At 45.3% G+C, this 141,917-nt stretch overlaps 1 protein-coding gene across 1 annotated transcript; it reads right to left on the reverse strand.

Annotated features, from left to right (window-relative positions):
- Positions 1-4,248: 4,248 nt before the first annotated feature.
- Positions 4,249-84,820, reverse strand: KCNK10 (potassium two pore domain channel subfamily K member 10). Its single transcript, XM_039232510.1, has 7 exons — positions 84,769-84,820; positions 74,494-74,828; positions 55,887-56,004; positions 44,159-44,319; positions 13,252-13,438; positions 7,590-7,732; positions 4,249-5,695 (listed from the first exon to the last, which is right to left on the reverse strand). The coding sequence occupies exons 1-7, from the start codon at positions 84,818-84,820 to the stop codon at positions 5,075-5,077; spliced, it is 1,617 nt and encodes a 538-aa protein (XP_039088441.1). The 3' UTR covers positions 4,249-5,074.
- Positions 84,821-141,917: the final 57,097 nt, after the last annotated feature.

Here is a 141,917-nt window from a genome sequence, read left to right on the forward strand (position 1 = left end):
CACTGCATCTTTCCCCTTCAAGCTCGGCACCCCGATGGCAAAGGAGAGGTTTTCCAGTCGCCCTCCGCAGCACAGATCTGCTGTGTTGAGGGAGAGAGCGGAGTCCTCTCAAGGATTATTTTTTTAATGCACAGGGAACTATGAGAGATTTTTCACTTAAGAACCAAGAAGAGAAGGTAGATTTCACATCTCTTAGGCACCTGTGAAAATGGTCATCACTTTCAGTAAAATCAGAGACACTTCTTACTTCTCCTCACTGCCACTGCGCTGATGTCATGTGACCTAGGGACTGCCACAGGAGGACTGAGGTTTACAGGGATTGCGGGCAAGTTGGTGAAGTAAAACGCAGGTAAGGTTTATTGTGCAAAGACAGAGTGCAGGGCTATATTTATAGCCATCTCATCAACATGCTATCCCAAAGTTTCCATATGCAGAAAACAGCATCTATGATGCCAAATTAAAGTCACCTTTGTTTCAGAGAGTCCCCATTTTTATTTTTAAGGCCATTGCTAACTAGCTCTTACACTATACCGACGAAAGTCCCCTCTGCTGACACAGCCACCATCTTTGCACACAGGTGCATCACCAGAGAGAAATAATAACCTCCACTTGAAACATTAGCGGGCTACAGAAAGCAGAGACAAGAAATGCACTACTAGTTTCTTCCTCATTTTTTTAGAGAGTCTCTCCACGTTTGTTTATTTTCTTATGCCTTTCCTACAGTTCAGAAACCACAGTATACATTGGATGGTCTACATTCTTACCCAATCCAATGAGTATAAATCTGCCCCACCCAAATTCTGGCCACATTCTCACTAATCCCCTAAACCAAACACACAAATAGATGAGCAGCATTGACTCAGCCAGGAAACGATATCCTCTCAGAGGGAGGAAGGAGGTGGTTTGCTAATGTCTAGTGCAACTAGGACTTTCAACATGGAATGGTCCCCCACAGAACCCAAAGTAGCCATTTCCAGTGTGTGTGTGTGTGTGTGTGTGTGTGTGAGAGAGAGAGAGAGAGAGAGAGAGAGAGAGAGAGAGAGATCTGTGTATAGTATACAAATTCATGAAATAATCAACTCAAAGGGAACTTTTACTACAATTGACTGCAAAGAGCAACAGCTTAAAATTCTTTAAATAGTCTTAACGCCATGCAAAAAATGTCTGCAGTGCCTGAGCCCTCTGAGTGACAGCATGCGGTAAGGGAGGACAGTGAGCCTACACAGGGCATGATTCTAATTTGGACACCAGGCTCCCACATCCATCTGGTCTCCATCAATTACCCAGAAAACAAATCCCAAAGGGCAGGAGACTAAGCTCTTCCCTTAGCCTAAAATGAAGGGCCCGTTAGTCGGTATTTACAAACCCAGCTAATATGGTTCTTAATAAATGTAACAAACTCGTGGACGAGGGGATGCTTGGTCGGAATACTGCAGAACTAAAAGCGACCTCGACGATTATGTATGTTCAGTGCCCTCCGTGTGCTGATGAGGTAACCCAGTTGGACGTGCGGGGACTGAGTTGCCCATGATCACAGACTGGGACAGGGAAGCAGAGACCAATAGTCCCAGTCACCCCACATGTAGGCCAGGGACACCCCTCCCTACACACACAGTAGGGCCCCACCCCAAAAGTGAGAAGTTTCTAGAGTTCGCTATTGGGTGAGGAGTGGGTTTGGAGGTCCTTCAGTTGTCGCCAGTAAACCTCCAGATCTGTTAGGGAAGAAAAAATCCATAACCGGGAACCAGGCAAAGCAAAAGTCACCGCCCACTGAAGATACTAAGCATGTGCTCTTCCCAAGTGCAAAACCGAGGCATTTTTTTCAGGTTTATGGTAGGTTGGGGGGCAGGGGTCGGAAGGGCAGGGCTGTGCTGATGTGTGTTTAGAATTATCAGCAGCTTTGTCACGTGCTCTCTGGCGCCGTCTTGCAATGGTAACATTAAAACAGCTTCCCAACAACTAGCCTACCCCCAAATCTTAGCTTGTACACACTGAGAGGGGTCCAAGCTCTTATTGCCTCTCAGCAGCTCCTCTGGAGAGTATGTTGTAGTTTGTCCAACTCTGCCCACATGTTTAACGGATCGGTCTCCACAGAGGGAGGGCTCTTGTTTGATTATATTTCTCTATCCCCCTCTGTACTCAGGGAACACGTTATATTGGAGATTTGCCCACTCTCGGCCAAGGGCTATTTTTGACCCCTCTGTATGACTGCAATTTGGCCCACTTGGGGAAGCACACGTCAACACCCGTTCCATTTGGTAGAATGTGCAGTTAGTGCTTTGAATTGTTTTATTCCTGCTGTATACGGAGTTCCTGCAAAGTAAGCAAGTAAAGTGCAAAAGAGTGCTTTCAAAGGGCATTTTTAACAATACAGAGAGAGGGTGCCACATACGGCCTTCCCAAAACCCAAACCAAAATAATGTATACATAGTTGCAAGGGTTACACGCCAGGTCATGTTTCTGCAAAGACCTCGTACCCTCTTGGTAATAGAGATCTTCTCCCCACCTCTGTATGCTATGTCCATGAAACTAGAAACACACAGGCACACAAACACACACATACACAAACAGACACAATACACACACGTACAAGAGTGCATGACATGGACGCTACAGCAAAGTCAAAAGCAGACTTTGGTCAGACAGCCTTTGAATACCAGCTCCACCGCCTTCGTGCTGTGTGCCCTTAAGTAAATTACTTTGCTTCCCTGAGCTTCCGTGTCCTCATCTGTATAACGGGTTCACAACCACTTCTGGTACAGTGTTCCTGTGAGGTTTCAATGAGCATTTAACACCCATAAAGTGCCTAAATCTAGTGCCTGGCCCACAGAAACCACAGGGAAGCCTCTTTGCCAGATTTGTAGGGTCCAGAATTTTTAACACACTACTATAAAGAAGGTCACAAGTAATAAAGGGTGGATCGATAGATAGTTTAATCAGGAAGGTTTTAACTTGGTGAAATAAGAAAGTCCCAGTTATCCACCAATGAAAACACATTTTGCAGGCTAGAAGGACTCTCCCGGTAAGAGCCAATGCCCACAGCTGCACAAGCGTCGTTTCCTGTGTCTCTTAATATGTGGACATAGGATGTCACCAGTGAGCCACAGCTCCAGCCAAGTGGAGGCGTTAAATCAAATCTACCGTTGGACGGGAAGGGCCTCGTGAGTGTTGATTCTTCTTTGGCTCCTTCCCAAAGCCAATGCCAGAACTTTAGCCAGAGCCCAAAAGTTTGGGGCAGGGGAAAGGGGAGCTACATGTGGTCCAGGCATTTTGAGGAGATGGACAGGAAGAGGTCTGCCCTGGTACCAGTGGTCAAGGACATGGTGGGTATAATTTTCCCCAGATGTCAGAAAGCACTAGATGGTTTCGGGAAGCCTCTGCTAGTCCTGGGATCTCTTGATGAATCCACTCTGTTAGTTGTGTGAAGTCCCCAGCAGGTGGCGCTGAGCCCGGGAGGACCATAACCAGCAACCTCCTGGGGCCGCAAGTCCAAAGGCTTCAGAGAGTGGTCCACAGAGCTAAGTGTGAATGGCCAGCCAGTTATGCAAATAAGGCTGAGGTACACACAAGATGGTGAGCCTAGCACATATTTTGCCCTTTCTGATTAAAAAAAAATCCATTTAGAATCTTCTCAAAGCCTCTGACTAGCCACTCCCCCACTTTCCTTCACAGACCATTTTACCCTCACAGAACCATCATAATTATCATGTGCTGCCATTGTTTGCCTTGAAACGGTCGATCACACTGGGGTTCCAACTTCAGTGAGTAGCAGGGGTGGATAAAGAACCAGGCAAGGAAAAGAAGTGATGCTTTCAAAATAAGGAACGCCCAAACATAAAAGTGGAATGTTGTAAATATTTCTTTTAAGCATTATTCTTAAATGGCATTAATGGCACTTAAGCTGCAAGCAATTTTAAAACAATTCAATCTTCGTGTACAAGAGTCGGTTGGGGTAATCTTTCTTTTGTTTGGAGATAGCAAGACTGGACCTCGTCTCTATGTCTACCTTAAGACACCCAAAGGGACAAAAAGCCCTGAGATGGAATGATGCCATGGTCCTCCTTGGTATGTCTCAGACATGCAGGATGTCTATTTTTATAAAAAAAAATTTAGGATCAGCTAGACAGAACAGCAAGCCACTGGCATCATGCAAGGCAATTGTTTTGGTATGTTTTCCCCCTCTTAACAAAAACAACTTAGAACTGAAGTTCCACTAGAAAAGTGAACATGAACATTTCAAAACCAGTTTATTTTTACCACTGCACCCACTGAGGAAAACGCATGATTTTTTGCCCGTAACCATGCAGCAAATGAGGCCGAGTCTTCACAAGTTCACTTTTGTCGTCGTTCGTTGAAGAGACACAATCCCATAGGATTCTGTCATTGGTTAAGGTGGTATTCCACAGTGCGAAGCATTTGTGATTTTTTTTTTCCTTTCGTAATGAGGAAAGCAATTGCACCTTTTAATACGTGTGCTCTGATCTGTTTCCAACAAATTCCACGTGCTCTCGGGTCCCACGGACATTCATTTGGAGCTTAGAAAGAGTAGGTGTGTCCTGAAGGGTTTGTAGCAAAACTCAAGCTTGGAGCAACACACCAAAATGTCAACCCAGACCCTCCCTGCAGCTACTCATTCACACATACCCCATTCTGGTCCCCTCCTGCGTGTGCACGTATCTCTAACAGTAGGTTCAGAAAATGAGACTCCACTTAGGAGACACACCTGTACCTTTCAGAAGGCTGGTCTAAGGAATAGCTGCCCTTTTCTACATGCTGGGGCCAGGTGGCACTGCACAAGGGTGCAAGCACCCTCCCAGACATGCCCTTAACATTTGCGGCCATGATCTCCTGCGTGTGCAAACACTCCCCCAGTGTTCTGCGGTCACTGTCAGAAGTGAAGTCCTTGTTCTTTCATTCCTTTTGGCAGAGCGATCTGTCTCAGTCGTTTATGGCACAGTGAAATATATTCTTCGATGCTATGTAATTTCAGACTAACGAGAAGTCTGTTTAAGGCACGTGTCTCAGGGTGAATATAAAAAACACAACGCCTGGTCAAGCCCAAGGTCCGTAGCATTTAGTTTCTGTCTTCAAGTAATGCGTTGTTCTCGAGTTCCTGGTCTTTGGTGTCCGTGGGGACCATCCCGTTCTCCATGCCTGCCTGCTGCTGGATGCACTCCGTCAGCATGGCCGTGCTGGAGTGGTCCGAGTTACACATCTTCTCCGTCTCCTCCTCCTTCTTCTCTTCATCCAGGGAGTAATTCCGGAAGGTCTTGTAGATTTTGTGAACGTCCTCGGGCAAGGTCTTTTTGAGGTCCTTGTTTTTCCTCTTGGTGAGCTTGGAGGTGGACCCGAACTTGTTGATGATGTTGTCCTCGGAGGCGCCCTGCCCATGTTTGTTGAGCTGCTCCGACCCCTTCAGGCGCAGGTTGTTGGGCCGGTTGTTGATGCTCTCTTGGGATGAGGCCTTGAAGCGGCCCGTGTCCAGGGCGGCGAAGACAGAGCGCTTCTCGGGGGACAGCATGTCCAGCGAGTGGGCCCTCTGGTCCAGGCCCAGGCGCCGGCGCTCCATGCTGCGGATGGTGGCCGCCCGCTGCAACTTGTCATGGATCTCCACGCTGAGCCGTCGCCGCGTCTCCCGGAACTCGGCCGTCACGTTGGCCTTCCACTCAGCTGCGTGGGCTTTGATTTCACCGACCTGGCCAGGAGACAGGAGGGCGACAAGATGAGAACGTCCTCTCCCTGCCTTGGGCCCCCACCCCACCAGTGCCCACAGCCCTGGGAAGTCCCAATGGGCAGGCTGGCTCAAGGGAGACCAGGAGATGGGGGAAGCACACACCCAGGGGAGGGGGTGAGATGCTACTTAAGCCCTAAATACCCATCTCAAATAGGCTCCTGGCTCATGTGACTCGGGGGTAGGGGGCAGGGAGGGCGGTGCATCTGCTGGAGAACCCACCAGGAGCCCAAGATGTGGACGTGGTGACTGAATGGGAGGCTGATCTTTCTGCGGCAGAGATCACTATTTGGAGGTGGACAGGCTTGGGTTCCCATTACACATCCACCTCCTTTTTAGTTGTACGGCCTCATCCCCCAACATAAGTGGGGTAATCATGTCTAGCTCACAGAGCTCTTGGCATTAATGTGACACAGAGAGAGACCTGCCCCCGGGCACAAAGCCGATGTTCAGAGGGTCCTTGGCCTTTCTCTGTTCCCCAGGGCTTCTGTCTGGATACGGTGGCCAACGTGTCCCAGTTAGGCCAGGACTGTCCTGTGTCCTGGTACCCCTGCAGTTCTGGGCTAACCGGGGTCTCTTGCTCACCCTGTATCTGGGCCACACTGGGTTTTGTGCTGTCGGGCTTACTCTGGTTTAAGAAGACCCTCCAGAGCCCCTCGTGACCCAACTTCCCTGGTTATGTTCTGCGAAAGCCCACAGAACCTTCTTCCTCCGGAGTGAAGTTTTTGCATGAGGATCGAAACCAAATCTCTTGGCTTTCATTCGGCAGCTCCAAGACTAATGGCCCCATGTCTTCCTATATAGATGAGCAACTAACTCAGAAGTTTGTATTTTTGCATTGAGGAAAGTCAGTATTGATGTGGTTACTTTCTCTTTCACTATAGCTGATTGTCCGCAGGTCAGTTAGCTCTCTGGGGAATCGGACTGAAGACTGCACTAACAGTGTTTACGTAAGGCAGGAAAATTAACACTTGGGCCCGGGAATTATATGGGAAAGGAAATATTCCCATTCAGCAACTTTCTCCTGGGGCCCTCTGTATAGAATGTCTATCTTCTGGGAAGTGAGCAGACACCCTTAAAGAAGCTGTCCCTCTTTTTATTTCTTTGTTGTTGTTGTTTTTCTACCTTCCATGTTTTGGCTCTTTTCTTGTCTTGCCTTTATCTTTTCTTCTCTTCCGAGAACTACCTGGACATTTTTTTTAACCACAAAATCTCCCCTCCCCTCTTATGTCTTCCTTTTCTTGCCTTTGTTTTCATGGACATTTACATGAGGGAGTAAAGGCTGCGTGCCCTTGGACATAGGGGTATGTCTGTCTCTATAGATCTGATAATCGGGAAGGGATAATGGTGAAACGGACCCTTGTGTTTGCTTCCTCATGGCTGGCCACTATTGAAGGACTTCAGCCTCAGAGAATCAAGAAGGATTCGTAGTATTCTATCGCATTTCCATACAGACCCCAAGACCTGAAAGACAGGCCATCTTTCTCAAGCTTTTTAAAAACTTTCTAAGCCTCTCTCCCACATCTGCACACCAGCCTCTGCTACGCCTATCCCTGCTGACAATCGCTGGGTTGTTTTTTTTTCCCCTTTTCATTTTTTAAAAATAAGCCATTGTTTACTAGTCTTTCCAGGATCTGTGGGCCAGTGAGTCACTAGATGTTCTCACCTGCCGAAAAGGGATCCAGAAATAACTACTATTCTGTTGACCTTGGCTTTCAGGGAATGCTTCAAAAAGAGGAAGCCATAGGGGCCCTCCATTTATTAAGAAGCCCTCATGCCCATAGAAGAGAGACAGGTAATTCTTGACACGAGCTAATCTGATCTCAGGAATGTTCACAGGATTTGGAAGGGGTCCTACCTCTTCTTTTGTCTTTTTAGATAGAACCCGTAGCCAATCTCCGATCATACTGAGGACAGCTGCAAAGTAGGCAAGGCCAACAAGGATCCAAAACCACACGAGGGGCTTATACCACTCCCGGTAATTGATGCCAGCGTTCCCCCCTGAAAACAACCAAACGTTAATTCAACCAGAGTCTAGCATATGGTCTTTGCAGAACAAACATATTCTGGTCCACATGGCAGCATGTCATCTCATCACCATCTGACACTCAGCTGTTAGGCCTGCTATACACAAGAGGTGGCAGGCAAGGGAAAGATGTGTCCCTGCCCTAAAGGAGCCTAACTTACGGCTTACTTTCCTTTCATATACATATATTTTAGAATGAGCACATGCATGAGTAGGGGAGAGGGGCAGAGAGAGAGATTGAGAGGGCTCAATCCCACACCCCAGAGCCAAAATCAAGAATCAGACACTCAACTGACTGAGTCACCCAGGCACCCTGACTTCCTTTGATTCTTGACCACTAACAATAATACCCATAACAAAACCATATCAGGGGCACCTGGATGGCTCCACTGATTAAGCATCAGACTCTTGGTTTCAGCTCAGATCATGATCTCACAGTGCATGAGAGCAAGTCTGCATTGGGCTCCGCACTGACAACATGGAACCTGCTTGGGATTCTCTCTCCCCCACTTTCTCTCTATCCCTCCTCTGCTTGTTCTCTTTCTCTCTCTCTCTCTCTCCCTCCCTCCCTCTGTCTCTCAAAATAAATAAATAAACTTAAAAAAAAAGTCAGTGGCCAACTTGGTCCACTTTTTTTCAACCCAGCCCCGACAATGAAAGACAAGAGTGAGAGGGACAACAGATCAGGCCCAGATGTCAATTTATTTCTTAAACTTCTTTAAAAGGAATAAAAATAGGGGCGCCTGGGTGGCTCAGTCGGTTAAGCATCCAACTTTGGCTCAGGTCATGATCTTACGGTTGATGGGTTCAAGCCCCACATCAGGCTCTGTGTTGACAGCTCAGAGCCTGAAGCCTGCTTCAGATTCTGTGTCTCCCTCCCTCTCCGCCCCTCCCCTGCTCATGCTCTGTCCCTTTCTCTCTCAAAAATAAACATTAAAAAAATTTTAATGTAATAAAAATAAAGGATCAATAATCCCACATGGCTCAGAAACATTTCCTCCTTAACACTTGCATTACGTGCATTTACTAAGAGCAGAGTGGATGTGTGGAAGTGAAATTAGACTCAATGGCATCCTTGAGACTTTGATCCTAGCAGTAGTGATTTCACACTAACTGAGGGATGGTGTTTACATGATGCTAATCCAAAAGGTCAATTAGACTGAGTAATTAGAATCACCTTGCTCGAACTAAAGGCCAGCAATTCCAATCCCTTTATTTTATACGTAGGGATTACAGTAGAAATCTATCAAACCAAATCGGCCAGCTGCCTGATTGCATTGACCAGCTGTTCTGTTGAAAGGACCAGTCATTTATTGCAAATAATTAGCCTATTTCTTCTCACCTTCCTCTGAGCACTGCCAAAGGTAGCCGTGTAAAATAGGCTCCAAGCCCAGCCCCCTCTCCTAAGGAAGTGAAGAAGTTCCATGACGTAGCTGATGTCAGCCTGCCTCTCACTCTGTGACCCACAGTTGGCCAGTGAGGCAGGTGGGCGGCCATTTCTGAGGCAACTGACATGAGCAATGTATGGGTAATTATGGTATTACATGGTGAGTGATTACTAGTCTTGCCCAGAGTGGTGGTTGTAACCTCACCTCACACCACGGAATCCACACTGAGCTCTTGTGGTCTCAGTAATACCTCCTAGAGGCAGCTGGGCAGGCCCTGTGGCCTGTGAGTCCCGTCAGTGGGACCGAACCCCGTCTGCAGTGTAGCCCACAAGGTCTCGAGATCTCAACCGCCGTTGCCGTTTCTTAAAATGAGAATGCCAAACATGGCTGGCGGGCTCTGTGGGAAGCCCCCTTCAGTCTGGTTCAGCTGCCTTTGGTTTTTTTTTTTTTTCCTTTTAGGCAACTCTCCCCCCCTAGTTCTCTCTAAGGCACTATTGGAGTTCTTGCAACAGTGTAAGTGGTTTTTGAGGTTCATTTTTGCACTAGGCCAGAGGACTGTGCAGCTTTCCCCTCAGGGCCGAGAGTGAGGAGTCACCTCAGTGAGTCACCACCACCCGACAAAGACCGTCACTAGGGTGCGCTAGTGAACAACACAAAAGGCACCCTTTGGCGGATTCCTTTTATCAACTGCTTGTCTGGAATTCAGAGCTCTGTGCGTGCTCCCATTCAGAGTTTCCAAACGCTCTGATGTTGCTAGGCTGTCCCGAAGTAAGTCGGCTACTAAAATAAACCAGCACTTAACCCTGCGCGGTGATCAGTGTTCCGATTATATTTCTAGAAGTGATGATGCCATGTTAAAGCTGAGCAACTATCAACTCTTGTTAATGTACCTTTTTTAAATGGTCAGGCATCCTTCCCTATTGCTCCTAGAGTATTCCCCAAAAGGTTGTGACAAACTTCACGCCTTAAAGGCATGCATCTTCAGACCACAATCTATGTAGGGGGGCCTGGTCTGATTGCAGTCAGCACTGTGACTTATAAGAGACACCTGTCCATGGAGACCGAAAGAAAGAAGGCTGTGTAATCAGCAGTAAACAAGGGAATTAAACAAGTGCCAGGCCTGTGGGGGTCATGCCCTTACTAGGTAAGTCAAGTCAAGTGCCAGTACGTGCTAAGTGCTCTCAATCCATGGTGGGTAGTAAGAAGAAATAATGAAATCACTGTCAAGACCCCTTGAAGCACCAGAGTCCCCTCTCATTCTGTCCTTGCCCCTTCCCCACCCCCACCCTCATCCTCCCAGGGAGGAAAAACAAGAGTTGGGCAGCGTTTCCTGATAAGGGAGGTCACTGTGGGCTAAAAGGTAAAGAACATGGATGTCCTTTCTCCTCTCCCATCCACGAGGAAGAGCAGGGACTCACGCCTCCTGTGCATCTACACATCATAATGTTAAACAAATCACACATTTTCTTTCCTGGGTTATCTTGAACGTTTTTACTTAGAACCAACATATGCTAGATCATTTAGATTGGCCAACCGTATTCATCTAGGATCTAAATAAATTAATGCTACCTCTTTCTGACGTTTTTAATGAAGCAGCAAGGCTCTAAAGTTCCATCACATAGGCCAACTGAGAACATTCATGGGCATTAAATCTGGAGCTCATGTATTTCATTTTATTTTTTATTTTTTTTGTTAATCAGTGATGTTTTGTAAAATGGGATTCATATTATTTTACAGATTCATATTCGCCTTTTAATTACCATGAAAGCCTTGATTCAATAATATTAACAAAAGTAGATAGTAGGTGTTTATACATTGGCTCTAATGTGAATAGATTATAATAATTTTGGTTTTATAAGATCATAACGTATAACAGTAAAATGTAAGATATTCAATTATGTTATTGTCAAATGCCATCTTCTTTTTTTAATGGTAAGCTTCCCTGCATTTTCTTACATTGCATAATTATATGTAAACAGATAATTTGGGGGGTGCCTGAGTGGCTCCGAAGGTAAAACGTCTGACTACTGATTTCTGCTCAGGTCATGTTCTCACAGTTCATGAGTTCGAGCCTCACATTGGGCTCCTCACTGACAGTGCAGAGCCTGCTTGGCATCCTTTCTCTCCCTCTCTCTCTGACTCTCTCTCTCTCACTCCCTCTCTCCCTCTCTCATTCCCTCTCTACCTGTCTCAAAAGAAATAAACCAAAAAAATAGATAACCTAAATTCAAATTAAAAATTTGCTGATCACTAAATAAGTAAATAAAAATTTAAATTTTATATTCCAAGGCTCTGCTATCTGTGCCCCAGATTAGCAGAGTAACAGACTGAGTTGAGCAGCTGTTTAGACAGCAGTCTTGTCACAAGTGCCCTGTCACAGACAGTCCAGCAGACAGCCCAGGGCTAACACAGAGCCCCTTGAAGCACAACCCAGTGCAAGCTACGCGCTGGGGGAACTTACAGAAGTTTGTGAAATCGTCCCAACGGGTTCCCTGTGGTTTCTGTCCAGAGCTTCAGGCCTCTGTGCAGATGGCATCAGGTGACTCCTGAACCAAGGCGAGGGGAGGCACAGTGACTGTGCATAAGGAAAGACTGGTGGGGCCCCAGACCCCAGGCTTTTATAACAGTGTTTAATCCTTTTGACTTTGCAATGCATAGTCCTTGGGCAATAAAAAAAGAAGAAAAAATATAAAAACTGCTATTTTTTTTTTTTTTTTTACAAACTGGACTTGTCTTCATCTGCCCTGCTATAACAGCTAGGGGACCCCTACTAGCCTAGAATGAATGTGGAGGCACCCAGGTGCCTTTGAAGAGACTTCAGTTTCCCCTCCAGAATGTCCTGCTTTCCAGATTCCCAGATCACTGTCATTCTGGCGAGCACCACACTCCATGAGGAAATCAAGGCGCTGCCAGGATCATGCACCAAATAAAGGAGGGGGGATCCGTGACCTCAGCCTGCAAACGTCAATGCTGCTGCCTAACCAGGAACTGGTGAATAATGCACACACAGACACACAGACACACACACACCCGCACACACACGCACCACCCAAACAGCGTAGGACAGAGCTGTTTTATCAAAGCGTTCACTTCTCGGAGTACAAAATGATCATTGTCTAACCCCCTAGAACTATTCCTTAGGACAGAGATATCCTAGGACTACCCATTAGGATGGCCTGCTTCTCTCTCTTTGCCTTCCTGCCACACTCTGGGAAGGCCATACTGTAAGAAGCCAGCTCTCATTTCATTTTCAAGCTCTCTGTCCCCGACTGAAATCGATGGTGGTTGTCTTTTGCTTCTATAAATATAGTTCACTGACATTGACTTTTGCAATGAAGCCTATTGCTTCTAAAATATACATTCATGCAGAATCCGTTATAATATTTTACTCCCTTGGGACAGGTCTCAGCTCCTGGTAGTCAACTGAATCTTGTGCCCAGGATAACTTTTGCAGGGACCACAGCCCTCCCCTGGGCAGCATCAGGAAGCCTAACCCAAAGATCGCTGCCGGCTAAGCTCTACACTAATGTCTCCAAAGTTCCATATTTGCCACTTGCTAATACAGCCTTTATCAATTGATTCAAGGAGCTTTAATGCAAATCAGAAGCCCAACATTCAATGAGAAATTCATTTCACTCATGCATAATTCATATGATGATAAGGGCAATGAACATCCTGGGGAGGAAGGGGCTGGCTTTCTTTTCACAGCAGAATCTGCTGCTTTTTACATTACATGGGACCACGGGCTTGAAATAAGTCCATGCACAGCGGCAGTGATATTGAGCTGTTTCCATTTGCTTCTCCCACAATGTCTTTTCTGGTGGTTAAAAACATTTTTTTAATATTTATTTTTGAGAGAGAGAGAGAGATGGAGAGAGAGAGAGAGAAACATAGAACTCAAAGCGGGCACCAGGCTCCTCACTGTCAGCCCAGAGCTAGACAGTTCGGGGCTTGAACTCCCAAACTGTGAGATCCTAACCTGAGCAGAAGGCATATGCTTAACCAACTGAGCCACCCAGGTGACCTCTGGTGGTTTTAAAAAGCACTGTCAACAGAATATTCTCCCCCACTGGGTCCCTGGTGACTGGGATGTCCAGGGTGCTTACCTGCCACAAAATCACCAAAGCCCACGGTGGTGAGAGTGACCACCACAAAGTAAATGGACTCCAGGGCTGTCCACCCCTCGATATATTTGAAAATGACAGCGGGGATCGTCACAAATACAATGCAGCCGGCCAAGATGAACAGGATGGTTGAGATGACCCGGATCTTGGTCTGGCTCACTTGCTTTTTCTGGGAACAGCAAAGGAGAAAGAAAGACAGGCAAGTCAGCTTTATCATCCTGGATTCCGAAGACAGAGAGGCACAGAAAAAATGTATTATGTCAGTGGCTTTTCACCTTTCTTCATCGTGGGCAACTTTGGGGGAACCTGAGAAAGGCTGTGGATTTTTCTCCTAGAAAAATGCATGGACAGAAGTTTTCAGATGCTCTATAGGTGATTCTCAGAGCCCAGGAAGCCTGTTCATGGACCCCCGGGTCAAGAAACAGCTGCCTAGGTCATGCCTTCAATGTCCTTCATGTGGTTCCATGACCACAGCACAAACGCTGATTCTAACTCCCTCACCAGTACAAATAAATCATTCCCCAAGAAGCGCTTGCTGCCATTTCTCATGTGGTATTATTGACCCTCCTCTATGAGGGCACAGGTTTGCAGCTCTTTCCACAGTGGCAGTGATGGACTTGGCACCTAGGCTCCCTTGTATCAAAGGGAATGTGTTGGAGAACAAAACAGCTGGCCTGAGACAGACTAAACTGTTCAGATGACAAGGAAAACCCAGCCACCCCCATACTCATTGGAGACAGACTCCAGCCTCTTCACTGTCCTTCCCTGCTGACATGGTACATTTAGAACATACTTTTCTTTCAAAACCCATGTGTTTGAGAGAGTGCTGTGGTGTGTTTGGACTGTATTATCCACCAGAGACAAAAGTCTTAAGTCAGAATGACAGGGTCATTGTCTAAAATGATAGGAGCTTCATTTCAGGTCAGCTTCTCAAGGAGCCAGTCAAGAGGTAAGAGCATTTAGATTGGGTATTAGACTGACATCACGCAAAGGAATGGTGCCAACAGAGTGTCCAGAGGTGGACTGGAACCATCACCGATATTCCCCTTGAAAGAACTCAAGACAACATTGGCGTTGCCTCGAGATAAATAATCTTTAAAATCTTCTCAAAGCTCCCAGAACTGGCATGTCAATTGTCATCGGGGACCCTAGCACCATAACCCAGCCAAAACCATGTAACACCAGAATGAATGGGTCTTTCTACATCACTTAGATGGATGTTTTACAAAAATATACAACACATAGGGCACTGGATATAGGAAATCCTTACCATGTGTTCTGTTTCCTATTCATTGACTTTGGGTGAATTAGAAGGCAGAGAACCTCAGAGCTCAGAGAGACCTTTGCACTCATACACCTCATTTTACAGATGCAAAACCAGAAGCCAAGAGGGGTTGAGGGACTAGCATAAAATGATTTTGCTAATTAGAGGCATGGCCAAGATTAGAATTCTGATGTGATTAACTTCCAGTCCAGTGCCTACTGATGTAACCAGACCTCAAGTTATTCAACAATTTCCCAGCTCAAAGTCACTGGAGTCCCCCCTTCCAACCTGCTCCCCCATAACAAAATCAACCAGACTAACCCTTGACATGAAGAACAGGTCATCCTGCTTCCCTTCTAGAAAGGAAGACTGAAAAAAAAATTGTTACCATGCGATCTGTCCAGGAATTCCTAAGCTTCAGTTACAAGCAGTGACACCTCTGTCACATCTTCCCGGGAGAGAGACAGTCAAGAGTGTCTTCTAAGATGAGACACTTGGATCAACCATGGAAACGCTAGTCAAGAAAATGACTAGGTTTCCCCTCCTTACATCCCCTCCTCCCCAACTATAGGAGAAACGTTGGTGTTGCTTGTTCACTGGAAATTTCCACTGAAGGGGGGAAATGGCTGCTGTCTGCTCTAATCACACCTCAGAAAACATTCAGCCCCACCTGACTGGGGCCCCAGTATCAGGAACGTTCAGTACGGCAAAATGGAGGACACAGTGCAATCAATAAGAGCAATTAGAGTAGAGAACATATTTTGGCACAAATCTAAGCACGATTTCCGCCCCCGTTCTGGGATCAATATATTCCCTAAAAACACACAAGAACACCTAAAGAAATGGAATCCTTCTTTATGAAAAGCAGTCATGTGTTTTAACTCTCAAAAGGGTACTCAGTATATAAAATGGGAACAGGGAAAAATTATTTGATCCATGCTTTTATATAGTCTCCTCCTCATCTCCCCAGAAAAACCATCCGGGCGGTGGGGGGGGGGGGCGGAGGGAAAGTGATAATTTATTGATATTGTTGAAACTGCAAATGAAAATTCCAAATATTTTTCCATGAAAGTATCATGACCAGATAAATCACTTGAGAACCACGGGAATGTCTTACCCATTTCATGAATTTCCAGATTGGATATTACAGCAGGACTTGGTGAGGGCACAAGGCAGCTGAGTCCCTCTAAGAATACAGGAACTTATTTATTACTGGCCTAGTTTTCTTTATAGACATATATAAAAATCCAAAGCCCAAAAGGAGATTTCGCCATCGATCATTAAATTCATCTAATTGCTGACAACGGGCACATCATTCCCCCGCCACCATAAATTGTCCTCCACAAACACATAACCGAAGTAAAGTGAACTATGTGTCTGAGAGACACTTGTAAAGTCATAAATTAGGATGCGGGCACAGCTGCAATCTACATGAGGCCGGGGTTGGCAAAGGGGGAATGCAAGTATGTGGAAGCTGGGGACATTCTCAGGCTCTCAGAGGTGGGCAGAAGGGACAATGGCACAGGACAGGGTTCGTTCGGTGGCAGAGAGGGAGGTATGTAACAAAGGCTAAATAATGGCATCTTAAATGTATTATCTGTTGCAGAGTTTATCAGCAAGGTAAACATTTCACCACTGCCGAATGCCTGAGCCAGCACGTGTGTTCCTGGGATGCTTCTTCGAGATATCCTACAGTGGTGCTCAGTGAATGCTTGGAGAAGTCATTCAGTGGGGTATTTTAGGGATGTAAGAAGTTAAGTGTGGGGTGTGTGTGTGTGTGTGTGTGTGTGTGTGTGTGTGAAAAGGTGTATGTCCATACTTCACTTTAGGAAGAGGTGTAGGGGCACCTGGGTGGCTCAGTCAGTTAAGCATCCGACTTTGGCTCAGGTCATGATCTCACAGTTCGGGAGTTTTGAGCCCCATAACAGGCTCTTTGCTGTCAGCTCAGAGCCTGGAGCCTGCTTTGAATTCTATGTCTCCTTCTCTCACTGCTGTCCTCTGTGCTCACTTGCACTCTCTCTCTTTCTCAAAAATAAAAAGAAACATTAAAAAAGAAAGGACGAGGTGTGGATGTAAGGTTTTAGCAATATATGTAATTCTGGATACCCATGCTTTTGCTGCCCTCCAGATATCAACATGAAACAAACCATAAACAGTTGCCTTAATTGAACGCTATAGCTTTCGAGATGGAACCACAAATGGTCTTACACACCATCCAGTGATCTTTGGACTTCGTATCCCCATCAGCCCTGCAGCTGTACCCCACCACCTATAAAATGGGGTTTAGAAGCTCAGAGTCTAAGGGCAGACTGTCTGGCACACCTTCCATCCCTACTGCTACATAGCTGGGTGACCTCAGGCAAGTTTCTCAACCTCTCTTCGCATCAGTTTCTTCCTTCATAAAATGGACATAAAAGGATCCACCTCATAGGATTGTTTGGAAGATCAAGTAAGTGCGTAAAAGTCGATCACACCACCTGCTAAGTGCTCAGTGATTGTGAATGATTATCTTGGATGTACAACTTCAAATCTTAGGTGAAAACAGTCCCAGACTTAAAGCTGCCCTTAACTACTGAGGAATGTTCCCTCATATCATTCCTTTGTTTAGCTTCAGGAAGTCACTGTGGGCTTCCTGGACACGTTATCTCCTATAATTACTTCATTTTTAATGAGAAAAAAGGCCTTCATTCTCTCTTGGTTCTTCTGTGTTGGCTCTGGGTTGAGTTCTCAGACAGTCCCGGCTCACAATCTTGAACACTTTTTTATTTGCCTTTCAATTAATTTCCCCCTGGTTCTTCATCAGCCTTGCAAGGCTGCTAAGGATTGAAGATAATGTTCGCGATGTCAGAAGCCAGCTGCAGAGAGACCCTGGGAGATACATACCTTGCTTTCCGAGCCACCGGCCTCCCCACCTCCCCACCGCTTACAGAAGTGAGCTGTGTTTCCACGGAGGGGTTGCTAAGCAAAATCACATTGCTTATTTACCAGCAAGCGCAGCAGCTAGCAAGGAGCTTTGTGAGAGCCCAGCTCTGACTGAGCTAATGTGTTCTTGGGTGAACAAAATTGTTATCTGGGATGAGAGGGTTTGATACAATATTTGGGCAGAAATGATACGATGGGTGTGTGCACATCTGTCCAAATCTTGTTTTCACACTTTGTGGATTAGAATAAATGATGTGTTCTTTCCTTCTTATGCAAATCACATTATGCAAAACGATTTCCTGCCTCCGGCTGGAAGGAACTGAAGGAATTTTCGAAGAACTCAAAACCCACCTCCTGTAGACTTCGCATTTAGTTGTCAGAATTACGTGCGCAATCATTCCAAAGAGCAAAACAAACTTCACAAACAGAGAGCGCGGGAGAGCCAGCTCTAAGAGCGCTCCTTTGAGACGGGGATGTGTGTGCTGACAATCCTGGAAGTGTTTACTTGTTTCAGACCCCAGGGGACTAAGCCACACGTCTAACTCTCATTAAGCAAAATGCCCTTCCTGTGTTGGCTTACACTCGCAATCTTATTTTAGAGAACAAGTATATTTCTATTCATTTGTGGACAGGTCCTTTATTTGATTTTTACCTCTCTAATGCCTGTTCTCCTTTTCACTTTTATGTGATTTCTTAGAATTCTGAGATTAGCAATCCAGGTTGTTGTGTCTGGCTCAGGAAATTGCTTCTTTGTTGTGATGTTTAGCCAGGACATAGGAGATTTTATTTAATAATAAGGATACTGCAATAAAGATCCTAGGACAGGAGCTAGACAGGAAGAGCTCTACTTTACGGTCTGGTTTGGTTTTGTTGAAATGCAAACACATCACCATGGTAATACAATTGAACTGAGAATAATTTCTCAAAATGGAAAGATAATAGGAACTGCCTTTCAAAAGAACTGACTTTATTTTCTGATATTATGTTTTCCACAAAGATTTCTTTTTAAAAGGTCTTGTTCCAACAAATAGTTTCAACATCATAATGAATAACCATGTAGTACCAGCAATTCTATAAACTACAAGGAGAGCTTGTAAACACCATTTGCCTATCATCTGCATGGTAGAGACACTATAAACACACATTAGTGAGAATCATGGAGCCAAGTCTCCATGGAGCCTATGGAAAATGTCCTACTCAAAAGCTGAATACACAAATGTATTTTGTTTCTATTCAGCTCAATATCTGAATTCACACACACACAAAGTTTTATCTAGAATCTGACTGAGCCACACTGCAGCATCTAATGGATTTTTGGCCAGTTCAATGCTCTGCTGGTATCACCATGCAAAGTTTTTAAAAAAGCTTTTGGTGTATATAATTGTTTCTATCACTGAAATGCCAATGTAGGTGCACCTGGGATGGAGGAAAATTAAAACCCACAAATAACAAAAATTCTCAGCTGTTCTACTTCAGGAACACTTTAAGTAAAATCTTTGAAAGTTTTCTGTTCTAAAATTCAGTGGCTTTTAACATTTGGAGATAATATTCAGAACACAAGAGCTTGCACTCAAAATACAACCACTTAATGTATTCAACACATAATTTTTAAGGACCTTTTATATGCCACAGGCTGTTGCAGTTGCAAGGGACACAGCAGTTTAAAGAGAGAGAAAAGTTCCTTCCTCCTGCACACAAAGTCTAGTGGGCAAGGTGGGGTGGGAACCTCAGAGTCTTTGGCTGAGAGCAGTCTTTGTGGCGCTGTCCATGGTGTCCTGGCCTGGCGCAGGTGTTGAAGGCAAAGTATAAGTACCTAATGACATCCCACTGATCAATATCACCTGGGAGGGAAGACAGACCTATTCTGTAGCTCTGGTGATGTGGAATACAAACGTGTGCCAACTGTAATGGGTAACCTTTGGATCTCTGTTAGTTAAGCATTCAGAAACTGTATCCTCGGGATTGGAACAACACACAGGCAATCACACCAATATAGGAAACACCCACATGTGACCTTGGCTGAAGAATGGCCCTTCTCTTCCATTGAGGTTTGGAAAGCAAGCCCATGGAAAGGAGAGGAGGATGGACACCCCTCCTGATAAACCACCTCTACAGAATAACTCCTGGCAACATTGATCAATGCCCCACTAGCTGCTCACCTATCCAAATTCTATTTACTTTATCCAGACTTCAGCAGCACAGTGAACAATGCCTCTACCCCAAAATACTCTCCCACCATTATAAGTACAAACATACGATACTAATACTGCAGTAACAGTGCTACAGACACCTGAAGCCATCTCACTCTTCTCCTCCCCTGGCTAACAAGGGTTCAAGGTCAAGCAGTCCACAATAGCCAAAGCAACAAGATCTCACCCCAATGCTTCTTTCTTGAGCAGCCTTCCCCCCCTCCACCCGCCACCCCTCCACCCATGCCCTCTCTCCAGCCTTACTCTGACCCAGGAATTGAGCACTCTGCCTCTTCTTCTCCCTTCCTTTTGAGAACACACTGCCCTCAAAAAGTGACCTTGTGATCTCCTGTCTAATCCTGGGACTGTTATTAAGAACCCCATCTTTCTATAGATTCAAGCCACATTCTCCAGTGTTGAGAAAATACAGTAATACTCTGCTTTAGTGCATCATCTCCTTTGTCCTACTTCTCAGTCAGTTCATACCTTGGGTGGGAAGGAGGGGACACTATTTATTACGCTCCTTCAAAGACCCCCAACATCTCAATTCTCCTCCCTGCAGTCCTTCAGTACCATGGGTTTTTATGTTAGCGATCACTCAATAATCATCATACAATGAAGGGGAGAAAGAGGTCAGACTGTGTCCAGTGGGCAAGTTCTCCTCAATGGAAAGGAGTTCCCTTGTTTAGACTACAGCCCCTACCAAGGAGGAGCACAGGTAATGAAAGCAGAAAGGAAAGAGATTACAATGGATATCCTACTGGGCAGCCTGTCCCGGAAGGAGATGAGGTATTGGGGAAGTCAGTAAGGAGAGCCAGGCCCTGGCTGGGGCTCTTGGAAGAACAGGAACCCTGCACAGGGATGAGACAGGCTGGGGGTTGGAGCTGGGGGACAACGGTCATAATGGAGCCACATAACGCACTGAGTAAAGTAAAAGGCTCACAGCGGATCATCAAGGAGCCCTTGACTCTTCCTCATGCTTCCTGGCCATCTCTGAGCCAGGTTGCTGTTCCCTGGAACCAGCATCCAAGTGTACTCAGGAAGTGTGGGAGAGAAGAAAGCCTTTATATGCCCCCTCCCTCCATTCGCAGGTGTGAGTGACCCAGAGAGCAGACATTTGTGAGCTTCTGGTGGGCCACCCACAGTGCCTGTCTCTATGCCCTGGAATCACGGAAAGTGACAAAGAGGCATGCATTTTCTGTGGCTTAATATTTATCCTGCCCACTAGAAGATTTGAAGAAAGCCCCCAAATCAGCCAGAGCTAGGTCAATACCTTTAAAATGCACGTGTGTGTTATTGAGTCTTTCTAGAGAAAGACTTTTTAAAAATTTTTTAAAGTTTATTTTTGAGAGACAGAGTGTGAGCAGGGGAGGGGCAGAGAGACAGGGAGACACAGAATCTGAAGCAGGCTCCAGGCTCTGAGCTGTCAGCACAGAGCCCGACGTGGGGCTCAAACTCACGAGCTGTGAGATCATGACCTGAGCCAAAGTCAGCCGCCCAACCGACTGAGCTGCCCAGGCACCCCCCTCTAGAGAAAGACTTTTTAATGAAAGCACACAGGGATATTTATTGTCATATAACTATAGAGATGAAATAGGCATTAAGAAATTATATGGGGCAACGATGTGGGAACTAGAAGAAAAAAGACAATGAAAAGCAAGAAAAAAATAAGTCTATGAGAAGGATGAGCACATTTGGGAAAAAGACTTGGGAGTACAGAAAGCAGAAATGAAACAATGGTTTGAGGGCCTAGAATTTTCCTGGAGGTACAAGAAGTCTTTCCAGACAAGTTTGCACCAAATTGCTTGGGAAATAGAAAGAAAATGGAGAGAAGACAGAAAGAAATATGCATGCACTTTCTAGTTAGACTGGAAACAGAGGAGCTTAAGAAAGAATGAAACAGAAAGTCAAGAAATAAATAGAAAGAAAGAAAGAAATCCTGGGGCATCTGGGTGGCTCAGTCAGTTAAGTGTCTGACTTCAGCTCAGGTCCTGATCTCACAGTTCATGAGTTTAAAAACGCCCCATGTTGGGCTCTGTGCTGATAGCTCAGAGTCTGATGCCCGCTTCAGATTCTGTGTCTCAATTTCTCTCTCTCTCTCTCTCTCTCTCTGCTTCTCCCCTGCTTGTGCTTTGTCTTTTTCTCACTCTCTCTCAAAAATAAATAAACATTAAAAAAAATTTAAGAAATAAATCCTAAACTGAGAAATCCTGCATCGAGAGAAATTGATAGAAACATCCAGATCGGACAAAATTTCTTCAGCAGAATATTTTCCAAGCTGTGAATAAAGCTGAATTCAATAACTTTTCTACTCTTTCATTCAATAAATATTTATTGTGCACCTACTGAGCTCAATTCATTGATGAGCAAAACAGAAGAGCACTCCCCTTAGTACAGAAGCTAGAGAATGCCACGTGCTCACTTTCCCAGCCTCCCCACTGCAAGGATACAAGCATGTAGCTCAGGCTTCTCCGACCAGGGAGAAAGAAGTCAGACTCTGAACCAGACACCAGTGAGACAGATGTGACAGACTTGGTCTTGGAGGATCTCTTCTATGGTTTTCTGTGTGTTTTCCTCTCTCTGGTATCTCAAAGGCTATTCCTAAGTGAGGAGCAAAGATTCCCAGAGGCATGCCAACTTTTTCCTTTTTTCTTTTTCCTTTTTTAAGTTTATTTGTTTATTTTGAGAGAGAGAGCAAGTAGGGTAGGAGCAGAGAGCAGGCGGGGTGGGAGTGGGGGGGTGGGGACAGAACCCCAGGCAGGCTCCGCACTGTCGGTGCAGAGCCCAATGCGGGGCTCGAACTCACAAGCTGTGAGGTCATGACCTGAGCTGAAATCAAGAGTCAGACACTTAACACAGGTGCCCCCAAACCACTTTTTTTTCCTCCCACAGACTAGATAAGACTGTCTCAAAGACAGAGGGAAGGCAGAACGGCCACTCAGCCTGGAGAGGAAAGAAGGGCAGAAGGGAAGGCATCTTGCCAGGGTCTCCTAAGCAGCATTAGCAGAACCTACAGTCTGAAGGGCCAGGGGTGGAGAGGAGGGGGTTAGGTGTAGAGCCCTCCTCTAGTGTGGGCATGACTACCTTAGCTCCTGTGCTCAGCCTGCCTCGCAAGACTCTTTGGCTCCCCCACAGTCTCCTGAACAGGGACTGGGGGACATGGACACTATACAGGGCAGACACATGTGGAAAGAACCTTGCCCCCAGTCAAGGTGGAACCGGACAGCATTAGACAGAAGCTTCCATGGGGGCAGGGAGGTGGCAGGCAGCAGTGGACACACCATCAGTGTTCCATGGGACCATGTGGGTTCCATCCTGGGGTCGGTGGGCACAGTGATGATATGGCACCTCATTTTCAGGGTGGTCACAAGGGTGGTTGTAGCAGCAGCATCTAGGGCCCGGAATCATTGGGGTGAGTGGGGCCAGATGCTATCTGTGCCAGTGAGAAACGGAACCAGCTTCTTCCGGAACCAGTACTGTGGCATGATTTGGGTCACTGCTCTTAGCTAGGTACCTCCCAAGTCTGGGTCTCTATCCATCCCAGGGATTCAGCTAACAGATATCCTTTAAAATTTTGTTTTCTTTTCTCCTTAAATAATCCAAAGTTTGTTTCTCCCGAGTCAGCTCAGCAGCTTGCCTGCAATGGCCTCTCCAGGAGGTCAGGGTAAGCTGGCGTTAGCTACTTGCAGGCAGGTCAGAGACATGGCCCCACATGGTCCCCGTGACAGGCACAAAATACTGACCTCCAAGATCAGCCCGAACCATAACCTGACGCGGTATAACAATGTCTCCAACATTCCTAAGTCTTCAGAAAAGTCTTCTTAGAAATGTTAGTGGGAATGTAAACTGGTACAGCCCCTCTGGAAAACAGTGTGGAGGTTCCTCAAAAAATTAACAGTAGAACTCCCCTATGACCCAGCAATAGCACTGCTAGGAATTTACTCAAGGGATACAGGAGTGCTGATGCACAGGGGCACATATACCCCAATGTTCATAGCAGCACTCTCAACAATAGCCAAAACATGGAAAGAGCCTAAGTGTCATAAACTGACAAATGTATCAGGAAGATGTGGTTCATCTATACGATGGAATACTACATGGCAATGAGAAAGAATGAAATCTGGCCATGTATAGCAACATGAATGGAACTTGAAGGTGTTATGCTGAGCAAAGTAAGTCAGGCAGAGAAGGACAAATACCATATGTTTGCATGTATAGGAGGATTAGGAGGTACCTAACGGAGGACCATTGGGGAGAAGAAGGGGGGAAATAGTGGGGGAGAGGGAGGGAGGCAAACCATGAGAGACTCTTGAATGCCGAGAACAAACTGAGGGCTGATGGGGGTGGGGGAGAGAGGGGAGATGGGCATGGAGGAGGGCATTTGTTGGGATGAGTACTGGGTGTTATATGGAAACCAACTTGAAAATAAACTATTAAAAAAAAAAAAAAGAAATGACAGCTGGTTTCAGCTGTAGTGTGGGAAGGGCCACAAGCACTCCTGGGATGCAGAGTTAGAGAAAGGGCGGTATCTGACTCATCCCGTCGGCCAGCCAGCTGCAGCGGAGAGTCTGGTTCCTGCGGATGGAGGCCAGCAACACTGTCAAGAGAGGTGCCTGCTTAGGGCAGAGACCGGTGACCCAGAGATGTTAACGGGGAAGACACAGGCTGCAGACACGGGGACACATGAGTGACAGTCCCTGCAGGTGTCAGAGGGCAGAAGATCTTGGGAAGGGGAGCCACATGCCAGTGGAGTGGCTGGCATTTGGGCAAAAGATGCAAAGAGAAAGATTAAGAAGCACAATTATCGACATGTTAATGGCAGATCTCTTCGGGCGATGGGTTTTCACAGGATTTTACTTTCTTCTTTGTACTGTTTGCCAAAGTCTCTACAGTGGCCAAATACCCTTTGTCGTCTTTGTAATGAAGGAAAAGGGAAGGGGGGAGCTGGGAGAGAGAGGTAAGGAGGAGAAAAGGGACAGAGGCAAGGAACTGCTCCTGAATGCTGCGTGGCTCCCTTGGGAAATAGCACAAATATCCTTAGCAATCTTTTTTTCTTTTGGGAAAGAGATGATGGCCATGCCCTTGAGGGAAAACTAGAAGAGAGGAGGAGCCGATACTCCCCAAAGTAAAGTAAAGTAAAGAGATGGGTCTTGTCTAAGCCTTCAGAATCCCAGGCTCATGTCCCTGCAGTGGCCATGGTAGCCGTGACGACAGTGGTAGCCAAGAGGACGTGGCCTTGCTCCAAGGCGACAACTGCATCCTGCCCTGCCACCATCTCTTCCCACAGAACATGGCAACCCCCTTACCGAGCACAAGTGCCAGGGAGCCCCACTGTTGGCAAGCATCTGGGTCCCTCTGCGTCTTGCCTGTGATTCCAGTTATTTTTGCAGCTTACTCTCTGAAGAGACAGAATCCCGCTTCATGTGTCTGTGCCTTTTTTTTAATGTTTTATTTATTTTTAAGAGAGAGGGTGAGCAGGGGAGGGGCAGAGAGAGACTGCGGAGGTGGGGGGTGGCGCAGGGACAGAGGATTCAAAGCGGGCTCCATGCTGACAGCAGTGAGCCCAATGCGGGGCTCAAACTCATGAACCATGAGATCATGACCTGAGCCCAAGTCGGATGCTCAACTGACGGAGCCACCCAGGTGCCTCTTTGCTTCTGTGCTTTTTAAAGGTGATTCAGTCTGCTGGGATAGTCTTCCTCTTCCCCTTTTCATGCTCATCAAACTCCTGTTGGCTCCTCGAAACACAAATCCACCATTGCCTCCTTCAGGAAGCCCTCTGCCTTCTGTCTAGTTACCTGTCCTCCCTCTGGCTGTCTCTGTTCCTTGCACATTCCCCAGTCAATGGACCCACTCATCCTGCACTGCTGTCTACCCACATGTGTGTCTCCCCCATCTTTGTATTAAATGTGCAACGTGTTTCTCTACACTTGCTCCTCTTTTTTAGCACCTAGAGAAAATAGAGGAGTAATCATTTAAGGTAAACTAACCTACAAAAGACATACATGAAAACTGTCCATCCAGCAACAGATAAACTGTCAGGATTTTGTAACACAGAACGCGAGTAATATGATCCACTTCAGAGAGGCCCAGGCAAGGGACATACACACAGGCACACAGGACACGTTTGGGGAATGGAACTGGATATTTAGAGCACGGGAGCTGCATGAAGGAGAGAGTCCTGGCTTTTGAATGTAGCCATTTACACAAGAATAGAAATTATATGCAAGGGTCCCCAAAGCTACACAGGAGCTCCCTGGAAGTTTGTTTATTTTTTTTAAAGATTTTATTTATTTTTTTAAATTTTTTAATGTTTTTATTTATTTCTGAGAGAGAGAGACAGCATGAGCAGTGGAGGGTCAGAGAGAGAGGGAGACACAGAATCCAAAGCAGGCTCCAGGCTCTGAGCTGTCAGCACAGAGCCTGACGCAGGGATCGAACCCATAAGTCAAACTCGGACTCGGACGCTTAACCGACTGAGCCACCCAGGTGCCCCAGTTTGTTTATTTTCTTAACAACCTCATTTCGATTGTAACCCCCTAGGAGGTGACAAGTAAATCTGAGAGGGTATTTATGGTCGTCACAAGGATCTCAGGGGCATTCCAGGCATGCCGTGGGAGGGGGCAAGAAGGTTCAGACGCCCTGTACAAGAGTTAGTGTCACCAACCAGACAATAATCCCAAATTTACTGTGAGTTTTGACTATCCCGTGGGGAAAAATTCATGTTTATAATTACCTGAGCTGAGAACTTAACTCTCTTTTACATGCAAACACACACACAAACACACACACACCATTTTTTTTTGCATAGTTTCAATATAGGCTGAATTTTACAAGGATATGACTCCAATTGATGTAAATAGGAAGAAGGCTGAACCTTGGCCAGTTGGAACCCTGCCAAGGTCTGTTCTCCATTTTGGAAAAGCACATCCATGGGGGGACATCCCTTGTGGCATCTTAGTCACCAGTAGGACACGCCTGAACTGACCCACATTTGGAACTACTGCATTCCACACACAGATGCAAGGGTCTCGATGCTTCCCTGGGTCCCCTAGGGTTTCATGACCAAGCGCCTATTACCGAAGCATATTATTCTATTGTAAGTGAACTACCTTTTATCTCTCCTTTATATTGTAGCTAGAAAATACTACTGAAATTTTCAAAATTATATGCATAGAGGAGTTGCACAATCTAGGAGATTTATTTCAATGTGGTAAGTGGGCACTAATGAATACTTGCTATAAAAGACGGTGTGGGGGGGCGCCTGGGTGGCTCAGTCAGTTGAGCATCCGACTTCGGCTCAGGTCATGATCTCACGGTTCGTGGGTTTGAGCCCCGAGTCAGGCTCTGTGCTGACAGATAGCTCGGAGCCTGGAGCCTGCTTCAGATTCTGAATCTCCCTCTCTCTCTGACCTTCTCCTTCTCACGCTGTCTATCTCTCTCTCAGAAATAAATAAAACATTAAAAAATTTTTTAAAAAAAGACGGTATTGGGTATTACAGGGTTGATAATGACTGCATAAAAGTAAACCGTATATTGTATTCAAGGCTGCGTTGGAAAGTCTGGCGAATTATACTTACACATATTGCCTAATGGGATCAAAACCCCCGGCACATAAATAGCCGGGACATGCAGTGTGCAGTAAGCATGATCAGAGGACCACTCTCCTACTGGACCACCCTTTCACCAAAGTAACCGCACTTCAAAGATAGACTGGGGCATTGTTGTTGTTTTCCAGTGACATTTATTTGTATATAACACTATTTTTGGTTTCAAGGTCATTTTCCGTATCAAAATGTAAGCTGATGCTCACCATTCATTCACCAATTCATCAGGTACGGACTAAGTGCACTCTGGGTTCCAGTCCCTGGGCTAGAGACGGGGCCTCCCAAAGCTCTCGGGCCGATGGGGAAGGCAGGCATGGAGCATGTAGCTCCAGTGCAGAGAGAGGAGTGCTATTCTGGGGGGTGGGCAAGGTGCTATAGGAGTACAGGGTGCTGACCTCGTTTTGGAGTCAGAAAAACCTCCCTGAAGAACTGACATTTACCCTTGGAGCTGGAGGGTGACAGGGCCTGTCCAAAGCACCATAAATACCCCATGCAAAACTCGGAAGAGGAGACCATGACACATTCAGTGCAGACACAGGCCCTCTGAATTTCCCCCGTGGAAATTCATCCCCTAAACACAACCACCAAGGATCTCACTCCAAGAAAGAATGTTCATTGTAAATTCTTTCTTTACTTTTGATATGAATTTTTCACAAAGTATGGTTAGTGAATTCACCGGTTTGTTTCCATAATAATGAGAAAAAAAATTGGATTCAAGACATTTTAGAAATATTATTAAACTGAAGGCATGTGATCATTTTTAAAAAAATAGAAAAGAGATGGGAAGCAATGTGCCCATTTTTCAGGCAGGGGGCAATCTCATCAACCCTCAAACTCCGCTATAAAGGCTCCCAGAAGCAGGTGTCACATGTTTATAGGGCCATCTGGACAAGTGCTCTTCCCTGGAGAAGAGGTTGACAAGCCTCCAAAGAAAGGTGGAAGAGAAATATACCTCATAGAAATACAGAATCAAAGGGCTAAGGGCAACTGAGACTTTTTTTAAAAAAGCAGCAGAGGAAAGAAGCAAACAACGACGTTAGAAAAAGGACGCAAGCCAAAGAAGGTGGCAATAGCATTGCAAGAACACCATATGGCATTTATATGCCTGCATTTTATTTTAAATGTTGATATTTGCTTTCTTGTTAGCTTTGATGACAATTCTGGTACAGTGCTCCGTAAAATTCATTTTTTAAGAAAATCACACAGCAACTCTCTGTACTCTATCCTTAAAATCATATATAAATTCCTTTTTTTTAAACTGCGTGCACTATATCCCTGTTGCTAATCATCTAAACTGAACTGTAAAGCCGTGTTACATTAGAAGGGAAAGCGCTGTGCACCGATATGCGATGCCCAACACATGTCTTTGTGCCTACTCAGCAGGAAGAGGGAACCGGGGGTGGGGGTGGGGAGAAGTAGACAGCCAAGCATTAATAATAATATTTAACATTAATTTAATAGTTAATAATAATGATGAGCCCTTTCAAACATTCCCCAGGCTCATGTAGAAAGACTGTTGATGTTTATGGTCAAATTCGCTTCTGCCAAGGAATGGAAACAACCAACAAGAGAGGACATTGCTCCATCTACAAGGAGCCATAGAGACAAACACACAGGACCTGAACATGAGAACACAGTATGCGAGCTCAGCGAAACCCATCTTTCAAGGGTCCCTTTTGATATTTGGGGGCCAGGTGCCATTTGAGAAGAAAGTGTAGGAGCATTCTGGTATTTCATAGAAATATGAACTGGTCCTCGTGTTCAAGATCTAGTGAGAGCACACACAAGCTGAGAGGCGATCAGCATGTAGCTAAAACCTTTTTCATTCTTTGACTTTCCTGTTACTAGAATCTATGTACCGGATGGCACATCATGGACACATCTGTGTAAACAGTTGCAGCCCATTAAGTGCAGCCAAGGATGCAGAGCACAACCTCCCCCCTAGCTCAGCCAGAAGGGCAGGGGCACACTCAGACCGTCTATATTCTTCCATCTCTGAGTCATGGCCAAGGCAGCTTTTCCTTGTAGGGCAATGATTAATGACAAGCTTTGTCTCAGACCCAAGCCCTCCTGCCCATCAGATTCCCTCTGTGACTGCTGCTCCCTCCACTTCTCCAGCCCACAAACCTCCATGCCCCATTCCCAAGAAGGGTAGGACTGAGGGCAGTGTGAGCAGGTACCTCTTCATTCATGTTTGCCGGGGAGTGTGTTTTCCTGCACACTTTGAGCACATGGAAAGGAATCAGGTTCATTTCCCCCTCAGCTCCAATCAATTCACAACCAGTATTTACTAAAGTATTTACGTCTCCAATTTGCACGGAGCAGGTATGGCAAGGGTACAGGAAAAGAAAGGCATGGAAGCTCTATATTCAAGGCCCTTAGGCGTTACTTAAAAAGAACAAGCCATCATTATGCAACATAAGACAGGTGCACCGCTGAAAATGTGTGTGATGTCAAGTATACAAGCTAGAATTCACAAGCCCCCCCTCTGGGCTCCCGTAGCTAATGGCCTGCTTATTGTAACAGTGAACAGCATTTACTGAGTGCTGACTATATATCAGGCAAGTTCTCATGCATCAACTAAGTATCAAAAGAGGTAGCTACTATTTTTACCTCATTTTTTAAATAAAGAAAATGGGCATAAAATAGACATAGGTCAATGGAACAGAATAAAAAACACAGAAATATACCCACAGGTAGATGGTCGATTAATCTTCAACAATGAACAAATATTCATTGGCAAGAATATCCAATGGAAAAAGTTTCTTCAACAAATGGCATTAGGAAAACTGAACAAGACAAAAGAATAAAACAGGACCACTTTCTTACACCATAGGAAAAAATAAATTCAAAATGGACTAAAGACCTAAATGTGAGACTTGAAGCTACAAATGTTCTAGAAGACAGCAAGGCAGTAATTTCTCTGACACCAGCCATAGCAACATTTTTCTAGATATGTCTCCTAAAGCAAGGGAAATAAAAGCAAAAATAAACTACTAGGACTACATCAAAATAGAAGCTTCTGCACAGTGAAGGAAACCATCACCAAAACTAAAAGGCAACCTACTGAATGGGAAAAGATATTTGCAAATGACACATCTGATAAAGGGTTAATGTCCAAAATATATAAAGAATTTAGGAAACTCAACACCAAAAAGCAAATAATCCAATATAAAAATGGGCAGAACACGTTAGCAGACATCTCTCCAAAGAAGACATCCAGATGGCCAACAGACACATGAAAAGATGCTCATCATCACTTACTGTCAGGGAAATGCAAATCAAAACTACAATGAGATGTCACCTCACAGCTGTCAAAATGGCTTAAGTCAAAAACACAAGAAACAAGTGTTGGTGAGGATATGGAGAAATAGGAACGTTCATGCACTGTTAGTGAGAATGCAAACTGGTACCGCCATGGTGGAAAATAGTATGAAGGTTCCTCATAATTTAAAAATATAACTACCCTATGATCAAGTAATCACACTACTAGGCATTTACCCAAAAAATGCAAAACCACGAAATCAAGGGGATACATTCACACCTATGTTTATTGCAGCATTATTTACAATAGCCAAATTATGGAAGCGGCCCAAGTATCCACTGATAAATATATATATAATGGAATACTATTCAGGCAGGAAAAAAGAATGAAATCTTGCCATTTGTAACATGGGTGTTATGCCAAGTGAAATAAGTCAGAGAAAGACAAATACCATGACTCCACTCATATGTAGAATTTAAGAAACAAAACAAATGAGCAAAGGAAAAAAATGGAGACAAACCAAGAATCAGACTCTTAACTATGGAGAACAAACTAAGGGTCACCAGAGGGGAGGCGGGTGGGGGATGGGTGAACTAGGTGATGGGGCTATGGAGCACACTTGTGATGAGCACTGGGTGTTGTATGGAAGTGCTGAATTACTACATGGTATACCTGAAGTTACTATTACACTGTATGTTAACTACACTAGAATTAAAATTAAAAGCTTAATTTAAAAAACTTAAAGTTAAAAAATAAAAGTAAATAATTTTTTCAAGGAAAAAGCTCAAGGTCACATGGCTGATAAGTGGTAGATCAGACCTTGTACACTGAGGAGGTGCAGCTTAGAGGCAGACTACCCTATCCCCAGTCTCATGTGGACATCAGTCTTTATATAAGTCTGTTTCTTCCTGGAGTAGGAGTATCTCCTGTTTATTGCCACATACCCCACAGTGTTGAGAACACAGAAGCCATTATTTGACAGTTGCTTATTAAAGTGATCTGGAGAGAGGCACCCCGGTGGCTCAGATGGTTAAGCATCCGACTCTTGGTTTTGGCTCAGGTCATGATCTCATGGTTTGTGAGTTTAAGCCCCGCATCGGGCTCTGTGCTGACAGCTTGGAACCTGCTTGGAATCTCTCTCTCTCTCTGCCCCTCCCCTACCCATGCAGTCTCTGTCTCTCTCTAAATAAATAAACTTTTTAAAAAAGTGATATGGGGAAAGGTATGAAAGAGCAGCCACAATGGGAAGCTAAGAGCGAAACCCACAAGGCAGATAAAAGGGTGTCAGAGGAGCAGCAAGGCCAGGTGGAACATCACCAGTCTGCAGAAGCCCCAGTTGGCCTGGCATCGAGCCACCCTCCCTCCCGGCAGCCCTGCTGTGGGGCTGGAGCTGAGGAAGCAGGACGGAGACAAGCACAGGGACACAGATGGTGATGACGGTGGAGTGCGGGGCGGGGGAGGGGAACAAGTGCAAGAGGAAGACGGGGCACAAGGCACAGTCTCTCCATTTTGCCTCCAGTGGGACAGAATGGCAGCTGTTGAGGCAGCCAGGATGTGAGAGCAATGATCTAGCAATTTACCAAATGCTATCTCTGTGGCCTATGAAAAGTGAAGGAAAAAAAAAAGAAAACAAAATAACAAGTGCTGGTGAGGATGTAGAGAAATTGGAACCCACGTGCATTGCTAGTGGGAATGCAAAATTGCACAGCATTGTGGAAAACAGTCTGGCAGGTCACCAAACTATTAAACGTAGAATCACCATGTGACCCAGCAATTCCACTTCTAGGTATGTACTCAAAGGAATCGAAAACAGAGACTCAAACAAGTATTTGTACACCTGAGCTTATAGCTGTATTATTCACGATAGCCAAAAGGCAAAGCAACCCAAGTGTTAACAGATGTATAAGTAAACAAAATATAGTAGATATACACACAGTGCACTGTCATTCAGCCTTAAAAAGGAAGAAAATTCTGGGGTGCCTGGGTGGCTCGGTCAGTTGAGCATCTGACTTTGGCTTAGATCACGATCTCACAGTTTAAATTCAAGCCCCACATCGGGCTTTGTGCTGACAGTGCAGAGCCTGAATGGAGCCCCCTTCGAATTCTGTGTCACCCTCTCTCTCTCTCTCTCTCTCTCTCTCTGCTCCTACCCTGTCATGCTCTGTCTCTCTCTCAAAAACAAAAAACATTAAAATAATTTTTTTGGAAGGAAATTCTGACACATGCTACAATATGCATGAATCCTTAAAAACACTATGCTAATGAAAATAAATCTGTCATAAAAGGTCCAGTACTGTGTGGCTCCAACTATATGAAGGATCCAGAGTAGTCAAATTGACAAAGACAGAAAGTAGAATAGAGGTTCCCCTGGCCAGGGGTGGGGGGCGTTAGGGGGGCTGGGCTAGGGAAGGGGAGAATGAGGAGTGAGCATTTAATGAGCATGCTATTTCGGTTTGGGAGGATGAAAAAAGTTCCAGATATGGAGGGTGGTGAGTTTTGCACAACAATATGAATGTAATTAATGCCACTGAACTGTACATTTGTAAGTGGTTAAAATGGTAAATTTTATGTTCTATTTTCCCACAGTAAAAAAAAAATAGGCATAAGGAAAACCGTTGAAGCGGGCTCTATAGTATCCCACTAAATCCTGGGGTTACCTTAAATGAGAAGACAACCTCTTTGAAACAGTGATTATGGCCAGGACAAAAATGTTAATTCCATGGAAAAAAAGAGAACCCAGAATGACATGGAAACAGCGCTGATTTGAAAAGCCAATGTCACTCTGTCCCTTTGTACTCAACTTTTTAGAGTATAAGAATCCCTCTTAAACATTAAAAAGAAATTCCTCAATACCCACACAATCGGACAGTTCATACCCACTGATGGAATTCTTGATGCTGATTCCTCAGCATACATTTGAAAAAGCGTAGTATATATATGGAGATGCACTGTTTATTCTGTCTACCAGCAATGTTTGAATCACAAAAAGCAATTCTCCGCTCCTTGAAAATAGCACCTCAGGCCCCTGGGAACCCACCACCCACAGGGTGAGAACCACAGCTCTATGCTAACAAGAGACTAAAGCTAAGCAGTAAACCTCCAAGACACAGCAGAAAACCATTAAGGCAAAAATGCTATGATGCACAAATGCAGCTCTTTGCAGAAAATAAAAAGCAAAGCATTTTCCTCCCGAAAGACAACGTGTATCTCCTCTAACGGGACTGCACATTTCCTAGGCTAGATTTAATTCGGGCAGCCCTGCCTTACACAAAGCTATCAGAGCCCGTTTAGCAGTGTGACCATCCTAGGCCTGTCATGTAGTCACTTCCCAAGGGAGCAGACCCATTGGGGTGAGTGTTCCGAACAGCGGCATGCCTCTCAAGGATGTCTTCTAAACAATTTCCTTTTCCTAAAGCAATGAGAAACGTATCGATGACTACTGACATGGAGTCACTTGGAAACCATGTTCGGTGCTGCCCTGGTATAAACACACTGGTCATATATATACCCAGCTCTGATGGGTAGACTGAGCTCAACAAGAACATCTCTCAATTTTTAGGAACGTAATTTATCAGAAGCTGCACCATATAAGTTACTACTTGCTTGACTCACAGAGGTAGCATGAGGCTAATTGTAAGAAAAAAAAAAGGGGGGGGTGTTACATTAATATATGTAACCTCCCAAAAAAGAGTAAAGAATTCCATAAAAGGGCAAAGGATTACTATTCTATTAAATTGGTGCCTTCCAGCATGACCAAACTAGCCTGCGAAAACTGGTGATGAAGGTTGAACATGGGAAATCATCCACCACAAGTTGGTCTTATGATACCAGTAAAAATGTGAGTCCTAATAAATTCTTGCATTAAATTCGTTAACTCGAAAGCACCTGGAAGTTTGAGAAACAGGTTCCCACGTGGTAGATCTGAAGCATCACTAGACTTTCGGTGGCCCCAACATGCAAAGATATCAAATGTCTTAATAAAACCCCTAAGATTCTGGGAACTGATTGTGCATTCAATGGGCAAGTGCTAGCAGATAATGAATTTCCATAAAAATTTCCAAGACACTTCCCTCTACAGGATGGCCATTTAGGAAGAGCGTCTTCCACAACATCTCTTGAATTTAAGACTGAGTTAAATCTCCAATGGGAATTAAGATCTTGGTGTTGGTTCCCTCAAACTCCAGGTTCTTAAAACCACTGAAGCACAGTGTCGAGACAACCCAGTGAATCCAGACAAAGGAGAATGCGTTTGAGGGCAAGACCAGCGAGCACAGATCACCAAGAAGCCTGGCTTTGAGCTGTGTGTTCCTCTTACTGTCAACACTGAGCTGTACAAAGGGGGACAATAGGTGGAAGAACAGAGAATGGAAACTATCATCTGCCTGGCAACTTCTCCCTCTCAAAGGTGGCCCAAAACGAGGCAGCCATCAGGACAGCATGAGCCCCTCTTTTATAAGCTCACTTTCGCATTAGGCACATAGCAGACATGAGCGAGGGGGCAAAGGGCCACTAAGGAAGACATGTTTGCTGATAGTGAACGAGCATTAGGGAGACAGTTCAGTTGCACAGAGAAGAATCAGGGGCTACCGTCCAATTCACAGGATTGACAGATCATAAATGGTTGGAAAACTAAAACCCTTGGAAAACAGATAAAGACACCAATAGCCAATATTAACTTTTCCTCAACTAGCCACCTTTGTCTGTCCCCAGGTCTTACATCTTTCATGGAGACCCTTCTGAACCATCAGATGCTATTCCTACCTTACAAGAGAAGGAAGGATAGTGGAAAAGACTAAGTCATGCACACATGGGCCGGGCCACCTCCTTTGGAATCCTTGTTCTGTCACCTGTGGGCTGGATGACCTTGGGCAGGGTACAGAACAGTCTAAGCGTTCCAATCTCATAAGATTAAGATGATAATGGTCTATTTGGGAAGGCTGCTGTGCAACTTATACTGGGTAAAGCCTACAACCCAGGGTCTGGCGTACAGTAAACTCTCAAAGCAGATTAGCAACTCATTTCTAGACTTTAATACTGAAGTGTCATAACACTCAGTCTAAGCTCAAACAAATCTGACAAATCCAAGGGTCCCTCTATACACAAGTTCACGAGTGACTGGTTACTCCTAAGTAACAATCAGATTCCCAGAAATTATCTGTGATCAAGCTTGCCAGAAAGAGACAGACTTCGTTAATGCTACCTTAAAATGTTCAAATGTTGGGGCGCCTGGGTGGCTCAGTCAGTTGGGCATCCGACTTAGGCTCAGATCATGATCTCACAACTCATGGGTTCGAGTCCTGCGTCAAGCTCTGTGCTGACAGCTCAGAGCCTAGAGCCTGTTTCAGATTCTGTGTGTGTCTCTCTCTCTCTGACCCTCCCCTGCTCACGCTGTCTCTATCTCTCTCTCTCTCAAAAATAAATAAAAACATTAAAAATTTTGAAAAATATTCAAATATTAAACACTATGTGAGCAGTATTTTAAGTAGTTTTATTTTAGGTAGAGTTTGGTAGCTTTAATGTTTATAGAAAAAGGTGAAAATCCATTTTGCTTTATTTTACTTTATTTTTTGCAAATGCATTTTAAAAGCCATAAACCCTATAGTGATCTCAGATGGCATCAGGAAACACCAAATGGACACCAGCCAGCTATCAAAGATAAACTGAGAAAGAAGAAGAATCACACGTTAGATTAGTCCCTATGGGGTCAGCTCAAGTCAGCGCTGAGATGGTTTGCCTGCTAAAAAATAGCAGCAGAACAGTCTATCTTTCTGTGTATTCATCACAGTGAAGTCCCCAGGCATTTTCCCTCATTGATAAGAAACAGCCCTATTCCCAGAGCACAAAATCGCTCAAGCCCTCTTTAAGGACCCGTCTGAGAGAGGAGTGCTCGGGGGAGGAATGACACCAGCACTGAAGAACGAGTTAGAACCATTGGTAAGAACACGAGAACTTGAGTAGAAGATTCAGCCAGGGGACGGGGCACACATCTTGGGTCCCCTTACATCTCAGCAGAGCTGTGGTTCTTAACGGGAGCGATTTTGCCCTCGACGGGACAACGCCGACTAGTGTCTGGAGGTGTTTTTGGCTGTCATAACTAAAGGCACTGATGATACTGGCATCCAGTGAGCAGAGGCCAGAGACGCCACTAAATATCCTGCAATGCACAGGGCAGGTCCCGTGACGACGATCCAGCCCAAAATGTCAACAGTGCCAAGACTGAGCAACTCTGTGCTACAGGAAGACAGAAAAGAGGGGGCCATTCATGAACAGACTGTGCCACAGGATGTCACTAAGAGACGTTGTGCAGTCTGGTTTGTGGACGTCATTTATGTCGTCTGTCCCAAGTTCACACCCGCATGTATCATAAATAGGCCACACAATCAATCAATCAATCAATCAATAGAGCCACACAATATTCTTAAACTAATTTAGAAGAGACCTGGTTGATAAAGCTTTAAAAATCTTTACCTTCTTTGCGTTTTAAAATGATTACCTCTGACCTCCTTCTATTCCCTTAGGGAAAGTAAGAAAGTAATTGTTCACATTAAAACTAGGATCTTCCCTCTTACCAAAATAAACCCACATTATCCATGTAACATGAATTCTACTAAGTTATCTCTCAGGAATTTTTAATACGTTATGCATAGTGCAGGCATGTTACAGAAGCACAGACATGTACACACACACACACACACACACTTGGGCACGCAGCCCACCACTTCACCCTCCCCCCATCTCTTTAGGCTGGTGTACATAACTAATACCCCAATGAATACTTCCACTACTAATAGAATTGGAAATTGTTGTTGAACCCAAAGAGCTGAAAAAAAACACCCAGCTTCCAAACCATGAGCTTTTATCTTCTTGAAATTATAATTCTTTTCATTTACCCCATTGTTACTGCGGGCTAGCTCCAAGACCACTGATGAGTAACAGAAGGCTCCTGCCATGTGTGGCCTTCAAGTCTTTCCCTGACTCATGCCAGGCACACGGCAGAGGCTTCCCACAGTCCTTGGCTTCCACCACCAGCCCCTGCCTTCAATCCAAAGTGATTGATTGGCCCACTAATTGTACATCATTAGCAGATTGAGTCTGTCATCACCCCATCTTAAGCATTTCACAGGCTCTAAAGTCCCCAAGCAATCGTGGCGCTGATAAGCCCAGGGTAACGAGATATTATTTGTCAGTTACATCCAGGCTCCTGTGGTTACAGAAGCAAATAAACATCTTGGCTGTATCCTTGGGGGAAAAGACCATAGAAGAAAAAGAGTGTCTCTTGGTTTCAAAGGTAATATCAAAAAGCGTGCTGTTTAGCCAGATCAAAAGAGGCAGTTGCCTCCCACCAGAGGCCAAAGTCCAGTTCAGAGCAAGAAAATGGGATCCAGTTCAAAATCTGACCAGCTTTCCCACAGCATCCTAGCAGGTAATAGTCGGCTTGGCCCAGCAAAAGAGCCAGCCCACAGTGGGGGAGAGAGAAGCTTCCCGCTTCTGAAATCTGCTTCAGAACCCAAGGTCAGCCTTATTGAATCCCAAATAATTACCTTTCCTAGCTAACTGCCCAGACTTCCCTCTGGAAACCCAGGAAGAAGTATTTTTACTTTATGTTATATAAATACTTAAAAATCATCTCCATGAATTAGCATGACGTGTCCAAAAAATCTTAAACCCCATGTTGGTTTCACAGCGTGGATTAATCTATTTGACAGTAAATATTTTCGGCCCACCTGGAAGAGGTTAAGGCAGGATTACTGGTTCAAGTCCAGGCTATACCCCCAACTCACTATGGGCTCTAGGCAAGTCACTTAACAAATCATGGACTCACTTCTCAGATGTGAAATGAGTCTCACAGAGTAGTGTTCCCCAAAGAGTGACCCACAGGCCATCTGTATCTATATTGTAAGGACCTTTGTCATCCTAGAGTGGGGCTCATAGGTAATCCCAGATATTACTAGTAGTCATGCATTTTCCCTACCTGGAAATCACTTCCTGGAGATCAAACAATGCATTCCAGGCCCCCTTCGTAGTGGGTGGGGCTGAGGGACTAGTTGGAGCCAATGGGCTGTGCATGGAGGCCAAACCTCCTAGGGCCATTGTGCAACGCCCAGCTCTCTCCCTCAGCCTGGACCGTTGCTGGGGCTGCAGCAGCTTGGCAAGGGCGAGAGAAAGCTAGGGTTGTTTGATACCACAGCATAAGATAGTGTCCCCTGACTGATTCAAGGATCCCAAAGACCACCTGATTTATGACAAGGAAGGAAAACAGCTTCCATATGAGTGGCTAGCGGTTGACAGACACCTGTGCCAGATGCTGTCAGATGTTTACCCCCAACTTCTTCTCTACTAGAATTCTCATTTTGTTCATCAGCCCCAGGAGACAAAGCATGATTCCTCTGTGCCAAGGGTTCTGAGACTTTAATAGGCATCAGAAAGCTTGGTGGACACCAACTGCTGAGCTCTAACTTCACTATGAATTTTCAATTCTAACTAATTCCCAGAGGATGCTAATGCTGATGGCCCAGGGCACCACACGTTGAGAATCACCGGTCTAAACCAATCAATCCCACTCTTCGTTGTCAGAATCTCACTTTCTTAATTTCCCTTGCAGGTGGGAATGGTCATGTGACCTCGTTTTGGTCAGTGCAACAGAGGGAAGTCTGCAAGGTAACTTCTGGGAAAGAATTTTCTCCCATACAATGAGATCTTTTGTCTTGCCTTAAATGTGGTTGAGCGGAAACATGATATTTGGTCCTGAGGAAGTCAACTTGCAAGCCATGCAATAACAAGCCTGAGGATGAAAAGCCAACATGCCAAGGACAGCAGAGCAGAAAGAGAGAACAAAACATGAGTACACTTAAGTGATGCTGTGATTTATGATAGGAAATAGATAATTGGTCTTTCTCTCATTCCTGGTACAGACAGGGTTCTGAAACCCTTGGAATTCCCAGGAATAAGAGTAACCAAGGTGTTTTGTGTTATGTCAATGACGTGACTTTTAGATCACCTAAGGATGGGGGCTGATTGCCAAGGGAACCAACCAGAAACAGAGGTTTGGAACTTTCAGTCCCACCCCTTTGTGGAATTTCTGAGTGAACGAGCTGGAGGTTGAATGGCCAATGGCCATTGATTGAATTGATCATGTCTATGTAATGAAGCCTCCGAAAAAACCCAAAAGTGGGGATTCTGGGAGCTTCCAGGCTGATGAACCAGAAAGCTTCTATACGCTACTATGTCAGGCCCCGACTCCCCCAGGGACAGAAGCTGCTTTATTCAGGACTTCCCCTCAGGCATGTCCGCATCTGGCTGTGGATTTCTACCCTTCATAATCCTTTGTAATAAACTTATAATCTAGTGAGTATACTGGCTTCCTGAGTTCTGTGAGCCATTCTAGCAGATTATTGAATTTAAGGACGGGGTCGTGGGAACCCCTAATCTACAGCCATGTGGTCAGAAGCACAGGTAACGGCCTTGGACTTGTGACCAGCATCTGAAGTGAACGGAAATCTTGTGAGACTGAGCCCTTCACCTCTGGGATCTGATGTGCTCTCCAGGTAGATACACTCAGAATTGAGTTGAATTGTAGGCCTCTCAACAGGTGTCAAAGAATTGCTTGGTGGTGTAGGGAAAAAATTCACATATCAGAATTGGTACCCGTCCTTAACTTGCCATCAGGGAACTGAGGCACCAACCTTCCTCTGGGCTTTTTGCTCTACAAGGTAGTAAATGTTGAACTTTTAACCCATTGTTAATTAGCATGTGGGCAAGGTCCACTTGCTTGGCCTCATGTTCCATGTAGAAGGACTTCACCCATTCCAGGCCTCTACCTCCACTGTTCAAGCAGACAAGTGCCATGCAGGTGGGCATAGAAAAAGGGCTCTTCCAACTCAGCCCACTTTTTCTCCCATTTGAAACCATCGGCTACATAGAAGCATACTTTGTTTTCTTCTCTATGATACAGCAAGGTTAGTGGGGTGACCCTGCTCTCATTAAGGAGGACTGTGTTGCCAGTGAAAATATCCCACCCTGGGGCGCCTGGGTGGCTCAGTCAGTTAAGCGTCCGACTTCGGCTCAGCTCAGGTCATGATCTCATGGTTCCTGGGTTCGAGCCCCATGTCAGGCTCTGTGCTGACAGCTAGCTCAGAGCCTGGAGCCTGTCTTCAGATTCTGTGTCTCCCTCTCTCTCTGACCCTCCCCTGCTCACACTGTCTCTCTCTCTCTCAAAAATAAATAAAACATTAAAAATAAAATAACCCACTCTAATCCCCAGAACCTCTGGTATGATAAGCTATTGTTTCTACAGCTATGTTATGTCATATGGCACAGTTGACCTTAAGATAGGGAATTATCGTGTGATCTAATCACACGAGCCCTTAAAAGCAGAGCACATTCTCGAGCTGGTGGCAGAGGGGCAGAGGGAAGTCAGAGAGATAGAAAACACAAGAAGGATTCCATGATGGCTTTAGATGGAGGGGCCATGTGCCAAGGAATACGGGTCATTCCTAGAAGCTGAGAATGGGCCCACCTGACAACCAGCAAGGAAGCAGGAATCCCAGTCCTACAACCACTGGCAACTGAGTTTTGCCAAAACCTGAATGAGTTTGGAAGCAGATTCTTCCCCAGATCCAGAGCCCAAACCCAAGATATGCTGAGCATAGCCCCCAGCCACACCTGCCCGGACTTCTGACCTACAGGACTGGGATATAATAAACAGGTGTTGTTTTAAGCTTCTGCACTTGTGATAATCTGGTACACATCATTAGAAAACCAACACCACAGGGAAGTCCTTCTGATTCAGGGCAAAGTGGTTAATAAGTTCTTTTGGCATCAAAACAAAAGGTACGTTCTCTGATTAGCTTATCAGCAATAGAGCTGACATTTTAATCTCCATCTGACTTCTGTGTCTATTTCTCAATTAGTTCTGAGTTTCAGAAGGGAAAAAAGGGTTTTATTTATTCATCCGCTATAAACCCCAACAGGCGGGTATTTTATTACTCTGCAGCCCAAAGCATTCCTAAATAATACATAAAACCCCAGCAATTCTTTAAAATGAAGCTCAGACGTGGGATGTGGTAGAAGGACCCAAATCATGTCACCTTAGAATACAGACACCCAGAAGGTGCATTTTCTAAAGACTTAACCCTTGAGCGGGTGAAAAAGAAAACAAGGACCTTCCCCACAGGGGCTAAATTCCACAAGCTTTACTGGTCTATGCCATTTTCAATTTTCAACCTATCGCCTAAAAGGACCAGGCCTTTGAGATGTAGTGTGAATGAATGGCAAAGACCTTTGAAATTTTCCACCCAAACTACAGACTGCATGCAAACTGCAGAATCAGTTGTTTGTGTATTCAGAAGTCCGTTTATACTCTTCCGGAAGTGCAGTCACCCCTTCCAACAGCACCCTCCGATGGCCTGCAAATGCATACATCGCATGCTGCCAATTCGATGAGATACTGCTGTTTCCTTCCTAAAAGACTCCCAGTCCTTGATGGCACTGCAAGGACCTCAGTGCGCCATCAGCATAAAAATTAAATGCAAGGTTTCCAAGGCTCCGCCCAAGAGTCCTTTGAAAGATCCATCTGAGAGGCAGCTGTAAGGGAGGGAGAACTATTTGTAGATCAAAACTCACTAGGGGAAACTAAGTCCCCAAATTCAGTAGCAGATGTGGTCAGAATGATTGCAATCTATGCCTTCATTTAGAACACAGTAACTGGGTTTTTTTTTCCTAACGGGGAATTTCAAAAGCTTTTAGTGCAAGCCTTTCTGTCTACAAATTAGGAAACTGAGATCTGGAGAAGCTACATAAAAATAAAAATGCCAGATCAGTCATTTCCCCATTTGAATCCTGTTCTTCTGAGTGTTCAATCCACCAGATTTGTTTTTGTCTAACTCAGAGGGGCATGAGGCCATGGCTAAAAAGCCACCTCCAAGAAGTTCAAAACAGCTCTCGGAGATGGGGTTTCCATGTCTGGTTTAGGGAGACCTGAACATCTGAGAAGCAGAGAGGCTGAGCCCTGACGGTTTCCATGGTGACCGGTGAGCCCAAGTGCTTGCTCTAATGAGGAAGCTGGCCAGCCAGCAGCCCAGGAGCAAAGGTTATGGGACATTCCAAGAAAATCCATGTGCTGCCGAGCTCCTCAGATGAAAACTGAACAAGTGGCTATCCTCCTAATAAGGGCTTCTTTTGGGAGACACACACACAGCAGATCTGAACTCTATGTGTCTGGCTCTGTGTCAAACTCTTTTCCATACATTATTTCATTGAATCCTCACCAAAACCTTCTAAAGTGGATTCAAAATGTATCCCGCTCTTTCGCTGATGAGTAAATGAGGCAGGATCACCGTAAACCCAAGATCACTGAGCTCCTAAAAGGCAACTGTAAGCCAGATTTCCTGCCCCATTCCTCCGGTCCACTTTAATGCTCACCTGGGGAGCTCCCTTGGCTTCTTCTAAAGAAAAGTCATAATTTCTTGTCTCGGAGAGAAAAACCAGGGAAGCTTCAGAAGTCATCACTGATCTACCTTTGCCCATCACTGTTAGCATCTGAGGAGGTCTTGGATTGTCACTTTTATTTTTTGCTTTGTTTTGTTTTTGAGAGAGAATGAGAGCACAACACGTGAGCAGGGGAGGGGCAGAAGGAGAGGGAGAGAGAGAGTCTTAAGCAGGCTCCACACTGAGTGCACAGTGCTATGCAGGGCTGTATCTCACAACCATGAGATCATGACCTGAGCCAAAATCAAGAGTCAGATGCCTAACCAACGAAGCCACCCAGATGCCTCTCAGACTGTCATTTTTTAAATATTAAGTCATCATCAGAAACAACTCTCTGAAGCAGGCTTGAAAGACTTGAGAATTAGATCAATAATGAAAAAGAGAGCAGAACTGACGTTGCACCTAAGCCAAACAAGTTATCTATAAAATCATATGGATCACTGTGAGTTAAAGGGCATTGGGAACCTACCCCAATCACATATCCTTCACATACTGATATATTCCTTGAGTTGAGTTTTTGTCCCTTGTTTATAGGTGAGTATTCTCAAGTGGAGTAAAACCCACTTGACAACAGCAATCATCAACATCTTAGTATAAATGAGTACATTAGTGTACTATTGCTGAGGGAGCATTCAGAAATGGGGGTTGGGGGTAGAGATAGGGTGGGGCCATGAAGAGACAGATAACAAAGCACAATGCAGTATCTGAACAAGGCAGATACTTGGGTCTTACAACCCAGGATTAGCCTAAAGACCCCGTATTGGAAATAAAGAGTAAATAAGTTCTAATAACAAAATAAATGGGTTTACTCCTCTACTTTATTGCAAATACACTTAGAAACCAATCTTCCATCTTTAAGACAGAACTAGGTATGCCTCCTATCTTCAGAAAACCTGTTTTGGCAAATCTGTACTTAACCTTCTTGTATGGTGATTCCAGAAATACACTGAAAGAAGAAAGCTGCTGAGAGAAAGGAGTTTAGGCACAGTACCTGTGACCACCACTGGCCAAAACAGGAAACATGGCCATAACATTAAACTATTCCTTTAAAAGAGACAATGATACAGTAACATCCTGATAATTCCTTCTGGATCCTGTCAGGCTAAAAAGCCAATTGGACCACAGATGTTAGGGTTTAAATAAATTGAGTACTCACTCGAAAGACCTTCTCCACTCTCGCAATGCTTTTCCCAAAGATGGTTCCAAGTTGGTCTCCAATTCCAGCCAATAAGAAACCAAAAAGTGGAATTCCAAAGATGGCATATAAAATACAAAAGATTTTGCCTCCTTCAGTGCTTGGAGCAATATTCCCATACCCTGGTGAGAAATATCAGAAAGAGAGAGGGAGAATGGTGAGGTGGCAGAGAAATCAGAGTGCTGAACCAGAGAACTCACAGATATGCTGAAGGATTTCTGCGCTTCCACAGTGCCTGAGCCTTGGGGAGTAGAGCTTCATTTCAAAGGCCCGCTAGCATTCAGAACCTTGTTCCATTGCTTCTCTCCCTTCTCTCCTTTGAAACAGTTTTGAGGAGATCCAGCTTTCCTGGATCTTAATGTGTTTAATTAGATGACACTTTAGGAAAATTAGTAGTCACCCAGAATTGCATTGCTGATGGAAATTGGTACCATCCACTTCAGAAACACCAAGTATCCTGGACATGCCTGGTTCAGAGAGACCTGAATATCCACGAAGGTTCACCATTGCCCTTTTTAGATTTGAAAGGAGCTTCTCCTTTGTAGTCTCATCTCATGTGCATCCCTTCCACCTGACAGACTGGCTGTCCCCAGCATATGACTCTATAGGGAGATGTATACTCTGCACTAAGGAGGCTCTGTGGCCGAGCACAAATTCAGAAAGGACCCATGGGTCATACAGTCCCCCCCTGAGAAGCCTGAAAACTGCAGAGCAGGGAAGGAAGGTTGTTCCTCTTCTCACAGGGACAGTGATGTTCAGCTCTGCTTGGCTTTTTCTCTTTACTGGGAACTTTACATCATCTCTGGGTCCTGCCTCTCTTCCCACTAGCTTCTTGCATCAAGGGCTTTCAGGCACTAAATACATGTTTACTGGTGAATGGAATGTTTGAATATAAAAGAATCTTTTTATAGCCATGTCTATAATATATATTTCAAATAGTGCTGGGGCACCTCGGTGGCTCAGTTGGTTAAGCCTCCAACGTTGGCTCAGGTCATGATCTCATGGTCCATGAGTTTGAGCCCTGCAACAGGCTCTGTGCTGCCAGCTCACAGCCTGGAGCCTGTTTCAGATTCTGCTCTGTCTCTCTCTGCCCTTCCCCCACTCATGTTCTGTCTCTCTCTGTCTCTCAAAAATAAATAAACGTTAAAAAAAATTTTAAATCAAATAGTGCTTAGAAACACCAGCACCTTCATTCTTAAGAACTTTGCAGTTACATAAGTAACTTCCACTAGATGGATGGGGCTAATGAAATTAGGGCTGGGGAAAAAAGGCTATGGTGTTAGCATGATTTATAGAGAGATGAGAATCTAAATTACTTGATATTCAGTTTCATGTCAATGAGTATTGCAATGTTATGCTAACTAGCATCCAGAAAGCCATGCAACTATTCTCTCATATTAGGGTAACTCATGTGGGGACCTGTTCTAAATCCATGTGATGGGGGAGCTACTGGGTTCATGGTTATGGGCATGTTAGGGGTGCAGCGCAGTCAAGGATAAAGGCAAGGATAATTCACCTCCTATGAGCCTAGAGAACTCACTGCTGCTGTCTGCCTTTGCGTGATGAGTCACCTGGCTATTTTCCTTTCCAATTTTCTTGTCAGAATCATTCAAACCTCTTATCATGAATTATCTCAATTACAGTTTCCATTTCTTACATGAGCATTCAGGCAAGCCTTCCTCATCTTGCATTTCTTTTACTCACCACCATTGCCATTTACTTGTGCAAAAAAGGCTCCTGGAACTTTTTTCTGGTGCTTTCAGGAACTTGGACAAAACCACTTTTCTAAGAACTGTCCTCTAGAATAACCTGATTTACGTTGAAAGGGAAATCAATGTGCTTACACAGCTTCACTTTATATAGGTGGATATTGACTTGTGAAAACATTTATGACTCTTGGCTGACTGTCTCAGCATTGCCGGATTACTGTCAGAGAACGTGGGTTTTCTTTAGTCTGAATATCTCAGAAAGAAACATACTGTAGACACAGCCCAGGCAAACACACTGAGGCTCTGAACCTGCTGAATAATGGGCGTCTTATTAGCCCCGACAAGAGGTACGCACTCTTGCCCCGGCTTTCTGTGAGGATCTGCCCCACCACCTGGGTAAGGACTGTGTTCAGGGAACTTTCTGATGTCATCCGAGGAGCATGACAAAGAAGTGAGAAAACAGAGGCTCCAGATCCACTTCGACCTCATTCCACTTGGTTATCCTCAGATGCATCAAACATCTACAAATCCCAGTATCAGAGGGGTTCGAGGGAAATGGGACAAATCAGTGAAATGTAAAGTACTATATGACTGCAAAGTAGTATTATTACTGGTAGTATTACTTCTACAATTGGCTCCTTATTTTTTCAGTGTCTCATAGACGAGAACACTAAAATGAAGTGAAAGCGAAGTTCTTGGATAAGGACACAAGTGAAGTAATATTCACTAATATTCAAAAATACCTTTAAGTATATTTAAGGCCATCACTTTATACTGGGCATAAGGTAATTGCCGTTCTTGAGTAATTCTGTGTTTGTGTGTGTGTGTGTGTGTGTGTGTGTGTGTGTCCCTTGACTCTGATGAACTATACGGAAAAGCTGTTGCATTGGAACCCTCAATCCTGTCACTCTGGGAAAATTCTAGACCTACATTTTGGATGTTTGCTCTGAGGCAATGTGAGAGCCACATTCCTGGATTTTTGGCTCCACTTTAGTGGTCCTGTTAGACTGCCCTTCCCATCCTTCCAAAATCCTTGGCAGAACTTTGAAGTTGGGGGTGATGGCAATGGAGGCTCATGACTGGAGACCTCAGGGCTTCCTGTTCTGACACCTCCCCACTTACTGACTCTCAGATCTTGGGTATTTACCTAACTTTTCTGCCTCACTCTCATCCTCTGAGATGGGGCTGTTAATAGCACCTGCCTTGTAGCTATTAAAGATGAAATGGGTTACATGCAAATTATGAGTTGCCTGTGGAGATTAAATACATGTAAACCATGACACAAAATAAGCACTCAGTAAGTAGTAGCAATTATCATCTTGCCTGGGGTTTTCTGTAGGAAGGAATCACTTATGAGCAATACGTCTCCAGGAAGATGAAGCCCCAGGAGAAAACAGATGGTTGGTTCCTATCTTCCCTCCAGAAACTCCACTGTTCTCACCCAGAGCCAGGACAAGGGACAAAATGTCTGTAGCACCAGTGGGGCTGGCGCAGTCAGTTGGGTGGGCCCACAGCTGTATTTGGGGTGTGGGCATCTCTTGGTGCAGCTAGGGCCAGCAACATCTGGGAAATGAGATGGGGTGACATGGCAGCGAGAGAGGCAGTTGGTCAGGGAGAACTAGCCCAGGACACTGGAATCTGGACTAAGCAAAAGAAGTCCAAAGAGCTACTCCACTAACTGACTTCTGGGGACTTCTGGCAGGTAATGACCAGTCCAGCAAGGCCTGTCTGTTACAAATGACAAGGACCAAGGCAGGGCTTAGCTGTGTTCACCTCTGGCTAGAAAACAGTTCCAAGCCCTTTGTGAAGAGGAAGCTCATGTTTAAAGAAGACTGCCTGAGTAGTTCACATGTAACACTTCCATTTGCTCTTTAAATGCCAAAGTCAAGTCTTTGCAAAACCATGTGCCGTTCAGCCCTGTTATTTGGTTAAGAGTGTGCATTGTCAAACCACACTGTGTGACAGACTGGATTTCTGGGGGTACAATCTGTGTACCCACACTAAGAAGGGCCCCATGCTTGGTTTATTGATCTGCTGTTGCCATTTTGATGTCCTTATTTTCTAGCAAGGGGATCATATTTTCATTTTGCTCTGGGCCCTGGTGAATGAAGCTGGGCTCCCCTGCTTCCTGGTCATGAGATATTGGCCAAGTTACTTAACATCTCATTACCTCATCGGTAAACTGAAGCTAATAACAGTACCTACTAGATATGCTTAATGTGAGACTAAGAGGGATCATTATGTGGAGCACAGTGCCTGGCACCTAGTAAGCACTCAGTAAATGTCGGCCACAATGACTGCTATTTCCAAAGCCACAAGTTAGTATCCACTTCAGGTGCTGTTTAAGTAGAAGTATCTGCTCAGATACTTTGGCAGGTACAACTCTTAACTGGGGTCCTCGGGCAAGTGACAGTTACTAGCTACTATCTGGGACCTGTCCAGGGACTCTCTCTGATAGGAGTGGAGTCAGGTGACTCAATCCAAAATGCCTTGAAGACCAGCACTGCATAGCTATTGATAAGAATGCTGTCATTTGCTGCCCTTCTACAAATAATTGTTTATGGAAAAGCATCTGAACAAAGGAGTGAGAGGCATTTCTCCAGCTTAGAAACCCTAATTGGTAGGAGGAACCTACCATCAGAGTCAACAGCCAACGGCAAGTAGAGAAAGGGGACAGGGGACAGAGCACCTTCAGCAAAGACTGAACAGAGTCTAATCTTCCTCTGACATGGTTTCTATTTTGGACAAATGCTTGAATATAGTCCCTTCGGCTACACACTTGTAAGTCGGCCTATATATCTGAACATAAGAAAACCTTGTTTAAAAAGAAGCACTTTGATGCCTTTGGATACTACTGATGCTTAGAAGGATCACTGCTTTTCAGGAAAGACTTATTCCTAAGAACTCTCTATACACATTCTAAATATTGAACACATTTTTCTTGCATCTGAAAAGTACACAACATCGTGTGGCTCATGAGAGCCTTTCTGGAAAGCAATTTGGCAAGCCTTTAAAAAGTCCATACCCTTTGCCACCACAGCCCCTTGGGGGGGTCCTCCCAAGGAAACAACCAGGGGTAAAGACCACACGCAACACACAAAGACTTCATCACAGTGTGACCCTATCACAAAATAGAAACAGCTTTAGCCTCCAACAACATGTGATTATGGTATGGATGGTACATCCAGTGGAATCCAAAAAAAGATGATGTTTTTCGAAGAACCTCAGTGATATGGGAATATGTTTACAATATTATGTCACAAATTATATGAACTCAAATAAATACACAAATGTTTGGATATTTCACAAATAATGAAAAGACAGCTCCTTAGCTCCAGCTAGCTACCCCTACTGCCTGACTCTTAAATAGTGCAAAATTTCTCAAGAACTGGAAGAATCTGAAGACTCAGAGTTTCCTTATAAGCCTTACTACTACGTTTGATGAATGCATTTACCACCAAAAAATTGAAGGAAAAAAATCCCACATTATTTCTTCACCTCATTGTTCTCACCAACATTGTACTAACGCTTTACTTAGAATTCTCTAACTGTATGATTTTATAAAGATCCTCCATTCTAGAGATAAAATTTAGCCAGCTAAGTGGTTTTCAACTTACAATGCATTATTTTTCAATTAAGAAAAAAGAGAGTCAGAGAGAAAATAATGTTTTTACCATTGAATAGAATAAGGACTCAATCTCTAGCAATAATAGTGAGCCACAAAACGAAAGTGGACTTTTAATTTGGGTTGGGTTTTATTTTTATTTGTTTGTTGCTTGTATACTTGTTTTTAGTTTCCTGTTCAGCACCCACCTTCCTTTCAGATTTTTGGGAAGAGTCTTCATCCCATTCATAGATATGACAGTGTCCTGCCTCCCACTCCAGAGCCTCCCAGGTCCCCAAGACACAGGTACCTGAATCACAGGCTCATCCAATAGGATGTTCTGCCTACATCAGGAGTGAGTGGCCCCAAGAAGGTAGAAGACAGCACCTGCAAGTACAGTGACCAGCACGGTCAGGCAAAGGCGATCCAGGCCAGAGGACCCTATGGACCCTCCGTGATCTCTGACCCCTAAGTGTGTATCACATAGAATTTTTTCAGTTTTAGGTAACAGAAAACCCAGTGAAGTCTGGCTTAAGCAAAAACAAACCCACTGCCCCCAGTAAATAAGGGGTTTAACATTTATTTCTTAACGCCACATGAGTAGCTCCATCTAAAGTTCAAAAGATGTTAGCAGGACCCCATTTATCACTGCTTTTCTTCCTCTGCTTCTACAGTATTATCTGAAGTCTAGTCAGGAAAATGACTACCAGTGTCTTGGGCCTGTCTCTTTCCAGATTTACTCCAGTAAGAACGAGAGGAAGTCATTTCCTCCAAAGCTCAAGCAAAAGCCCAGGAACTGAGTCTCTTATTGGACTAATCAAGATCTCATGGTCATCTCTGAGCTAAGGACTACGGCCAGGCACATGCAAACTATTGGATTTCTTGATCTAGAAAAGGCAATTCATCCCCTGAGACCTGGAGGCCAAGCATGTGGAAGGGAGCCACTCAGGAAATGATTATCAAGAGACAAGTGTATAAAGTGGACACCTGGCAGCAGAAACCAAGGATTAAGAGTCATTTGCACAGAATCAAAGATTCCAGTGTACATACATTTAAAAGGGCAGCATATGTTACCTATCAAATGTTTCTCATTAGGCAGATGGAACCGCCATTCCCTGTCACAAAAGGTCATGTGGTCAATGAACACTGCTGTTTAATAAACCAAGCCCCTGGGATGCTAACAAGTTGACACGATAAATACCATTAGTGTGGGTTCCAATGAAGCTATGGTGCTTTGCAGTGCCTCCTACAGACCACTGATTTAGCCACTCTATAAAGCAAGAAAATTGGGATTTTTCCTTTTTCTTTCTTCTTTAACACATACTGTCTCATGGATCCAATACTTGGTACTGGAGTGCATCCATCTTCCAAAATGTACCTCTTGAAGTGGCCCAGACTTCCTCAGTTTTAATCATTTTATTGTAAGTCCTCCAAAAAGGCATGACACATCTCCCCATCTTACTAGCCAGACTGGTGAACACAATTTAACTTGACACTGGTCTTCTCTGATCTACTACAGGGATGCTCTTGGGTGCCATTGAGTTTTATAGCACTTTTTGCCCTTATATCAAATGGTGCCAGGCCCCACTTCCTTTGTGGGGAGGTGTGAGTTGTGGACTAAATGATCTGGTCTTGTCTGGAGTGTCAAAAGTCTTCGAGGACCCAATCCCACTATAGTGTAATGGACACCTCCACCATGTGTAGAGCTAATTTTACAACGTTCGTTCATTTGCAAGTGCGAACATGGCAAGTCATATTATTAGATTAAAGGACTTTCTAAAAAGAAATGCCAATTCTCTTTCATCCCAAATATTCTTATTGCATTCTTGAATGCACCAATGTAGAAATAATACAGGTCTTAAAGTCTAGGTCTAAAAACAGTAATAACTTCTAAAAACATAGAAGCTTATGCCTCTAAAACAGTACTCGGTCTCCGAAACTTGCACTAATAGGAAGTCGGTCATCAAAGATGTACATCTCCCAAGGAGGGCACACTATCCAACACCCATTGAGAGATGGCCGTGAAGGGTAAGGGAGAAAGAAGGCAGAGCTGGGCCGCAGAGAACAACAGATGACGGAGGTCCTCCCAGAGGGCATAATACAACTTAATGATGATCCTTCCACCTCTAGGGCTGAGGGGTCTCTTGATGCTTTGTGTCTCCCATTCTTCTGAATGAGAATTTTTATTGTGGTGTGACTAAACTTTTGTAGAGGGGTAGAAAACTCTCATTTTCAGCAGAGCTGGGAGAGGAATATTATCTATAGCTTCCCCCATGTGTGTAAGGATTACCAAAAGGGTTGGACTGATGACACATGGGAAAAAATAAAGAGAAGAAGCACAGAGAAGGAAGAAAAGGCCCATCGGTGGAAAATCCCAGAAAGTGCCGGCAAAAATCCAATTATGAAGGTGAGGCTCTCATTCTGAACTTCAAAAGAGATATCCTTGTTTGTACCAAGTGTAGAGAACAGGGTGAAGAGAGAGAGCAGCAGAAGCCCCCTTGAACTTGATCTGGTTCAGAAAAACCAAAGAGGCAGGACTATACAGAAAATAACCTAGATGGGTCACACTCGGAGGATGCTCCCTCTCTCTCTGACAGCAGAAAAGAGGAGAGTCGAAGATGTGCTACCTGGAAGGTTACCCTACCTCTCCCGGCTCTCTCCCTCCAGCCTCACAGAATCATGCAGCCCATAGCTGGGTCAGGAATATCCAGTTTGTTTGGCATCAAGTACTTGAAAAGGAAACTGGCCCAGCAAAAATATAAAGCTTCTGTTTTATAAAACTGTGGAAAGAGGGACGCCTGGGTGGCTCAGCTGGTTAAGCATCCAACTCTTGATCTCAGCTTTGGTCTTGATCCCAGGTTTGTGAGTTCAAGCCCTGCACTGGGCTCCACAGTGGGCATGGAACTTATATAATATATAATGTTACCAATGGATGAAAGACACTTAGCCAAAAAAACGCTGCCCCAACCAGACAAAAAGTATGACCAACTATGAAGTAATCTCCCCCAAAAGCCATCGCAGCAAAACCACAAAGCAGAAAAGCAAGAAATCAGGAAAGAAACAGTGAGATAACAAGGGAAGATGTAATGTGAGCTAATGGAATTCCGGAAAGAAATATGAAGGGAAAAATATCCCCTAATGGTCACAGAAATGATAATAAAATTGGAAGAGGCACATGGCAGAATAGGCACTGTGAAAAAACAGAAAGGAAGAGAGAAGAGGAACAAAATGGAAACCACATTTTATGAGTTAAAAAGGAGTGGCGGGGGCAGGGCTGGTGATGTGTGTCTGGGTGGCTCAGTCAGTTGAGCATCCAACATAGGCTCAGGTCATGCTCTTGTGGTTCACGAGTTCAAGTCCCACATCAGGCTCTATGCTTGACAGCTCAGAGCCTTGGAGGCTGCTTCAGATTCTGTATCTCTCCCTCTCTCTCTCTCTTTCTCCCTGCCCCTCTGCTGCTTGCTCTCTCTCTCTCAAAAATAAAAACATTTTTTAAAAAAGTTTTAAAAGGAGTAGATGAAAAATGATAGACATAGAAGACAAGCAAAGAAATGACAATATATATATAGACAGAATTCCCAAAACCAGAACCAAAACCACATGGCAGAGGACACGTGTAAAGATGACAATCAAGGGGCGCCTGGGTGGATCAGTCGGTTAAGTGTCTGACTTCGGTTCAGGTCATGATCTCACGGTTTGTGGGTTCGAGCCCTGCATCGGGCTCTGTGCTGACAGCTAGCTCAGAGCCTGGAGCCTGTTTCAGATTCTGTGTCTCCCTCTCTCTCTGACCCTCCCCTGCTCACTCTGTCTCTCTCTCTCTCAGAAGTAAATAAAACATTTTAAAAAAATTAAAAAAAAAAGATGACAATCAAAAACACTTTCCCAAAATAAAAGGGACAAAACCTACTAGTATCAGATGAAAGAGAAACAGCCCTTGTGTAGCCAAGCAAAAAGATAAAATCACTTATAAAAGGGGGAACAATTGGACTGGCGTCGGGTTTCTCCCTAGGAACACAGACATCAGAAAAGAATGGATTATCACCCATATGACCCTTAAAAAAGAAAATGTGAGTCACAGATTTCATTTCCAGTCACACTGCCCTTGAGGGTAAGGCTACCATTTTAAGCAACGCAAGGATTCAGGGAATATTTGCTCCTATGAGCCATTCTTTTTTTTTTTTTTTTTAATGTTTGTTTATTTTTGAGAGAGAGAGAGTGCCAGCAGGGGAGGGGAAGAGAGAGAGGGAGACACAGAAACCTAAGCAGGCTCCAGACTCTAAGCTGTCAGCACAGAGCTCGACATGGGGCTTGAACCCACGAACTGCGAGATCGTGACCTGAGCCGAAGTCTGGCACTTAACCAACTGAGCCACCCAGGCGCCCCTGCCACAAGCCATTCTTAAGGCAACTAATTTAAGATGAGTTTGAACCGAGCGAGTGGTGATGAGCAAAGCCACAGCAGAAGCACTAGGGCTGAACATTCACAATAACTAACTGTGGAACCAGGACTAAACCACGTGTGAGTATCAGGTAACAGAAGAGAATGTAAATCATACACCCTGACGTTATAGACTGATGCGGTGAGCAATACTCAACAGCCCAAGTGCGAAAGAAGTTGAGACACTGAGTAAGTTCACTGACTGCATTATATGTCACAGCTGAGAGCCAAGAGTTATTCGATGTGGGCAAATCATCAAATAGAAGCATAAGCATATTTAATGTAAAAGTAAACATGAAAAGGATGTCATCAACTAAAATTGTGTGAGAGGAGAGATGTCTTCACCTATGATAGGGACCTAACAAATACAGCTTACAGAAGCGAATACTAAGTTTATTATATATGGATGTAATTATAAAGTGAACCTGTGACACAAACACATAAAACTCCCCAAGAATCAGAAACAAGACACCCACAAATATGAGACAAAAATCGGTGCAGGGAAGAGGTAATGGTAGCTCACCATCGGAGCAGTTATAAAGAGCATTTACCTGGTCAAAATAAGGCAGACCTCCATTGTTGATCTAATTAAGCCATATTGGGAAGATAGGCGGATGGGAAGATAGGGGGACGGGAAGATGGGGGATGGGAAGATAGGGGGATGGGAAGATGGGGGATGGGAAGATAGGGAGACGGGAAGATGGAGGATGGGAAGATAGGGGGATGGGAAGAGAGCCCCTCTACAGACGGGCAGAGGGCAAGAAAGAGAACTACAGGGAACTGTGGTCCCTGAAACCACAGACAGTGTCAAACTCTATACAAATTGTTTCTTCCTATACATGCATACCTATATTATTAAAGTTTATACATCAGGCACAGTAAGAGACAACTAATAATGAAATACAGCAATTATGACAATACATTGTGATAAAAGTTATGTGAATGGTCTCTCAAAATATCCCACTGTTCTGTACTCGCCCTTCTCCTTCCTGGGATGATATAAGGTGATAAAATGCCTACACGAGGAAATAAAGTGAGCTGAATGACATAGGCATTGTGATGTACCGTGAGGCCACTATTGACCTTCTGATGATGCGTCAGAGGGAAGATCATCTGTTTCTAGACCTCAGTGGACCAACAGTAAATGAAACCATAGAAAGCAAAGCCATGGATGGGAGACCACTCTAATTCCTCACCTTTCACAGCTGGAGGTCAAGGTATAATCTCTAAAACTGAAAATTCTGGAAGTGGCAATGCAAGCATCATATTTAAAGACAAGAAAATGAATATCGAAATAATCAAAAGACAGGAGAGCGGTTGCCCCAGGGGCCAGGAGGCAAGGCAGAGGGGCAGCAACGGTTGTGCTTCGTAACAAACTTTGTAGAACTTTTGGATTCTTTCATTAACAACCTTAGGAATAAAAGGTACAATTTTTTTTTCTTTTTAAAATTTATTTCTAGGAGAGAGAGAGAGACAGCATGAGCAGGGGAGGGTCAGAGAGAGACGGAGTGACAGACTCTGAAACAGGCTCCAGGCTCTGAGCTGGCAGTCAGCACAGAGCCCGACGCGGGGCTCGAACCCAGGAACCGCGAGATCATGACCTAAGCGAAAGTCGGACGCTTAACTGACTAAGCCACCCAGGCGCCCTAAAGGTACAATTTTTGAAAAGGAGTTTGAGCTCAACTGATCAATCCCTATTTTGATTTCCCACTCTGATCATTTCATCAGGTCCTTTTAAACTAAAGGCTCTATAGCCTCTTGTTTTGAAACATGAAATTCCTTAGTCTGCTTTGCCTTTTTTTGAAAGCTACTACAACTACTGCATTTATTCATAAGCCTCCTTTGAACCTCAAGCTGCCAGGATTCGAGGACTAAACGTTGACCAAGTGCCATTTCTCGGGGCCCCCACAGGAAGAGATATCAGCAAAGGAATGAATACCTATGGTGGTGATGACAGTTCCAGCAAAGAAAAAGGCACTTCCAAGGTCCCAGTGACTGCTGTTGTTGGAAGAGTTTCCTATTGGACTTACTCCTGCATTGTCAGCGTCAAGGGCATGCTGCAAAGAAAGCGAGAAAGCACGAGATTCAGTTAAAATGCTTTAAAAAAAAAAAAACCCAAAGCTCTCAAATTCTTCCCCTGCTCAAGAAACTGCAGTAATCTAAAGGGGACCGGTTACATGTGGGTACAGACATAACATGGGATACTAAACACCCACTTATTGAAATTAGAAAATTAATTTTGGGCGGGGGAAAAAAGGATATATAGTATGGTGCCATTTATATAAAATTTGCAGCACAGGATTTAAGTAATCTAGGCACGGGTTATGCACAATGCATACATATCATTGTGCATATACATAGAAAGATGTCTAGAAGGATTGTCACCCAAAATGTCATTCCTGGAAGGCAGGATTTCAGTTTCTGTTCACTCTTCCCGTCTCTGTTTTATTACAATGTTTTACACTGAGCTTGCTTCAGGATGCCAGAAGGTGAGAGCTTGGGCTCCGGGTCAGACCAGCATGGCTCTGCCCATTATGAACTTCAGAATCGTGGACAAGTTATTTTAACCTCTGTAAATCCAAATGTCCTCATTTGCAAACTAAGGATAATAATACTTTTCCCTACAGAGTTTTCAGGATTAAATGAGATGGTTCATGTAATACACTCAGCCCAGCCCCCCAGCACCGAGTCAGGGGTTAAGAAACAGCAGCCAATTTCCCACGTGTCATTTGACAATTCCCCTACCCCATCCCTACACACCACACACACACACACACACACACACAGCTCCTTTTTAAATCCACGACTCCTCTTGGCTGGCTACAGGATTTGGAATTCCACACACTTAAATTCACAATAAATCGGCTACATTGGTGATCCAACCTCATCTCACAGTACTAGAAAAGCCTCCGACCTGAGGCAGGACACTCCATGAGTCATACCCTTCTACCTCTGGGCCTTTGCTTACGCCCTCCTCCAATCGTGCCTACCCTACAGGGTCCAATCCAGCCCCTATTTCTTCCAGAAGGCTCCATCCAGGCTCCATCCAGATACCACAGCCCCACAGATAACCCCTTCCTGGGGCTCAGGCTTCTGTGCCACGTATATTTAATTGGCTTTGGATCACACCTCCCCTGCTGACTCTCAGCGTGTGTAGAACGGGGTGGAAAATACTCCAACAGTCCCTCCTGAGCTGGCCTCGGCCAATCCCTTTCAGGCCAGGGGAAAGTGTGGGAAGCACCTTCGGGCAGGTGAGCTGGGGTGAGGAGGTGGAGCCTTCAGAGGCGGGTGACAGACATCTGAGCTCCTTCTGGAACAACAAACAGGGACACCGTTCCGTGGACCAAGTTGGAATAACCCCATGTGGTGATAACAGGACACAATTAAATCCTGAAATGGGATTATATTTATCCTAAATAATGCCCGTTGAGCTTTGTGAAGAGAGGCAGGCGGTGTTTGCCACAAATGTGACTGATTGAAAACATGAATCAGTCCTTACATTCTGCCTTCCTTAATGTGAGGTGTTTCAGACTCCTGAGGCCAGGCATCAGCAACCTCTTTCTATAAAGGGCCAGATAGTAAATATTTTAGGCTTTGTGGGCCATATGGTTTCCGTTGCATACTTTTCTTTTCCTTTTACAATACTTAAAAGATGCAAAACCCTTTCTTTCCTCACGGGTTCTACAAAAACAGGCTTCGGGCTAGATTGGGCAGAGACCCCTACACAACTGACTAGATAGCAGGGGAAAAAATCTCTCTCACTCAAGATTATTCTTTCCTGCCCCTAAGAACATGGGCTATCACACTGGATGCTGTTTCTGGCACCCGGCCGTGCGGGACGTGTACAGGCTGTCTCATCAATGTCTAAGCAACCTAATTGACAACTATCACTTATTCAGCAGAGGCTAGGCTCTGCTCTGCTCTAGAGGAAGACATATGGCCCGTCTTTTCTGCTGGTGAAAGATCCATTTTCACTGTGCTGTGCGAATGCCGTCCAGCCAAACCTCAGGCCTTAACTAGGGTTTATGTCCTCATTACCTTTTCAGCTCTTTCGATCTACCTGCAAGTCACACCTCAGGCACAGCTCTAGGCCTCTGCCACTTAGGTGGGCTCAGAACACACCATCGATGCCTAATATTTCCAACATCTATGAATTTGCAGAGAGAACTGGGTTCGATCAAGACTCACTGTGCTGAGAAACACACATAAATGTCACAAGCTGCATATTAAAGTACGGATTCGTGGCAAAGACGAGGGGGATGATTATTTGTTTCATCAAAAAATCCAGAGTAAGATTCCTTTTCAAGTCTCATTTTTTTTGAATTATGCAACTGATAAATATTTAATGTTTACATATGTAGCCCTCAAGGAAAGCATTTGTCGGCTGAAAGGGAAGGAAACCAATATTTGTTGAGTTCGTGCATTCAGCCAAGTGCTTCAGAAGTGTTACTCCATTTTATCCTTCCTGAAGCTTGGATGTTATCCAATTTTACCATTTCTACAGCTTGCAAGAAAGTAACATTATCCTCACATTAGAAATAGGGATCCAGGCTCAGGGAAGGTAAGTAACTTGTCCCAGGTCACACAGCCAGGAAGTGAAGCCAGAATTCAAATCTGGACCTGGCCTTTTCCTCCACAGATGGCTGTCTTCTCTCCTCACCTCCAGGCTCACCTCCAGATAGCAGTGAGGCTGAAGACTGCCACTGCCCAAGGATTCAGGCAGAAGGACCTCTTAAGGGTGGTTTTTAATTAGACTATATCCTTAAACACATAACTGCAGGCACCAAACTTCATTTGGCTCTTGGCATCAGTGAGATCTTAACTGCTCTGCATTTAAAATAAAATTTAAAAATAAATAAACATGGGGATGGGTTGACTCTATACCCTGAGAGGGAAAGGACATAGCAAAGAGGGCACAAGCCCTCAAAAAGCAGGAAGCCAAGAAGAAAAGGTGAGAATGGAGTGTCAATTGATGGCGGAGAAGCTGAGCCTCAGCCACAGCAAAGCCAGGGCCTTTGAAGAGCAGGGCCATCCAGTATGTAACTTTAACTTTGTTTATATATGTGATGTAAACTGCTTCCTGGTTTTCCCAAAGTGGGCTACATAAGCAGGTACCTTAAAGAAGTGTTTTTGCAGAAATTAAATATAAAGGGTTGTTACAGGCATGGTGGGGCCCAAACAAGATTTGGAACCAGAACAAGGAGACAAAAGAAGCTCTCCAACAAGTCCCCAGGCCCTTGGTGAGGCTTTGGACAGTCCCCAGTCCTGGCAGTAAGGTTTGATTACTCCTAGATCTGGTGGCAGAGACTCTCCAGGAAACCACCAGAATTAAAACGCATTGGCAAACGTGCTCTACATACACACAGAGAGAAAACCCAGTATAAACAGACTGCTATCACTGGAATTAATAGCATCATTTTTAACTCAATAAGAATTTTCTGATTGAGAGCAGAGTTCTAACTTTATTAATTTTTTAAAGTATTTTCTAATGATCAGAACTGTTTGAATTCAAGTAAAACGTTTTAAAATTAAGTGTGCTTGTTTTCATGGGGTTTTTTTCTCTGCATTCTGGCTATAAAAGGGAAGCTAAGCCAGCCCATTAGAAATGTCTGGGCACATAGATAAAGAAATCATACATCTGAGCTCTGTACTGTTTCACTTAAAAGATCGGGTATAGGGTAGAGTTGTCACCAAGAGAAGCATCACATTAGGCCATAATCTCAGACCCAATGCACACCGTGTGTTCACTTACAGGTTCAACCACTATCAACTTCAGAGAGGTCTTATAAGGATTAAAAAAAAAATATGCTAGATGTGATGTGAGAGCTTCAAGCCTCAGGGAAAGGGTACTCTAGATAAGAGGGTATTACTTTAAAATTTAATTCCACTCCTTCTTGAATTTCCTTCTTAGCCTCTAAGTTGCAATTTCCAGCACCCACCCAACTACCCAGCAAACGACTCAGGGGTGAATGCTCACGTCAATAATAAATGAACAAACCAAAGTAATAAATTTAGGCCCATGCAACTTACTTCTTCTACTGTAAAGGCAGACAAATGTAAGAAAGTAACCCAACAAAAAGAAATATAATGATGACTTTAAAAAACGAAGAAGGTGAGGAGCTAACTTGCATGGGGGCAAGATCCAAAAAAAGTAGAATCGTGGTTGCCAGGGGTTGGGATAGGGAGAATGGGGAGATGTTGGTCAAAGAGTACAAACTTTCAGGAACAAGATGGAGAAGTTCTGGGGGCCTAACGCAGGGTGTGGTGATCACAGCTGGTGATAATGCATTACATGCCTGAAAGTTGCTAAGAGAGATCTTAACTACTATTTCCACAAAAAAAGAAGTGCTTAATTATGTGACACAATGAAGGTATAACCTAATTCCACAGTACTAATCATTTTGCAATATACAAATGTATCAAACCAATATATCGTACACCTTAAACTTACACTTTATATGTCAATCATATCTCAATAAACCTGGAGAGCAAGTAAATAAAGGTCTGTCCCTCCCCAATTCTTCCACCCCCACCCCCTACCCTCATGCATTAGGACCACCTGAAAGGTATAACAGAGAAACCACAGCCACTCTGCTTTTTTTTTTTAATGTTTTGTTTTTTTTTCTAGGAGAGAGACAGAGAGAAAGCGTGAGCAGGGGAGGGTCAGAGAGAGGGGGAGTCACAGACTCTGAAACAGGCTCCAGGCTCTGAGCTGGCAGTCAGCACAGAGCCCGACGCGGGGCTCGAACCCACGAACCACGAGATCATGACCCACGCGAAAGTCGGACGCTTAACCGACTAAGCCACCCAGGCACCCCAACCACAGCCACTCTGAAAGTGAGGCAGGGGGTTCTGAGGTTGATATCAAGGGAGGAGGTAAAGCTAGCCCTTGGAGCCCCCTCTCCCCCAGCAAGTACCCCCACCAGCTTTCCCGCGGTGCTGTAACCCATAAGACAATGCTGGGCTGCACATATCACTGTTCTGGAAGGTGCAAGATACCTTCACAAGTGTTAGCACTACAGTGGAGTGAATGATGACCCACAGGAGACCACTAACTGTCTGTGGCTTTTCTCCTATGATCTGTGTACTCGGTGAGATAATCTGTTTCTCTGTTTCCTTATGTGGCACCAAAAAGGAAAACAAACCAAGGCGGAGCAATCATCACTCAGCCTGTCTGAGACTCTGGCTGAAGAACACGGCCGATGGGTACCATATGCACAGACACTAATGGCCAGAGAGGTCATCCGACTTATGGTCCAACCCAGGACACTTGCTGAGCAGAGAGGGGCTCTGTTAATAATCATGGTGGGACCATAAGACAGACCGAATGCAGGACCTGTGGTCACTTGACTAATAGCTTATACCATGTGGACAAAAGGAAAGGGCCTAGTCTGAGAACCCAAAAGTGGTTCTGTGTCTACAACATTCTTAGTTCGGGCAGGGCACAGTCAGCAAGGGGATCTATGAAGTGGATATTTAGCCAGAGGCTGCGGCCGGAGGGGGCGGTGGGTATGAAAAGTGACTTCATAAATGTATTACAAGGGAGCACACTTTCAGCCATTAATGGACAGAAGGAAAGCCACAAACCCCGTGAGACAGAGAAAGGCAATTGACAAAACACATTCATTTTGACTCAAAACTGCCCCTAATGATTCAAAACCCCAACAACAGGGCAGCGCCCCCCCTCTGCGTTCTTGCACATCTGTGGCGGAAGGGCGTCAGGTAGGAAATGGAAGAAGGATATTAATTTGTTCACCACAGTTGCTTTTTATTTCTCCTGCTTCAGAAGCAGTTCTCATAAAAATATTTCCCAGCAGCAAAAGTGAATATGCTGGTGTGATGAGAGAGGCAGTTTTACATCCAAGGGCAAGGCCACATCACAAGATTTCAAACAGTAGGAGGGTATCAGAGAGGAGGTCTGGAGCCACCCCCCAGCAAGGCACTTCGATGTCTGATTCCAAGAAGTCTTTGCTTGAGTACAGAGGTGGAGAGTATGACCACCATCAGCTCTTATACTCACAACAGAGCAAATCTGTGCATCAAGTGGCAAATGTTCAGCCTGTATACATTACTCAGCTTCACTGAGCCTCATTTTCCTCATCTATCAAATGAGGGTCCTTTCCCTGTCAGTATTGTTTTTAAATATAATTTATTATCATGTTGGCTAACCTACAGTGTATACAGTGTGCTCTTGGTCTTTGGGGTAGATTCCCATGATTCATTACTTACATAGAACACCCAGTGCTCATCCCAACAAGTGCCCTCCTCAATGCCCATCACCCATTTTCCCCTCTCCCCTGCCCCCCCATCATCCCTCAGTTTGTTCTTTGTATTTAAGAGTCTCTTCGGGCGCTTGGGTGGCTCAGTTGGTTAAGCGTCTGACTTCGGCTCAGGTCATGATCTCACGGTTCGTGGGTTCGAGCCCCACGTCGGGCTCTGTGCTGATAGCTAGCTCAGAGCCTGGAGCTGGCTTCTGATTCTGTGTCTCCCTCTCTCTCTGACCCTCCCCTGCTCACTCTGCCTCTCTCTCAGAAACTAAATAAATAAATAAGAGTCTCTTATGGTTTGCCTCCCTCCCTCTCTGTTTGAAACTATTATTTCCCCTTCCCTTCCCCCATGGTCTTAAGTTTCTCAAGTTCCACATATGAATGAAAATATATGATATCTGTCTTTCTCTGACTGACTTACTTCTTTTAGCATAATACCTTCCAGTTCCATCCATGTTACTACAAATGGCACAATTTCATTCTTTCTCATTGCCAAGTAGAATTCCATTATCTATATAAACCACATCTTCTTTATCCATTCATCAGTCGATCAACATTTAGGCTCTTTCCATAATTTGGCTATGACTAATCTTTGACAAAGCAGGAAAGAGTATCCAATGGAAAAAAAGACAGTCTCTTTAGCAAATAGTGTTGGGAGAACTGGACAGCAATGTGCAGAAAAATGAAACTAGACCACTTTCGTACACCATACACAAAAATAAACTCAAAATAGATTAAAGACCTAAGTGTGAGACAGGAAACCATCAAAACCCTAGGGGAGAAAACAGGCAACAACCTCTTTGACCTCAGCTGCAGCAATTTCTTGCTCAACACGTCTCCAAAGACAAGGGAATTAAAAGCAAAAATGAACTATTGGGACCTCATCAAGATAAAAAGCATCTGCACAGCAAAGGAAACAATCAACAAAACTAAAAGGCAACCAACAGAATGGGAAAAGATATTTGCAAATGACATATTGAATAAAGAGTTAGTATTCAAAATCTATAAACTTAACTCAACACCCATAAAACAAAAAATCCAGTGAAGAAGTGGGCAGAAGACATGAATAGACACTTTTCCAAAGAAGACATCCAGATGGCCAATAGACACATGAAAAGATGCTCAACATCACTCATCATCAGGAAAATACAAATGAAGAGCACACTGAGATACCACCTTACACCAGTCAGAGTGGCTAAAATTAATAGCTCAGGAAACATCAGATGCTGGTGAGGATGTGAAGAAATGGAAACTCTCTTGCACTGTTGGTGGGAATGCAAACTGGTGCAGCCACTCTGGAAAACAGTGTGGATGTTCCTGAAAAAATTAAAAATAGAGCTACCCTATGACCCAGCAATTGCCCTACTAGGAATTTATCCAAAGGATACAGGAATGCTGATGCATAGGGGTACATGTACCCCAATGTTTATAGCAGTGCTTTCGACAATAGCCAAATTATGGAAAGAGGAGTCTTTTTTAATGTATGGAAACTTTGAATGGTGTGCCTTGTCATTTTGTATATAATAACACTAATAATAGCAGAAATCCTTTCTGAGTACATACTAGTACACAGAGTGACTCAGTTAACTGTCATGATGATACTGTGAGACAGGCATCACTACCTTCATGTGGGATACATGAGATTTAGAGGAGTGAAGTACCTTGACCATGGTCCTACATCTAGGGCACAGCAAAACGAGCAAGCGGCTGCTATTAGAATTGTCGACAGGAGGGGCAACTGGGTGGTTCAGGTGGTTAAGCATCTGACTTTGGCTCATGATCTCATGGTTCGTGAGTTCGAGCCCCACTTTGGGCTCTGTGCTGACAGATCAGAGCGTGGAGCCTGCTTTGGATTCTGTGTTTCCCCCTCTCAGCTCCTCCCTCACTCACACTCTATCTCTCAAAAATAACCTTAAAAAAAAATTTAAGAATTGTCAACAGAATTGCTTCCTAAATGCTAGAAAGTTTCTCCCCATGCTGGACTCTCTTGGCCCAGCTCCCTGCCTTGCAGACAGCAGGCTGGACCCACCAAGGCAGGGGTCCCTAAGCATCTACGAGAGGTGGATGGAGAAGCAAAAGAGGACTCATATGCATGTGCCTTCCCCTCCCACCCGGTGGATGGCCATCCCACAGCCATACCACCTCAGCATGTTTCATAAAGAGATGTATGCAAAAACTTTTGTTGTCCAGGCCATAAAAATAAAAGGAGAGAGGCACCTTCTGTCCCTTGTCAAATATTATGACAATGTTTATTTCCCTGCCATCCTAAATATCCATTTATGTGCAAACACCAGCCTTTCCTCGAGTCCTCAACAGCAGGCTTTCATCAAGACTTTATAGCCTGGTTATAAAACTAAAGTGAAGGCCACCTGCAGAATGGAGAGACCAGTGGAGAATCTGTTTAGAGAATAAAAGAGCAAATCTGAAGGAGCTGTACTGTACACCCAGAGCCTATGGTCTTAGACAAGTAACTTTTCTTGCTACCACTACTTAATTCTTTGGTGGGGGTAATGTTCTAAAACTCAGTTCATTAGGAGAATGTTTGACGTATGCCCCATTCTCTCTGCACTTGAGATCATTCCTATCAAACATGGGTCTATCCACAATTTCAGAGGTGCGAAGGGGGAATTTATTGGGCTATAGAAGGAACTCCAGGAATTCTAATTCACTGCAATGTGAGCTAAATCAAAGATTATTATTCCTTCCATTGCTATGGCATTCATGAGACCCTGACATTCAAGAGATGATTCATGACATCATGAAAGAGAGATGCTTCTGCTATCTCATTTTCATTGTAGCTATTGACTTAGACTCTTCCTTGTTCTTGAGTGTTCAATATGAATCCCAAATTAATACTTCATTTCCTGTGCCCCTGTAGACAATGTGTCAGCACCTACGACCAGCACCAATGTCTAATGAGCATGATTTGATCTGGGAACAAGAAGGAAGTGGAGACAGTCCCTGAGACTTTGAAGAAAGCTCTAGAATACTCATAAAAATAATCATAGTAGTCAGCATTTGAAATGCACCTTCTTCTCTTACTCAACGCTCACAAAAACCCTGTTATAAGAAGTCATGTTATTAACCCCATTTTATAAATGAGACAAGAGAAAAGAGAAGTAAGTTGGCCACAGTTGTAGCAGTTAGTCAGTGGCAGAGCTGGGACTGGTTAAAGGTACACTCCTTCAACTATGCCTTCTCCTGTCTCCCATAGACAGCTCTCCATCCTGCATGCAAACATTTTTCTAAAGCTCATCTGTTATGTCACTTTCTTCCACATGAAATAGGCTAATATAGAGAAGAATTTGTGATCTGGGCCTCATTTATCAAAAAAGGAAAGGTTAACTCCTCACTCACTCCATAAAGTCAACCTGCATCAGCAAGCTTGCCATCTCTTCTGTCCACTGAGAAGGAAAGGAATTTCCTTGCTCTCAACAGACACTAAGAAGCTACTCTAAAAACACAGACCTGAATGACAACTCATGTACTTTGGTTTTAAATAGACTACATTGACCCAGCCTCAACACCTTTATGTGAAGACACAAAGCCATGTCTCCCCAGAGTGCAACCAACAAGTAAACATGACACTCTGCCATCCTCACAGGTGAATGAAGGTCCCACAGGTTGAGACAGAGACTCATGCTCTGTGAATAAGGGCTTGAGTGTTTTTTTATCTTCCAACACTGGACATACTGGACCCCAACTAACTACCAAGCCAAGTTGGTCTCCCTGACCATTAGTAGAACACTATGGTTAAAAACCACAGACTCTGCAGGTGCCTGGGTGGCTTAGTTGGTTAAGTCTCTGACTTTGGCTCAAGTCATGATCTTGTAGTCTGTGGGTTCAAGCCCCACGTCGGGCTCTGTGCTGACAGCTCAGAGCCTGGAGCCTGCTTCGAATTCTGTGTCTCCCTCTCTTTCTGCCCCACTCACACACACCCCCTCTCTCTCTCTTAAAAATAAACACTAAAAAAAAATTTAGGAGTGCCTGGGTGGCTCAGTCAGTTAAGCGTCCAACTTCAGCTCAGGTCATGATCTCATGGTTCGTGGGTTCAAGCCCTGCATCAGGCTCTGTGCTGACAGCTCAGAGCCTGGAACCTGTCTTCAGATTCTCTTTCTGCCCCACTCACACACACTCCCTCTCTCTCTCTTAAAAATAAACACTAAAAAAAAATTTAGGAGTGCCTGGGTGGCTCAGTCAGTTAAGCGTCCAACTTCAGCTCAGGTCATGTTCTCATGGTTCGTGGGTTCAAGCCCTGCATCAGGCTCTGTGCTGACAGCTCAGAGCCTGGAACCTGTCTTCAGATTCTGTATCTCCCTCTCTCTCTGACCCTCCCCTGCTCCCTCTCTGTCTCTCTCTCTCTCTCAAAAATAAATAAAACATAAAAAATAAATTAAAAAAAAAATTTTAAGGCACAGATTCTGAGGCCAGACACCCCATCTCCAGATCCCAGTTCTCCCTCTCAGTCAAACATGGGCAAGTTACTTAACTCCTCCTTCAGTACCTTACCCCCACCTCAAAGGATCATGTCAACAGTAAATGATAAAGTATTTAGAGCAGTACCTGGCCTCAGTAAACATCATGCAAGTGTCAGCTAGTGATACAATTAATATCAGATTGGAAGCTTCTGGTGGACAAGGGATAGGCATCTTGCATCTTCTGTTATTTTTTTTCCCAAGACTCCGCAAGAGTCTAAAACAGCACCTGCTTCATGACAAGCATTCAGTAAATATTAATTATCTGAATGAACATGTCTGATTATAAATAATGAAAATAATTATATGAGCCACATACCATCAAAATCTCGTTAAATAAGTTTTTCACTTCATTTAAATGAAGTTTCTGGGTTTTTGTTCTATTTTTATGGGAGGTTTTTTTTTTTTGGAAACACGATCCTCATTTGCAAATTCATTTTTCCAGCGGCATGCCAATTTCCATTAGCTCTTTAATTTCTGGCTTAAAAGCTTTAGGACTTCACTAAACAATGATGGAATCACAACCTCAGGGCTGAGAACAATAATAATAATGAAGTGGAGGCCTGTAGAGACAGGCCAGGGGCTGCAGACCCAATCCTGCACGCACTGAACAATCTTCCGTATGACTGCCTCGCTGGTGAAAGGGCAGTGCCTGTGACTTCAGGACACCAGCCAGGAGGAGTCGCTTCAGTTTGTCAGGGCTGTGTCCTTGGGTACAAAGGACTCAAACCTGCACTCAACAGAAGTCTGCTGCTGCCTCATCCTCGGCCTAAACCTCTTGCCCAAAAGGCTGCTTGGAAGAAGCAATGGCCCAGGGCGGGGAAGGACAAGGCTTAGCTGGCTCTGCTCTCTGACTCACAGCAAGTATTTCCACAGACTGCTCCATCGGTGTCTCCGGGGCCATGCTTCCCTTAAACCACTGTGTTCCTAGATATGTAAAGCTTTGGAGGCTATGGACGCCAAGGGCATCTGCTCGTGCAGGGAAAAAACACAGACAGATGATTTAAGAGAAGTACTCTTGGCAACAAGACTGAAAAGAAAGGGCTTCTGTTGCCCAGAAACAAATCCTCTGCTCCACTTCTGTGAAGGTTCGAAATGAAGGGCTCTTGGTCTCCAAAACAGATATAAAAAGCGCTATTCACTCATTCCTCAAGCCTTGAGCATCTTCTGTGGGCCAGCTACCTGTGCCAGCAGGGGGGACATAAGGATCAAAGACACAGGCTCAATCTGGAAGACCTTACAGCTGTGGGAAGGAGACGGATGAGAAAAACGATTGAGTCTGTTAAGCGTGGAGGTAAATATGAGTGCTTGATGCTTGCGGCCAAGCAGAGCACCTCCCACCATAGAGGTACATGAAGGCTTCCCCAAGGACTTGAGTTTGGGCACCTCTGAAGGCAAATGATTCAGAAATCTAAAACTAACACTTCGCAGAGTGCCACAGTTGGCATTTCTTAAGCGTGTAGTTAAGTGTGTGAATCAATGAATCAATGAATCAATGAATCAATGATTTAAAACCAGCTCTTGACTACCACTGCTACCCTTTGGATTTACATAAGGGACCAAAATGGCAAAGTACCGATTGATCACACCATGCCACCCTGCTGCCTGAAACACGGCCACAGCTTCCCAGTGCTCTCAGGATAAAGTCCAACATCAAGCCGCATGTGGTTTGGCCCCTGCCTGCTCCCAGCTCAACCTCCTACCAAGCTCCCCTTGCTAACTCCCTTCCAGCCATATATGCTTCTCTTCTCTCAAGTCCTCAGACACCCTGGGCATCCTTCCACCACAGGGCCTTGGCTCGCTGCTGTCTCCTCCTCTCCCCGTGCCCCTGCATCAGATCCCATGCTCACATGCCCCACGGCTCCATTCTTCGCGGTTTTATTTACACTAATTTGTGTGATGACATGCACAAGGTGTGCCTCCCCTACTACCTATCAGTAGGGCAACCATATGATTTATCTTTGAAACCAGGATACTTGTGACAGAGAGAAAGAGACGCTATTAATAGTTATTCCAGAACCATGAAAACTGGGAGGTGTGGTCATCCTAGTTATAAGCTCCAAGACGTCAGGGACTGTGTCCACCTTTTATTCACCATCATGTTCCCAGGACTTAGCACTGGAGCTGGCACACAGCAGGAAATCTGTAAATCTGTTGAATGAATGAGTGAGTGAGTGAATGAATGAATGAATGAGAAATCTAGTAAGGGATTTGGGGCTTGGAAGAAGAACGGAATGGTAAATGTCACAGCCTTGGGAAATGTTCATGGCTCGTGAGAATTAACTAACATCTCCTTGCTTCTGGAGAGAACAGTCTGGCAGCTCCAGATGTCTGGCCCTCCCTTATCTGCATAACAGCAGCTTTGGTGACCACGGCAGCATTAAAGGTCCACGCCCAGAACACGTCACAGTGCCCCGTCCTCTCCTGCAGCTACTTATATCTTAAGTGAAATCATGTCCCACCAAATCATGGTGGAGTCAGGCCCAAAGAGCAGAGCCAGTAAAATGAGTCAGTAGGCCAGAGTACTGAGCAAAGTGTCTTAATACACATGAGGCTCAGTGTCCCCACCAAGGCTCGGGACAAATATGCTGCTCTATATGGCCACGGTAACGCCTCTAAATAGAATAGGAAAGTGGTCCATTGCCTCCTTGTGCCCAGGCCACAGAGACACAGCCCCATCCGTGTTAGCAACCCAAGCCGGCACTCACTGAGCTATTTCTGCGAAGGCGACTTCACACTTCAACAGTAGAAGCGCATTGAGAAATTTGTCAATGAGAAAATTTAGGATTGAAACCCCAAAGGGCATCTTAGGAGCATTCTTCTCTTCCACCTCAGCAGGACGCCAGGATGCACATACTTTAGGGGCTTTCTGGCTCTTCTCTTCCTTCCCAAAGAAATCAATAGCATCAATCACAACAACTACAAGTAACTGAACTATTTGTGTGCTATGCATACGACCCTAACAGGTGGACACTAATACCACTATCTCCGTTTTATAGGCGGGAAGCTGAGGCCCAGGATGACTCCCGTATTTCCCAAGTCATCAGGCCGGGAAGCAGGAAAGAGATTTAACACAGAACTGCAGGGCCGGGGTGCTTAACGTCATGCTCGGCTGCCCACGCAGCCTCTGCTTGAACAAGCGGCGTGTGGAGCACGGAGCAGGCACTCCAGAAATCTCTGCTGAATGGGGAATGAGTCATTTGCAAGTTTCCCGCGTCCAGCTCTCTTAAGCGTGGCCCCTTCTCTGTGTCTCGGCATCTCTAACCGAGATGTTAGAATGTTCTAATATTCTTCTTATAGGTCTTCCTTCCTCCAATTTCTCCTTCCACCAACCCAAAGCCCCCATTGCTAACAGACTTATTTTTCCAACAGCAGATTTTCATCATGTCACTGCCTTGCTTAAATTCTTTAGTGACTCCCCACTTCCCAGGGCAGAAAGCCCAACTCCTCAGCAAGGCTCCCTGGGCACCTCCCAGATCCAGCCCCACTCGCCTCCACAGTCTTATCTACCACCTCTCCCTACACCTCTCAGCTCAAGCCCCAGTGACCGCCTGCAGCTCCCTCAATGGGCCACACATGCCTTTGGGACGCCCTTTACCCGTGGCCTCGGGAATGACCTTCCTCCCACAGTCCATGTTTCTGTTTGAATGTGTGGTGGTTAACAGTCTAGAACACATGGTCAGACCGCCCAGGAGTAAATCCTAGATCTTCTGCTTACTAACCAAGTGACCTTGACCATGCACCTTCGGTGCCTGCTGCCTCTGTTTCCTCATCTATAAACAGGCACAAACGACTATCCTTGTAGAATAGCCATAGGGACTAAAAGAGATAAATAGCCATAAAATCTTCCCTCACCTCTGTTTACCTCACTGGGGCTCCCATTTTTATGTACTTCTAATAGCTCCGCTCTGGCCATCATAAAATGACAAGACAGAACAAATGCTGGCAAGAACGTGAAGAAAGGGGAACCCTCTTGCACGGCTGGTGGGAATGTAAATTGGTGCAGCCGCTCTGGAAAACAGTATGGAGGTTCCTCAAAAACTTAAAAATAGAACTACCATATGATCCAGCAATTCCACTTCTGGGAATACGTCCAAGAAAAACACAAAAACACTAACTTGAAAAAAATACACGCACCCTCATACTCATAGCAGCATTATTTACAGTAGACAAGACCTAGAAACAGCCTAAGTGTCCATCGATAGAGGAACAGATATAGGAGTTGTGGTACATAATACATACAGTGGAATATGAAGAGACCGCATTACGCTAAGTAAAATAAGTCAAACAGAGAAAGACACATACTGCATGATCTCACTTATATGTGGAATCTAAGAAAAAAAAATTATAGAAAAAGAGATCAGAGGCCAAAGGTAGAGGGAGGGGGTTTGGAGGGAGGTGGTAAAAAAGTACCAGCTTCCGATTATAAGATCTATTAAGTAGAGACACCTGGGTGGCTCAGTTGGTTAAGCATCCGACTTCAGCTCAGGTCATGAATTCACAGTTTGTGGGTTCGAGACCCACAACAAGATCTCTGCTGACAGCTCAGAGCCTGAAGCCTGCTTTAGATTCTGTGTCTCCCTCTCTCTCTGCCCCTCTCCCACTGGCACCTCTCTGTCTCTCTCCCTCTCTCTCAAAAGGAAATAAACATTAAAAAAAATAAAAAACGCGTGGCTCTTAAAAAAATAAATACAATACAATACAATACAATAAAAACTTTAAAGAAACAGTATCACTGCCTGAAACTCAAAGCTCCCAGAGCAAAACTACAAGCAGCAGCAGCAGCAGCAGCAGCAGGGATAGCAATCTTTTTTTTTTTTCTGAGCACTCACCACGTGCCAAACACCGTTCAAAGCCTTTCTCAGTGAATTATAGAACTTAATCCTCTCAACACCTCAGGGGTGAGGGATTTTAGGCACATTCTATTGATGATGAAACTGGATCTCAGAGAGGTTAGTAACTTGCTCAAGGTGTATTTTATTCTCATCTTTTCTATCCCCAGCACCTAGCATGTTACCTGATACAACAGGAGTTCAATAGCAACTTAAAGAATGCATGGATGAGGGGTGCCTGGGTGGCTCAGTCTGTTAAGTGTCTTACTTCTGATCAGGTCATGATCTCGCGTTTCGTGAGTTCAAGCCCCGCATCGGGCTCTGTGCTGACAGCTCAGAGCTGTGCTGGAGCCTGCTTTGGATTCTATGTCTCCCTCTCTCTCTGCCCCTCTCCCTAATTTCTCTCCTCATTCTCTTTAAATAAATAAGTACATTTAAAAAAAATCTTGTAGACTCATTGTGGGAGGAAGATCAGGGTCAGACAGACCTCACTTTCAATCCAAGCTTGGCCACTTTAGGGGTTGGAAAGTTACTCAACCTCTTTTAGAATCAGCTTCCTCATCTATAAAATATATGTAATTGTGCCAACTTAAGAGTGTTGTTGGAATGATGAAATGAGATAATGAATATAAGGTACCTAGCTTATGACAGGTGTCTAATAAAGGGTAGTTTTTTAAATTGTTACAAAAATGACGTAAGGATGCATATGTCTGTTCACGTGTGTATGTGCACACACACGCACACATCTCATTTCACAGAGAAACCTTTGAGGCCAAAGCAGGGAATGGTTTTATTTATTTATATTTTTAATGTTCATTCATTTTTGAGAGAGAGAGCAGGAGAGGAGCAGAGAGAGAGGGAGACACAGAATCCTAAGCAGGCTCTGCACTGTCAGCACAGAGCCCAACATGGGGCTTGGACCCATGACACAAGATCATGACATGAGTCCAAGTCAGATGCTCAGCCAGCTGAGCCACCCGGGTGCCCTCAGGGATCGGTTTCAATGGCAGCCCCAGAATCAGAACCTCCACAACCCTCGTCCTGTCCATTCTAGCCTCTGAGCTCTTTCATGAGATGAGAGCCAAAGAATGGGCAACACATAAATAAACAAATCCATAAATAAATTCAGATATATGGTGGCATCACCAATGTTATAGATTCAGTTTAATATCTAAATCCAAAAGGATTCTCTACTGGTCAATAAATAGATGCAAAGCAATACATAGGCTACACATTGATGCAAAGATAATGTGACATGATCTTTTTCCTCAAGATCTCACTATCTATGGGAGGAAAATTCAAGCATGAATCTAGGTTCAATTCAGACCACCTTTTATATGTATTGCAGCTAAATAAAAAGTAGCAAAAGTCATCACAACCAGTATAATTCCATCCTTACTCCAAATAACTCCAGAATTGTTTCTCCCATTTTCTATGGTATTCTAGACCTTAAATCTGGCACAGATTAGTACAACATTCTCATCACCACAAACTTGACAGCGTTTTTCATAAAAGGAGAAAACAAAGACAAAGCTAGCCAAGAAAGAGTAATATGAAACACTGCCCTTAGATTTTACAGTTTTCTTTTCTCATAAAAATTGTAGGGACATAGGTATGAAATCATATTTATTCCCACAGGGATAGAGATAGAATGTGTATTTCTGATTACCAAAGTTTCTTTACAGGAATACAATTGCTATGAAGGTTCCAGATCATAAGTAGCCCCAAAATTCCCTTACCCTATCAGTGCAGTTTGAAATAAATAAATAAATAGCCAGGACAGTCTTGCAAATCCTGCAATATCCTGGATTGCAGTAGCCATGAGAATTTAATGCAGATAATCCCAGAGCAGAAGGAGGTGAGGAACTTAATGCAGATAATCCCAGAGCAAAAGGAGTTGTGGGAACCATCTTTTCCATCCCTCTGCCTTGCAAACTTTAGAACCCCTAGAAGGATGTGACTCTCCCTTGCCTCCGTGAATGTCACCGCCATGCACCGAGACCCACTCTTCCTGGTTTGGGAGGGTGTCTAGGACAGGAAATCAATTTTCAGCTTTCAAGGCAACCATCCGCCCTCCATCTCCTGCACGATAGAGCCCTCCAATTGGGCTCCCGACCATTTCCCTTCCTCCCTCTGGGACTTGGCTCTCTGCCCTTCACAGACTTCTGATGCCTCCTGTTTCATTTCCTCCCATCACGCCACCTGAGAGGACTCTGTCTCCCATGGCCAAGTTCACCTCTGCCAAAGCCACCCTCATCCTTGCTTTCACTGCCTCGCTTCTCTAGGTCACAGCTCCAAGTTCTCCCCCTCCATCTCTTTATGGATGCTATCTTCTTAATATCCAAGCTATGCAAGGACCTTAGCACAGTGCCTGATACAGTAACTGTTCAAAAACAGTCATCTTGATTATTGCTATTACTGCTGTCTTAATTTTATCCCCGTAAACCCACCAAAATGACCCTCCCAAGTCACCAACAACCTCTCATCCCACATCTGGTGGTCTTTTACTCCATTTTCAATGACTTGGGACAGGTTAATACACCCCCTGCTTGTTGAAAATTCTTTCTGTGGCGCCCAGTGCACCCTCTTAGCCCAGCATCTCATGCAGATTTGAGAATCAGGAAGTTAATCAGCACACATAGGTGGACTTGAATTTGAAAATCCAAAGCCCATTTGCCTGCCGCTGCCTCTGGCCACCTCATCCAAAAGCAGATGATGTGAAACACAGTCCACTCCTAATGTCAAGGCGTCAAGGCTGTTGCACGCGTGGCCCCTCTTCCCCCTCCTCATCACGCACCTCACTCTCTGGCTCCTTGGAGGTCTCAGCCCAAATGTCATCTCCCTGGAGAAGACCACCCTGACCATCAGGAGCATCTCAACCAGAGGCGAAACTCAGTGAGCTCCAAGGTCAAAACCGATGCTGTCCCTTCTCCCTCGTAGGCTGTGCTATGGCTGACTTGCTCCCTGCTCACCTGAATCAGCGTCTCCAGCTCCTGTGGGCTCACGCAGATATGATCCCGCAGGAATTCCGCCTTCTCCAAGGCGATGGTATTCTTCTGGCTGCTCTCGAAGGGCTGTTCCAGCGCCCGGAAGACCAGACCGCCCGTGACGAGGTAGACCACCACGACCACAAAGATCGCAACGACCGTTTTCCACTTCATGACTGTCTGCAGGCCCCCCTGGGGGGCGCCTTCCATTCTGGCTACCACCGTGGCTCGGGAGGAGATGGAGAGGCGCGGGGCCACGTAGTGCCCGTTAGTGGCACCCTTGGGTGGGCACACCGGGGGCGCTGCTGCCGGAACGGCCACTGAGAAACAGAGTGGGGGACAGGGAAAGAGAGAGTTTGTTTATAAATATGAGACTTGTCAGAAGCAAAGCACAGATATCTTTCTCAAGCCAGCTTTCAAATGTGAGGATTACAAACCAGCTCACCAAGCCACAGTGAGGGAACCTGATCGGTTCCGAGGTACCTGTTTGAGTTCTTTAAAAATGAGCCCTAGGAGTTCTGGTTTAAAAAAAAATAGTATTAATTGAGTTTGAAATACTTCTATTTCTCTCCAATTTTGAAAGCCAGTGATTCATCTCTTCCCATAGCTCCCTTGGTTAAACAATATGTGAGATAAATGACAAACCACCATATTTCAAAAACAGACGTATTATTCAACTTGGAGAGGAAATAAATAGGAGATGGAAGCCCAATGACTCTGTCCACATACTGAGGACTGGGTGATACCAAGAGCAGAGAAGAGATTAACATCTAGCGAGGTTCAAAGTCCCTTTCATCCAGGGTCATGGTCACAAAACAAAGAAGGGTAAGCTTGGTATCAGGGAAACAAGTCAAAAATCAAACACAGTAAAAACAGGTTTGGGTTTCAGAAGACGGCCAAAGTGATTAAAAAAAAAAAAAAGACAGATTAGGATGAGGGAAGAAATAATGAGTGATGTTTTATGTCAATTAACTTGGTTTCCAAAAAAATAAGAATAATAAATAGATTCTAAGCATATTTCTCAATAGAAAATGCAACGACTTAGATGTAATCACTCCTGATCTATTAGTAATAGAATTTTTCTTCTATTTTCCTCCAGAAAGAAGCCATTGGAAAAGAAATTTTCCCTCGTGTTGAGAACACATCAAATTCTCAAAGGTCCCTGGTCTCTGTTTGGGCAATTTCGTTACCTTGGAAATAAATATGTTAAGCTGTAGGCTTTTCTGGAATGGCAGGAAGCAGAGGCTAGTGTTGCACACATAATGCTATCATGCATTTCAGAAATCTGCCTTGTGCAGCAGTGAGCAGCCATTGCACTTTGATTTTGTTCTGCCCTCATTATACTAACACTCATTACAGCCTCCGCCATAGCACAGCCTGGCTGTTGTGTAAATAAGGTATTAGGAGATGACAAACCTAATTACCTAAGTGGGGCAAACAATCCCACTCAAGAGAGCTGACTGCTCAGTCTCTGCTTTGGGAAACTCAAGATAAATAAAAGCACGGCGATGTCCCTCCCTGTTCACGGCACCTATGACCCTGACGATGCCTGGCCAGAAGGGTGGCCACCTCGAGGAATCTAGGTCTGTAAACATCTGTCTTTCCTCCTGGAGCCTCAAAATCAGCTTTTCTCTTTGAAAACCAAGCAGAACAATCAGCCTTTTATTGTATATTATTCTAGCAAATGAAATCATTAGATGTCACATTTCCTTCGGATCCCACTGAACACAAAACTGTCTGGAACCTCCGACTGAAAGATTTAAGAATGAGGATCAGTACTGTGAGAATTATGTTCTTGCTAATCCTTCTCCAAAATGCTACTTCCAGGTTCCTGCTATCCCTTGTTGATACTGAGGTGCGTCTTGTCTTGGGCACCTTTCTTCCCCACATTTCGCCTTCATTCAACTTCCCTGCTGTATCTCAGTCCCTTGCATCTCTCATCCTTCCCAGGACCACTGACCTTATCAGGGCCTTCATCTTGTCTGACCTGAACCAATCCAGCAGCTTCCTAAGTGACCTCCCCTGCCTCCACTCTCACCCACTTTGACAAATCTGGGGTTAAATACCACTTCCAGAAGCACCTCCTCCCCTTTTCCCCTGCCCCCCCCCACCCCATGGACATTGGAATAATGGCTCCCAAAGATGTCCACATCCTAATCCCTGGGCCCTATGCCTATGTTACCTTACAACAGGAAAGGAACTTTGCAAATGTGATTAAGTTAAGAATCTAGAGATAGGGAATTATCCCAGATTATCTGGGTGAGCCCAATACAATCAGAAATTTCCTTATAAGAGGGAGGCAGGACAGCCAGAGAAAGACTTGTAAGGACAGAAGCAGAGGTCACAAGCCAAGGGATGGAATCAGCTGGAAGAGACAAGGAACAGACTCTCCCCTAGAGGTTCCAGAAGGATCCAGCCCTGCCCACACCTTAATTTTGGCCCAATGAGACCGATGTGGAACTTCTGAAATCCAGAACCATAAGATAATAAATACGTATGGTTTTCAGCCACTAAGATTGTTACAGTGGCAACAGGAAACTAATACGCCCTCACCAGACTAGAACTCTCTTGGCCCACCCTCACTGTCCTGTGTTTACTTGTCATTCGACTTGAAGCTCAGGAGGGCAGGCCCCGGGTCTACCCTCTCACCTCTGTACCTCAGTGTCCTGTACGGTTCCTGCCACACAATGCGCTGATTGAATGAATGAAGAACAGAAGGAAGAGACCTGGGTGCATCCGAACCAGCAGCTTCTTCCCACCTTCACCTGCCTGGGAAACTCCCTGTCCGCCTCAATCTCAGCTCCAAGCTGCCTCACCTGTGAAGTCCTCCTAGACTCTCCAGCCGACCTGGCATGTCCGTCTCTCCACGAGCCTACAAATTCCTTGGAGTCTGAAAGCTTGTCTTTTAATTGTTGGATCTCCCTTTCATGGCATAGTGCCTGGCATAGAGCAAATGTTTGTTTTCTGTTGTTGTGGTTGTTGTTGTTGTTGTTAATTCCTTCAAACCATAAACAATAGCCCCATGGGAATCACTACCACCCTCAGTAACAAGCATTTGTGTAATGCCAGTGAGCGTGAGGCACTGTGCTGTGGTGGGGATAGGTCAGAGTCCCTCCCAGCTTCGGGGGTTTGACAATCTTCTTAGGGGACATCCTCCACACTGACAGGTGACAGCCATTAGGAGGAAGCTTAATGAGCCTTGAGCTCAGGGGTCATCTGTAGCTGGGACTCATTCACTGGCTTGCATCATGGATGTTTCCAGGGCTTCTAGCATCCCTGCAGCTGAGCAGAATTGGGCTTGACAAAGGTCAACTTCCAGACAAGTTCCTGATGCCAGTTTGCTACGAGACTTGTCTCTGGAAGCAGAGTCTGAACAGAATCCACCAATCCCGAGTTTCCAAAGCACCAGGAGTAAAAACCAGAACTCCAGTCCCAAATCCATCAGTGTCTGGGTGACCTTGAAACTTCCACTTAGTCTCTCTGTTCCCTTAGCTGTGAAAAGTGGATGGTAAGGACTCAGTTGGAGGGCTGCAAGGTGCATGCATGCTCATGGCCACTGCAGATGCCTGCTTTGCAGATAAAGAATCTGATACCCAGAGAGGTTACATGACTAAACCCAAGATCAAGGGGGCAGAAAGTAGGGAGCGGGGTGGGGTTAGGGGGATGGGATTAAAATCAAAATAATGAGACTTCAAAGTCAGTCCTCTTCTGGAGCACAGGAACAGAAAAATAGGAAACAAAGAAATTCCCTTGGTGGAAAGAGCCCTTTTATCTAAAATGTATCAATAATGGATGGGTCATTCAAAGCAATGATCTATCATTCTTCACGACTCCCACGGAAAAGTATCTGGCAGCAAAAACGCTGCCAAGAATTGATGAGAAAGGAAAGGCTGGAAGACAATATCCCTCAAGGTAATTTTCATTTTAAAATGTTTCCTCACTGGGGCGCCTGGGTGGCTTAGTTGGTTGAGCGTCCAACTTTCGCTTAGGTCATGATCTTGCGGTTCGTGGGTTCGAGCCCTGCATCGGGCTCTGTGCTGACTGCCAGCTCAGAGCCTGGAGGCTGTTTCAGTCTGTGATTCCCTCTCTCTCTGACCCTCCCCTGCTCACACTGTCTCTCTCTCTCTTTCTCTCCTAGAAATAAAAAATAAAATAAAATAAAATAAAATAAATAAAATAAAATGTTTCCTCACATGGGCACCTGGGTGGCGCAGTCAGTTAAGCGTCTGATTCTTGATTTTGGCTCAGATCATGATCTCATGATTCATGAGATCAAGCCCTGCATCAGGCTCCATGCTGTTTGCGCATCCCTGATTGGGATTCTCTCTCTCTCTCTCTCTCTCTCTCTCTCTCTGCCCCTCCCCCACTCTCACCCTCTCTCTTTCTCAAAATAAATAAGCACTTAGAAAAAAAAAAAGAAAAAGAAAAGATAAAATGCTCCTTCACAAACATTAGCCCATTCCACAGTTACCTAAACGTGGGTAGATAGGGGAGCAAGTGTGGAAATCTGCTCCTTCTTGGTTGAACGGGTTGTTGGTAGTTTTGAATTTTTCAGGCTTTTCCAGGCCCTGTACTTACCGCATCACCCATTCCTGCACTCAGTCAACAAACAATTGAGTCAGCCGGGCACCGTGCTGGGTGCTGAGGACACAGAAATGAGGAAGACCCAGCCCTGCCTTCAGAGTCTGTGGGGAAATTGACAAGGATCTCAGACACGCGTGGTCCTAGTTCGTCATCACAAAACTCCCGCAGAGAGAAGTCATCCTTATCTCCCCCTCTTCACAGGTGACCCTGACCAGCCTATCACAAGCAGTGGCATCCTTGAATCTGTCCTCACACACCTAACCCCTAAAGCCTCCGCTCCTCCGTGCCACTCGAGACAAGTGACATCCGCAGGATTCAGGGTTTCTTGGAAACTTAGAATGCAGCCACCTCAGAGGTCTGCTGTCACGCAGCCACGTAACTCTGCCTGTTGACCCAGGCAAAGTACAACTGATTGCAGCATACTGGTGAGAAGCACCGAACTCCGGCCCTCTCCACCCACCCCCAGCCCTCCCAGGTCTGGAATCGGTCCAGGGCCACCTGCACAGGCGGCTCAGAGCTTCCAGAGAGCTCCAGGTAGACGCTGAGTCTGCAATCCTCACAAGGCTTCCCTGGGTGCAGTGCACAGCGTGGGTATCAGAAAGAGGGAAGGAGCCATGAGGGGCCCCACCTGCCTGGAGCTGTCCCGGAGGCCGCTTTCACCTTCGCCATCCTCTCAGAAGAGCAGAGAGAAGGCGCACGCTTGATCTGATCCCAGACCCCCAACAGCCAAACCTCGTTCTCCCAGCTTGCGTTTGATGGCTGTGCCTTAAAGGTGATCAAGCTGGTCCTGGTAAGAACGCAGCAGCGCTCAGTCTACACACACTAAATGAGCAAGCCGGGTCCCCAAAATGCCACCACAGAAAAGGCTCTCCCTTTCTGTTTAATTATTTCTTTCTCCCAGCCCTCTTAAACCACCAGGCTTTCTTTCCAGATGGAAGAGACCAAGGCATTGGGAAATTCCTGGGGACCTTTAGAGACAGAGCCAAGACTAGAGGAGACCGGGCTGAAAGGAAGGGCAGGGAGCTGAGGACATGCTGCCACCTTGACTCACATCTGTCTTCGCCTCTCTCTTTAGGGCAAGACTGTCTTCTCGCACCTGCATCACTTCGAAAGCCTCCAGTCCTGTATCCTCAAATCCATCCTCCACATGGCAGCCAGGTGGCGCTCTCGCAGGTGTGAATCTGACCACCTCCACCTCCTACTTCAGCTCCTCTGAAGACACCACAATGATTCAAATAAAGTGCAGGCTCCTTCCAGGACCAGGTGCTTGCCGATCTCCCCAGCCCCACCCGCTGCCACACCCTCACAGGCAACCTTCGCCCCAGCCAAACCCAGCGGCACTGGGCCCTTACACGTGAGCCACCTGCTAATGCCACCCTTTGGGCCATCTTGCTTCCCAGACACCTTTCTTCTCCCCACTTTTTATCTGGCCGACAACACCTCCTACTTCAAAACTCCCTTCATGTGTCACCACCTCCAGGAAGTCCTCCCTGGCTGCCCAGCTCCCAGTATAATCAGATGTCCTTTCTCTCTGCTCTGTGTCTCAGTGTGGACTGAGGCCCTCCTACTTATAATTTTGCTCCATTCCTGAATTCATTCACATAAATAAATTTGCTTTGCACCAACACTTATGATATTGATGTCACATACTTGACCAACAGAACATGTGACTGCAGAATTCACTGAATCCGGCAGTATGAGCAGCCCCAGTGCTATAGTATTTTTCTCCCCACAGACAGACATCCAAAGTCAAGGTGTTCTCAGACAATAGTCCAAGGAGAGCTCTTCATGATTTGTTCAACTCCTAGGGAAGACGAGGAATTGCTCAGGGCCCAAGCTCCTCCTTGCCCCTGTGAGCTGGCCACAACAGCGCTGGCATTTCCCACCGCCCGGCTCCTCTTTCAAGATCTGGGTCTCCCCACATTGCAATTTTGCCAACAGGCCCCACACTCCGCCACTTGTCTTGACTCCAAGGTCAAGGCCTAAAGGCAGCAGCCCCAGCTGGGATTCTGTGGTCTAGTTCCAACATGCTTCATGAAGAGCATATTTTGCCTCTTGCTCTAAATTTTTTCCTCCATAATTTAAATTAACTAAAGCATTTTTTAAAAAAACGATTATATTTCCCCTACCTTTTCGAAGTAAAAATAATATAAGCTGCTGCAGTTCCCAAAATATCTCCTTTACCCTGGGGCCAAGGCTTCTCAATCCCATCTTCAGGGCCCATTCCTTCAAGACAGAGGTTTGCCTTTCCCCGGAGGTTTGTCAAAAGCAGCTACCTCTCCTCCCTGGGCTCCACGAAGGGGACTCTTCACAATCAGGTTGGAGCCAGGGGGTGCTTCTAAAACTCCCGTCTGCTCCTGCTTAAAACCGCACAATTACTCCCACGGCTGTTTACATGGCCTCCGATGTTCCACACGCTCAGGGCCCGTCTTCCTTCCCCAGCCCTGCCTCACCCTCCACACGCTGCACTCTGACCCCAGCAAACTGGGTATCGGCTATCTCAAGCACGTAGATCACAAGTAGTTGTACCAACCCAAGCAATTCTTTTTTCTAGATCCACAGTAGGAAAGCAAAACTAAAAAATATGTCTTAACCCATTAGGCAGAAAGGCCTTATGACTTACGTCCATAACCCAATGCCTAATTCCCTTACCTTGGGAAATGTGTTCACTGCATCCCACCCGATGATGGTGATGGAAGTAGCTGGAGGTACTTTGATAAATTCCAAATTTATCAGATCATAAAATACAGAGGTGGTAAGTGCACTACTGTTTTACGATAATGAAAAGGGATGGGTGTTTAGAAACTTGATATGTCATTTATTCGCTTATTCAATAAATACATGCCAACTACGTGCGAAGAGGACATCACAAGATCCATACTCAGTGTCCAGGCTGCCAAACCACCATCCACCAGGAGGCTGAAGAACCCGGTTCTTTTTAAAAGAGCCAAGTAAGCCAGTGGATGTAAGCCTCCTTGTTGCTTTGATGCCCCTCAATCTAGCTTCAATCCTTCTTCTACTCTCTGCTTCGTCTGCCCTGATCCAAACTTCCCCCCTGCATCCCAAACCTTTCCAAAGACACATCCGGACCACCAGAGCTGAAGACCTCCCCTACTTTCTCAGCATCTTCAGGGAGCCTTCCTCTACCTTCCTCAGGGACACCTGGGCTTCCCCTGAAGACACTGTCCTCTGACTGTGGCATTCAGGTAGAGGTTGTTCAGTCTCCCTCACCCACAATGTCAGGGCCACACTGTCCCGGAAATATAACACTCCACACTCTTGTGTCCAAATCTGTTCCTCTGAGACCCAAACCCTCTGGTTGCTTCACTTCCTCCTCTTCCCGTGGCTGCTGGGGAAGAGCTGACTTCTCTCCTTGATTCCCTGAAGCGTCCATCCAGGTTCTGCTTTCCTCCTGAGTTACTTCAGTTGTTCCACAGACAACTCCTCCAAGACCCACACCTCCCATTGCCTTCATTTCGTCACATGACCATCATCTCGAATCCACCTCAGCCAGGTTCCTCCAGAAGCCGATCGTGAGAAGACTGGTTTGCAAGTAATCCATTTAGGAAGTGCTTCCAGAAGGCCGTAAGGACAGAGGAGGGAAGGGCAAGAAACCACGAAATAGTATGACTCCAGGTGAAGCCCTGTCCCCTGAGCCCAGAGGAGCTCTGTAGCATCAATTAGTTCTCCAAGTTTGTCCCACCTTGAGGCCACGGAGCGAGGCTTTCCTTCTCTTACCCAGTGAATCATGGCTACGGAAACGCCTAGAGGGACATAAATCCCCAGAGACATCCTGGTCAGAGGCACTAGTAGACCAAGACAAAAAATCTCCTGAAAAGGGACTCTTTGTAGGGACACGTTACGGGGGAGAAGCACACAGAGTCAGGAGGAGGGGTGCACCGGGCCAAGACAACAGACCCGGAAGAGCTGGGAAGCACCAACGGTTTCCGCTACCACTGCCTCTTCCTGTGACCACGTCCCGAACCCAGTCCTCGCAAGAAATGTCCCTGCCTCAGAAGTCCTCCAGTAAAGAAACCCACTTCTTACCTGGGCATCCTATCCACCAGGCTCTGCCCCCATAATTACCCCCATAGCACGTCCCGCCTCTACCTTTCACCTTCTCTCATGCCCCCCTCCCGCCCCGGGTTTTCTTCCTTTCCTGCCCAGCTTACGTGCCAGGTTTAGCACTTTGCTCTCCACTAACAGATTCAACTCCCTTTCCTTCTGCCGTTTTCCTGGAGCCACCCCCTTCTTTGTTACTCCGTCTCTCTGCTCAGAGACCACATCCAGGCTGCTGGACGCCGCTGGGAAATCGAACAGCCTTGGGGATTGCTGCCTCTCAAAACCCCACGGTTTCCTTCCCAAGCTGGCCCTCGGTGCCACATGGCAAGCTTCCCTGTCTCCCTGCTCAGAGACAGCTGTCAGGACAAATGTCATGAAGACATTAGGTGTATCTTCCTGTACATAAACCTGAAAGCGTATATAACAATCCCCTACAAGATAGCTATGTACTCTACACAGGGATTTTCTGGGGAAAGCATTTGAATGGCAAGCTCTGTGTACAGCTAGCAAGAGCTTTCATTTATATTTATATTTGTTTAAGAATGAACTGTTTATGTAGAATGAGCTGCACCCTCACTTGGCCTTGTCGCAGGGTCACTGAGATGGAGTCTCAATGCCCCAGTTCATTGTGCTTTGCAAGCAGACTCAGCCGCCTGCATTTCCAAGTGCGGCCACCCAGTGCTCCCTACTCACTTGGGAGTCACTAAAACCTACCAAAAAAAAAAAAAAACTTGGATGGGAAAAAATTTTCAGATGGCTCTCCCTTCACCGTGTCTCCTAAGTGGCAAAAATGAATGAGATCCATCAAAGGGAGAAAACAGTGTCTACAAAACACCCCGCAAAATGGCTTTGCCTTTTAGCATCACCCTCTGGATAATTCCCCCTTAGAGTGGCTCCGCGAATGCAGTTATCAGTGCTGCTGACATCAGCAACATTTCCGTGATTCGCCGTAAAAGCAGCCATCAGAGGTTGGGAGCGAGTGCAGGCAGGAGGAAGGGAGAAACCCTAAAAAGGAAAAGAATACCCACGTTGTTCCTCATGTGGCTGGCGGGACAGTGATAGCAGTCCATTTCTCTGAAGACTGAGAAATGTTTGCAAATACTATTAATAGTTCTCATTAGTGAAGTCTTCCAGGAATCAAAGGACTTACTGAAAAATTGGGGAAGCATATCTAAAAAGACAGGGAAGGGATTCTTCAATCAACCAGCACACCTAGATCTGGGAGACAAAATGGGATCTGATGAAGCCAGAAATCCTTGCCGCCACGGGGATCCGAGGGCTGACCCAGCCTCCAGGGGAATTCCCCAACCAGTGAGCTGCTGAATGTAAGCTGGACCTTTTAGCCAAACCAACACAGCACTCCATCCCCCAAACATCTGCAGTCCTTTCTCAGTAATAATGCCTCCTGCTAAAGGGTAAATCCCTCTAGATGCCCCTTTCTCTGGACTCTTTGCCTCTAAATCTTCTATAGTCCCAAACCCAGTGCACAGCATATAATAAGAGCTCAATTAATATTCATCAAAGGGATTCAACACATGTTGGTCAAGTGTCTAGTGCTTCAGGCACCAGCAGGCAAAAGGTGATGGCACAGAACTCTGGTGTCCAGGAGCTCACCAGGTAAAAAGATGGATGAATTAGATGGGGCAATCTTCACCTCCACTCTCATGTCATGCAGAAAGGTCTAGCACTCCAGGATCAAGAGAAGGCACCTGAAATCTCAGACAGCCAACAGATCCCTGCATGGATCGTGAGGAAATCTGATATCTGCTGTGCTGGTCCCTAAACTGCCCCCCTCCCGAGAAAGAGCTCATAAAGCAGGGTGTACAGAAGTTTACTTTGGCATCATTTACAAAAGTCAAATTCCTCTTCCGTGTTACCACCTTCTCATAGATCCTTAGACCCACAGCTGTTACCCAGGCAACCTCTCTCTGTTATGTTAGTAGCAATGAAGCAGTCACCAAAATATATTTCCTTTCAAGAAACCGCCCAGCTATAAGAACCATAGGACATGATTCAAAAACTTAACAACCAAAATACAAATTAGCGAATATTGGCACATGGTTCGGTTCAATAAACTAATGCAAAATAAAGCTTGCCATGTGAACAAATGTTAAGGAGGGATGCAAAGTCCTTGTGAATTGCAAAGCCCAGAGGGGGGAAAAAAAACACAAGAAGGGAAAAAAAAAAAAAAAACATTTTCATAGACAGTTAAACCTAACCTTTGGGTTCTCAGCTTTTCATCAAGGAATATAATCTTCACAGAAAATCCTAGCTGAGGGGTGCCTATGTGGCTCAGTCGTTTAAGCGTCGGACTTCAGCTCAGGTCATAATCTCATGTTTCGTGGGTTTGAGTCCTGCATCTGGCTCTGTGCTGACAGCTCAGAGCCTGGAGCCTGAATCGGATTTTGTATCTGCCTCTCTCTCTGACTCTGTCCTACTCACACTCTGTCTGTCTGTCTCTCTCTCTTAAAAATAAATGAACATAAAAAAATTTTTTTTAAAGAAAAGAAAATCCTAGCTGATATGTAATGCTTCTATACTTTGGATTCAACCTGTACTTAATTGCTTTGAAGTTGCCTCTAAAGAGATCATTTGAAACAGTCTTTTGCTTATGACGCTTCTACTTCATAGAAACGAGGAGGAAAGGGGCATAAAAAATTGTTATAATGAATTAAAAGAGCAAATGACATAACCCATATATCTTGGTATTTGTGGGCATTTCCATGAGTTCCCCACCATTTAAAAATTCTTAATGGCCCCTCAGACGCCAGTTGCATTTAAGCGGCTATTACTGGGAGGTGCCGAATTCAGCAAAGCCATTTGCTCCACAGACACAGGGCTAAATTAGGTATGTCACAGAGATAGCCCTTGGTTCTTCCAGCACAGCCCAAAGTGCCACAGCACTTAACTCACCAAAAGCTTCCCCACGAGGCCCATTTCACGACGTTCTCGAAGTAGTTCACAGGTACCGGGGTAGCGTCCTTCCGTTCTTCCCCACTAACAGCTAACGTTCCCCACAGCACAGAATGCGGTTTTTATCATTTGATGAGTGCATATTATGTGCTCAGCACTCTGTAAGGTGCTCGAAGGGAACTTAACAGGAGCATTAACTATCATCAGAAAGAAAAGTCCTTCAGGGTTGGCATTTCTTACTGGTCCTGGTGACTCGACCCAGAAGCAGACCATATGGTAGCTTCTACATGACTATCTAGTTTGGTTAGGGTTGCTAGATTTGAGAGTACGCTAAAAACTCACATCACATAAAATTCACCATTTTAACCATTTTAAAGCATACAACTCAATGCATGCTGCAAGATTCAGCAAATAAAAATGCAGGGCACCCAGTTAATTTTGAATTTCAGATAAAAAAATAATTTAGGATAAGTATATCCCATGCAATATCTGGGATATACTTATACTTGAAAAATTATTCTTCTGAAATTCACATTTAACTGGGTGTCTTGTACTTTATCTGGCAACCCTAAGTCAGAGGGACGCAAGGAACGCAACCATCAACCACCCAACACAACCAGCCAAAAGTGTAGGTGAGTACTACACTGGGTAATACCAATCATAAAACCATATAAAAACAACCAGGCTCCTACCTCCGGCACCCTACCACAACTGCTCTTTGCAGGGCCCCCACCACCTCCACCTGGCCAGATCCAGGGCACACCACCGTGGCCTCATTCCACTTGGCCTCCCACAGAACTCCATGTGCAAGGCCTTGCTCCTTAAAATGCTCCCTCTTCTCACCTCTTGACACCCCATTCTCAAGATTTTCCTCCATCCTGTCTCATTAGGTCTTTTTAAATCCACTCTACAGATTCCTCTTCCTAAAAATGTGTAAATAACGGACCTTCATAGGGCTCATCCCGGCACCCTCTCTTCTCTGTATTCTCCCCATGACTGATCTCCTCCGGGGCCATGGTTTTAAATACCACCCACTTGCCAACGACTCTCAGATCTTTATGCCCAGGGAAGCAGCAGGCAGAAGCCAGCAGGAGGCAACTCAGGGATCAGTGTGCAAAAGTCACGGGGGTCGCAGGCATACTGTGTTCTAGGTGATAAGCCAGGCCACCATTGGAGATGTCCAGAGCCCCTGCTGCTGAAGAACAAGGGAGCTCTGGGTGGCTGCTCAGGTTACAGGAGTACTGACACCTGGGTCACCACAGTCATCACTACAAACTCTGGGCCACTTACAGCCATAACAGAAACCAAATATTCAATGAAGACAATCTCAAATTCATCCTCATGGACTATACAAAGGGCCGTGTAGCCACTACTCGAGGGGCCAAGCTAGGCTTGGTATGTGCATATACCAAGAGAGCGTGGGCTTCGGCATGCTCAAGGCCAAGGCCCAGGCCTTGATTCAGTAGCTGTGGGAGCCCTTCACCCAAATAGTGGCATTGCAATGTGCATTGCTAGAAGCTGGGGTCAGAAAAGAGAGAAAAACATTTGCAAGGAGAGGGCCTCTTGGGAAAACTGTCTTGGACTGTGTGGGGAGGGGAGACTACTTCTTCCAAGAATAAACTTCAACTCCTGAAAACCTGTGCTCTGACTTCCAGCCTCACATATGCAAGTCACTGGCATATCTCAATTGTGTCTCACACTTAGTTTGTCCAAATTGTACTTGATCGCCAACCAGCCAAAAAAGAAGGCTCTTTTCCCAGGATGGTATGAACATCCACCCAGTTTGCTCAAGCCAAATGGCCAGATCCTAAGAGGCAACCTCACTTCAGCCTCCTTGTCCCTCCCACTCTCCCAGAGTTCTGTCGTTTCTACCTCCAAGGAGACCAAGAAATGACCTCTGGCCCTCCTTCCGCCTCCCCCACCACCGGCCCAGGTCATCACCTCTCTGATGGACTTTGGCCATAGCTCCTCCCAGGTCTTTCTGCTCCTGTGCTCATCCTCCCAGCCATTCTCTGCACAGATGTCAGAAAACACTTTCATTCTTTCTCATGGCCATGTGTAGCAACATGGATGGACCTTGAGGGTATTATGCTGACATGTGTAGCAACATGGATGGACCTTGAGGGTATTATGCTGACATGTGTAGCAACATGGATGGACCTTGAGGGTATTATGCTGACAAGTGTAGCAACATGGATGGACCTTGAGGGTATTATGCTGACATGTGTAGCAACATGGATGGACCTTGAGGGTATTATGCTGAGCGAAATAAGTCAGGCAGAGAAGGACAGCTACCATATGTTTGCACGTATAGGAGGATTAGGAGGAATTTAATGGAGGACCATGGGGGAGAAGGAGGGGGTAAATAGTGGGGGAGAGGGAGGGAGGCAAACCATGAGAGACTCTTGAATGCCGAGAACAAACTGAGGACTGATGGGTGTCGGGGGGAGAGGGGAGATGGGCATGGAGGAGGGCACTTGTGGGGATGAGCACTGGGAGTTACATGGAAACCAATGTGACAATAAACTATTTGTTAAATAAATAAATAAATAAATAAAAATTAAAAGAAAAAAGAAAACACTTTCATGGGAACCCTTTTGCACTGTTGGTGGGAATGCAAACTGATGCAGCCACTCTGGAAAACAGTGTAGAGGCTCCTCAAAAAAATTAACAACAGAACTCCCCTATGACCCAGCAATAGCACTGCTAGGAATTTACCCAAGGGATATAGGAGTGTTGATGCCTAGGGGCACATGTATCCCAATGTTTTAGAGCAGCGCTTTCAACAAGAGCCAAAGTATGGAAAAGGCCTAAATGTCCTTCAGCTGACGAAAGGATAAAGAAGATGTGGTTTATATATACAATGGAAGACTACTTGGCAATGAGAAAGAATGAAATCCTTCCACTTGCAGCAACATGGATGGAACTGGAAGGTATTAAGCTAAGTGAAATAAGTCAGTCAGAGAAAGACAGATATCATATGTTTTCACTCATATGTGGATCTTGAAAAACTTAACAGAAGACCATAGGGTAAGGGAAGGGAGTTTTAAAAAAGTTACAGAGAGGGAGGGAGGCAAATCTTAAGAGACTCTTAAATACAGGGAGCAAACCGAGGGTTGATGGGGGATGGGAGAGAGGGGAAAATGGATGATGGGCATGGAGGAGGGCACTTGTTGGGATGAGCACTGGGTGTTGTATGGAAGCCAATTAACAATAAATTATATTAAGAAAATAAATAAAGAACTTTGGGAGTTAGCATTTAAAAAAAGAAGAAAACACTTTCAAACACAAATCATACCACCTCCCTTCCTCTCAAACCTTTCAGTGCTCCCACCATTGCATCTAGGATAAAAGGCAGGTCCCCTAACATGGACCCCAAGGCCTGACAACAGATCCCCCCCCCACCTCATCCCCTTTCCCTGCCTCCCAGCCTTCCTTCCCTTTACACAGGGTCTTTTTCCCCCCGCTCTTCCCATGGCGGGCTCCTGCCCATCGTTTGGGTCTCAGTTTTTTTTTTTTTAATTTTTTATTCTGTTTTTATTATTTATTTTTGATAGAGAGAGGGAGAGAGAGAGACAGAGCATGAGCAGAGGAGAGGCAGGGAGAGAGGGAGACACAAAATCCCAAGCAGGCTCCAGGCTCTGAGCTCTCGCCACAGAACCCAATGAAGGACTCAAACCCACAAACTGTGAGATCATGACCTGAGCCAAAGTCAGATGCTCAACCAACTGAGCCACCCAGGTGCCCCTGGGTCTCAGTTTAAATGTTACCATCTCAGAGCGGTCTTTCCTGACTACCCGAAATAGCCCCTCCCCATCTTTCTCTAGCTTTGCAGGGATCAGATGGTAGTGACATTATTTGCTGGTTTACTGTTGATTTTAGCCGTCTCCCCCAGCACTTGCCCCACTAGACCATCAACTCCGAGGGGAGAGACCTTGCTTGTTTGGTTTGCTTTTGTACACCCAGTGCTGGGCACACGGCACCTGCACACAGTAGGCATTTCATAAATACTCTGAATGAATACATGAAGCCAAAGAAGAGGTTTGATGTATAACTATACCAAATTATACCAAAAACCAATAATGTAAGGTTTTTTTTTACCTATAGGGCATCCTAAATATCAGCCAGTCCTCTAACACCCTCAGCTAGAGGATCTAAGCACCTTGTCCAAGGCAAGCAGGGACACCAAGATACAAGCCTGGTGTCCATCTCATTCTTGTTTTTTTTTTTAAGTTATTTTTAAACGTTTATTTATTTATTTTGAGAGAACAAGAGTGAGCAGACGAGCAGAGGAAGGGCTGAAAGAGAGGGAGAGAGTGAATCCGTGAAATCACGACCTGAGCCGAAATCAAGAGTCGGATGCTTAACCTACTGAGCCACCCAGACCCCCGGGTGCATCTAGAACCCATGCTCCATCAAGGCCCCCAGCTGCCTTCATGCTCAGTTACACGAAATTCTTTGAAAGAGCGGCTCGACCTGCAATTTTGTATTCACTCAAGAATTCAACTTGAGTTTCTCAGTTTGGTACTAATAAATCCCAAACCTCAAGCCTTGGTGTTCAGGATTGAATTTCACCCACTGGGAATGGAGAGCAAGAGCTGAGGCATGGGAGACACCGACTTTGCGGGCAAACCCCAAAACAAATTGGCAAGCAGCCACCGTGTAGTCACCGGTGTGAAGGTCAACTACATCTCTCTGCAGGACCTTCCATTTAAGTACAGCTGCATACCATTTCAAACCAACTCCTTTCTCATTCCTAGACACTCACCAGAAATGCCCTAAACTGAGAACACTGAAGGTACAGAGACGCACTCCTTTGTAAATGACAGCACATAATATCTTCTTTTTTTAATTTTGTTTATTTATTTTTGAGAGAGAGAGAGAGAGAGAGAGCATGGGAGGAGCAGAGATAGGGAGACAAAGGATCACAAGCAGTCTCCACACTGACAGCAGAAAGCCTGATGTGGGGCTCGAACCCACGAACCTCAAGATCATGACCTGAGATGAAAATGGACGTTTAACCAAGTGAGCTACCCAGGAACCCCAGTGTCTTCTTATTCTTACTACCTTGAAGTGTGCCATCAAGTCTCCCTGTGCTTAAGAATCAACAGAGGCTGGAATCCATGACCTCCTGACAGGACTGCCACATTACACAACTCCAGGAAATGCCATTTACAGTTGTGCAATACACAACCTGCACAGCTGTACACGGCAGCCCTACCTCTTAAGGCCTACTTCAGCTCTGTCAAGTTTGTGATGGCACTACAATTTGAACATGAGCTAAAAAAAAATGTTCTTGTGCCAGAAAATTCACATTTCCTTCAGCTCAAGCAAACAATCGCTAGATACTTCTACCAAACTGCAGTCTGCTAAAGAAGAAAGTGATTATCACGCTTTAAGGTTTTTAAATCACTTTCTGTCAAGAAAACTTGGTATGAAAAAGCAAATGAAAACAAAGATCACAGTAAGATCACTCTTTCTAGGACCTATTTACATACTAAATCAGTCAGAATAACAACAGATATAAGATCTAAATCAAACCAAAAGTCTTTTTTAAATGGAATAAGCCCTCTCTCCCTTTTCTACGACTTTTAGTTTTATGGATTTGCTTGCATGGGCACATTAAAGGTTATTGCCCACAGCAGATGCTAATGCGACCATGCCAGCATGAAGACTTTACCTAGTGACTGAGATCTTGAGGCTGGAATCAAGATAACAACAGTGGTACCACTTACAGACCAAATCTGTGCACTAAAAATAGCCAAGAGCAATGTGGAATAGACCAGAGATGTTCAAAGTCTTCAAACAAAACCCTTCCATTTCAGGGAAAGGTTGTGCTCTAAAAGTGTGAGTTTTAAGTAGAAATTCAATTGAATTGAAAAAAATTCAAACATTAAGTGGAAATTATAGCTATACATGCAAAATTTCACTTGAAGGAAGGGGTCAGGTAAACCTTATAAACATACGATCTGAATCAAACTGAACTTCCTTCAGATGAAATGGTTTTGTTCTGCAAGTTCAAATTTTGAGAAATTCAACTGAACTGAATAAAATTCAAACATTAAGTAGAAATTATATAGACACAGATAGAGATGTAAAATTCCATTTGAAGGGAGGATTTTAGGGGCAGGTGGGTGGCTCAGCCGGTTGAGCATCCAACTTAGGCTCAGGTCATGATCTTGCAGTTCATGAGTTCAAGCCCAGTGTCGGGCTCTATGCTGACAGCTCAGAGCCTGGAGCCTGCTTTGGATTCTGTGTCTCCGTCTCTCTCTGCTCCTTCCCTTTTCATGCTCTGTCTGTCTGTCTCTCTCTCCTCTCTCTCAAAAATAAATAAACATTAAAAAATTTTTTTGAAGGAAGGATTTTGTTCTAAAAGCCTGAACACCTCTCCTATTCCACACTACTCTTGGATAATGAATATTGTATATTATATTATGTAGTATAAGCATAATATGTTAAATATTAAATACATATAAATGTTATATTATTATATAGTACATTGTGTTTTATATAGTATAGTACAGTGTAGTATATAGCATAGTATAAAACAATATAATATAACCTCAAAGCAAGCTGTAATGGTTGGAATTTTGACGAGGGAAGAAATTCATTTGAAGGAAGGTGTCAGGTAAACCTTCTTCAAAGTCATAGGAGCTTTGCCTCCTTCTCATTCTCTAGACGTAGTGCTAAGACCTCCTGAGGACCCAGAAGGCTCTGGAACATGGGCGGAAACCATGAATCTGGAAGGAAAAGCACCAAAGGCAATATCCAGAGCGTGGACTCTAGTCCCAGCTTTCTACTAGCCTGCCCTGTCACCTTCAGCACACACTTGGGAGCAGCAGGCTGGGTACGAATGCCAGCTGGTGTCACCTAACCTCCCTACGACTCTCTCTTCTGTATAAAAAGGAAACAGTAACCTGCCGCAGGGGGCTACACTGCAAATTAAATGGTATCGTACTCATCGGGTGCTTACCATATTGAATGGAGGTAGTATTTAAGAACTGCTAGTTGTGATAATAATTAATGCATTAGATAAGGTCTGTAGAATGGGAAATGTGTTCCTGAACATTGAATACAATGCTAACTGAATACATTTACAGTAAATGCATTTTGTGTCTTGTTTCGACTAGTTTTATTGTAAATATCATTAGGGATTGTCGCTGGCCTTCTTCCTCTCCAGAGCTCAGCTGACTGAAAGCCAACGGTAATTCACATTCACCTTTTGGCTTGTAGGCTCCTTGTGGTACCTCGGTTCCCCCCCCCCCCCCGCCACCGCCCCACAGCAATTAGGGTCTTGCACAGAGTCAGTGTTCCATCAGGGCTTCTCAAGTGAATGAGAGCTTACCAGTTCTAATAAACCAAAATTCCAGGACAACAAATGCCATGAGCAATCAAGTCCTTTAGTAAATAAATGAGACCCTCACTTCAGAGCACGTCCAAAATTTAGAAGTACACTGGATCCTTTAAGCCAACTGGCCTCATAAATGGCCTCCTGATTAAGCCTCAAGACAGACTGTATTTTCCCCAAACTGGCTACAACATCTCTGGTCCTGCATGCTCTGCTCACCATGAGACTCTGATATTCCTCTCATGAGATGAAATCTGCTCCCTCTCCTTGAATCTGGACCGGCTTGTGACTAAGGCGGAAGTGGCACTGTGTGGCCTCCAAACCTTTCATTAAAGACCACACCACTTCTTCCTGGTTCTCCTGGATCACTCACTCTTAGAACCCGGCTTGGCATGCTGTGAGGCAGCCCAAATTGGGCCATACGGAGAGGCAGCATGGCATGGTCCGGTGTTGGTGCTCTAGCCAAGGGCCAGGCTAAGACTCCAGCTGAGAGTCAGCACAAACTACATCACACGAGTGAAGATGGCCCCAGATGATCCCACTGCTCCCCACACGCCATCAGTACCCACAGCCTTCCCAAGTGAGCACCCCCCCACACCGGCTTTGTGGAGCAGAGATAAGCCATCCCTAAAGAGCCCTGCCTGATTTCCTAAACAAAGAATCTATGAGTATAATAAAACACTTGCTTTATGTCAGTAAACTGGGGTGGTTTGCTATACAGCAATAGGAACAGAAACAGATTTTAATATATATTCCAGGAGAGGAATTGTTCATAAAATTGAATCATGGCACAAACCAGGAAGACAGCCCCAGCACCCTATACAATGACTAGTAAACACATCAAAACAAGATTCTAAAACTATACTCTTATTATAACACACCTTTTTCTTTCATCTGTTGAAATGTTTGCATCACACAGAACAAATACAAGAAATAGTAACACTAAAATCGCTAGAGTGTAACACTAAGTGAAGTCAGAGAAACACAAATACCATTTTGATTTCACTCACATGTGGAATGTAAGAAACAAAACAAATAGAGCATAGGAGGAAAGAAAGGGAGAGAGGTAAACCGGAAACAGACTTTTTTTTTTAACGTTTTATTTATTCTTTTGAGAGAGAGAGTCAGAGACAGAGCATGAGCAAGGGAGGGGCAGAGAGAGAGGGAGACAAAGAATCAGAAACAGGCTCCAGGCTCTGAGCTAGCTGTCAGCACAGAGCCCAACATAGGGCTCGAACCCACAAACCGTGAGGTCATGACCTGAGCCGAAGTCGGACGCTTAACTGACTGAGTCACCCAGGTGCCCCCGGAAACAGACTCTTAACTGCAGAGAACAAACTGAGTGTTACTGGAGAGGTTGGCGGGGGAGTGGTTAAATGGGTGATGGTTACTAAGGAAGGCACTTACCATGAGGAGCACCAGTGTTGTATATAAGTGATGAATCACTGAAGCTAATATTACACTGTATGTTAACTAACCGGAATTTCAATTAAACCTTGGAAATAAATAAATAATAAAATCACTATCATGTGTTGAGTGCTTATTAGGCACCACGCTCTATTCCAGGTACTTCACAGGTATTAACTCATTTAAATATCCAAATAACTCTAGGTTAGGTACCAGCATTACCCTCTTTTATAGGGGAGCCAACGAAGCACAGGACTAAATGAACTTGCCCAAGGACACACCCCCAGTGACAGGCAGGGCTGGGATGTGAACCCTGCGATCTGGCCCCAAGATGGGTGATCCCCTGCAGCGCACGCAGGCCACTTTCCAAGCCGTAAGCCCGGCCAAACGGACTCTGTGTGAAGCAGTTAGCACGCTGCCGGGCACAGTCAACACTCCATGTTGACATAATTTAGATCACCACATTTTCTAAAGCAAAAATGATGTCCTCCTGAAGCAACACGTACACCTCCCACATTTTGTTTCGCTCCTCATGCATCTGACAGATGATTTGCACACTTTCATCCCCAGCACTGACCTTTTCCCAGAACTTGTGGATTTAACAGTCTACCCAATTTCTCCGCTTAGACGTCCAGTTAGCCTCTCAAATTTAACACGGGCATAATTTAAAAGAAAAATCCTGTTCTCACTCATAGGCACACCCTGAAACTGCCTCTTTCCCAGACGTCCCCATCTCAGGGAGTGGCACTGCCTTTCGTTCACCCAGGAGCTCAGCCAAAAAGTCCAGAGCACATAGTGGTTCTGCTCTGCCCTCCTGTGCCAGCCAATCCAGTCAACCCTTCCAAGTGGATACCGATTTCCACCACTTCCGCCCACCCCCACCCTGTCCACATCCCTCCCCCTCCTTGTCCAAGCACCCCAGCTGCACCACGGTGTCCCAGCCAGCCAGCCTGTTATCCAAGCAGCAGCCAGCTTCACTTCTTTCTAAAATGTAAAGCCAACCCCTCCACTCTCCTGCCTCCGGAATATTTCCATTATGCTCCAAAGAGCACTCAAAGTCCCTTTCGTAGTTCTCCCCGTTTTGGCCACTGGCTGCCTCTCCATCCTTAGCCCATCAGTACCCTCCAGCCACACTGGTGTTCCAGTGTTTCCAAGTTAGCTCCCACCTCTGGGACTTTGCCTTTGCTGTTCCCTCTGACTGGAACAGTCTTGCCCAGATCTTTGCAGGGCAGCTCCTTACCAACGCTCAGCACTCTGCTCCATGTCACCTCCTCAAAGAGGCCCCCCTCACCTCCCACCCCACTGCAGAAAGGCCAGTCCCCTGCAGTCACTCTCCAGCCCCCCGCCTGACTTTGTTTTCTTCACAGCTGAAACTGTATCGTGAGCTGAAATCATCTTCTTTTTTTTTAGTGTAAACCTTTTTTTTTTTTTAAAATTTCTGAGAGAGAGAGACAGCTTGAGCAGAGGAGGGTCAGAGAGAGAGACACACACAGAATCTGAAACAGGCTCCAGGCTCTGAGCTAGCCGTCAGCACAGAGCCCGACGCGGGGCTCGAACCCATGAACTGTGAGATCATGACCTGAGCCGAAGTCAGACGCTTAACCGACTGAGCCACCCAGGCGCCCCTGTAATGTAAGTAAACCTTTTAATGTTTATTTATTTTTGAGAGGTTTTTGTAAGTAAACCTTTTAATGTTTATTTTTGAGAGAGAGAGAGAGAACGGGGAAGGGGCAGAGAGAGAGGAGACACAAAATCTGAAGCAGGCTCCAGGGTCTGAACTGTCAGCACAAAGCCTGATGTGGGGCTCGAACTCACGAACCGAGAGGTCATGACCTGAGCTGAAGTTGGACACCCAACCGACGGAGCCACTCAGGCGCTCCGCTGAAATCATCCTCTATACTTATTTGCTCATTTACTGTGTGTCATCCCCACTGGAATCGAAACATCTAGAGTATCAGACTTAGTGTATTTTGTTCATTGCTGCATCACAGCACCCGGATGGGTGCCTGATACATCATAGATGCTTAGTAAAGATCTGTTGGATAAAATGAATGAATCCCTTTACTGGACGATAAATCTCTGGCAGTCAGAAGCTAGTAATTATTCGACTTTCTATCACAGGTTTTGAGCCCAGTTTCTATCCCCTGAAGTCTGTCTACAGGTAGTGAAAGGAAGCAGGGGGGAGGGGAAGGAGGAAGAGTGGGAAGGAGAGGGGGGAGGAAGAGAAGAGGGAAAGCCAGCCACAGCACAGAATCAATTTGTTCTGATTTGTGGATTTTATAGATGTAGGCTCACGGATAGCCAAAAATTTAATCCCACATAGGATGCATTTAATCAGTCATCATTATTGAAAAATAATTACTTCAAATCAAGACTGTCTTAAAAAGTCAGAATGTATGGATGCCTTTACTATATCTGCCCCAATTTAACAAACATCTTTCTGCTAGGCAATCTGTGAATGTGTCTAAAATGCAACATCTTCTAAGCTCAGGGGTATAGGCAAAAGGGCGGGGGGAGAGAAGTTGTCCCAGGAGGAAGGGAAAATGTAGAAATGCAAACCCTACCCCAGACAGCCCGCCCCTCCAGCAGGAAAGAATCCAGGCACATTCCTTGCTACCCCTCTGCTCAGAGCAGGGGCGGCATCAACACTTACTTACCTGCACACCTCAGCCCCATCCTAGACGCTGGGTGGACCCTCTGGAAACTTCTCCCTCTTCTCCCTGTCTCACATGGCCCAGGTGAGCTGCGGGTCCTCCTAGCGCCCAGCAGCTGGGTTAGTCTCATTATAAAACCACACAGTCTGGAGGCCAACCATCCCCCTACCTGTGCCCTTCATGTAAAAGGTCCATTTCAACTGAAGGAAATTCTGGCAAAGAATAACGTGGCCTTTAATATTCAAATGCATCCCTCAGATTCACTTGAATGTACCTTTTTTTTTTTTGCCCTTTAAAAGCACCAGGTAGTTTCTATATTAATCGCTAAAAAGGAGCTTCACTGGGCTCTTCTATTCACACACTGCCTCAGCTTGAAGCAGGACCCCATTAGCACAACGATAAATGGTCCTGGGAAGGATCAGTTCAGTGAGACAATGAACTCATGCTATTAGAGTCTCCTGAAGACAACCAGCATCTGCTCAATGGTCAGGGCCATGAACTTGCAGCTTTGGACCATGATTGGGATGGGAGAGATGTAGCATCGGCCTCCCCTGGGCACTCTGCCCGCTGGTCCTGAATTGCAGCTACTTGTCAACCTCTGTTAGGAAAAGAGCCAGAGGTACGCCCATCTACTCTACCCAGGGGCAATACATAATCCAGGAATTAGCTGTAGAGCTGAGGATCCGACAGACCTGGGCTCATGTCACTAGCTATGTGACTCTTGGAAAAAGTACATAAGCTTCCTAAGCTTCAGTATTCCTATCTTCAAAATGGGAATAAAACCTTCACCTTAATGCTATGATGACACTTCAGCAAGATTGGTCACCTGAGGTGCCTAGCATAACACATGGCATACAGTGAATTGTGAATGTCACCTGTCATGATTATCACTACTCCCATCATTATCATTTATCTATTTTGGTATAAGCATGGTCTCTTATTCATTTTTCAATGTCCAGCCCAAAGCAAAGGGTCCAGCACACTGTGGATACTTAATTTTTAAGATAATCAGTGCGGTAGGCAGAATAATGGGTCCCTAAAGATTGTCCATGCCCTAATCCCTGGGACCTGTGGAAATATTACCCTATGTGACAAAGGGACATTGCAAATGTGATTGAGTTATGGATATGGAAAGATTAGTCTGGATTATCTGAATGGGCCCAATGTAATCATAGGGGTCCTAATAAGAGGGAGTTGGGGCAGGGGGAGACAGAGGCAGAGAAGGGGATGTTAGGATGAAAGCAAAGGTCAGGGTGGTGTGGCCATAAGCCATGAAGCTGGAGAGGAGAAGGAGAGGATGCTCCCTTAAAACCTCCAGAAGGAGGGGCACTTGGGTGGCTCAGTCGGTTAAGTGTCCGACTTCGGCTCAGGTTATGATCCCACGGTTCGTGAGTTCGAGCCCCACATCGGGCTCTGTGCTGACAGCTCAGAGCCTCAAGCCTGCTTCAGATTCTGTGTCTTCCTCTCTCTCTGACCCTCTCCTGCTCACGCTGCCTGTCTCTCTCTCTCAAAATAATAAATAAAAAAATATTAACAAATAATTTTAAAAATAATTTTTTTTAAAAACCTCCAGAAGGAATGCAGCCTTGCTGACACCTTGATTTTATCCCCACAAAGCCCATTCTGAAGTCTGACCTACAGAACGATATGGTAAGAAATTTGTATTTTTTTTTTACATTTTTAATGTTTATTATTTTTGAAAGAGAGAGCATGATGAGGGGAAGGGCAGAGGGAGAGGGAGACACAGAATCCAAGGCAGGTTTCAGGCAGTCTCTGAGCTGTCAGCACAGAGCCCAAAGTGGGGCTTGAACTTATGAACCATGAGATCATGACCTGAGCCAAAGTTGGACGCTTAACTGACTGAGCCACCCAGGTGCCCCAATTTGTATTGTTTTGAGCCATCCAGTTTAAAGTAGGTTTTCACAGCAGCAACAGGAAAGCACACAATCAGTAACAAGTCCTGGCTGCTGGCTCTGTGCCAGGTGCTATGTATGTTTCACATACACTCACATTATGTTCAGGCCAGGGTGGAGGTTTCATTCCTGCCCCAATTTTACAGATGGAGAAACCGAGGCGCAGGGAAATTGGGTAATTTGCCCAACACCCAGAAAAACATATGCAGTAGGACTGACCCACAAAGCAGTATGTGCAAAGTAGAAAACCTTTACAGAAAAAACCTTAATAGAAAATTCTTACAGGTTTTCCTGCAAGGAACAAAGCCCTAAGCTACAGGGCTGCAAGAAAATGACAGAATTATTTCGGCAGGTTGTGCCGTTGCTATTTTCAGAGGCGGATCTTTTCATTCACAGAAAAAAGGCACCCACAAAGCAAGTTTGTGCAGAAGCTTCTGGGTCAGTGTCTGGAGACCAGGATGCAGGTGACCTGGCATAACTGTGCACTAAAAAGGAGTCCATTATCTCAGCCCGAGCAGTGGAGATCCGCAGCAGAAATGGGCAGCACCGAGATTATCTTCATTCCCACATGACTTGCCCAGAGTGTTGTTTTCACCAAAAAGTCATGAACAAGCCAAACCTGGCAGAACTGTAAAAAGTGAGAACCTCTCCTTGCCACAGACACCTTGGCTGGCTTTCCCAGGCATGGTGATTTTCGAACTGCGCCCAGGAGCCAGCCCGGGGCACACCCCCTTGCTCCCCACCTCCCCCACCATGCGTTGCCATGGCTGTCTGCTTTATACAGCAGACATTGGACTGTCCTCTGAGGTTTGATTTGAAGAAAGGGCTTCTCTGCTACAATTCCATGTGAAGTGGGGCTTTCTCTGTTCCCCCGGGATTTATACTGAGACCCCAGAGTGGAAAACAGAGCATGTACTTGGGCAAAACGTGCTAAGTTGAGGTCCAACTGGTTCAGAAACCACTTGCTACTTCCAGCCCATGTAAGAGAATTCACTGGAGAAAAGGAGTTTCATAGAGAAAACACAGCACTGGACAGCACAGCAGCAGAGAAGCAGCCAGAAAACTGTTCAGAGAGATCAGAGTGGTTGGCAGAAGAGGGTCCCGGCAGCTGCGGGTCCTGGGTACGTGCTTGCTGAGCTGCAAACTTCATAGGCCTGCCTTGCACCATTTCAGGCTAAAGTGTGAGAGATTCATGAGCACTCAGTTCTGCTGCATTAATTGCATAACTCCAGAGTACGTGCAGAGGGAGCCCCCTGAAAGTGTGCCATGAAGACAGCCCTAGGGAAAACCAAACACAAGTCCCTACAGTTTGGCCTGGTTGGGGGACAGAGGGCAGCAGTGAGTGGCTTGCTCTTCCCAAGATGGGCAGCACAAAGACACATAATGACTGCTCATGGGCCAAATCACAGAGTTGGGATGAGGGATAGCTAGGTTAGAGCCTTTATTAAAAGGCCTTCCCCCCCATGGGGCGCCTGGGTGGCTCAGTCGGTTAAGCATCATGATCTCACGGTCTGTGAGTTCGAGCCCCGCATAGGGCTCTGTGCTGACAGCTCAGAGCCTGGAGCCTGCTTCGATTCTGTGTCTCCCCTCTGTCTGCCTCTTCCCCACTCACACCCTGTTTCTCTCAGCTTCTCAAAAATGAATAAATGTTTTTTAAAAAATTTTTAAAGGTCTTCCCCCCAAAGTGTGTCTACTTGAGCAAAAAAAGCTCAGGGTGTACTCAGGGAGAGGCTGAGGAGGACTCATAAGGGACCATCCAGGAAGGGCATCACCCATGCAGTGGGAAAAGGTTTGAAGATGTTTACAAGGGGTCTCCCAGAACCCACGAAAGTTCCTAGATGCCTGGAAGGCTAGAGAGAACCATGAAGGATATCAGCTAAGTAGAACATTCTGGCCTTCTCCTCATCCCTCTCCCTGCCACCTGACTCCAGAGGACCCAGAAGTTGCAAAGCAAGCAGGGTAGGCGTTTGGACCCAGAGAGAAAGAGAACAAGGCCTCCCTTTTCCATTGCTGGTCTGTGGAGTCTCAGCCCAGGCGTGAACTATGGGGAAAGGAGAGCGTTTACGTAGATGAGAGGCTGGCTGGTACTTGGGTTTATATTAAACTGGAGTTTAGAACACTTGAAAATAATTATTCTTCTTTCTATTTTTATTTTATTTGAGAAGGGCCTCGAAAGGTTGTAGGGTATTTCTGGGATATGATCCAGGGCTAGCCTAACAGAAGAAATGTGAAAGTCACGGGTGAAGAGGAAGAAAGCCATTCTTCTGTTTGTATTCCCAGTAAAGTTTAGTGTATTTAATAAACCAATTACACAACATTAAAAAAAAAAAAAAAACCTGCTTCAGGCATCCCCATCTCCACTGTCTTGCCTCTTATCTAAGCCCCTGCGATTCCTTGCCTGTACCTCAGTAACCTCCTAAGTAGAATCCCTGCTTCTAGTCACATCTGCCCTCTCTCCCTGCCCCATCTATTCTCTCACTACCAGCCCTGTTGGGGCAGCAGCCTGACTCTGCTTAGAGAAACCACTCCCAGCCAATCTCAGCCCTTGTGCTGCACATCACTGATCAGCACAGGCTTCACGACCCAGGCTAAGCCAATCTGCACATCTGATCCCCACCTCCCACCATGATTGGCTAAAGGATGAGGAACTGACCCTTGGACAAGCCAACCAGGACCAAGAGAATTTCACTGCAAGACTCCTGTTTGAGCCTTAGAGAACGTAGCTTACTGTGTCCTGAAGGACGTGAATCGTGAAGGATGGAGCCCTGCAGCTGCCAGCAGCCTTCAGGTAGGACCACCGGGTAGGAAGGTGCCCAAGAATAGAGCGATGCAGAATAGACGCATGAAGACATTTCCAATCCTGGATGCATCATCTGAGCCTAAGACTGGGCTCTGCACAGGCTGCTCGGCTATGAGAACCAATAATCCTCACTGGGGCTGGATCTCATTTGGACCAGGTTTTCTGTCATCAGCAACAGAACTCATCCTAACAGATACATTGGCTGATCCAGTGACTGGGTTTAGGCTCATTAGGCCCATTAGGCTCATGTCTCCATCAGTCCAGACTTGCAAAAAGCCTCAGATCGCACCTCAGCAAAGGCCCAAAGAGGTTCTGATTGGTCTTCAGAGCACCAATCTCAGCAGCGTCATTGCCATTAGGATCAACTGCTGACCTGAAAAATTACCAGCTTTCTCTACCTCCACCTACATTTAACATGCAACTTCAAGAACACTGTCCCAACCTTCCTCTCCTGGTGTCTTAACAATGTTGCTTTCTACCTTTAGAAGACATTTAAATACCATCATCATTGATACCCTGATATAGGTTATAAATTTCTCACTGTGCTTTCATTAATATCCTAACTCAGAATTCTCTAATTCTCTGCAATGCATTTCTCATATGTGTTTCTTCATCTGTTCATTCTTACATTGAAAACTCAAAAAGACAGGGACCAAGCCTCTTTGCAGGACACCTCACACAAGGCAGAGAGTAGTTAGGAATTCAATAAATGATTACCGATGACAGAGATGGTGATGACAAGGGTGATAGTGATTGTGTTACATGCCTCATTAGAAAGATGATTGTTCTCACCATTTAAGGGAAATATTTCCTCTAAATTAATAAAAAATCTACTTTGTTCTATTACCCTGGCAAGACAAATCAGAAAGGCTTAGGTGATCAACTTAGAACTCTTTCTCATTCCCAAATTTGAATAGGCACCTTCGTTGTTTGAAAGCTTGGACTCTTCCTTAAAATACATAAAATTCCTCTTGTCTATCCAATAGCTCTAAGCAAAATAACACAGTGATTCTAAATAATGAACCAAACATTTTAAATTTCCTTGAGATATACAGGAGATCAACATCTAAAAGGAATCCATTATAGGCAGAACACCTCCCACAGATATTAGCCACATAATTGAAAGTATTCATCAGCTCCCAGTGATAGACTGTGAGCTCACCCCTGTGGCAAGCTGCTCTTGAGATCAAGGGCTTTATTAAAACAACCATTACTGATTTCTAGAATCTTAGCTACAATAGCACTTCTGTTCGGTGGGGGTCTGACTAGAGTAAAGTAACAAATTCTTGAATCTCAGCACTTAAGTCACCAGGCTGCCAGATACTTCCCTGGGTCTGGGAGCCTCTGCCACCTCTCAACTTGTCCAGTCCGCGGACTTTGGCTACAGCACACTGGGACAGCACTTTAGACATGGGTGGAATTCTGCTTACTGGCTCTAAGTTTGGATTCTGATGCTACAGTATGTAACTGTCCATGTACTGCTCTGACCCTGGTCGGCTTCTGCGACCTCCCCTGATTGGACAAAGTACCTGCATGTTCTCAGACTTTGGGATGTCCTACAGGATGCTGAAAATGGAGTGGACTTTGGTCATCCATGGACCAAAGCTGAATCCTGCTGCTGCCATTAACTGTATGACGCTGGGCAAGTTACTTACCCTCCTTGAGCTCCAGGTTCACACAAAAAAACAAGGGCAATAATGATGCTCAGTGAATACTTATCTTGCAGGATTTTTTTTTTAAGTAGCATCTTTGACTCAAAACCACAGCATATCATCTCTCACTCTTAGAATATCTATTATCAAAAAGACAGCAGATTACAAATACTGTTGAGGAGGTAGAGAACAGGGAGCCCTTGTGAACTGCTGGTGGGAATGTAAGTTGATGTTACGTTGGAAAATAGTTTGGACGTTCCCTAAGAAAGTAAAGCTAGAATTGCTAGGTAATCCAGCAATCCCACCCACCTCTGGGTATATCTCCAAAGGAAATGAAATCACTGTCTTGAACAGATATCTGTACCTTCATGTTCACTGCAGCACTATTCACAATAGCCATGAGAAGGAAACTATCTAAGTGCCCCCTCAATGGATAAATGGATAAAGAAAATGTGATTATAGATATATAGATATAGATACATGGATATATAGACACACACAGTGAAATACTATTCAGCCTTTAAAAAGAAGGATATTCTGGGGGCACCTGAATGGCTCAGTCAGTTAAGCATCCGACTTCAGCTCAGGTAATGATCTCAAGGTTCATGAATTTGAGCCCTACATAGGGCTTTCTGCTTTCAGTGCAGAGCCAGCTTCAGACCCTTGGTCTCCCTCTCTCTCTGCCCCCCCCCCCATTCTCTCTCTCTTTCTCTCTCTCTCTCTTAAAAATAAATAAGCATTTTTAAAAAGTATATTCTGCCATTTGCAACAACATGGATGAAATTGGAAAGCACTGTGCTAAGTGAAATAAGCCAGACAGAGAAAGAGAAATACAGCATGGTATCATTTATATGTGGAATCTTAAAAAACAAACAAACAAAAAAAAAACCAGTAGAATGGGGGTTGTCAGAGCAGAGGCAGAAGGAAATAGGGAGAGGCTACCAAAAGGTTATAAGATAAATAAGGTCTGAGGATCTAACATATTACATGGTGACAGCAGCTGATAATACTGTATTGCACAATTGAAACTTACTAAGAAAGTAGAACTTAAGTGTTCTCACCAGAAAAAAAAAAAAAAAGGTAAATATGTGAGGTGATGATGTCTCAGTGGTGGAAATCCTTTCACAGTGTATATGGATGTCAAACCATCACACTGTACACTTTAAATATATTTACAATCTAGGGGCGCCTGGGGGGCTCAGTTGGTGAAGCGTCCGACTTCGGCTTAGGTCATGATTTCACTGTTCATGGGTTCAAGCCCCGCATGGGGCTCTGTGCTGACAGCTCAGAGCATGGAGCCTGCTTCAGATTCTGTGTCTCCCACTCTCTCTGACCCTCCCTGCTCTCTCTCTCTCTCTCTCTCTCCCCCCAGAAATAAATTTTTTTAAAAGCCATTAAAATAAATATTTACAATTTAAATATATTACCATCTTATTGGTCAATTATGAATAAAGTTCAATAAAGCTGAAAAATGGTATTTCTGAAATGGGCAACGGTAGGACATTCAATAAATGGACGCTGTTATCACGTTAACTGTGTTGTTCACTTTAGCACCAGGTACGCACACTGATGTTCCTCTCCCATCTCCCACGCTGCAGCCCTGCCATTCAGTTCTCATTCCTCTTGCTCCGTTCTGATGTCTGGCAGAGTCACACCGCCTGAATTTAGCAGGTAGCAGACCAGAAAGGGACAGAAGAGACAGAGATGTGAGGCACTGGAGAATTATGCCCACCGTGCTATTACTGCCTATGTGGCGTTGACCACGGGCTCTCTGTCTATCTTCTGACTAACTTTTCTCCTAATCTGGACATCTGGGCATCTTAGTTCTGGCATCCCTGGACCAACCTCAGTGCCTAAAATTAGAGGCTTACCATAAGTATGAACTCCAAATGTGGCCATGATAGTGTCAAAGCATGGCACCAATAATAGTATTGGGCACATGTCTCCTATAAAATATAATACATCAACTACAAGATGCATCATTATTTTAAATATTTCTAAAAAATTAATAATGCCAACTAAACGACTGCACATCATTGGTACTAAGACACATTCTGATTTCAGAAACGTAAAGAAAATAATGCATCTTCGAATTAATGTGGTACAAGAGAACATTTGCCTTGGCGAAATAGTTAAAAAGAACAAAACACTATTCTGACCCTTATTTGCAAGAGTCCTGCACAGAGCCTGGCAGACAGTAAAAAGAAAATTGTTAAATAAATAAACAAATATACACGAATGAATGCATTTCCTAACAGCCACATTATAATGAAGTTCCATCATTTAAAAAGAAAAATTGATGCAAGAGGAAAACCAAGCTAAAAGTTAAATACGTCATTTCACCAAACCTTCCACTTAAGTCATTATAAAAAATTAGGGTGCCTGGGTGGCTCAGTCGATTAAGCGTCTGACTTCGATTCAGGTCATGATCTCACAGTTCGTGGGTTAGAGCCCCGAGTTGGGCTCTGTGCTGACAGCTAGCTCAGAGCCAGGAGCCTGCTTCAGATTCTGTATCTCCCTCTCTCTCTGACTCTCCCCTGCTCATGCTGTCTCTCTCACTCAGAAAATAAATAAAACATTTTTTTAAAAAGACATTTATAAAAAATAAAGTTCCCTCTGAACACTTTGTAAGTGTGTTGCCTCTTCAGCAAAATGGAAACCTAGATAACAGTAATAGATTTCCGAAAGTTTAGTGTCTATCTAATAGCCAACCTGATGCTATTTTTAAGTGTGCCGTTTCTGGGACCATAAAATGTAAGGAGCCTCTTCAGAAACATCTGGCAGCATCCTTAGGGCACACTTTGGGTTCCTATTAGCTGGGAGACAGCGTTGGCGTCTTTGATAACTGGGATTGCAGATCCATTTAACAGAGCCTTCTCCTTTCTTTGGACCACTGAATTGGCTCTAGATTTGCTGGAACTCAACCAATCCCTGTGTGATGATGGGGATGCAGGCGAGTGAGTCACAGTCCCAAAAGAAGTTCTCATTAGAAGAATTCGCCTCCACTTCCTGCCTCGAGCAGCTCCCAAGAGCTACTTTGGCCTATTCACTGCAATTAAAATTGGTACATTTCCCCTCAGATACTACGGAGTCAGGCATTCCATACAATAGATAGATAAAAGAACAAGAACTATACAAGCAGACACTAAATGAAAACAAACGGATTTTGGAGATTCATTAGTTTAGACGGTGCTCCAGGAAAATCTGCAGGTGACAGATGCCACCAGCATCAGAGATCCACCCTTCTCTTTACTCTGCAGTGGAAAGTCACATTTCAGACCCCGATCTTTTTAAGCCTTCATCTGCTGTTTGCTTAAATGGTTTCACATTAGACTCCTCTCTGTGTAGAAGCAGAACTGCATCCACAGTTGCTGGATGTCACGTCCATTTCAGGTGGGAAACAAGGAGTTGGAATCGAAGAATCCTGTTATGCAAGCATCCCTCAATATAGGGATATTGCAGGGGAAGGGACTATGGGTAAAAAAAAGTGACTCGAATGACTTTTCACAGAGTACGGCAGGCCAATTTCCCGGGATGTGGTACAAGTCAAGAGCAATAAAGTCCATTTTCAGTGCAACATAAACGCTTCTTGAGCATGCAAGTCCACACGGAAATCATACAGCCATTTATCTTTGTGTATACTTAAAGACAAAATAAAAGGAATTGACAGAGCCTGGACTACTTCTGTTCTTTCCCAGCAAAAAAATTACCTATAAGACGCCTCCTCATCCTCACCCACATATACTAGAACTGTGAACATTATCTTATTTCCCCCACACACACAATCAACATTACCCAGTATTCCATACCTCGTGGATGACACCACTCTCCTCCCGTAATTCAAGAGAAAGGACTGACCCCACTGTGCTGGTGGCTGGTCGATCCCCAGACCTCTGCACTGACCCTCTGTTTAGATCCTTCTTCTTCACTCCCTCATTGGTCCGTCTAGCCCATACCGCTGTCACATGGCCATTCAGTATCTCATTATTCGTCACCCAGGTTACTACAGTTTCTTCCTGATAGTCCCCAGCCTGCGTCTACTGGATGTGGATTCATAACCATTAGTGGTTTCATAAAGTACAACACGTCACACATCATAGCCTTCAAGGTCTCTTCATTGCCTCCAGAAATAAATCCATGCTCAACCCAGAGTCTAGGGTGCCCACAAGACCCCAGCCTTCTTTTCCACCTTCATCTCCCCACATTTCCCACAGAAGTAGAGACTTGTTCTTCTTTCAAACAGTGTCTCAATTTCCCTCTTTGGTGCCTTGTGGATGCCCTCCCCTTTGTTGGACCCTCTCCATCACTGGCTTGGACATCATCCTTCAAAATCCATCTTAAATCCCAGATCTTCCAGAGTTGTGGTCCCTCAGAGCTGGCTATGAACTCATCTTCTCCTACGCCCTGAGCATACACTCACTTCATCTCTCTTGAGGTCTTCACCCCAATCTGCACCCACCACCGCCACCTCATCCTTCATTTCCTGGCTTATCACTCACTAAAACACTGTCTTCTCCTTCACATCTGCAAAAGCATCATGTAGCATGTGACAGGCACTTGCTGAAGTAAACTGAAACTAAGAGCAGCTTACCAGACCCAGTTCCATAGATGGCTCACTCAGCTGCCCAGGACAGAGCGGATGTCAGACAGCATAATGAAAGCTACTCTGACAGTTGGGATTGGCCTCATCGAGCCTACATCTCACCTTATTGGTGTGCCATGCCCTCGCTGCCTTCCTCCAAATCCATTAAGAGCAAAGACTGCATATAATTCCTGTTTTCGTCTCCTCTGGCACAGTGGTTTGCACATGGCAAGTATCTCATAAATGCAGCCGAACCCATTTACTCAATTCATCATGTCACAACCAGAGAGCTAGAACACTGCTCTAAGTGTCCCCAAGAGGGTTGTACAGGAACCATTGGTGGTACATGAGATGGCATTAGGTGACACACAGATGAGATATTTTTTAATGGCCATGGGTTTATTTTAACGAGCACTGGAAAAAATAGAAGTAGTGCAGAATACCTATAATTTTATAGGTACCACTGCTTCGTGTAAGGCTAAATTCATTTAAGTTTTTAAAACAAGGGGTCAATTGAAAGAAAAATATCAACTAAACAGTGGTAGATACTGCGTAAGGCAAAGCTAAATTTACTTAAGTTTTTGGGTTTTTTTGTTATGAGAGAGAGAGAGAGAATCCCTGCCAGACTTCACACTCAGTGTAGAGCCCAACTCAGGGCTCCATCCCCTGACCCTGGGACCATGACCTGAGTCAAAATCAAGAGTCAGAGGCTCAAATGACAGGTGCCCCTATTTAAGTTTTTAAAAGTGAAATCAATTTAATGGAAAAAAATGCAAATTAAATAAATACTGTTACAGGTGATTTTTAAATATGGTAACAAAAATTTTAAGCAAAGGTGGCATAGGAAACCTTGCCCTAACTAGTATTTCCAGTTGAATCTGGTTTGTTCCCAAATGCCCTACACTCCACTGCAAGATCTATCCCTTACAAACATCCCTTCGTGTCACATCAGGTCTGGAAAACCCTAAGCAGCTCCCCACAGCCAGCTACATCTCACTTCTACTGACAGTTCTTATTTCTCGAATCCTCTTTCCAAGCCCTCCTCTGGTTTCTGGGCAAGAGGACACCGCCCTTTCTGTCCCTTGGGCAAATCTTGCAAATATGCACCGTCTTGCCTGTGCTTAAACCATTCTCCCTCCCCTTTCCTTTCCCCAGTCCGTGCACATTCATTCCCCTAATAATGGAAGCTCAAAACCATCTGCTCCTTCCATTTCTTATCCCAATCCACCTTGTACTGCACATTCTTCATCCACTCCATTAACAGGTCTTACTTGCGACCTTGCTGTCATCCACATGTGTGTTTCATCACCCTGATTGGAATGTGAACTCAGCAAGAACTCAGCAAAGGCAAAGACTGTGTCCTTGATGTTGTGTGAGGTCTCCATCAGCCCACAAGAGTGCTGAGCACACAAGTACAAACATGTGTCTCATAATGGAACAAACCAAAGCCAACACATCCAGAAAATGTCTAACACCAAGTGCTCTAGTAGCATGTCAACTATGAACTTGGCTTAGGATAGCTCACCCACAGCATCATCTATATGGGATTCTCACTGCACTCATCCCAAAGACCAAGTTTTAACAATTTTCCTGCACAATGAACCCGGATTTATCATTAGAATTTATCCTCAGAGTATACTAATAAAGAAATCACTCAATCTAGGTTCATTCCTAACACTTTTACAAACTCATCTATCCCTTCAAAAGATTTGATGGAATACAAAATTCAGAAGGCTTTTGATCTCAAAACTAATTTTACTTATCATGGTTTCAAAATAAATAAGAAATCACCTATCCTATATTATACTTCTCTTTCTCAATCTGTTAAGAGGCAATTCAGTATATCAATCATCATCTAAGGAAATATAGTCCAGTTGTTATAAACATAGACTCTGGTTTTACTCAGACCTAGGATAGACACTCAGCTGTACCATTCGCAAGCTCCAGGACCTTGGTAAAATTCATTCACTCACATAGGAAACATTAATTGAAAGCTATCAGTCCTAGGCACTGCACCTGAACTCCCTAAGCTTCAGTGTTCTTTGTAAAATGGAAATGATGGCATTCCCCAACAATAGACACATGCCAGGATTAAGTAAGATAATATATGCAAAATGCCTGCCACTCTTCCTGCTCAATGTTAATGAATATCAGTTGTCACTGTCCTTATATCATGATCATGATCTTCAGTCTGCAGAGCATTTAACATTGCCAATTAAGGTCCCCTTCTTAAAACTCTCTCCCACTCTCTTGGGGCACCTGGGTGGCTCAGTTGGTTAAGCGTCGGACATTGGCTCAGGTCATGATCTCACGGTTTGTGATTAGGGCCCTGAGTCGGGCTTTATGCTGACAGCTTAGGGCCTGGAGCCTGCTTCAGATTCTGTGTCTCCCTTTCTCTCTGTCCACCCCTGCTTGCCCTCTGTCTCTCTTGCTCTCAAAAATAAACAAACGTTAAAAAAAATTTTTTTAACTCTCTCCTCCCTTGACTTCATGAAGAGACCATCTTTGTGGTTTTAGTTTATTAATTTAGTTTTAGCTTACTAAATTAATAAACAGAAAAGAACATTTTCAGTGAGTGACAGGCATGATGCAGACAATGACAAGTGTGCTGACAGAAGGTGACCTGCATGAGTGGGTGCACAGAAAAGCATCTGTGAGGAGGTGACATTTGGGCTGAGGTGTCAGAGGCGAGGAGGAACCAGTCACATGAAGATCCAGTGGGAGAGAATTTCAGGAGGAGAAAACGGGTCCCACAGACGGCCTAGGATAAGGAGGGGCTGGTTTGTTCAAGGAAGAGAAAAAAGCCTAGAGAGGGCAAGACTCTAGATGAGGTTTGGAGAGGAGGTAAGCAATAGCCCTCACACGGGGCTTCGTAAACCAGGATCAGAAGCTGGGGGTTAATGCCAAGGGGAAAGGGGACTATTCGAGAATTGTCAGCGCTGGGTATGACAGCATCTGATATACACGTTTAAAGATCACTTTGGCTGCCCTGTGGGGAATGGATTATGGAGAACATGAAGGAAAGCAATAAAAAGGCTGTGTCAGCTAAGAGGATGTATCAAACCAGAGTGGCAAGAGCATATCGTGGGCATGTTTCAGAGGTCACAGTTGGCAAGACTTATTGATGAAGGGATTGAAGCGTCAAGGGGCAGGAAAGAAAAGACTCGTCCATGCATCATTCCTAGATTTTTGTCTGAGCAACGGTATCCACAGTGGTGCCATTTATTGAGAAGAGGGAATCTCAGGATGAGATAGGTTTCATATAAGAGTCCACAGTCCCGATTCAGTGACTGCTGTTGGAGAGGGCCATTAGACGTGTGAGCAGAAACATCAAGGGTGCAGGTAGTTGTGCAAATCTAGAGATACACACTTGGGAGGTACTAAGGGCTGGTGACATCACCCAGGGAGAACCACAGAGATCAGAGAGGCCTCAAGTCCAAGGGCATGGGCATTCCACCATTTGGAAGGAGAGCATCAGTGAAGCAGCCAACAGGAAAGTGGGGAGCAGCCATGAAAACTGAAGGAAAACCCCCAAGGAAATAATGTCGCAAAGCAAGTGACAGAAGTGACACACTTCAAGAAGGAGAAAGCGTTCAGCTATTAAAAAGGCCTCACGTAATCAAGGATAATGCAGCAGACACTGCCCGGTGCTTCCACGTTAGCCCCTCTCCCGTCCTTGCTAACACACCCACTTTCACCCATATGTTGGCTAAATGGCAACATGTTTAAAGAGAGTGGGTCCCCGTCACAAATTCAGGAGACAATTCTTAACTGGTCCAAGCCAATAATGATAATACCATTGCCCTTTGATGTTGATTGGTTTAGGGGTTGTTGTAAGGAGAAGTATGCTCCAGGGCTCCTGGGTAGGGGGAGTCTTCCATGATAAGAAGAGAAATATAAGGAGAAGCCCGCCTCACTTCCCTCCCCGTGTCTGGATGACATAAGACCTGCTAGAGCTTCTACAGCCCTCTTTCCGCCATGTGGGGAGCATTTACCAATGTGATGTAGAAGGCAGGGCAGAAAGCTGTACACACCTGGGTCCTCAATAGCATTACAAAACAGCTGAGCCACCCCGGTACCCCCTGTTCAGTAAGAAGATAACTCTCTTAACCATAAAAGTTCTTATTGTTTAAGCTTCTTTATTTTGTTTTGCTTTATTTTGTTTTAATTTTTTTTACATTTATTTATTTTTGAGAGACAGAGCACAAGTGCAGGAGGGACAGAGGAAGAATGAGACACAGGATCGGAAGCAGGCTCCAGGCTCTGGGCTGTCAGCACAGAGCTCAACGTAGGGCTCGAACCCACAAACCGTGAGATCATAACTTGAGCAGAAGTCTGACGCTTAATCGACCACCCGTGTCCCTTGTTTTTGTTTTAGAGAGAGAGAGAGAGAGAGAGTAAATGGTAAAGGGAGAGGGAATCTTAAGCAGGCTCCACACCCAGCACAGAGCCTAACACGAGGCTCAATACCACAACTCTGGGATCATGATTTGAGCCGAAATCAAGAGCCAGACACAACCGTCTAAACCACCCAGACACCCCTGTTTAAGCTTCTTTGAATGGGACATTCTGCCACATGCAGCTAAAGCATCCTAACTGGTGCTTAAGATACAAGAAGAGAAAGGGGAGTTCAATGGCCACTGGTAACCTCAGTCAGAGCAGCCCCTGTGAAGAGGTGGTAGCTGAGAAAGGAGGTTGGAGGGGGTGAGGGGAGCGAGACCATGACTCCAGACAAGTCTTCCCCGCCATTGTACTGTGAAAGGCTAAAGGAATTACCTGGTGGCCACAGGGGGTGTGGGACAAGGGGATGCAGGGAGATAAGGAAGCACGCTCACACACTCCTGGGAATATTCCAGCAGAGGGGGAGAGGGTGATGGTTCAGGAGAAGAGAGGAGGCCAGCAGAGCATAAGTGGCGGGGGCCTCAGCAAACATGGAGGTTGGCCTTGCAGAGGAGCAGACACACTTCATTCACTGAGGAATAAAGGCGGCGCAGCGGGTACAGATATTGGCAGAGCTGGGAGGGGAGAAATGAGGTGGGTCTGACCAATTACTTCCTTTTTTCTCAGTGATGTAGGACATGCTCAAAATGTCTCTGAAGAGCTATCTAAAACTCTCCCCGCACTGAGAATCCCGTCCTGAGTTACCCTCCCTTTCTTCCTTCACATTCCCACAGGACCGTTTCTCTTCTGGAGTTTTTATTCATCTGGCGTCATAGTTTTTACCCCCCTGTATGTACCACCAGAATGGAAACTCCTCAAGGACAGGGAACATCTAATTACCATCCCAGAGCCCATCGCGGAGCCTGGCACACGTGGACTGAAATAAAGTCCTAATGTGCCAGGGTGAAAAAGGGAGTCCACCCTTATTCGCAGATTCCACATCTCCCTCTTCTCCTACTTGCTAACACGTATTTGTAACCCAAAAACGATACTCACAGAACTTTCGCAGTCACTTGTGGACATATGCAGAGCAGCAAAACACTTTAGTCATCTGACACGCATGTTCCCAGCTGAGGTCCAACAGAGCGACGCTCTGCCCTGCCTTCTTGCTGTGGCTCTGTACTGTCAGCAAGTGTCCTTCTTGTGGTCTATTTAGTGCCATGCTTTTCACATAGTTTTGCTTTTTGCTGGTCATTTCACTGTTTAAAATAGCACTCAAGCACAGTACTGAAGTGCTTTCTAGTGTTCCCAAGGGCAAGGCTGTGCTTGCCTTCTGGAGAAGGTATGTGTGCTAGGTAAGCCTCCAGCAGGCATGAGCCACAGGGCTGTTGCCGTGCATTCACTGTGCATGAATTGACAATACATGTCATATAAAACGTCTTTCAACAGAAATACACATAAAACAAGGTTCTGTGTTGATCAGTTGATGACAATGTGGTGACCAGCGGCGTGCGGGAACCTAACCCTAGAAGCACTGGTCCACTATTCATTCATTCAGTATCCGCAGAGACTTTACAGAACATGACCTCTGCAGATAATGAGACTCAACTGTACTCTGCTTTGCCATCTTCTGAGAAGGCAAATTCTGGAGACAGAATGGTTTGAAGAAGCTGAGATGAGTCTCATCAAGCCTCAACCTCTCTTTTCATGCTTTACGGATTACTCATCAGCACCAGGATTTGTGCTGAAGAAGTCTTGCAGAGAAAGCTGCTGTTGAGCTACAGACAGTGTCCCCTAAGAGCCACTAGCCTTCCTGGGAGACATCTTGGGGCACTGTGCCCTATACTCTCAAAGCTAGCTGGGTGGGGAATGAGGCAGAGAAGCAAGGGAAAGGTGAAGATTGACCATATGTCTTAATATGTTTTCCCCCAGAAGCTGGTCCTACTAAGTTAAGGACTTGAGCACCAGTAGTTGTTGTCGGGGGGGGGGGGGGGGGGGGGGGTAGAGTGTGTGAAGAGTGAGAGGGACTGGAAAGCAGCCAAGAACACCAATAAAAGGTGCAATATCAAGCTTCTTTTCACTGTGGGAGAATGGAACTTTTCCTACTGGAGAAACTAAGACCCCGTGCAAAACATATTACCCAGTTATCCCATCCAAGGCTGGGGGAACTGGGGTATTCATACACCATCTGCCATCAGTCATCTTTTGAGGGGTACTCTTGGAGGGGTGCTAATTTCTCTGCACTTTCTGCCTTCCATGGGAGCAGCAAAGTCAGCATGGTCAAAAAAATGGCAGAAGATGCAAGAAATGGCAGTCAGAAGTCAGCCAGTCTGCCCTGAAGGGGTAGGAGTAAAGAAATGTGGATGGGCCCTGGCATGCTGCTGCGTCATACGGGCTCATGCTAGAAGTCTCACATAAACCGAGACCAGGAATGGGCCACTTTCATGAGAAATCTACAAAACAAGCACATAACCATTACCTAAGTCCTGGGGTCTTCATGTACTTTGAGCTAATTAATTCATAGACCAATTCCACTACTACTTTTAAGTCAAAATAAGGTTTAATGATGTTTCCAGAGGAACCTGGAGGTAGACACAAGGTTATTTTCCTTCTTTGGCAGAAATAAGATGGAAAGCTGATTTGCATTTTTAATGATCAAAAAATGGGCCCTTTCCACTAAAATAGCATGTGAGAGACTAGCAGGACAGAAGCCATTTTTGGAAAATAAGGGGAACCTAGCACTTCATAGGAGGTGCTGACTCACCATCGTTGAGTAGGTGGATCGCCAAGGAACATACACTGAAGACACACACCCCTGCCTAAGAGCCAGCCACTGCTACATCTTCCCTTCCATGAACACCTATGCCCACCGTCCCCAACACTGTCACAGCGCCTAAGGGACATACACTCCAACTCATGTCTCAGGAAAGTCCTGAGGCCGGGAGCAAGGAGCCAGCTCACACTTTGTCATGGTCAATTACAATCTACTGTTAAAGACGAGGCAAGAAAGACAACATTTCCCCCATCATGTCGGTTAAGTGGATTTCTGGGCTTTGAACACAGAAAGCATATTTCTCTCTTCATTTCGATTTCTACTGCTCTCACAGTTCAGGCCATAACCCTTGAGAAATAGACAAAAGAACTAATCTGGCCAGTGCACGTCACAGGAGCCCCTGTGTGTGTGCGACCACAAAACCAGACCAGGAGGTAGATGGAGACTATCCGAGTCCTGTGAGCAGGGACTCCTTCGACCACAGCAAGGAAGAGGGGCCAGGCTTGAGGCCCAGGTAACCCACACCTAGTGGGACACGCCCTCTCCCTGTACCTGGCACTCAGCATGATACAGAGGCCCTATCAGAGGCCAGCAAATGGCCTTGCAGTCAACACAGACCTGGAAGCCAGCCTCAACTCAAGCACTTTCAAGAGGGGTGGCCATGAGCAGTTACATACACATTCTCAGCTTTGGTGTCCTCGTCTTCAAAATGGAGCTGACCCTACCTGTCTCAGATGATCGTCCATGTCTTCATTCAGAAGTAGATAGGGACTGGGTGCCTGGGTGGCTCAGTGGGTTAAGCATCTGACTTCGGCTCAGGTCATGATCTCGCAGTTACTGAGTTCAAGCCCTGCGCTGGGCTCTGTGCTGACAGCTTGGAGCCTGGAGCCTGCTTCAAATCCTGTGTCTCCCTCTCTCTCTGCCCCTCTCACCACTTATACTCTGTCTCTGTCTATGTCTCAAAAATAAATAAACATGTTTTTTAAAATATTAAAGAAGTAGATATGGATGCTAGAAAACGAATGAACCTTGGAAACATTGTGCTAAGTGAAAGGAGCCAGTCACAAAAAGCCACATGTTATATGATTCCAATTATATGTAATGTCCAAAATACACATATCCATGGAGACAGAAAGTAGATTGTGGTTGCTAGGACAGGGAGAGAATGGGGGGTAATTGGAAGTGACTGCTCATGGGTCTAGGGCTTCTTTTGGGAGTCATGAAATCCTCATAGGTGGATTAGGAGGAAGCTAACCAAGAACCATGTGGGAGAAGAAGGGGAAAAATAGTTGGGGAGAGGGAGGGAGGAAAACCATGAGAGACTCTTGAATGCTGAGAACAAACTGAGGGCTGATGGGGGTGGGGGAGAGGGGAGTGGGGTGATGGGCATGCGGGAGGGCACTTGTTGGGATGAGCACTGGGTGTTATATGGAAACCAACTTGAAAATAAACTATTAAAAATTTTTTAATAAAAAATAAACAAATTAAATACAAAAGAAATACTGAACTGTACATTTTAGATGGGTAAATTTTGTTATGTAAATGATATCTCCATAAAGCCATTATCTAACATATATACAGAGATCGGGAGCCCTCACTATGTGCAGATTCTTTGGAAGCCAGGAGCATCCAGGTCATTAGGCCCCAACATGAGGATATTAACTGGAAGAATAAGCAAAGTGACTCAGGCTGCTGTGAAGAATAAATTACATCGTGCGCCTTCAGGACTAGGGCAGCGCCCAGACGCAGGGCAAACCCTCGGGAAGCGCGCATGCCCAGTACAGTTATCATCATCGTGTACGAGTCTCCTGCGTACCTGGCACTGTGTTTGTCCTTTGTTAACTGCTGTCTCATTTAAGTCCCACAGCCCCTAGGGGATGGGCACTGGTCATCATTTCTGGACCTCAGATGGGGAAGCTTCGGCACAGAGAGTTAGGCAAGCAGCAGGGGAGTGGCAGGGCTGGGGGACAAATGTGGGCTCTTGCACGACCCCTGATCACACCCCTCTCATCGCCAACAGCAGCATGGCCACCGTGCCCCTCATCAGTACCACCAGGCAGGGTTCCCTCAATCGCTAGAACCGGTTTAAAATCGAACAGAAGCTTCTGGTAGCTGCTGGCAGGCTGGCTCCTCCAGGTCTTTCCAAGCCACTGAGCAGAGAATCCCTGCACTACAAGTGTGGCCTCACCGTGACCCTGCCTCAAACCCCAGGTACGATTCCCGTGGCCCCCGGGGTTCAGAGTGGACACCCAGCCTGTCCAACCAGCTGCTGCCTCCTTAAGCTTTCCTGACCCAGGCTGGCATCCTTGACTCTCTGTTGGCCTCAGTCTGCCCCAGCATCCCAGATGTAGGGAAGAGATTGCCAGGCTCATAACCAACCCAAGCCCCAATTTCCCCCTATTCAGAAGATATGTAAATTTAGACACTTTGGGAATCACGTGTAGCAAGAAGTTCCCATCTGCCAGAGAGAGAGAATGAGAGACAGAGAGAATTTAAGTACCTAACATTTTGGCCTCTTGCAGTTCCTTGGAGATAATTTACATGTCATCATCATGGAGGAGAGTCACACTCTCCTCACTTCTCAGTGATACGTGCACAAGCCACACAGTCCTGATGAACAAAGATTCTTAAGAAAAGTTCATTGCAAACGAGGCAGTTCTGAGGCCCTCTACAAAATCACTGAATTCTCTAACAGAATATTGCTGCCTTCAGCAGGATCAACACTCATTCCCTGCAAAATTATCAAAGTAAACGTGGGTTTTTACGAAGCAATGGAACATTAGAATGGCCTCATCTTCATCCTTATTATAACATTGCTTAAACTGGGGCACCTGGGGGGTCTCAGTTGGTTAAGCGTCCGACTCTGGGTTACGGCTCAAGTCATGATCTCACGGTTCATGAGTTTGAGACCTGTGTGGGGCTCTGTGCTGACAGCTCAGAACTGTTTGGGATTCTCTGTCCCTCTCTCTGCCCCTCCTGTGCGCTCTCTCTCTCTCACTCTCTCTCTCTCTCTCTCTCTCAAAATAAATAAACCTTAAAAAATGCTTAAACTCCCAAACTTGTCAAACGTGGATCTGAAAAAGATTTCTACAATGCAGAGAAAGTTGACCTGAGCATCTACAAGAGAGGCTGAGAGGTCCAGCCTGGTGGCAAGTTTCAGGAGGGCAGGGACTCTGTTGTCCATCCATCCCTGCACCTCCAGGCCTGCGACAGCACTGGGCACCAACAAGACATGCAGTCAATATTCACTGAATAAATGGATGGATGCCTTCCCCAAGAGGCTGCATATACACTCACATCCATACTATTATAAAATTTAGTTTGGAATCTCAGAACAAATATGCGCTAGGCTCTACAGAGCTAGAGCTCTTCACTAATTCTTCCCAAAAAGAAGGGATTGGGTTGCCAAGGAGGCCCCAGTGCCTGTTGGCGTTACCTGAAGAGGCAATGTGGGATAACAGAGGTCAGCAGATATGGATGCAAAGATGTGTTTTGTCTCTCTTTGCTGTCTGGTCGAGGGCAAGTCACTCAAACTCCCTAGACTCCAGGGTTTTCCTTTCCATGTCTGAAAAGTCCCTTCTGATTTCTGAAGTGAGATTCCTGTGAACTGGATATTTCCACAAGGGAAAATCCACCTTCAGTGTCATTTTCCTGTCCTCTGGGCACCTTCCGCCCTCTGCACCCGCAGCACTTCATCCCCTGGCCCCCATCACACAGCCTCCGGTAGCCAGGGTCCTCCATGCGCTCCTGGTGTAGGTCCCCCCCCAAGGCCCGTCTTCCCTGCTCCTGACTTTCCCTTCCCCACTTTACGCCAACCCATCAATATATTTGGGTCCTGTGTTCCATTCTCTCTTGGCCCAGCTCTCTTTTAGAAATGTGATTAACTTGGCTGCACCAATGGGGAACTGAGAGTTTGTATGTTATCCCAAAGAAATATATTTGCATTTCAACAAGATGTGTTCTGGAGATGATATTTTAATCCATATCGCTATCCACGCATTTATTGTGGTATATTATGATACGTGATTATGCACCTGGCTCAGCAGCTAGACTGGGACTTTTCTGGGTATAAGACCTCAAGTCTTTTTCATCTTTCTGTATCTGGTACCTAGCTCCATTTCTCTGGGCATGCACTCAATAAATGTTTATGGATAACCACATAGATGGATGATACGCTGCTGACAAATAGAGTAACCGCTAGACTTTAGGCGATCTGATGGTCACGGGAAGGACTGATGTGGGTCAGTAACAGACAAGGACTTATAGGGCTCCTCAACTCCCCCTGCCAATGGCTGTCAGCTCCGCCTGCCTTTAGAACTGAGTCTGAAAGCAGACATTATTGCCTGACAGCAGGCATTCATGCTTCTATAGAAGCTGTGTTCTCACCCTGCCAGAGAAAGGGACCAGCGTCTCATTAATTCAGGCTTTTGGGAAGCCTTCTGAGCTAAGGCCACAGAGACTCAGGGGTTCCCATTATAGTCAAAAGAGAAATACCCTAATGTCACAATGCCTTTCAACACTCCAGAAACAAAGTGACAGTGGGCATGGAGGGGAGGCTGGCAATTTTTCTCAGGCCCATTATGCTGGACCGATAGCCAAATGCTCCTGAAAGCTGTCTGAAATACAAAATACAGGCCCTCTGTAGTTTGGGGTTTTATTGACTCATTTACTCCACGTATGTAAATTATGACACAATCAAGGGCCACGTAGCCAAGCCAGGGAAAAGATTATTTAACAAAAATTGAAAATGCACTGGCTGATGTTTTAAGATACACCCCCCATGTGTAACCAGCAGTCTGGCATTGGTTATCCTAAACCAAAGATGCCAAGATAAAGCTTTTCCCCTGCCTAGATTTTTTTTTAATTCCTTTCATTCTTAGGAGGAAATGCGAAGCCTCCAGGTGAGTCAGGCACCCAGCACCACGCGTTGCCCACAGTAAGCACCCTCCATAAACATTTGCTGAATCGATCGTTCAATTTATGAGTGATTTTAAATCACTCATTTTTTACTTATTACACATCAAGTATGTAAAAAATACATGTATTTGTAAAAATACAAAATCAGATCGTGTCATCCTCCTCCTTCAAGCCATTCAGTGCCTTTCCTGTATACTCAGAAAAGCAGCCCAACTCTTTCCTATGAACTACCAGACCCTGCAGAACATGGCCAGCATGACCACGCCCACCTCTCTCTCCAGCCAGCACCACAATCCGGGTCTCCTCAGACCAGCGCTCGCCCTACTGTGCCTCATTGGCTTTCTCTGTTCTCTTATAACACAGCCAAGTACCCCCGAGATCTAAACCAAAGCAGCAATATTGGAAACAGCGCACCATGAGCCGCCATCCTGATGCACAGCTGTGGTCACACCTATAGGATGCACACCACATGACTTACGACCTCATCTCATAGTAAAAGTGGAAATGCTGACGGAATGATGTGCATGTGGCTTAGTCTGGCGCCTAATGAACCAGTTGTAGGTGCAGGAAAAACGGGGCCTCAGGAAGTAGAAGAATTAGTCGGAAGCGAAAATCGCTCTGAAAGTCCATCTCTTTGCAGGGGTTAAGCGGAGGCAGAGGGTGGGGGTAGCTCCTGGATGAAGGAGTAGTGGGGAAACAAGAGAACAAGAAGGTGGGTACGATGGCATAACAGTATCCTGAGAAATCTTCAGCCTGTGGTTACTATGGTTACAGACGCCATGGGAGGTGGCTCCAGAATGTGATGAGGGGGAGGGGGCCTCAGACAGCCTCCTTCAACCCACTCTCGCGGTCTTAGGGCCTCTTTGCCATTTGGTGCGGGAAGTGACATATTCAACAAAGCCCATGGAGGCACTCAAAAGACACTGTATTCATTCTCCCCTGCCGAGGACACAGACGCTCCAAAACTTTCCTCAGAATGTAAAACTGCGTCAGGAATAACAAGCCAGGCATGCAGTGTTTGGAAACAGGAGAACCTCTGAGGCGTCAAATGCACCCTGTTTCCTGGAAATCGTTTTCTCTACAAGAATGTACAGAGAAAGCAACAAGGTAGTCCAAAAAAAGTCTACTTAAAATATGACAGAGAGTGCTAACAGGTTTCCATCAGTGGCTTTCCCCGTGAGCTGGCTGGGCCCATCAGCCCCCGGGCACGCCGTCCCTGTCATCGTGGTTACCCTCTGACTGGTGTTTCAGTCACACCATCCAGACACAGGTCTGCTGCAGAAACCCACCAGACACCCATTCCCTGACATCTCTGCTGCTCAGCCTGAAGGATGTCCTGTTCTGGCTTTGTCCAAGGAGGCTGGCTTTTCAGTCACTGAATCTGTAAAGGAAGGGGGGTGTCAAAGAAGGGGAGTCTGAAAAAGAAGTGGACCTAAGAGCTGTCGCATGCCACCTCTGGTTTCAAAAGAAATTGGGTTTATCATGTGGTTATTCTTCGGTGAATGTCCTACAGATTTATGCATAGTGGGGTGCCTGCCTAAGGCAGCCTCAATAGATGCTTTTTGTAAACTGAATAATCTGCATGGACTGGTAGGTGTACTGGAATCTATTGGGAGACCATATATTCATCCTTTATATAAATAATCATCATACTATCTTTCTAAAATATCATTTTCAGTAGCAGGTAATAGGAGGGGTAAACGGAGTTCAGTGAATCATTGTTCTGCAGGGAAGCGGGAAATGCAGAGCTACACAAAATCACCCAGGTTTCTGTACTACAGGATTATCAGAGGCGGTGTGCAGGTAGAGGTGATAGCCCCAGCATTAACAGACAGACCCAGTTTAAGTAACAGAACTACAAGTTAACTTTGTGCAAGTCATTCAAGCTCTGTAGGACTTAGTCTCCTCATTCAGAAAGCAGGCATAATAATTGCATCTCTTTCTTTGGACTATAAAGAGGATTATATAAGATAATGACTACAAAGCACTTCGAGTACCTGGAACTTAGTATATATTCAATAAATAAGAGGGGGAAATGCTTACAGTAATTTTAAAATATATCCTCAAATCCTTTTTTTTTTTTTTAATATTTTTATTTATTTCTAGGAGAGAGACAGAGAGAGACAGCGTGAGCAGGGGAGGGTCAGAGAGAGAGAGAAACAAAAAGAAACAGGCTCCAGGCTCTGAGCTGGCAGTCAGCACAGAGCCCGACGCGGGGCTCGAACCCACGAACCGCGAGATCATGACCTAAGCGAAAGTCGGACGCTTAACCGACTAAGCCACCCAGGCGCCCCATTATATCCTCAAATCCTTGGATACTCCTCCCTTCCAAAGTGAGCTTAATCATCTCAAGTATGAACTAAACTTAATAATTCACATCTAATGAAAAGACTGTGGCTGTAGTAACAATATGTGATTTCTAAGGTGAAATCATAAAGGGCATCGTCAGTTCCACCTGTTCTCTCTTGAATGGCTTGATCTGGGGGGAAGCCAGCCACCATGTTGGGAAGACATTCAAACAGCCTGTGGAGAGGGCCACATTAGCAGGAAATGAGCCCTCTTCTCCAACAATGAGCAGCAGTTGCAAGTCACATGAGCACATCATCTCAGAAGCGGCTCCCCCAGCCCCAGTCAAGCCATCAGATGACAGCAGCCCCAGCTGACCTCTGACCACAACCACGGAGTGACTCCTAAGCCAGACCACCAAGCTAAGCTGTCCCCAAATTCCTGATCCACAGAAACTATTAGATAATAAATATTTGTCATTGGTTTAAGCCACAAATGTCAGAGTTTTTGTCCCACAGCAATACCCACTCTTTAGGAAGGAAGGAATGAATACACATCATTCTGTAAATCAACCATGAAACCTTTTTTTTTTCTCATAGTATCTGGTAAGATTAACTGTGTCTTATGGAACACATTTTGGGAAATGCTGGCCTAGAACTTAACATTTTATAAAGCTTGTTCACATTTATTATCTCATTTAATCATCTCAGCAACTGTGAAGCAGGTGCTGATTATGATCTTTACTTTACCCAGGAGAAAACTTAGGCTCAAAAAAGGTTAAACGACTTGCCCAATTTATCATTCTACTAATACAATTGGTGGAACAAGAACTCAGACTCAAGTATTATGATTCCAAACTATATTTTTTTCTTTCATCTTTTCTTTGGTTTGACCAGAACAACCCAGATTTTTGAAACCTGGGATAAGAATACTGACAGTCCAAGAGAGTCCCAGGGAGAGGGTTGTGCAGTAGGCCACCCTCCCCGATGATCTGTAGAATGAAATAGATGCTTCTCAAGAGGCTGGAGCTGGAGTGTTCCCTGACTTCGCAGAACAGGGGCAACGTCAACCGTGATAACAATATAATGCAGTTCCATTCATGGAACCTTCATAATGCTCCAGGATGCTTTTGAGAGTTGGCATATATCACTTTATTTAATCCACAGAATAAATCAGAGAAGTACAGCCTGTCATCATCTCCACCTTACACATGATGCTAAGCCACAGACAAATGAAAGTACTTGCCAAAAGCAGCCACCAGTAAGTGATAGAGCCCAAACTGGGACCCAGGTGATCTAAGGATATCAAGCCACAACAGCACAACCATCTCCTTTCCCATAAGAATGGTGACGCCAGTGCTAGAACCCAGATCCTTCAACCTTAAGCTCCAAAGCTGTAGAGAGGGTAGCATCTAGTCCAGAAGCTAACTTGAATATAACATACATTTACTTCTACCAGGTTTCAAAGACGTACATGCTGAACCGGATCTACCATAACTACTTCCCATATGTCCTCAAGTTCTATCATAAGAAATGAATGCCTTTGGCGTAAAGCAACTTTCTCAACTAGTAGAATCTGGGAGTTGACCCAGGTTGGTTCATGGTTAAAACAGATAACAATAGATTACCCCAAATTTGCAGACAAAAAAATAATAACAATAATAAGTTAATGGACAGAATCCTTTCATTTCTAAGCCTTTTCTCCCATCAGTTTTTCTTAAACATTTGGATCCTGCTTCTTATCTCATATGATAAAGGTGAGTAAATGTTCAGTCGTCAAATATCACACCCGATACCAAGCAACTCTATTCAGACTGTCAGGCTCATATTACATTACATTTTGTAAGTTACACTCTGTCTTTAGCCTGCTAAAATAGTTGATATTTGGGGGACCTATCGGCATTCTGACACATAAGAAACTCACTTTCCTGGTATTAAAATTGTTTTTAGAAATACAAATAGCATTTGGGGCCATTCTGCAAAGGTCACCATGACTTCTAGGTTCCTATCACTTGAGTAAATCTGCACTGTCTCTTGCGGGCATCTCCTTTTTAAATTGAAAACACTACAAACACCCCTACATTGGCTAGATGAATTTTTTTTAAAAAAAGGATCCTCTGCATAAGAGATAGTGACTGAGATCAGAACTCTGTGGAAGGCAGATGAGGGGTGAAGGGGTAAAGGAAGGAAGGAATAAGGAAGGGAGACAGGAATCAGGGAGGTAAAGTTCCCTATGATAATGTGGTTTATGTATTGCAGCAGCTAACTCTCCAAATCCTATGTCTCACCACTATTCTGCTCTGCCTCAAAGTTCCCTCTGTGGCAGGGGGAAGTCGTGGAACCAAAGTTGGTAGTATAGAACATGGATTCCCCTGAAAGCTTACCTTCCTATACCTACCCTTCCACACCACCTCTTATGCCCATCCATCCAACCTCTCTGGCTCTGGGAATGGAGGAGGAAGAGAATGCAACTCCCTCCTAGTTCCCTTGCCAATGGTCCTAACACTCACCACCACCATCACCCCAACCCTAATGGAGGATTCGAAAGTCAGGCTTCATTTTCAATTCATAGTCCTCAGTCCCAGACACTTATGAGGGGAGAAAAAAAATCCCAAACTCTGTCTGCAAGCCACAAATAAGTGTTCTTGAAAGTAAATATGAGGTTTTGTTTTTCCGTGCTGGGTAACAGTAATGAGCCTGCTTTAAATAAACAGTAAAGTGTCCACTGAGAATACCACCAGGACCAGAGCCCGAAAGCGCATGGTGGTTCCTCTGATCCGCATTAAAAATCTGACATTTAGGGAGATTCCATAACCAAGTCATGCAGAGCTGAGCCCCTGACTGTCTCTGCCTGCTTCATCTTGTAAGTGCCCTTTAGAACAGAATCTGAGGTCAACAGAAGAGTCTCCTTTTAATTCACCTTTAGGCTTCAGCCCAGGAAGCTATCCAAACTGAAACCTTCTAACTGGCTATCAGTAAAATGGCTTCAGTTTCATTAAACTCTTCTAATTCTCTATGGACTAAAAGTAAATATATATTATCTCCACTATCTCTGTAACCTTTTTCTTGCCAACAGTGGGCCCCCATTTCTGTGTCGTAGCAGATACCCTTCACACTGTATCTCAGGTTTTGTTGAAGTTTCTCAATTTGGGGCAAGACGCACATTGTATTTTTTGAATGCGTCTGACTTATGATACTAATATAGAGCCTGTTATGGAGTGAACTGTGTTGCCTGCAAAATTCATAAGTGGAAACCTTAACTGCCAACACGACTGTATTGGAGAAGGGCCCTAAGGGGATAATTAAGGTTAAATGAGGTTATAAGAGTGAGGCTCTAATTCAATAACACTGTTGCCCTTGTCAGAGGGGGAAGCCACCAGAGTGCCCTCTCTCTCCACCTTGTGAGGGCACAGTAAGAAGGTGGCCATCTGCAACCGAAGGAAGAGCTCTCATCAGACATGGGTCCTGCTGGCACCTTGATCTTGCATTTCCAGTCTCCACAACTGTGAGAAAATACATTTCCATTGTGTGACCCGCCTAGTCTATGGTGTTTTGTCATGACAGCCTGAGCAGGCTAATACAGAGCCAAAGCACATATGTTTTTGGAAACAAGGTGAAATAGCAAAATCAACCCGCCTCGTCTTATTTCTACTCAACAATCACTGGGATGGGCAGAAGAATGGTGAAGCTTCCTCAGACACTGCTGGAAAAGAACCCCAAACCAAATCTTGGCCCAGGCGATCTCTGGAACATTTTTCCTTTTTTACTTTCTAGGATAATTGTGGTGATTTTGGCACATTTATTAATCCCATTTGGAATGCTGATCTCCTGAAAGTTGGTTGGGAAATCAAAAATAGACAACTTTCTTTCCAGGAACTATGAGCTATACAAATGTGTGTCTGGAAGCACATTAGTAAAGAGAGCGCTCAAGTGACCTCGCTGATCACAAGAGACTGAAATTTCTTCTTAACCAGGGGAGCAGAAGTGAAATCCAAGGGTCTTCAACTGAACTCACAGGATAAAGTGCCAGCCAGTGCACGGCCTGCAGAAAACAGCCATCGACTAAGGACTCTTTGATCAACTGAGAGCCTTTTCCCTCTAAATCTCTCAGAGAAACTTCCGAATACACTTATGGATAAGAGGCAATGACCGCGTGTGGGACAGACCACGGCCCCAGCAGGGAGGAAATCTTGAGGGAGACTGCCTTAGACATAAGGATTGAAAGGACTGGCTTGCCTGTTTGCAGCCTTGGGCCTCTAAATAACTCATTCCCTCTTTCTATTCTCATCAATAAACCTCAGGTTCCAATATCAACGAAAATAGGGTTGTCTCTAGAAGAAATGAGATAATCTGTATGAAGCGTTCTGTAAATTAAAAGCACTATACATGTACAATATAGGCCTCTCTGGAATTTTGCATTCAGGTATTCACTCAAAATGCAGCTTTAAAAAACAAAAACAAAAAACAAACACCAACTCCTTGGGCATCTGGATGGCTCAATCGGTTGAGGGTCCGACTTTGGCTCAGGCCATGATCTCATGGTTTGTGAGTTCTCATGCTTCATGAGATCAAGCCTTTCATTGGGCTCTGTGCTGACTGCGTGGAACGTGCTTGGGATTCTTTCTCTGTCCCTCTCTGCCCCTCCCCCTCTCCCACTCTGTCTCTCAAAAATAAACATTTAAAAAATTACATAGAAATAATTAAAAATTTAAAAACCCAGCTCCAGCTCTGAAGCTTTGCTTCTTTCTTCAGTGGATTTAAATACCTAAGTAGAGCTACATATCAATGGCCAATATAAGCCAAGTGAGTAACGGGTACCAATCATATCTTTGTCAGGCTACCCTCACCCTCACCGCCCTGCCCCATCCTGCACTGCACCCCCATTCTCTTTTCACTCCTGGTGAGATGAAGAACAGGAGGAAACAGTCTGCTGGAGACTTTATGAGAGATGGGAGCTTGCAAGAAGTGGGAATATCCATGTCCTTTCCAAGACCCCATTATACACGGAACTTCTTCCTTTCTCCTTATTTGTACTTTGCCACTTGTAGCTTAGAGGGGTCCTGGAATGTCCTTCGTGCATGAAGACTGAGAGACCCTCTCCATTCCAACCCCCCCCCCCACCACCCACTCATTCAGCAAAAGTTACTGAGTATCTTCTAGGAGCCAGGCTCTTCCTGGGGCACTGGGGATATGACAGTCATCCAGACAGGGCAAGTTCCTGTTCATGAAATTCACATGCTAGTGAGGGAAGCTGGCATCAAACGAGACACATGAGTAAGACGCTTTCAGACAATGACAAGTACCAGGAAGATAACTGAACAGGTGACATAATAGAAAGCGAAGGACTGGGAAACAAGAGGGGAGGTCTTCAGATGGGACAGGGAAGCCTTTGCTAAAAAGGTGACATTTGAGCTGACATTCAAAGGTGGAAAGGAGCCAGCCACAACGAAATGCATTATAAGCAGTGGAAAGTGCATGTGTGAGTCTCTGAGACAGGACCAAGTTTGATCTATTTGAGGAACAAATGGAACCCAAATGGCCCAAAGGTCAGATCAAAGGAGAGGGTTGAAGAGATGGGGACAAAGAAGCCATGTCAATGGCCCATTTGCACATTGGAAGAGGATGAAACCCAGAGAGGTAAAATGAGCAACCCCAAGTCACACAGCTACTTACTGCTACAGCTTATTCTAGAAATTAATTCTTTCACCTCCAAATCCAGAGTTTTTTACATCATATTGACCTGCTTGCCTTGAGGTGTGGAAATATTGTTTGCTGATCTTATTGGTTTTTAAAACCCCTTAAGATACATAAAAGCAGGGGCACATGGGTGGCTCAGTTGGTTAAGCATCCAACTCTTGATTTCAACTCAGGTCATGATCTCGCAGTCGTGAGATCCAGACCCACATCAGGCTTTGTGCTGAGCACGGAACTTGCTTGGGATTCTTTCTCCTTCTCTCTCTGCTCCTCTCCCACTTGCACTCTCGCTCTCTCTCTCGCTCTCTCTCTCAAAATAAATAAACATAGAAAAAAGGATACATAAAACAGCACGCCAATCCCAGTTTTCAGCAAAAAAATTATCAACAGGTGATCCCAGTGATTTAAAATGCACATAAGTTCTCCTATGAAAGCCAAGACTTCATGCCAGCCCACTTCTCTGAGGTCCTAGACAAGCAGTAACTATTTGTTATAGGCTTAGCTTGACAAATATGGAGGAAGGCCACAGCTCACCGGAGAATAATCATCTTACATTTAGGTCTCCTTTTGCACCTAAACCTCTTGACAGTGCTTTGCTTAATTCACGCAAGGGCAATCAAAACCAATCTGCTCTCAATCCACCTTCATTCTGTGCTATTAAATTGTCAGGTAATGGGGCTGTAAGCAAAACATCATAATTACAACCTCCTTCCACAATCTGTGAGCGCCTCCACCTGAAGGTTCAAATCTGCTAATACTCAAATCCTACAGTCTGTGGAACTATCCCTCCCCTCTTCTATTCTAATGCTAGGCTCCCCTTCCTCTCTGCCCTGCTAAAACACACTTGGTCTGTGTAAACCCACACTCCCAAAGAACAGACCCAAAGTCTGTCCACTGGCCAGTGACGGGCCCACCAGAGGTAGAGGTAGAGAGGCTATTTGGCTAGATGGGTTAATGGAGAATGGAATAGGTAGGAAAGGCATTCTTCTTCCTTTCCTTCCCCCTCTTCCTTATTCTTTTCTTTCTCCTTACAATGAGCTTCTCCAGTCCCTGAGCTCTGGAAGCCTCACCAGACAAGAGCCAGAGGTCCCAATAACTTAAGAGATAGACCCAAAGCACCCAAAGTATAAGGACCCTCGTTCTTGTGGTGCCTGGGTGGCTCAGTCGGTTAAGCATCCGACTTCAGTTCAGGTCATGATCACACAGTCTGCGAGTTCGAGCCCCATGTCGGGTTCTGTGCTGACAGCTCAGAGCCTGGAGCCTGCTTTGGATTCTGTGTCTCCCTCTCTTTCTGCCCCCATCGTCCTCACTCTTGATATCTCTCTCTCTCTCTCCCAAAAATAAACATTAAAAAAAATTTTTAAAGGACCCCTGTTCTAGTCCAACCCCACCATCTACTAGCTGTGTGACCTTGGGTAAGTTATTCAACCTCTCTGTTCTTTAGTTCCCTCACCTGCAAAATTAGGATGGTATCTTCCTAGTTTAAATGAAGAAGAGTAACTAACATATTCTTCTAGTTAAATACAATGAATTAGTTAAGAATGAACTATTTTTTAATGTGTGTAAAGCACATGGTTCTATACAGCTGTGAGATATGCCACCCTCACTCCCTACTCTCTTCCTGCCTCCACCCCCTAGCTAGAAAAGACTACTGTCACGCCCAGCTACAGGAACCATTGTGCGTGAAGTCAAGCATCTTATTGGAAGGTAGTTCAGTGGTATCCTGATGGCAAGCAAGTGGAGACAAAGCACTTATAATGGGATAAGTATTGTGAGAATAATTGTATGAAAGAATGTGCATGAAACACCTGCATGCAATGATTAAATGTTGGTATTTTTATCAGAGTCTTTTCATTTTTAGCACCATCAGTTGTGACTGTAGATGCTACTTGTGCACTTATCCACTGTTGTCAGGCTGTAACATGTTGGATTCATCTGTGTTTATCACTGTGATATATAGAGAGAGAATGACGATCATCCAGAAATGTATTCTCAAAACCAAGGCAAGCTTCACAGCCCTGCATCCTGACCAGAGTTCCCTGATGATCCCAGTATGATTTTTTTAGACAGCTGCCCGCCTGACACACCTCTTGGAGGGCTCAGGGACATCTCCCACTCAACAAGTTCCAGACTGTACGCACGAGCTTTCCTGCAAGACTGGTTCTGTCCTCCCTGCCTTCCTGGTTCTTCCAACGACTTCACCTCTACACTGTATTCACACAAAACCTGTTGATTTTCTTTCTGCCTTCCATGGCTCCCTACCCCGTCCACTTTTCCATTATGACAGCCACTACCCTGGTCCATGTCACCATGGCGTCTGGTCCCTAACATCCACAAGAGCCACAGAGCACTTGTTTGGAAACTGAGTTCAGATCATGCCTCTTCTCAGCTTGAAAGCTTTCAGTGGCTTACGATAAAAACAACACTCCTGTCCCCACCCCACAATCCCACCCTACCTACAACATGAGGCTGTGGTGGTCTGACCCTATGGATCCACCAGCCACGCCTCAAAACACATGCTCCCTTGCTCTCCACCCTAGCCATGGAAACTGCCTTTCACTTCCTCAAATACGCATGTTCCTTCCGCCTCAGGGACTTTGCACTTGCTGTTTCCTCTTCTGTGTCAGTTTACCCCCTCAGTGGCCAATTAATCACTACATATCTTCCAGGTCTCAGTACAAGTGTCTGACTACCTTCCCTGACTACTCACTTTCCCTGATCCTTGTCAATCTCTTCTATCACTTTCTTAAAACCCTGATGCACTCCTTCATGGAATGGACATAAACATGTAATTACGCACTCTTCTGTGCATTGATTGATTTAGGTCTGTGTCCCTCACTATAAACGCCAAGAAGACTTTTTCTATACTATTCTGACTATATCTCCAGGGACAGCATTTGGTAAGTAGAAGGCACTCAATAAATATGTTTTGCAGGGATTAAAATAAAATAAAATAAAATAAAAAACCAAGGCACACTTTCTAGAGATCAACAGACAAAACTGGGTTGGGTTCGGGTTGCATTAAGGTGTAACAGCTTCAATGTTGAAAACAGGCCACATGTCTTCATTCGTTCTTTAATAGCCCGTCAGTCTATAATACATTTACTCCACGAATAAGTGCATTTCTGCTTTTCTGGTCTGGAGAAAATAAATGCACTTGCAAAAAAAAAATTAAACGCACATACACACATCAGATAAACAAATTTCAACCCAATACACACAGAGCCGTTGCCTAGCCCAACCCAGCTTCGGAGGCGGCTAAGAGAAATTATAAAAGCTCAATTCTGCGAAAACTGGACACTCCGTTTCAACTTGTTCTGCTCGCCTGGCCGTCACTCAGAAGGGGCCCTAACATCTGTATGCTAATTACAGACACGGTGGTCGGCGCTAGGCACACACAAATCTGTCTTAGTCGCTCTCTTTTGCGCCAAGGGAACGCTGTCCAACATTCATTAGAGCTTATAAACCACACGGCTGCTCCGGAGGACACACTGCGCGCCCCCTCCCCAGCCCTTGCCAGCCCCACCCTTCTCGCAAAGCCCTCCCCCCTCCCACTTCTACTCCTCTCTGAGCCAAACTAGCTGCCTGGCTTGGTAATAAGATTGAGAGAAGACTCGGAAGGCCCTGGGGGCTCCATTATGCCCCATGTCCTAGGAGAAGGGCCACCTCCAGGGACCGTTACTGCAGATCCGAGCTCCACTTGCTGCCAGGAAACCTTTCCCACTGAGGACACCCTGAGCAGGCGGCGGAGCTCCAGGTCCAGGGGGAGGCACCCCACCCATCTGCCAGAGAGACAAAGATCACCAGAAACAAAGGACACACACACACACACACACACACACACGCACACACTCGCACACATAAAGTCAAAAGCAAATACCGACACTTGGTGGGAATTCTAGCCAAAGGGCCGGCTTGGTGTGTCTTTAAATAGGTTTTGAAACAATCCAGGAGGGACAATGATTATGTGGTAATGACAGGCACTATCTGGGTTTGGAACCCACGCTGCCTCCGCCCTCCTCCCACCCGCGCCGCGGTTCCCGGGCGCATTTTCCAGCCTCAGGACACACGCCGCCAGGAACAAGAGTGCTTCCACTCAGGGAAGCGCGCGCACGCAGGCGACGGAGGCAGGACCACGGCGGCCAAAAGTAGGAAATACCAACCTTTAGGATCCCAGTTCACCTGTTTTCTTGGAGTCTCGATTGGAAATTTCATTGCTCCGTTGCCCAGAAGGGGAGGAAATGAAAAGAATCGAAATGATAATAAAGTCCTCAAGCTTTACACGCCTCGGTACCGCAGTCCAACAAAACAATTTCCAAGGAGCCCTGGACGGGCTCGTGGAGGAGCCCCAGAGAAAGAGAAGTGGAAAAGACTGGCTAAGGAGAGCCTGGAAACGGCTTAGGTGTCGGCACCGGCTGAAGGGTGGCCAGCTGCAGCCCCCTGGGTGAAAGGAAAAGTAAGACTGGCGAGGGGTGGATGGAGAGATGGAGAGGGAGGCTCCGGAAGATAAAAGAGCCAAGCTGCTTCCCCAACGCGGTGGCGGCAGGTGGAGGGGGGCTGAGCAGCCAGAGGACCCGCGCGCGAGGGAGAAACCCACTGCAGTGCCACTCCAGCCCCCGAAGGCGTGTGCGCACACACTCCCGCACACACACACACTCGCCCGGGCGCGCGCTCCGGCGGGCACGTCAGCCTCGCTCGGCCGCGCACCGCGCACACGCCCCACCCCGGCCGCGGCTCCTAGCCCCCCGGGCGACGCCCCCCACTCCCCACCCCGCGAAAGCCATTGGACGCAGGGGTGGCGCGGCACCCGGGGAGCGCGCGGCGAGGGCGACCCTCCCCGCAGCGCGCCGCAGACGCCGCGCCGCGGCGGGAGAGCGCGCGGCGGGCGGAGGCGCGGGGCCACGGAGGCGCGCGGGGCTCCCGGCGCCCGGGCGGCGGCGGCGGCGGGCGGCGGACTTGCCCGCGGGGCGGCGGGGGGCGGCGCGCGGCGGCGGGCGCGGCGGCCGGAAGCCGCGGCGGGGCGGGGAGCGGGCGCCGGGCGCGCCGCTACTTACTGGCTCGGCCGGCCGGCGGGCGGGCAGGCGTGGAGGCGGCCGCGGCGCGCTCGCTGGAGTTGCAGCCGGAGACACGCTTGGCTGCCTGGAAGGCGCAGCAGGAGGCGGAGGAAGGGCCTCGGCCGCCCCGCCGCAGACCTCAGCCTCGGGGGTGACCTCTTACCGCCGCTCCCACCCTGGGCGCACGCACACACCCCCTTTTTTTCTCACTTCATTTTTTCTCTCCAGTCCCCTCCCGCGCCCGGTTCTCCCGCCTGCGCCCCGAACCCGCGCCCCCAGCGCACTTGAAAGAGGCCGGTGCCAGCCATGAGCCTTTTGTTCTGGGACCGCTCCGCGTTGGCCGGGCTCTCCCCACCCGGAGAAGCTCGCTCCCTAGGCGCGGCCCGGTCCCTTCCCCAGCTACCTGCAGCCCGGCTGGGGCCGCCGCTCGCGGGCGGGGGAGGCGGCTGGAGAGAGACGCCACGGCCCCAGAGGCAAGCGGAGTTGCCAAGACCTTGCGGCCCCCGGAGGCCCGGCCGGGGCAAGTGCAAAGGAACCCCGCACATGTTCCCGGAAAGAGGCTGAACCTGGCGCGTCTCCCCTACCCCAACTCTCACTGAAGCCGCCCAGGGGTTTTCCGCGAGGCCTTGATCTCCAGAAGAGCCAGGTGGTGCCGAAATGCTCTCGAATGGGCCACTCGAAGTACCAATATGAATGATGCTTGCGAATTGTTTCGGCTCCTAGCAACAGAGACTTGCACATAGTAGATGTTCAAGAAATACTTGCTAAACGAAGGCATGAGCTGCATGAAGCAGTGGTGGACAGAAAGTGGGTAAATTACTGCCCGTTCACTGTCCGCTCGACATGTATCTTGAGCCCCTTCTATGTGCCATCACTGTGCTAGGCGCTGGCCGTACGGCAATAACGGCCTACATCTGGGCCTATGGGACTTCCATGGGTCTCACTGTCTAATGCCCACGAGGTCCGGTTAGAGTTGTCGTTGACCTTATTTATGAAAGAGAAAGTGACTACCAGGCTCATTCCCAAGACTGACTGCTATGGCCCTAAACCCCTACACTGGCAGTTGCTCTCTGGATGCATGCCACTCTAGGGCACCTTGAGGCCTCTGGGAGCCCTGTTATACATCTTTCCCATCGCCCACAGTCACATCCAGGTTTCTGAGGCCCAGGGCAAGGTCCACGGATGTCCACTGTCATCTGTGGGAAGGGTTGGTAAGTGCTCTGTCACGGACGCTGCAGGCTGCTGGGACTGAAATCCTGAGTTCTCTGCAGACCCCATTCAGGCAAACCTGGTCCCAGTCTGATGGCGATCCTCTGACCCCTCAGCCCTTTGGGAAGGCACAGGTTCCCAAGGTACTTTAACAGCCACCTTCTCTGGGACTCCATTTCCACACTTTGTTTCCCTCTACAGGGAATCTGAGAGGATGGATGAGACATGGAAATCAGACAAACAAGGAATTTCTGCTTCTCCAGCCATGACCCCAGAGAAATTCTGTCCCCAAACCCGAAGTGAGCAGCTTCCAAGCTCCTGAGACAGCCTTGAGAGACTCCATTTGCCCTCTCCTTAACTGCTCACAGGCAGGCGGGCTCCAGCCCAGTCACTGCAATGCAATGTTTTTACCTGCATCTGAGTCAGAGAGAGGTGCCCCCAGAGGAAAATACCCTCTATCCCAAAGCCTCTGAGGATAGGGAAGCAAGACTGGCATGTATCTAATGGCCCCTCCCAGTCTCTTACTTCTCTGTATTTATCTTCCCTGTCGCGTTGAAGAAGCTCCAACCAGCCTCATTTTACAGATGAGAAGATCAAGGCCCAGAGAGGTAAAGGAATGAGCCCAAGGTCACAACACAGAGATTCTAACCCAAGGGAGCTCACCTGGTCCCTGGACCCATGAATCTGACCCTGTAGCTATATTATCTAGGACTCCAACCCTTCCTCCTTTGCACAATGAATTGGGCTACCCTGCTACCCTGAGGTCTACATCAGGGAATTAGTTTACTATGCAAAGCAAATTCCCCTGGCACAAAATGTAGCTGTAGGGTGCATCGTTCAGTCGATCAACAAACATGTATTGAGCAGGTCTTAGGATGAGACAGATTGCATATTTCCCTCAGAAGTTTTATTGAGCCCTTGGAGAACCTTCCCCCCAGAAAAGCATCAGCAGGAACGTTATTTGGAGGTTTAGGGAGGTTTAGGATGGACTTGCTGGGGTGAGGGAGTAGGGTCAGGGGTCTGGGGTGTCTGACGTAGATTAAAAACTTGCCCTAGTCACAGGCCCTTAGCATCTCTCTGCTAATTCACTGCCCCCTCCACCCCACCCCCAACCTCTGGGGCTTTCTCTTTCCTCCACTTTCACTCTCCCTTCTCAGTATGTGGACAACACAAATGAGGAGGAATCCACCAAAAATTAAGTAAATAAGTAAGTGGTAATGCCAACACACCCTCCCCTAATGTGCCTGACATCAAGCCCAACCTCTAAACTGCGTTTGTGGAATGGCTGCGGGGGGTGGAGGGGGTAAAGCCAGAGCCTCCCCCCCCCACAAGAAAAACAACTTAGCCCATTAACCCTTGTGTTACTGAAACCCCCTTCCACCGCCGCCGAGTCTTTCCCCTTCCTTATTACGCACTAGATTCCACTTACCCCAAGGAGGAGGAAAGAAGCGAACTGTGTAGAGAAAACACATCCAAATAAGATGCCGCGCGGAGCGGTTCCCTCTCCCTCTGTGCCGCCGCAACTTCCATGGCTATTGCTGCGGGCGAGTTAAGTCTGGTGGAGAGAGACCGCCTCGGGTTCCTGCGGCAGGAAAACAAAGCATCGTGGCGCAAAGTCTGCCCGCACTGGCCGGGTCCCGCCAGCAGCCCCGGGCCGGCGGCGGCCGCGTCCTGGGCGCATTCGGTGGCAGAGGCCGCCGGTCCCCGCCGGGGAAGCGTCGCAGCGGGTCGCCCCGGTCACTGCAGCTCAGAACCTGCAATAGTTGTCGCACCACTTTAACGATCGGCTGGTGGCCGGGGCGCGGGAGGGCTGGGGGAAGCCGGAAAACCCCCGTCCCCTCCCGCGAGGAAGTTTTCCGCGAGTTGGTGGCTCCCTACCCCCTCCCCACGCCGCAGTCCGGGATGGGTGAGAGCCGAGGGGTGCTGCCTGCCGCGTTGGGGAGTCGGTCTCTCCGGGAGGGGCGGGGGGGGGGGCGGTTACTGGCAAGGAACAGCTCAGCCGGAGAAGAGTTGAACACAAGGATTCCGGGGTGAGGCCGGAGAATGTCCTAGACGGAGAATCGCAGGCAGTGATGAAGCAGCTTGGAGAATCCTGCCTGGTGCCGGTTCCGCCAACAGACGCGAGGGGACGGATCTGATTAGACTCCACTTTGAACTCACGAACACCAGGATGAATTCACTAATCTGCTTTGAATCGTTCCCCTTCGGTTTCATCATTTCTCCCTGAAGTCCAGAAGAAGTCCCCACCTCCAAGATCTGCCCCGCGCCCCGCCCAAGACCTCTCCAAAGAACTGCAGAGAAGTGTCCGTGTCCCTTCGTGAGGCTGCCCCTCCTCCTCCAGCACACACCCTGTGGATACCCACTCTATGCCAGAACTAGCAAGGTTGTGCATTAAGTTAACTTGAGTCTCTCCTTCCAAAAATGTTTTCTCCAGTGAAGTTTCCACTTTGTTCTCGGCATTTAATCACGCCCACATTCGGCTTCATGTCCCAACCAGCATCTGCAAAAACACACCCTTAAATATATGTTGCTCTAATCTCAGATTCTGCTTTTGGCTTGGAAAAGCTGGACACACATCAGTAGCTAAAGGGCAAAGGGTGTCGTATGTCATACTGCTCAATAGCAAACCCTGTGTGCTAAACCCTGAAGATTTATTTTGGTGACTCAACCTCTGATTGCGGATTAATGAGACAACGTGTTATGAACTCCAAACAAGTTGTACTTAAAGCATCAGGCTGACGACCATGTTTCATAACTAGGAACTGCTTTCCTCATCCCTTGTGAGTTTCTCTATTTTAAATTTTAGTCCTTAAGAAAATATTATTTAAGTTCCCATAAGGAACAATGCCCAAATTTCACCAAAAATGTACACACTTATAAAGGATTATAAACACGTTTCTTTAAAATACGTTTTATAAGGTGATTCCCTCTCTCTGAGTTACCGCCAAAACATAATCCCACGTAATTTTTCTGAGATAGTGCTGAGTATTTTTGGTTTTCCCCTCAACTTTTTGTTCTTAAAATTTCTGAACACAGAGAAAAGTTATAGGTGTTTGATAAAAACCAGGATGCTGTCAAAGATTGCATGTGTTTGTTATTTCCATCTAGTGTATTTTAATCCAGAAAACTGCCTTCATTTTTTTTAAATGACATTGACATATTTTTAAAAAAGAATCCAAATTCATTTGCTTTCTGGTAATGTTTATGTCATGTTGTGGCTAAACACAAGTTGAGCCAAAGGGGAGGAAAATGATTCCTTGACCACAGCAGGTGAGTAAAAGAACTCAATACCTTCTATAAATTCGGTGTCCATGACAATATCCATGGAATAGAGCACAGTTGTATCCCTGCTCTTTCATGTTTCTCCCCTAGACTTACTCCTAGCCTTAGTCAAAGAACATATCTTTGTTTCTTATTCCCCCAAAGGCCATGGTCCAGGGAGGAATTAGTTCTTTCACATATGTACACCAAATAGACAGGCACATATGGTATTTTATTAAATTTAAAAACAAGAATTCAGCAAGGTCACAACCATAATGAATGAACTCAGATTTTCATATCATTCTAGGAACATTTTAACTTGGGCCAAAATGTTAAAGCACATAGAAATCATGCATGTTCTCAATAACCCATTTATTTATGGGTTAAGACTTATTGCCAAAGTCTTTCAGCTTGCAAAGAGTTGAAAATCTTTTAGAAGGACCCTCCTGTCCCAGCATATTGACTGATGCTTCTCTCAGAAAGCCAATGAAAGGCCTAGGAAAGTCTGACCAATAGAAAAGGTTTGGCTTACTATGGGGTGGGACATAGTCTCAGTGTCCAATGGGAATGTTCGAAATATATTCATTTCATTTTTGCTGCTTTAATAGCAAATACTTGTTTGGCTGAAAATGATTAGAACAAATGTAGTGTTAGAACTTTCCTCTTCTACCACTAAGTCACCTAAATGTTTGCTGAGTCATAGAAGGAGGTTTGGAAGAAGTCATTCAAGATACTTCCTGGTTCATAGGTTCCAACTGATATGACCGACCATTCAAGAATACTGAATACATCTAATGAAAGACCTTGCAAACCCTGTATTCATGGGCTCTTTTTTAATTTAAGAAACTTTGGTAAGGTAAAAGCACTCCTTACTTCCAGTCTAAATCTTTTCCTTCTTCAAATTTTTCAAGACTTATATGAAGATGAAGAGCAATGATGCCCTTACAGTTACTTTTATATATTAGAAATTAAATTGTCCAATGCCTTCTTCTTCATGTAACTTCAGGTAACTTCTTCTACCCTTTTACCAATATATACATGAATTTGGCCAACTCATAATTTTCTTAATAGTATCTCTTTTTTTGAAAGATTTTATTTTTAAGGAATCTCTACACCCAACCTAGGACTAGAACTCACCACCCTGAGATCAAGAGTTGCATGCTCCACCAACCAAGCCAGCCAGGCATCCCACTTAAAAGAATCTTTTTTACTACAAATTTCAGAGAAGAAAATCAAAATCTCTCTAAGCCTTGGACCACCTAAGTGGTTTAGTCAGCTAAATGTCTGACTTTGCCTCAGGTCATGATCTCACAGTTCGTGGATTCAAGCCACACATTGGGCTCCACGCTGTCAGCTTGGAATTCTCTCTCTCTCCCTCTCTCTCTGCCCCTCCCCAACTCATGCTTTCCCTCTCTCTCTCAAAGTAAATAAACTTCTTTAAAATTTGTTTTTAAATCTCTCTAAGCCTTACTGAGTTTCTCCATCTATAAAATAAGTAATAAGTACAAAGTATTCGGCCAACTTACGCATATTTTAGCCAGCCATCCTCTTCAGTAGGAAGTACAACCAAGCAGGGGAATTGTGCCAGGTTTCACTCAGTTTCTTCATCTGCAAAATGGGGAACTAAATGTCTGGCTAGTTTTACTTCCAAGGTTGCTTAAGGAGACAATACATGTGAAAGTGCTTTGTAAACTATGCAGACATTTACAACTATAAGGGATCATTTTTCATATTTAATCCATCAGATCATTCTTACTCTGCCAGGCACATAGCAAGCACTTGTTAAGATTACCCCCGTTTATTTCTCATAACAATCCTAGGAGATGGTTACTATTATCATCATGACTTCATTTAAAACAATACCTGACATATATTAGGCACCTACACATTTGTTAAGGAGGAAATTGGAGCTTGGAGGGGAAAGTGGTTTGTCTAAGTAAACATGGCTAGTTAGGGATGGAAGTAGAAACCAAACTAGAAACCAAACCAGACCCCTACTCATCTCTAGATCAGATTACCATTCGTTACCCAGAGCTAATTATACCAAGTTATCTTGATATCTAGAGTAGTCAGTTTCACTCAAAATTGTAGCCTAAGCCATCTCTATCGTTTTCCCATTGCACTAACATCTCCCTATGTTCTGGGGTTCCTTATATTCTCCCCCCATTAAAGTGAATATGAATCTTAGACCATGAGGCATCATCGAACAGATAAAAGAAGTATTGGGGAAAAGGTGTAGGAAAGGAGGTACAAAAACCTTTGTTATTTTGCCTGAAGTCACACCAAACCACACCAAATATGTGGCCATCTTAAAGTCGTTAGTCAGATAAGCAGCCTTGTTGAAATTACTTTGACCTTTCCAGGTCTTACCCACTTTTGCACAACCACATTATGTTGCTAGGTCAGCTCTACTCTTCCAGTGGTCGATCAATAATGCTGATTATGGAAAGAGGATCTCCTTCCAGTTTATGTAATACGTTTATATATAGATTCTGATACTGCGTTTTAAAAATAGTCATATAATGTTACTGATACATATTGAAATATTGATCCACTCAGACCTGCAAAATAATTACTGATCTGTACTACCCTTTTCATCAGGAATCAAAGTTAAGCTGACAACTGTAATTTCTAGGAGTCTTATTATATCTTTTTTATGGAAGGTAATTCTTTTTCGTTTCTTCCAAATATGGGACATTATTCTTCAAAAAGGGTTTCCAAAGAGCCATATCCTTGGGCTCCAAAAAGTTCTAAGTGACCATAACTTTCAGTTAGAAAGAACCCAACATTTTTAGAAAACCACCATCAATTATTACCCTACCATCCATTGCACCAAAATAAAGTCTTGGCTCATCAGAACTCACTGAATTAAATCTGCCCTCAGCAACATCTTGGAAGGGTCAAAGACTATATTTGCTAGTATATAAATAAGGTCACTGCAAGTCTAGATGGCCATTGCTATCCTATATGATAATATAAACAAAGTTCCTGCTAGCCTGTATGGCTATTAGAGAATAGCACTCCCTCCAATGGAAAAAGCACCATGGCACTGCCTTGATTTGCAGACAGTGCCTTTATTCAACCCAGAAGACACTCACTGGGAATGGAGAGTCAGGTGGGGGAGGACATACTGATGCCAGGAAGCACAACACTGTGTCCAAAACTTGGAATGGACCTTAGACCCCATTCATACCCTCAGCTTAGTGCAATGCAGAAACCTCATAACTGTATGCTCTGGCCCCTCATATAAGATATGTAAATGGATACATTGAGCAGGAGTATATGATGGGTTCCAATTATTCAAGGTCAGTTTTTGGGAAAAAAATATTTAGCACTTTATACTATACATGAATTCAAATTAATTTTTGAGTACTTTATTATTATTCATTTATTATTATATTATTGTGATGTTTATCATTTCTGGACATGTTCAGGTTCTCTTGTTTTCCTTATTTTTATCAGTTAGTAGAAGATTGAACTATCATAGCTCTCCAACGTCCTAGCCATGTTCTTTCATGAAATCTATAACATTAAGTTTGAACTTAATATTATAGTGATACCTTCACTGCTTTTGTGCCATGAATGATGGAAATAATAACTTTAATTATAAAATATTAATATTAAATATTATTTAGTTATAAAATACCACCTTCTACCTCTGACTAGCTGGGTAAGTTGTTACTGTATTAGAAAAACTTCTGGGGTGCCTGACTGGCTCACTCAGTAGAGCACAAGACTCTCAATCTCATGGCTGGGAATTCAAGCCCCACACTGGGCATGGAGCCTACTTTTAAAAAACAAAAAATAAAATAGATTTTAAAAAGTAGAAAAACTACTGAGGGTATGTGAAATTTACAGAGATCTTTCTTTTCTTCTACTTTATCCCTAGGAGATAGCATCACCTAGTATTTTCTGTCTTTG

This window comes from Hyaena hyaena, unplaced genomic scaffold (genome assembly GCF_003009895.1).
Source record: "Hyaena hyaena isolate Hyena2069 unplaced genomic scaffold, ASM300989v1 scaffold_67, whole genome shotgun sequence".
Taxonomy (NCBI): domain Eukaryota; kingdom Metazoa; phylum Chordata; class Mammalia; order Carnivora; family Hyaenidae; genus Hyaena; species Hyaena hyaena.

What these genes read in the sequence shown, in the direction of transcription:
- KCNK10 (XM_039232510.1), bottom strand. Translation starts at nt 84,820, where the DNA reads ATGAGAGTGGAGGTGAAGATTGCCCCATCTAATTCATCCATCTTTTTA. An exon ending in TTCATCCATCTTTTTACCTG is followed by an intron (nt 74,829 to 84,768) that starts GTGAGCTCCTGG and finishes TCTGTTTCTCAG; the next exon opens with TGGCCGTTCCGGCAGCAGCG. An exon ending in GAGTGGAGAAGGTCTTTCGA is followed by an intron (nt 13,439 to 44,158) that starts GTGAGTACTCAA and finishes TGCTGTTCCCAG; the next exon opens with AAAAAGCAAGTGAGCCAGAC.